This window comes from Mesoplodon densirostris, chromosome 19 (assembly GCF_025265405.1).
Source record: "Mesoplodon densirostris isolate mMesDen1 chromosome 19, mMesDen1 primary haplotype, whole genome shotgun sequence".
Lineage (NCBI taxonomy): Eukaryota > Metazoa > Chordata > Mammalia > Artiodactyla > Ziphiidae > Mesoplodon > Mesoplodon densirostris.
In genome coordinates, this window is record NC_082679.1 from 51,163,449 (window position 1) to 51,296,318 (window position 132,870).

Consider the following 132,870-nt stretch of genomic DNA (forward strand, 5'->3'; position numbering starts at 1 on the left):
CTACAAAATATTTGTCCAGCCACATTCCTCAGAGGGCATTGTGAAGGTTCCCGTGTTCATTTTGTGAAGCATTTGAGGCTCCCTCAAAGCACTCTTCCTTATCCATCTGGCAAACATTACTGTCAAATGCTTCGAAAATTTATCATATAACCCTTCCCTTTTTTTCATCATAAACACTTCCAAATTGCCCACTGCTGTTGTTAATGACTCACAGGATTCCCGTGTCTCCTTCATGGAACACAATTCAGCTCTCTATTTTTCCTCTGACTTATTTTACTTAGTAAATATATTTTCATGCAAATATGAAAGCCTGTGCCTGCCACTTTTCCTTCCAAATGCTCTTGGCCCTTGCAACGATAGCTGTGTAACTCCATAGTAGATGAAACCAGCACAAGTTAGACAATCATTTTTCTGTCTTTGAGACAAAATTTCATTTGATTTAAGAATCATTTCCTGACTATCCAGTAAGTCTACCTCTAGAGGAATATTATTCTCAAGGATATGTTTACTCCATTCCAACTTTTGTGTGATGCCTGGGTTAAGTTCACGATTCCTATTAAAGAAGAATATCCATCAAGGTAGAACCTGAACCAGTAAACTTTAGAGCTAAGAAAGAAAACAGTCATTTAGTACAGCTCCTCAGTTTACAGAGGGAGAAACAAAGGCTTGGAGAGGTAAGTGCCTTTCCAAAGGCTACTCCTTGACCTAGGTGCTGGGTCAGGATTAGCAGTTTACTGGCCTAGAGACCTATTCAGTGTTCTTTTAGGCCATGCTATTTTTAATCTTCTCATTTGCCTTACACTGTAGAGTAAATGTTTGCGTCCCCTCAAAATTCATGTGTTGAAATCCTAACCGCCAAGGTGGTAGTGTTAGAAGGTCGGGTCTTTGGGAGGTGCTTAGGTCATGCGGATGAAGCCATCATGAAAGAGATTAGTGCCCTTATAAAAGAGACCCCAGAGTTCTCCCTTATCCCTTCCACCATGTGAATTTACAGCAAAAAAAGAAACAACCATCTCTGAAGTGGGTCCTCACCAAACACCTAATCTGCTGGCACCTTAATCATGAACTTCTCAGCCTCCAGAACTGTGAGACAAAATTTTTTCTGTTGTTTATAACATATGCAGTCTGTGATATTTTGTTGCAGCAGCCCAACCAGCTAAGACACCTTGCATGGAAATGATTTGTAACATTCACCAATATTTCCTCTTGGGGGTAAAGGAAGAAGGTAGGCATAGCCATATGACTTGTTTTGGCCAGTGAAATGTGAGCAGAAGTGAAGTGTGTCACTTCTACTTTAAGAACCTGTATGTGATTCACCTAGTTCCCTTTCTGCTGGAATGGCAACAGGCAACATACTAGATGACAGAGGTTCTACTAGCTGAGGACAATAAAGAGCAGAGCCCCAGCTGACTCATAAACGACATGTAGCACAAATGAAAAATAAACCTTCATGGTTTTAAGTCACTGAGATTTGTGGATTGTTTGTTACTGCAACATCACCTAGACTCTCTCTACTGGGTAAGCCCAAGCTACATCACCATTCCCATGATGCATCTCTCTGCATGAAGACATAAGAGGGTAAACAATGCAGATCAGAATACAACCCCATAAAACATTCCAAATTCTCACTGGCATTCTTTCTTCCTCTTGGCTTACATTAGGGATGGGGTATGTGGTTCATTTCAAAGAATGAGTATTTTGATAGCTTCTCATTCTTGGAACTATTCTGCAGGTAAGTGCTTGGTGGAAACTTCCTCTGGTCTTAGAGTTTAAAACATAATGAATTAGATTGTTTTAGTAAGTGCAGTGCATTATGACCTCAAAGGCATCATCCTATACTTACACACATACATGTGCACAAATCTTTGGTTTTCCTTGAGGCTTTTTATTTAGATAATTCTCAGCACTTTACAAGTTTCCTAACTTTACAAGCACCAACATTACAGTAACTTGATGCTGCAAAGAATCACATTATCAGATATTTCCAAATTAATAGTTAGAAATTAATGGAAGGGAAGCTCCCCATGGAGTAGTAAGAGAGCCTGCCTGGCCTTGGGTAAGTCACTTAGCCTCTCTGGGCTTCAGTTTCCTCCTCTGTAAAATGGGGACAGTAATAGTATCTACCTACCAGGGTTATCATGAGAATGAAGTTGGTGTGCACATCCCATTTGATTCCTAATTAGTAATTAACTATATTTGAGCCATTGAATACTTAGAAATCTAGAAAGTAAAATAATTTCAGACCTTTTACTTTCCAAGAAGGATGTGTTCAGAAACTATTTAGCCTACCAAGTGGTGATTTTTTGGAAAAGATGTAAAACCACGGTCCTGTCTTCCTAGCAAAAGCTTTAACACACTTTTGAAAACACAAACAGATGGGTAGGCAAGTAGGTATTGCTAACAGTTCGGAAATTTTTCCAAACTCCCTGCTCGGAGCACACATCCAGGTGGGAAAATCTTTAAAGGGCCAGACTCATTTATGCTTTTTCCATCTTAAATTCTTGGACTTTTTCAGGTTTATAACAAAGCTCAGGAAATGCTAAAGCTTAAAGGAGAATTGAGAGATACCCAGGAAATGAAAGATGAGGTAAGCATCCTCACTCTTCTATGTACGTAGAGTTGAAACTTTGCTACAAGAGACATCTTTTCCAGTTTCATGATTCAAAATTCCAATAACAACATCCCAAAATGTCACAGACAGAGGTGGGCAGCAAAGCATAACATTTAAGAGCCCAGACTTGAGCTAGGTGAGTCTGGGTCCATACCTAATAGCGGTGTGATATTGGGCATGTTACTTACTCTCCGAGCTTCCTTTGCCTTACCTAGAAAATATGAATAATGAGCACCTATTTCAAAGGCTTGCTGTGAGGATTAAGTAAGATACTGCATGTAAAACACCAGTGCTTGGGACTTAAGCACTTATTAAATATTGTTGCCGACGTTTTCTCTTTATCTGGAATGATATGGAAACGGAGTGCTCTGATGAGTCTATTATTTTGGTCAAACTGTGTTTATGTATTCCCTGACTTTTTCCAGAAAGGACTTAAAGGGGATGTTTTGGTTAGTATAGGGTTGTCCCACATGACATATGCTTTTTAACAGACCTCCTACCAAGAGGTCAGCAGCTTCTAAAAGAGGTGTTTCAGCTCCTTTCCTGCTGGATTACTAGTGGGAGCCATTGAGGATTCACTGAAAGTTCTGCAGGGAACGAGGATCTGGTATGGATTTTCTAGAAGGGCATTTCTTCATTCAGCTGATATCTTTGGGGCACCTTCTCTGTGCCAGGCATTGTTCTAGGGCCTGGAGATAAATCAGTGGACAAAATCGACAGATCCCTGTTCTTGTGGAGGTTACTTTCTAGTGAAATAATTTCTCCAAGGATATGATGGAGAAAAGTATGTGGCAGTTGCCCAAGTACCAACAAGAATTGGCCCATATTCCAAAGGTGGTGGACCGCCTGCCATATGCCATGTGTATCCTAAGCCATATACTTTGTACAGTGTGCCAATTTTTAAAGAATTTAGAACACAGTGAAATATACTCAGTCTTCACTATATGAACATAATTGGCTCCAAAATTTTTGCTCACAGGCAAAACCTCATGTAAGTGCCCATTAATTCCCATCATAAGTAAACAAAAACTGTAATGTTTTTGGTTTTTTTTTTTTTTTTTTTTTTTGCGGTACGCGGGCCTCTCACCGTTGTGGCCTCTCCCGTTGTGGAGCACAGGCTCCGGACGCGCAGGCCCAGCGGCCATGGCTCACGGGACCAGCCGCTCCGCGGCATGTGGGATCCTCCCAGACCGGGGCACGAACCCGTGTCCCCTGCATCGGCAGGCGGACTCTCAACCACTGCGCCACCAGGGAAGCCCTGTAATGTTTTTATAGATGGAAAAGTAAGCTCAGGAATCAAGTTAGTAATATCAATAACAATGTTTGAATTTACTGTAGATAACTTTAAACTCTTATTGCACAAGTAAACTGTAAAAATTCCTATAGCAATGTTCATTTTTAAGATTTCCTGCTTTTAATGTAAAATAGATAGCTAGTGGGAAGCAGCCACATAGCACAGGGAAATCAGCTTGGTGTTTTGTGACCACCTAGAGGGGTGGGATAGGGAGGGTGGGAGGGAGACGCAAGAGGGAGGAGATATGGGGATATATGTATATGTATAGCTGATTCACTTTTTTATAAAGCAGAAACTAACACACCATTGTAAAGCAATTATACTACAATAAAGATGTTAAAAATAAATAAATTAAAAAACTAAAATTGTTGGTAGAACAAAGAAAAAAAAGATTTCCTGCTTTTTCTTTTTTTTAATTTATTTATTTATTTTTGGCCGCGTTGGGTCTTTGTAGCTGTGCACGGGCTTTCTCTAGTTGCGGCGAGAGGGGGCTACTCTTCATTTCGGTGCATGGGCTTCTCACTGTTGTGGCTTCTCTTGTTCCGGAGCACGGGCTGTAGGCACACAGGCTTCAGTAGTTGTGGCTTGTGGGCTCCAGAGCACAGGCTCAGTAGTTGTGGTGCTCGGGCTCAGCTGCTCCGCGGCATGTGGTATCTTCCTGGACCAGGGATCGAACCCGTGTCCCCTAGAAGTGGCAGGTGGATTCTTAACCACTGTGCCATGAGGGAAGCCCAGATTTCCTGCTTTTTAAAACATAAATCTTGGGCTTCCCTGGTGGCACAGTGGTTGGGAGTCCGCCTGCCGATGCAGGGGACACGGGTTCTTGTCCCTGTCTGGGAAGATCCCACGTGCCGCAGAGCGGCTAGGCCCGTGAGCCATGGCCGCTGAGCCTGCGCGTCCGGAGCCTGTGCTCTGCAACGGGAGAGGCCACAACAGTGAGAGGCCCGCATACCGCAAAAAAAAACAAAAACAAAAACATAAATCTCACTAGAAACTGATATATTTTGAATAGTAGTCATGGCTAAAAGTGGTTTTCCATTGTTTATTGAAGATTTGTCCTTATCCTCACAAAGGTAATTTCCCAAAGGTGATGAATTTTATGGTATTGTTGGTGGACTCCAGTATTACTCTTGAAAGCGCCACCAAGCTTTCTTGTTCAAGTGCCAAATCCTGGGAAATGCTGCCATCTTGAATCTTTGTAGTGCTCCTAGGGCCTGAGAGTGCTACTGAATCACAAGCTTCAGTTTAACATCAGCTCCCCACAAGAAGAAGCATGAGACTATCAGTACTTTGAAGACTAGAGCAAAATTTCTTCCTGTCTTTTGAAATACATGTTCGAGAAGGCATGCTCTTTGAAAAAAGACCCTTTAATCAATACAGAAAATTTGCTTCAGTAAATAACCTATTTTCCAATCACTATCATGTGTCTGGTAGCAACTGCAGCCTCAGCACTCACCATTTTGCCTGTGGTTGGTAGCTGCAGCAGAGGTTACGTGCCTTCAAATAAAGTGACCAGGTTCCAACCCCATATAAGCAAAACTGGGTACAGGCACACTTCATTGTATTGAGCTTCACTTTATTGCACTCCACAAATATTACACTTTTTACAAATTGAAGATTTGTGGCAACCCTATGTCGAGCAAGTCTATCGATGCCATTTTCTTTTTTTTTTTAACATCTTTATTGGAGTATAATTGCTTTACAATGGTGTGTTAGTTTCTGCTGTATAACAAAGTGAATCAGTTATACATATACATATGTTCCCATATCTCTTCCCTCTTGCGTCTCCCTCCCTCCCACCCTCCCTATCCCACCCCTCTAGGTGGTCACAGAGCACCCAGCTGATCTCCCTGTGCTTTGTGGCTGCTTCCCACTAGCTATCTATTTTACATTTGGTAGTGTATATATGTATTGACGCCATTTTCAATAGCATTTGCTCACCTTGTGTCTCTGTGCCACATTTTAGTAATTCTTGCACCACTTCAAACTTTTTCATTATTATATTTGTTATGGTGATCTGTGATCAGTGACCTTTTTAAAATTTTTATTGGAGTATAGTTGCTTTACAATGTTGTTAGTCAGTGATCTTTGATGTTACTTTTGCAAAAAGATTGCGACTCACTAAAGGTTCAGATGATGGTTACCATTTTTTAGCAATAAAGTATTTTTAAATTAAGGTATGTAATTTTTTAGCTATAATGCTTTTGCAAACATAATAGACTACAGTATAGTGAAAACATAACTTCTATATGCACTGGGAAACCAGAAATTTTGTGTGACTTGATTTACTGTGATATTTGCTTTATCTCAGTGGTCTGGAAGCACACCCACAACATCGTGGAGGTATGCCTGTATCTAAGTGCACAGCTTATGTAAGTGAAACTCACCTAGCAGTGGAGGCTTGTGATTTCGGCCGTTGTTGAAGACTTCAGATCTAGGACAGGATCAGATGGTGCCTGAGGGTCAGCATTAGACTCTCAGTTCTTCTCATGCCCCAGTACTGGTTACAGAGCTTTGAATGATGAAATGTCAGATTAAATCAATTCCTACTGCATATTGATACTCAAAAGGCATCTGCCTGGAATTTAGCATTCATAAAGTACATAAGATTAGAACTAGTGTACACTGACCTCTGTGCACAATATTAGCAAGAAATTAAGTTTACTGGAACCTCAGAAACACTTGCCTTTATGGAGTTCTGAGGTGAGCACAGCCTCTTCTTACAACTACCTACAGTAAAAATAATACATGGTTCATGGAAATCACCTTATTACTCTCCCAGGATTTTCATTCTGTTCTGATGAATAAAAACCCTTGTGTAATTTGGCCTTCAGGAGTGAATGGTTAGGTTCTGCTTTCAAAAGCAAATTTCATTTGACATCCAGCAAAATACATTTGTTATTCAACTGGTTTAGGGCATCCTCAAAGAAAGGATTATTTATTCCAAACCTCAAAGAAATTGCCTCAGAGACTCTGAGTCAATGCTAATGTCCAAATTAGATGAAATCATCTACATTAAAGATCCAATTCTGAAACCCTAGTGGTGCAACAATATTGGGCTAGCAGGCCTTCTGCTCAGAGGACATCTAAAACTAGAAGGAGTGGGGTTTCTTTTCATTGGCCTGAGAGAGAGGGCATTGAGCTTTTAACATAGAGAGGCTCAAGTTGTATATCACTGGTACTTTGTTAATAAGTCCTCAGTGTGCCAGGCTTCATATGCAACAATCTGGTGACATGGCCCTCACCTTAGGATGCATGTATTCAGCATCAAGGCAAGAGTATAGGGCATTTGACACTTCCATAGAGTAGGCATTGTATTGTCACCTAATCTGCTCATAGATGCGAAAGACAGTCCTGTGGCAAGCGGGGAGGGGATCCCTAGGGCCCCACTCCCCAGTGAGTCTCCACACTCTATTCCCAGTATGGCAGCTATGAGAAAAGGGATTTAAAGCACTAGAATCAAACTGCTGCTCCTTGTCAGGTCAAGGATTTTGTTTTCTATTTAGAGAACAGTGTCTGTACACCATTTTTTAGCCGCTCTACACATATTCTCTTAAGAGAGTCCCTGGTAATTGTCTTAATGGTAATTACATGCTTGGGGCAGTTGACATGCACTGTTATTTTTCAGAAAGTGGGGAACAAGGGACAGGAGCAGGAGAGGAAGAGGGAGAGTTTTGAGATAATGAAATGCTTTTAATGACAGAGCCACACCGTTAACCTATTTAAACTGTAAAGTGGTTTTTAAAAAATCCAGGTACTAAATGGAAATGAAGGCATAAATCAGCTGAGACAGCAGCACTTCTGGGAAACCTTCTGAATTCCGAATACTCTGACATTGCCGTGTCGGATTCTCGTGGTTATTCTCTGTCCAGCCCCCTCCCCGGCCTTGTGCAGAGGTCTCTTAAACTGACCTGTCCAGTAGGCTTGATTTATGATGTCCACATCAGGTCTCCGGCTCCCCCCGGGAGTGTGCGTTATACCGCTCGTATATTTAAGAAGCCAGTGCAGTCAGTGGGACATGGCGGCAGAGCACTGGCTGCAGGGTCAGGACAGCAGAGCCCTCCTCCTTACGCTGCTAAGCACCTGTGGGACTTTGGACACTGTCACTCGGATCACTTTGCCATTTCTGTGCACTCATGGCTTCTGTGTGCTTTTGCACCTGCAACTCTCTTAGAAGAATTGCCCTTGGGCTTTGGGGTTCACTTTGCTCATAAGAGCAGAAAGCTGGAAGTCCTTGGGAGCTTACATCCCATGAGGCAGCCCTTAGCCATTGACTGGCTGATGCTGAGGCTGACAGCCCAGCTTTCATTGCGTCTAAGCAGGACAGACTCTGAGGTGTAACTTACACTCTGGAGTTTCTTGTGGAATTAGGCTGAAGCCACTCCCACAAAACTTTGTCTGAAATCGTGCCCTTGCTCAGTTTCTTCCTCTTCCCTGGCCTGCTTCCCCCACCTCCTTGCTGATTTCTCTTGGGAGTGTTTCTTTAATAGATGCCATGAATCCTCACCAAAGAGCCTGCTCTGGGTAATTTAACATAAGCAAGCACCTACTATAAAAGCACCAGCCTCAGTTCCAATATCTAAAACTTGGAGGTGGTAGTGCTTGTCCTCAAGAGTCTTACAGAAGGTTTGCACAGTGATAGGACTAAAGCACTGGACAGGTTCACAGAGGGCTTCTTGCTAATTTCTTTTTACACCGTTGTCACCCACAACACTGGGAGTGGAAGGTGGCGTCCTCTATGACAGGGCACCCCCCCTCTTCCCACAGCTGTACACCCTCAACCCCACCCAAGCTGCTATGCTTCCCATTCTCTATTTTGATCTTGATCACTAATTTCCATGTGACCTAGCAGTAATTAACAAATCTTTTTCTCTCATAATCAAAGACAGGGATCTTATGCAATCAGCCCAGGGATTTTACTTGTATTCCCATTGGTGTACATCTCCAAAGAAAAGCACTAGGTTTATAGGTGAGGGAGGCCTTTGGTTTAGTGGGTAGAAGGGAAACTTAAGAGACTTTTCAGAAGCCACATCAACTCCATCACTGATTCACAGTAGTCTTGACAAGTCCATTTGACATCTCACTATGTTCATCTCATCAGTGACAGAGCCATTAATATTTATAGACAGTCCACGAAGAACCTGAAATTATTCTAGGCACTGACTTTCTCTTGAAAAGCAGGGGAAGTGTCTATGATGCACCCACAGTAGTGGGTGAAGATTAATTAATGTAAATAAGTAATTGTCTGAATCATGCAGAGCACCCAGCCACCTCACAAGTGGATCCTGTGTAAACATTACACCGGATGAGTAATGACAGCTAAGGGTTGATGGACAAGTTTCCAGCAAATTTAAAGTGAATGAAAGGAAGCATTTTCTTGATAGTTCATAATTGATGCTTTTGTTTTTCTGACTGCTGAGGCGGGGGAGAGAGACAGAGAAGTGAGCAGCGTGAAGAGCGAGCTCTTGAGCCTGCAAGCTGACATCAAGAATCTACACGATGTCTGCAAGAGACAGGGGAAGACCTTGCAGGAGAATCAGCTCTGTGTGGAGGAGGAGATGATGAACAGCAGCCAGGTAAGGGATTCAACATCCGTTTCCCACCTCTGCCCCCTTGGGCAGGACCAATAATAGAAAGTTCTTCCACTGGTCATTCAAGAGCATTTATTGAGCAAGCAATGAGAAAGAATTAAACACACACACACACACACACACACACCCTAACACACACACACACACACAAATGCCATCCCTGCCCTCAGGATTTTTCAATCTAGCTATCTCCAAGGTCATCTACATCTGAGCCTCTGTCTTTTCCTTATCTGGCCTTTCACACCTGGATTTCACACCTGGATTCCTTATCTGGCCTTTCACACCTCACATCTGAGGCCCATTGCCCTGAAAAGACCAGATCATAGTTATATAAAGAGAGTAGCATCTCCTAATGGATTTTAGACAGACTTCTAAATCACCCATGAAAATAACAACCATCCCACTTGCTCCAAGGTGTCACTTCCTATCGGTGCAGCAGGAGCTCTTTATTGCCACACCTGCAGCTCTCTGCCTACAAGCTTTTCTTCTGGATGCAGGAACCCAATCATAGGACAAGCTGAAGTACAGAAGAGTTGATACCCCTAGAAACAGCCCTCAACCAATGACTGATGGGGAGATGGTTGATTAAATAACCTATCTCCCTTGCCCTATCTCACTGGAGATAACTCCATGCATGCTCTTTGCTCTGTCCCAGAGTTCCTCAGTGGGGCCCAGCATCAGTTGCCCAACAGTGGTAACTAGGTTGGTAACATTGGTAACACACCCTTTCACAGTTTCCTTCCCTGCCTTGTTCATTTCCCCGCTCTCCCTACCTGAGTTTCCCAAAATCACCTTCCACATAAACTACTACTTGACATCTGGTTCCTTGCCATAGGACTTGCTTCCAGAGGTGCCCAAGCCAAGATACTCAGTAACACCTGTCCTGAACAGGAGGACCTCCTGGCATGATCATCTTTCTTGAGACTGTGATTTTGAGCTAATACTATCCATAGCCTAGGCAGTTCATCAGCTGAGGCAACTTCATTTCACCCTGAGGTTTTCTCCCTTGGAAACTCTAGCTCTAAGCTCTTTAAGCCAGCCTCTAAATTTATCCACACAAGCTGGGGAGCCAGCTGGGAGATATTTTCCCATAGCTCTGTAAACACTTTGGGTTGCCAAGAACTCCTAACTTGCAGTCTTCATTTCTGCTTAGGGACTTGAGTCCTTGGCAAACATAAGGCAGGTACTTGTTGCACAGACCTGTTGTTAGACCTCCAAGTTAGCCTCTTAGGTGCTGTGTAAACAATCACCATAATCTTCAACACTTGCAGTCAAGGACCTGGTCTCTCTTAATTGTGTCTGTTAGAGTTCTCCCAGGACTTATCACCTCCCTATAAGAACCACAAATTGTTCCTCTGCAATGCCCTAAAAATGCTAACAACAAAGTAATTCTACCTTGTCTTACTGAGTGAGCACTACTGTCCTTTCTGTAGGAAGTCACAAATATAGAAAAATCCATTGGTTTTCCTAAATGGATCCCAGGAAGAATATTACCATAATTTATTTTCTTTCAACGTTTTAAGATATTTTCACCGTTGCTGTTGCAAGTTTATTTATTCCCCCAGTCAGGGAAAGCCAAGTGGCAAATAAATGTACCTGGCAACTTGGAGGGAGAAAGGTATCGTCACATTTTTATTCTAATTGCCCAGAAGAAGGTCGAACAGCTTGAAGCAAGCTTTAAAACATGCTCTTTTTTCCCCAGCACTTAGTGCAGAATTTAAATTGCAGACTACGAATACAAATACACAATTAGATGTAGACTTAACACTCATCTACTCAGAAAATCATGCAAGATCTGCCTTCCACAAGGAAATATAATATGGGAACAAAGGGGGAACCCAAGACTTTCTGAAATTTTGACTAATATCTGACAAGGAGCTGGAGAAATAAGCAGGAGGTCATAGTTCAGGACACAGTTGTGTGAAAAAAATCAAAATATTATATCAGATGTTATGTGTAACTAAAGGAGTGGCAGGCAGAGGGTAGGTGACCTTGTAAATCAAGAATACGTTGTGCTCCAAATCCCATGAACAGAGAGAGCTGTGCCTAGGGAAAACCAAGTGAGGTGCCTAGGGTGCAAAAAGTGCCAACCCTGTACTTGCTCAACCCTGAGACTGAATGCCTCCTTTAAGTTTGCACATCACTTGCCTCACTCTAGTCCCAACCCTGCTCACGTATCAAAAGTGCCTCCATTAAAGTGAAAGGAGAAAAGGACAACAGAGAAATCATAGTAAAACGATGATCAAACCAGAAAAAGAGCAGTTTCCCAGGCTCCTTTGGCCCTGGTGGTGGCATGGAGAGAATACCCTGATATTCAGTAGAGTTTGGGTTGCCAAACTCATCTTTGCAGTGGACTGAGGAATTATTTTTAGCATAAAACTGTAAGAAATTTGATTTCTGCAGATAAAAGTAATTCATTGAATATATAAAGATTAATACACTCGATGGAAATTATCACACAAAGATATCATTTTGAATCATTGGGAATAAAAAAAATTTAAGAGAAATTGCTAAATGCAATGTGGGATCTAGGATTGGCTCCTGGAACAGAAAAAAAAAATAGTAGAAGAACTGATAAAATCCAAATAAAGTATGTAGTATAGGTAATAGCAATTTACCAATGTTAACTTCCTAGTTGGACAAATGTACCATGGTTATGTAAAATGTTAACATTAGGGGAAGGTGAATGAAGATATATGGGAACATTCTGTACTACTTTTGGAATTTTTCTGTAAATCTAAAATTATTCCAAAATAAAGAGGTTTTTTTTTTAAGTGAATATCTGGTAAATAGAGATCACTGATAAGAAAAATGTCTAAACCATGAAGATGTGTCCAAAGGAAATGGATGTCACTGAAACACATAGTTCTACACTCTACCAATATAAGAAAGTACAAGAAATGCAATTTGTAGAAGATATAAAAAGTAATAGGTGAACCTATCTAGTGATATAAGGCTAAACCAGGCTTACATGGGAAATATCTCACTTCCTACCTCAAAAATAGAGAAAGAAGTTCTGACAATGACTGGGAAAAGATGGGGCTTTTCCTCTTAAATGAAGAAAAATAAAAATTATCAGGGATTCAGTTTTCAGAGCAATGCTAACCTGAGCAGAAGAGTCAGCACAAGCTAGGAGAGAGAATAAAATGGTTTAAAAGTATTTTGAAAAGCCGGCTTTAGGTAAAGCAGCAGGGCCTGATGACATACTTCGAAGAGAAGCAGCCGCATAGCACAGGGAGATCAGCTAGGTGGTTTGTGATCACCTAGAGGGGTGGGATAGGGAGGGTGCGAGGGAGGGAGACGCAAGAGGGAAGAGATATGGGAACATATGTATATGTATAACTGATTCACTTTGTTATACAGCAGAAACTAACACACCATTGTAAAGCAATTATACTCCAATAAAGATGTTAAAAAAAAAAAGACCCAACGCAGCCCAAATAAATAAATAAATAAATAAAGAGTACTTAAGGAATTGGCAGGTGTTATTACATAGCTGCTAGCGATTATTTTTGAGAACTCAAGGGGATAAAGAAAGTCCCTGTAGACTGAAAAAGGGTAAATGCAGTGCTCATCTTTTTAAAAAGGGAAAAAGGACAATCCCAGTAATTATAGACCTGTCAGCTTAACTTCAATATCAGGGAAAATATAGAACTTAACATCAATCAATTAGCATCAACTTGAAAAGCACAAAGTATTGGGTGGAAACCAACATGACTTTTCAAACAGCGAATCATGCCAGGCCAATTAATTTCCTTCTATGATCAAGTGGCCACATAGGCAAGGAGGGAGCAGTAGCTATAATCTCTTTGACCATAAGTAGGGCTGAAAAGTAGTCTAAATATGGCAACAGGTTCTTACAGGTGGCCAAGTCCTCTATCTTTTAAGACATCTGAGGCCTGGACAGAAATCTATGTGAGAAACACTGGTAGACCAGATGGCCTCTGGAATCATGTCCAACTCTGGATGGTCATTTTAGGAACTAATCTTACTTCCATGAGATTATTTCCAACTTGCTGATTTTCTCCAGATCTCAGTTTAAAAGTCAAAGCAGAATCTAGTAACATATCTATGTCTTCACTCTAAAGAAAATTCTTTTTAAAAAAGAAGACAAAGAAGCAGTAGAAAATGCATTGATGCCTTTGTGACACTGCTTTTTGGTACAAATGTAAGTGAAATTCAGGCTTAATCCATAGTATGTCATTTTCTATTCATGTAGAATTAAGAAAAATAATCTTTTGAATACTTAAGGATAAATAAGTAGAAATTTAATAGGTCTCAGATAAGTCTAGGCATTTCTCCAAGTCTTTGAAATTTGATTCCTAAGCCCATAGGTACCTACAGTGTGCAAATGTTTAATTCTCATCCAAGAAAACTAGTTTCTCTGCAGGTATGAGCAGTTCTTGGATCTTTATAACCAGGCAAATTAGATCAGGTGCTACCTTTGCCCTGTACTGAAAGATTTTAGTGAACTCTCATCATCTGGTTGGTCTCTTATATTACCTCAAACCAAAATTAAAGCCAGAAGTTTTAATATGTCCTCTGAGGAAGAGATGATTAACAGTTTGCCAGTATCACTGCCAGGTTACTAAGCTTTATACTAGGAAAAGACATTCTTTACCCACAGGAGGCTTTAAAGTCAAAGAACAATTATGAACACACCAAAGTACAGATGATGTACTTGGAGGGGAAGCCCTAAAGAAAGAGTTTGGCTTCTTTAAAAGAAGAGCATTTCTCTTATTCTTTTGGGTAATGAAGACACAGTAGAGACATGGAAATAAGGGGAAGCAGAGAAAGAATATAATGAGGAGACTAGTCAGTTTTCAACTGGGTCATACACATCCAGCAGTGGAGAGGCAGGTCAAAATCAATACTTGCACACAAGAACTAGAAGGACCAGGAATCCTGTTTCTTAATTTTCAGAGATCAAGTCACTGTCAATAAAGCCAAGAGAAACAGGATTGGAGCAAAATTTGGTAAGGATTTTATTGGGTATTAGCTTTACTAAAATAAGCCCTTCTGCAGTAACCATACACCAGATGTTCACTCTTTTGCTTGAGTTCTACCCACATTAAGTATTTATTCGTGACCATGTATTTTTCCAATTAGCTCCCCACCCCACAGTTTACCTGTATAGACAGAGGACTTGGGCTCTTGAGAACCTCCCCCATATATGTTTGTGTGCATGCACACCTGAGCGCACACACACACACACACACACACACACACCACTCCCAAGTCCCTTCTCTCTGAACCTCATTCACAGATGAGTTGTAAGAATAGCACAATTCTTATCTTGAAAAGAATGAAAGCACTTAACTAAAAACATTTATTATAAATGTTGGCACTTGTAGCTACACGGAGTAAATACAAAATTCAGCTTTGTTGGGCCTAGGAAAGAATTCTCTCAGGCCAAGGGTTCAGTTTGTCTTTGCCTGGGATTTTTTTTGCCTGGTGACCATTGTGGTGCATTTTCTGTCTTCTCTTTCAGATTGAACTGACACAGTCAGCTGTTGTCTTTCTGGCTCTGAACTGGGCTGAGCCTCCCTGATCTTATCTGTGCTGTCTCCACCCACTCTCACTACAGAAGATTTTCTCTCTTTTGGGTCCCAGTTCTTACTGAATTAATCTCTTTAACACTCCATCTCTCCAGTTACTCAGAGCAAAACCATGGAGTTATCCTGCCTTGTATGACCATTATCTCCCACCATCCCACATCTAATGCAGAAGCAAATCCTGTGGAGTCTACTTTCAAATATACATCTAAAATCCAGCCATTTCTCCCAACTCCTCCCTTGGTCCATGCCGCCGTCACTTCTCACCTGGATTCTTGCAGTAGCCTCCACGCTGGTCTCCCTGCTTCTATCTTTGGCTCCCTACAGTTCATTTTCAATCTAACAGCCAGTGTGTCCTTTGTGGCATCTACAGGAGATCACATCACTTCTCTGCTCAGTACACTCCAATGGCCTTTCACCTCCCTAAAAGGAAAAGTTAAATTTTTCAGAAAGGCCTACATGGTCCTAGAGGACCTCACCTCCCTTTCCTTTCTCACCTCATCTGGTACCATTCTCCCCCTTACTGTCTCTGCTCCAGCCAGAACAAAGTGGGTCCTCAAACACCGCCAGGCACCTCCCACCTCCAGGCCTTAGCGCCTGCTGTTACCTCTCACTGGAGTGTTCCTGTTGTAGATTCCCACCAGGCTCCTTCCCTGCCTCCTCCAAGTCTGGACTCAGATGTCACCTTCTCAAAGTGATCTTCCATGAGAACAAAATTAATTCAAAATTACAACTTCCTCCATCCTGGCATTCCTCATCTCCCTCCCCTGCTTTACTCTCCTCCACAGCACTTTTTCCTCTTAATAAACTATGTAATTTACTTCTGTAATTTGCTACCTCTCTCTCTCCCTCTCATTCCCTGTCTCTGTCTCTCTCTCCCTCCACACGTTCCCCCCAGTAGATGCAAAATTCTTGAAGGCAGAGATTCTGTTTTATATACTTCTGTATCCCCATTGCCTAGTAGAGTGCTTGGCACATAGCTGGTATTCCCTTAATATTTGCTAAACAAATTAACTAAATGAAAATATATTCACACAATAGCTACCATGTTAATGTTCATAGCAGCATTACTTATAATAGAAACTGAAACAATCCAGCTATCTATTAACTGGTGAACAGATAAACAAAATATGGTATATTCATACTATTCAGCAGTAAAAATCAGTATTCAGAACAGAATTCTGATTCTTGCTACAGCCTGGATGAACCTAAAAAACATTATGCTAAGTGAAAGAAGCCAGACACAAAATATGACATATTATACAATTCCACTTATATGAAATGTCTGGAAAGGGCAAATTCGTAGAGGCAGAAAGCAGATTAGTGGTTGCCTGGAGCTGGGGTAGAAATGGGAGTGACAAATGGGCATGAGGGAATTTTCAAGGTGATGGAAACATTCCAAAACTGGATTGCAATAATGGTTGCCCAACTCTATAAATTTGCTACAAATCATCGAATTGTACACTTACAGTAGTTGAATTTTATGATATATAGAGAATACTTCAATAAAACGATTTTTTAAAAGTTTATTTTAAAAAAGTTTGAAATTACTCTGTTAATGAGGCCAAGGCCACAAGCTCAGATTCTTGGGAGCCAATGAGATTGCTTATTCTCTATTTAGTTTCTTTCTTTCCTTCAATACCTAGCTGTGTATGAATCTATAATCTAGGCCCTATAGGAGTAGACATAACCCCTGCCCTTTGGGAATTTATAATCTAATTAAAAGATTAGATGCACAGAGATCATTACAATGCAAGGCAGAATATGAAATGCCACATTAAGGACATGCCAGGAAAGTGGTAAGTAGGAAGACAATAAGCAGAGAAGGGCGCTAAGGAATGCCTACGGGCCACCCTCTTCACCCCCCCTCTTCCACATGTCACCATGTTACTGAAAGTGGGATCTGACTGCTCGCTACTCTAAAGCCAATACTCGAGAGGCAAGGTTGGTAAAAGGAAAGTTTGCTTTATTCCAGAGGCTGGCAACTGGGGAGGAGGGCAGACTCACATCCAAAGGCTGACTCCCCCCACTGACAATCAGTGGGCAAGAGCTTTTAAAGCGGAGTTTCAGGGGTGTATATGTGGAGGGAGGGGGTTGCATGCAGAAACAGCACAGTCAGCCCTGACAGTCATCTTGAAATTGGTCATCCGTGGGTCTGATCAGCATCATCTTGATTGTTTTAAGTACAGTTAATCTTCAGTTCCAGGGTGGGTTTGTTCCCATTTCTTTGAGCTCATTTCTCAGAATTGTGGCAGCTTATGTCATGGCTACAGTCTGGTTATCATGTAATTAACTTCTTTCACATGGGGGTTTCAGTATCTACAAGACAGCTCAAGGGATATGGCTCAGAAGATTATCTATAGCCCTTGAGGAGGAACTAAAGGTCCTTGACTTTGTTTAATGACTAAACTATTATTAGTTGGTCTTGTTTGACTGCTTTACTTTGCTTCTGCATTTTCTCACTTCTCTGATTAAACTTATTCTTTGGCTAAAGTTTTTCTACAGACAAAAGGCAGGCAGAGCACGTGGAGGGGAGGACCATAGGGTCCTGCTCCATTTCAACCAGGAATATTGGGCAAGAAAATATAGAAGCATCAGTGCAAAGATCTCAATTGTACTAGAATAAACAACTCAGGGATGTGTCCTATTAGCAGAATACCTGATACAGTGTAGGTGTTCAACATATGCTTATTGAATGAATGAATGAAAATGTAGGTGGGGTGTGGCAGCATTTCAGGTTGATTGTAGACTGGCAGGGAGAGATCTCACACACACACATATACACGCACACACACACACGCACACTCAGCATCTGCAAGGTCACATCTGCCTTCAGAAGGAGACAGGGTCAGTGCCCAGATGTGCCTGAACAATATCTCTGCCTCCCGTTTCCCAGCATTCCAGAAAGCTATTTCCCCAAGAGTTTGTCCTTTTATCTGGGCATTTTTAATAATCAAGTTTAGTCCAAGAACCATAACCAGAAATTCATTCCCTTCCAGGTCAATTGTGTTATCTTTATACGTGAAGACAAAACATAAGCATATTATCGAGTGTATCTTTATACTACTCTCTAGGTTCTTTATGTGAATGTTTTTTCTTCTGACCTACATAATAGGAATGGTAGATCTAAATAGTAGGAAGGAACTATGGTTTTTTCCTTCTTTTAAATCCTTCCCATAGAGTGAAAGTGCAAAGTGATGTTTAATTGTGAATAGAGTGAAATGTTTAATAAGTGCTCTGGAGATGAAAAGATAAATGGATGGATAGATGGATGTGAATGGTTGAACAAATGAAAAAAATCAAAGAATGAATGCCTGCTTGGTGACAATCTAAAGCCTTTCTGTATATTCGATCTCAATTACAGAATAAGAAGCAAGTGTCAGCATTTGAGGAGTCACACATGGAGTTTGAGCTGAATAAACAGTGTCATCTGAGACAACTCGAACAACCCAAGAAAAAGTTGCTGGCCATTCAGCAAGAACTGGAGTTTCACACCAAGGAGCTGCAGACTTCTTACTGTTCCCTCCTGCAGTGTCAGTCCATCCTGGAGAAGGAGACTTCCGACCTGGTTATTCTCCACCATCACTGCAAGATGAAAGAAGATGAGGTATAGATAAAGTAACTATGGAAATGTCCCATATGCCCATGTACCTACAGAAATCAGGCCAAAGCTACTAGAAAGCAGGCATTGGACTTAGAGAAGAGCTTCACAACATCTTGAGCAGGTTTTATCAACTTTCCCTCTTTAATTCTTGATTTTTTTTGAAGCTGCACAGAGGGAACTAAACAGAATGGCATAATTGGGTGAAAGCTCCAGTATTAATGCACATGGGGCATGTGGTATGTGTGTACATGTGTGGGAGGTGTGTGTGTGCACGCACATATATGTGTATGGTGTGCATGTAAGTTTATCATCTCCATTCTATTACCATGGCAGTTTAAATGCAAAAGACTGGTTCTCTGAGGGTTATGAAGGAGGTATAAGGTCCATTAAGTCAGTCATTTTTAGAAAAATCAGGTTTTGGTCATATATAAATTCCTGGCACTTGCACAGTTGATAAGATAACCAGACACTTAGTCTGAGTCAATCGCTGACAGTACCAGATCAGTCATGTTTTTCAGACTGGAGTTTTAGATCACGTAGACTTAGCTTAAGTACATTCTGGACATTCATTTCTATTCATGTCCGAGGATAGTATTTTTTTTTAAACCAGAGAGTATCGTCCTTGTAGAATCCCAAGTAAATTCCAAAGAACAAAGCCATTGAAATAAAATCAGTTGGGAAGTGATAGCACTGGCAGTAGTAAAACCATGGGTTCAAAGGAATGGGACAGGGACTTCCCTGGTGGCACAATGGTTGAGAGTCCGCCTGCCGATGCAGGGGACACGGGTTCGTGCCCCGGTCTGGGAAGATCCCACATGCCGCGGAGCGGCTGGGCCCGTGAGCCATGGCCGCTGAGCCTGCGCGTCCGGAGCCTGTGCTCCACAACGGGAGAGACCACAACAGTGAGAGGCCCCCGTACCGCAAAAAAATAAATAAAAATTTAAAAATCAATAAAAAAAGAAGATCACTGCTATGGGAAACTGGGGTTCAATCCCTCTGGAGAATTCTGGGAGATAATGTAGAACACACCTCAGATTGATCCCAGCCAACCACCCCGTCATTGGTTGAGGGTTGCACCTGAGGGTATTAAACTCCCCAGTACTTGTCACTTGCCTTGTCTTGCTCCTCTGCTTGAGTGGACTCCTGGGGCCAGAGCAACGCGCAGGCAAAGAGTTGAAGATGCTTGTGGTTGGAATGGGGTTAGCATGCAAAGGGATGGTGAGTGTCAAGGGGATATGAGCTTCCGTTATAAACGTTTGAATATAAAATATTCCTTTCCTCTTTTCCTTACAAAATAAACACCTCAAACTAAATGATCTTTTCCCACGATGAATCTCAAATGACAGGCAGCAAATATATTAGCTTAGACCAATAAAATGTGTTCTGTCTGAATTCTACTGAACTATTTGAACCCAAATGAAGCCTTCCTGATGACCCTCCTGCTCTTAACTTTTTCAGCACATATAATTCAAACTATATAATTTAGCTCACTCAACAGTTGTTTGCTAATTTTAAATCGTATCTCTCCCCGATTTGTAAGAGTTTGTAAATTCTTTAAGGGAGGAGCCTATATTATATAGGTATACATACCCCTAAGCACCCAAAACAGTGCTCATGAGCATTCAATAAATATCTGTCAGTTGGTTGACTAATTAATTGATCAGGAAGAAAAAGAACCTAAATAAGGATGCTGCAAATCCCAGAGGAACTTCGGGTCATGTTTCCCCACTATTTCTAGGGAACTTTGCTGACACGGGCCTGTGTGCACGAGGGGCTCCACATTTTCTAAATTAGACCTCTAGAGAATACATAGGAAAGAAAGAATACTGGCATTTTAAGCCCTTAAAAAATGGAGCTATACATTCATTCTTATTAATGAACTAACAAGTCTTTATTGAATTAACTACATACCAGACAGAATGGGAAATAGATATGGTCCCTGGCTTTAAGAAGCTTACCATCTAAACAGGACAAACTTTAAAAAAAAATTTCTAATAATTAACATTCTGATTTTATGTATTGTAGTTTTTAGATCTGAGCTGGGCCTATTCTTTGCATCTGGGTTTCTAGTTAAGATATGAGGGGCTTCCCTGGTGGCACAGTGGTTGAGAGTCCGCCTGCCGATGCAGGGGACACTAGTTCGTGCCCCCGTCTGGGAGGATCCCACATGCCACGGAGTGGCTGGGCCCGTGCGCCATGGCCGCTAAGCCTGCGCGTCCAGAGCCTGTGCTTCGCGACGGGAGAGGCCACAACGGTGAGAGGCCCACGTACCGCTAAAAAAAAAAAAAGATATGAGACTCCTCTGCAAGTGGTCTTATAGCAATATCCTTTCCTCGTTAGATGCTTCCACGGGTTCAGTGTTGTTGTTTTTTCCTACACCAACAGGTGATTCTCTATGAGGAGGAAATGGGAAATCATGAGAACACAAGGGAGAAGCTCCGTTTGTCCCAGGAGCAACTCGCCTTGGCCGGGGACAAAATCCTCTCCCTAGAAAGGAGCTTAAACCTCTATGGGGATAAATACCAGACTTCCCTGAGCAACATCGAGTTACTGGAGTGCCAAGTGAAGATGTTGGAGGGGGAGCTCAGCAGGATCGTCAGTCAGGTAGGACTTAAACCAGACCACTCAGACCAGGAGCTCCCAGGTGGTCCCTGTAACAGTCCCAGCCTCTCTGCCAGAAACCCAAACCTTCAACCAGTTGTCATTCCTTCCCTTGAATTTTGTAGCCCTCAGCTTTGAACTTTCAGCCTTCACATCTCCTGTAAGATTGTTCCTTAGGAATTTTAAGGCTCCTTAATTAATTTAAGGAGCCACCACTTCAAATAAGGCAGAAAGTGAATTACCAAATGAGCTCTCAAATCTTCCATGTTGCCATGGGGGTCCGGCAGGGGGCTATTCCAGGTCACAGGACTCATGGAAACCATAGCTTCAGGATCAAATAGGAGGAGAAAGCCACAAAACATTGCAAAGAAGTGACTGAACTTGTTTCTTTTTTCTTTCAATTGCTTTTTAAAATTACACAAGTAATACAACAATATAGGCTCTCTAGACAGAATTATGGAGATTAAATGTAAAAGTCCACCTTCAGCCTTCTCCACCCCACTCTTCTCCCCCTAGGCAATTGCTCGAAATGTTCTGACAATCTTCCCCATCCTATTGCTATATAAAAAGTTAGAGTTTTCTTTTTACATAAATGAGTCATTTTATAAATATGGTTCTACACTTTGCTTTTTAAATGTATAGCTTGGTGATTTCTTCTAGTTACTACCTTGTATTCTGTAGTATAACTGTACCCTGTACCATCTACTGACCTGATTGTCTACTACAAACAAGCTGTAAATGAACATCCTTATCTCTACGGGGTTAATTCCTGAAGTGGGATTTTGCTGGGTCAAAGGAAATGCTTTTTTTTTTTTTTTTTTTTTTTTTTTTTTGTGGTATGCGGGCCTCTCACTGTTGTGGCCTCCCCCGTTGCGGAGCACAGGCCCCGGATGCGCAGGCTCCGGATGCGCAGGCCCAGCGGCCATGGCTCACGGGCCCAGCCGCTCCGCGGCATATGGGATCCTCCCAGACCGGGGCACGAACCCGTATCCCCTGCACCGGCAGGCGGACTCTCAACCACTGCGCCACCAGGGAGGCCCGGAAATGCTTATTTTTAATGTTTAAAGATACTTCTAAATTGAACACCAAAAAGGTTCTACCAGTTTACACCTTTACCAACAATAATTTCCCTACACTCACAGGGTATGTTTTCAGTCTTTTTAAGTTGTGCTAAACTGATGGATGGGGAAAAAATAGATTTTCTCATTTTCTCAATTTTTATTTCCTTTAGTTCTAATAGCTGTGGGTTGGGTTCCCCAGGAAGCAGACTCTGAGACAGACTGGTATGCAGGACATTTTTAGAGAAAGTTCTTGGCATCGACACCTGTGAAGGGGAAGGAAGCAGGGTTGGGCAGATGGAGAAGCTGGTCTCTGATGGTCCCAGCAAAGGCCTCAGCCAACCTCATGAGGAGCTCTGGGGCTGGAAGGACCTTTAGAGCGATTCTAAATTGGGAAGAAGGGAGCTGGCCTTTATAGCTCCATGTTGATCAGTGATTGGATGTGAGCTGTCTTCCTAGGGAGAGACATGACCTTGGACAAAAGTTTTCTTCAGCCCAGGCAATCCCCAAGAGGGCTTACAGCTGAGGCTATCTTAGGGCATCACCCCCAGCAGCTGGAGGAGTAAGTCCTTCACTGCTGAAGGGGATCTGGGAGGCCCATCACAGCGCCCACCTTGTGAATGAAGTAGTGAGCCTGTCATAAGTGTATTGGTCCTGTGGATTTCTGTTTTACGAATTGCTTTTAAATCCTTAACCAATTTTTTATTGGGTTGTTAGTCTTTTTTGTGTTGACTTATAGGAAGTTCTTGGGGCTTCCCTGGTGGCACGGTGGTTGAGAGTCCGCCTGCTGATGCAGGGAACGTGGGTTCGTGCCGTGGTCTGGGAGGATCCCACATGCCGCAGAGCGGCTGGGCCCGTGAGCCATGGCCTCTGAGCCTGCGCGTCCAGAGCCTGTGCTCCGCAACGGGAGAGGCCACAACAGTGAGAGGCCCACGTACCACAAAAAAAAAAAAAAAAAAGAACTGAAACTGTATCTACTAAACACAAATTCTTCTTTAACACTCCATTTTTTAAAATGATACAGACTTCCTCAAGAAACAGAATCCACTTTCACCCACCATTTTGTATATCCTACCCAACGCCTTCACATTATGTGAACATTCTGTTCGGACTAGAACTACCCACATCACAGTTAGTGCCAGTCGTCCTCTCCTCCCTCAGCTGGCCTGGCACACACTGGGCCTTTGAATCGCTGTAGGGCCCACACCCAGGTCAGACGGTGATTGCCCTGCATTTCTCCAGCTGTCCCTCTGTCTTCATGCTGCAACCCTCCTTCATTGTCAACTGTGAAATCACATAACTATCTCCCCAGCATCCCCTGCTGCCCAGACAACTAGTTGTTCCTCCTTGGCCACATGTACATGTTCCTTCCTGCCTTCTCCGGTTACAGCCCCTTCCCCTCTCCTTCAGGGTAGAAGCCAAAGTTCTTGCTGAGGGACTAAGAGCCCTATGTGATGTGACTGCCCCCTAACTTCCTCACCTCCTCTCCTCCTCCTCCTCTCCCCATCACTCACTCCACTCTAACCACATGGCCTCCTCCATGTTCTCCCCCCAGGGCCTTGTCATCAGCTAGCACTGCCCCCTCCCCCATCTGCAGAGCTCGTCCCTCAGATACCTCAACTTGGCTCACGCCCTCACCTCCAGCAAGTGCCTGCTCAGAGGCCACCTTCTCAGTGAGGCCAACCCATCTATCCTATTTAAAACTGTAACCCACAGCCTCACCCCTGCCCGCCCCATACATCTCCATTCCCCTTTTGCCATTCTGTTTCTTCCATAGCACTTATCAACTTTTGTTTTCTGTAAGTCACTACTTTATGCTCTTTGTCTGTCTCATCCCACCAGAAGGTCAGCTCCCTGGGGTAAGAATTGGTGTCTGTGTTGTTTGCAGCACCTAAGGTGCTGTACACAGTGCCTGGCACACTGTAGGTGCCTTATCAATGACACTGAGTGTTGCAGGGAGGAAGAGGTGGCTCCTTTTGTGCACATTCCATTCCATGTGAGCATGAGAAGAAGTCTGCCATGTCCTTTCTTTTTTAACTCTCTTTTTACTTTTTTAAATTGAGATATAATTGACATACCAGAAAACTCACCATTTAAAGTGTACAATCAGAATGGACTTGAGGACAAGGGGAGGGGGAAGGGTAAGCTGGGACGAAGTGAGAGAGTAGCATTGACATATATACACTACCAAATGGAAAATAGATAGCTAGTGGGAAGCAGCCGCATAGCACAGGGAGATCAGCTCGGTGCTTTGTGACCGCCTAGAGGGGTGGGATAGGGAGGGGGGGAGGGAGGAAGATGCAAGAGGGAGGAGATACGGGGACACATGTATATGTATAGCTGATTCACTTTGTTATACAGCAGAAACTAACGAACCATTGTAAAGCAATTATACTCCAATAAAGATGTTTAAAAAAATAAAATAAAATAAAAATAAAGTGTACAATCATTGGGTTTTAGTGTATTCACAAAGTTAGGCAACAGCACCACTAATTGCAGAACATTTTCATCACTCCAAAAAGAAACCCATATCCACGAGCAGTCACCCCCCCATCCTCCCTCCCCCAAACCCTGGCAACCACTATTCTACTTTCCGTCCCTACGAATTTGCCTGTTCTGGACACTCAGAATTCTATAACGCTTTCTTCCCTCATGTCCTCACCCTGCCCTGCTCTTCCATCTGCCCAGATACTGAAGCACCTGCAGGAGCAGAAAGACAGCCAGTGCTCGCATGTGGAGGAGTACCAGAACCTCGTGAAGGATTTGCGCACGGAGCTAGAAGCTGTGTCGGAACAGAAGAAAAACATCATGAAGGGTAAACCGCGGGCCAGCGGGCTGCGGCAGAGGGTAGGGAGCCAAGGAAGCCGGAGCCCCGCTCTGACAAGAAGCACTCTGTCTTGTCCCGCTGCAGACATGTTGAAGCTGGAGTTGGACCTGCACGGGCTGCGGGAAGAGACATCTGCCCACGTGGAGAGGAAGGACAAGGAGGTCGGCATCCTGCAACAGCGACTGCAGGAGCTGCAGGTGCAGTTCACTGAGACCCAGAAGCTCGATTTGAAGAAAGACAAGGTAAGGCGAGGAGCTCCGTGGTTGGAACTGCCAGCAGGGCCCTGTGAGGCCAGGCCTCGGCAGGAGCGGGTTCTGTGGCCCTGCACTCGCTGTGATTGCTTGGGGAGCACCCACACATGCGCAGTGCTTCAGGCCCAGGGGCAATTCTGAGCTCTTCCTTGGAATTTCTCTTGGCACGTAATAAATAAACAAAACATCAGGGGCCTTAATAGAGATGTGGACTCTGTAAGAAAGGGGTTCTTCCCCAGCCCTGCAATAGTGAGTTTGGGACACACTCATATTATTCCCTTATGCTTTTGTTTATGCCTAAGAGTAGAAAGAAATGCTATAAAATAATATGTAGCCTTATTCACAATTTCATGTGGATTTCAATTTTTTAATTACAAATAACTTACAAATATGCAAACCAGGCAGTTTGAAAATATTAGTGGAACTGTGCCCTAGAAGATCTGTAGTTACCAACGTAAATCAAGCTCCTAGAAGAGCCTAAGAATGGAACCAAGGGCAGAAAGACTCTGAAACCAGCGCAAGTTTTTGTAGTCAGTACTGTTTCAACTCTAAACTTTTATCAGAGCTAGTAGAAATAATCCAATTGATTTGAGTGGCTGGTCATTCAAACTTCCTATTTCAAGGTCTGGAGGTGATTCACCAGTCAAAATGGAGGTATTTGGAGAGATGTTGAAGAAGAAGCAAGGAGTCTGGATAAACAGCTTCAAGTCACTCATATATTCATCCAACGGATATTTTTGAGCTCCTATTATATGCCAAGCACTCTTCTAGGCATGAGAATATAATAAAACATGTGCTGTCCCTATTTTCATGGAGCTTACATTTCCAGTCTTTAGAGACAAACAAATAAAACTAATATACAATAAAATGTTAGGTACTAATGAATTCCTAAAACAGCTTGGTGGCTGTTTTCCCCAGAGTGGTCGGGGAAGGCCTCTTTGATAAGGTGACATTTGGGCAGACATTTGAATGAAGTAAGGGTGCCACCCAGGCCAAAGTCTTGAAGAATATTCCAGGCAGAGGCAACATCAAGGGCAAGGGCCCTCAGGTGGGAGTCAGCTCGGAAGCAGAGAGGGTGGGGCGGCAAGAGGTGAGGTCAGACTGGTAGCCAAGTACCAGATCATGAGCATCCTGGGACGTCATTGTAAGGACTTTGGCCTTTTTCTAAGTGAGATGGACCCAGTAGAGGTTTTGAACAGAGACATAACAAGATCTTACTTGCATTTGTAAAATCCCATCTCTGACAGGGAGGCAGGGAGCCCAGGTGGAGGCTATTGCAACATCCAGGCGAGAGAAGATGGTGGCTGGAAGAGGCCTCAAGACAATCTCTAACTGACTTCGCCCTGCCGCTGCTCAGGCCTCTATCAGCATTAACACTTTGCTTTCCTCAGCTCCTCCAGGAGAAAGATGAGATGCTGCACAAGCTAGAGAAGGACCTGGCGCAGGTTAAGGACTCCCTCGTAAAAAAGGAGTTGGAGTTGGAGAAGCAGCAACGCATGACAAGTGAACTCGAAATTGCCATCCAGGAGAGACAGGATAAGTGCAAGGCCAAGTATAGGCACCTGGGAGCTGAGATCAAGAAGCTGAAGGACTGTCTCAAAGATGCCAAACAGCAGCACAGGATGGCTGGTGAGGCCCCCGGGCAAGCACTGTCCCCACACGCTCCAACCCATGGGGCCAGAGCAGCCCCTTCCTTTCCTCAAATGGCCGTGTCCCTCTCCCTCACCACTTTCTCACTCCGATCTCCTCATGATCTCATCTCACAGCAGTTAGGACCGCCCTCTAAGCTCCTTCCTTCACCCCAACCTTACCTTTTCTCTGAAGCCCCCATCACACAGCAGGTGCTCGGGTTGGGAAGGCAGACCGCTGCTCTCACACGCCCCCCATTTTCTCTGCAGCCTCAGCTGAAGGTCCTCTCCTTTCCTCACCACGGAGAGCACAGGGCTCTGTACCTTGCTTCTTTGCACCACATTCCTCTCCACCTTCTCTGGGACCTTTGTCACACCATTCATTTCTTCCTTCCCTGGTTTTTAACACTCTCCTTTTTTAGTCTCCACACACATTCTCTTGCAGTGTGGGTTGTGTCCTTGCTCCTCTGCCGAAAGTGCTTTCTCAGAGGTCACCAGTAACTTCTTGCCCTGGAAATGGGATTGCCTTTGAGTGATAAAAATGTCCTGGAATTAGATGTTGATGGTTGCACAACTTTGTGAGTCTACCAGAAACCACTGTACTGTACACTTTAAAAGGATAAATTTTATGTTATGTGAGTGATGTATCAATTTGGAAAAAAAAAAGAAGGTCCAAAGCACGTCTTCCTTCCTCACCCTCCTCTAACTCTCTGGGTGTCCACACTGTTGGTACCCCGCACCTCAACAGTTATTTATTAGCTTTGGAGACACAACAGGTCCCTTGTTCTTCCATAAATCTCACCATTGTTTCCTCTTTTCCCTCCTGCCCTGACAGTGGTCACCCGTCTCTAAGATTCTGCCCTCTCCTCTCCCTCTACACTCATTCCTTGATGAGCACCTCTGCTTCTTGTAGCTCATTTCTCTGCAGGTGACTCCAATGCCTAGAGCCCCACCCTGACTTGGCACCTGGTCAGTCTTGTCTTTAGAGACTAGCTCCACCTGACCAACCCCACTAACCCAATATTCCCAAAGCTGAACCTACTCTCTTCCCTATTAAAAAAAATCCTCCTCCCTTCTTCTGGGTGTATAATTATTTCCGTAGTGAGACCATCTTTCTTCCAGTATCCCAAGCTTAAAAAAATGGAGAGAAAAGTGATATTTAAGTAGAAATGATAGGAGAAACTACACGAAGTGGGGAGATATTTGGTGTAGAGAAACCCCAGTAAGCAACTTACTCCTTCATACCCAGTGGAGGCAAGGGCGTGGGCTAAAAGGATATTGTCAGAAGTCTTTCTCCAATTTTCCTAAAGCACTGTTTCCTTTATGGCAGGTCCCTGCTCAAGAACCCACTAAATCATGTCTAAACATTTCTCTCAGGCTTTCAACGTCCTCCAAAACCCCCTCTAGCCCATGCACTTCCTCAATTCTGTCTCTCACCATTCCTTCCCACTTTCCTTTCCAGTTAAGCTGATATCTTCCCATCATCTTCCCACATGCCCTCCCCATTCCCTTCACTGTGCCCCCCACCCTGAGAATTCCCTTTCTTCTCCTTCTTCTGAGGCCCAGCTTAGCCTCTGTTCCTCCATAAGTCCATCTCCAACTGTACTTACCCGCTTTGGCCTTGCTTCCTGAGTTCACAGTCAGTGTGAGTTTAACATTACTGTATTCTCCATGTCAGGTGAACCAATTACAGCTCTCTCACTAGACTCTAAACTCCATGAGGGTCAGGATTTGTCTGCAATGACAGGATGAGTCGCAGAAGAGATACCAAGCAATTTCGACCAATTTGTTTAATTTTAGTCAAGGAGTTCACAGCTGGTGGGTAGTTGAAGACAGATAATTTATCAGAGCTCCTTAGGAGTGATAATGAAATAGAGAGAGATGAGGACAGACTGGAAATTGAAGTAAGCCACAGAATGAAGGAACAGACTTTTATTTTTTTTGGCTACATTGGGTCTTTGTTGCTTCACACAGGCTTTCTCTAGTTGCAGTGAGCGGGGGCTCCTCTTCGTTGTGGTGCGCAGGCTTCTCATTGCAGTGGCTTCTCTTGTTGTGGAGCACGGGCTCTAGGTGCACAGGCTTCAGTAGTTGTGGCACGCAGGCTCAGTAGTTGTGGCACACAGGCTCAGTAGTTGTGGCTCCCAGGCTCTAGAGCTCGGGCTCAGTAGTTGTGGCACACGGGCTTAGTTGCTCCACGGCATGTGGGATCTTCCCGGACCAGGGCTCAAACCCGTGTCCCCTACATTGGCAAGCAGATTCTTAACCACTGCACCACCAGGGAAGCCCCAAGGAACAGACTTTTTAACTGGTCTCATTTGAGAGTCCGATCTTCACACATAACTCCCTTCACACTTGGACATGCCCCGGGTTATCTCCTGTCTTCTGCAGCTCAGCAAGCAGCCCAATACAAAGAAGAGGCCATTCTGGCAAAGGGTAACCTGGAGGATTGCCATAGGAAACTGCAAAGCTGCATTTGCCTGGAGAAGCAGAAGGCAGAGATCATCCAGGAGCTCCAGAGAGAACTTCAGAAGCTGCAGAAGGATTCCCTAATGGCTGAGGAGGAACTCACACCCAGCAGGTACCACAGATTCCCCTCCAGACAGAGGCTCTGTCCGTCGTAAGCCAGTTGGGACCCTGTGGGCTGCTGCCCAGGAGTTGGGTAGCAAGCCCCGGGCAGCCAGCCCACAGTCCACCGACATGGACCCTGAAGTCCATCCACCTGTTTTTGCCATTTTGCTTTAGGAAACGGATAGAGGAGCTGACATCAGAATTATCTGAGTTCTCGAGAAAACTTGAAATTTCAGAGAAGGAAAAGAGGCAGCTTCAGAAGACAGTGACTGAGCAAGATGTAAAACTGAATGACCTGCTAGATCGTATAAATCACATTCAACACCAGGTATGGAGGGCAAGTAGGCAGCCAGCTCAAGCATTTGCTCTGTTTCAGATTAAATGCATTGCTCTTGGGAATTCCCTGGCGGTCCAGTGGTTAGGACTCCAAGCTCTCACTGCAAAGGGTCTGGGTCAATCCCTGGTCGGGAAACTAAAATCCCACAAGCTGAGCGGTGTGGCCAAAAAAAAAAAATTGCATTGTTCTTTATTTGGGAAGATGCCACCACCAATCCATTGCAAACTACTTGTCCAGAATTTGATTTAGAATGCTAAGCCAGCCAGTCAGCTCCAGTTCCCACAACCCATAATAGGCATTTTCAGGGGCTAAGCTTAAAAACAGTCAAAGGACAATATTATTTCTTTTTCTAGGACTCAAAAGCTATCCTTCTCAGTTGATTTAAAGTTTTTTAACTTTGAATTATTCCTTTTGTGCTTTTCTAAGATTTTTCAAAATTTATTCAAAGAGTATTTTATGTGGAAAGAGTTGGTAAGTAAGTGGGACCTAGATCTATAAATAAAATAAGTTGGTATTTCTAATTGAACAAAGAAAAACTGTTGCTGAACCTAAGAGGAAACTTTTTTATTAAACACGCTAAATAACTAAGGAGTTGTCCTCATATTTATTTCAGCCATCCCTGTGCACAGTTGTCTGGGCTGGGGTTTTTATCCCCCAAAATATGGTGCCTGACTTTCAGCCCCGTGTTTGTTTTCTCAGAACAGGAAGCAAGCCTCCTCCAAATGCAGTCTAGAAGAACAGCTTCAGGAGGAAACCAGGTTGCTGGAGGAGAAACGGGAGCAGTTGAAAAAGAGTAAAGAGAAGGAGAAGCTACTGGAGCAAGAGCTCGAGATGTTCCGACAGGAAGAAAAAAAGAAAGAAAAGATGGTGAGGAGAATCTGGGAAGCCTCGGGAGTAAGAATCCAGGGCCAGACCTGAGCCCAGCTGGGCCTGGTGGGACACAGAGGCTGAGGGTGCTCAGACTTCAGGAGAGAAGGGAGGGAGGGTGAGAAAGACAAGTGAGGAGGGGAGAGAAGGCCTGAGATACATGGGGTGCAAAGTGGAGCTGTGCGTGAGGGCAGAAGGAGGGGCTTCTGCAGGAGTCTGAGATAACATCTCCGTCTGGGCTTTGTTTCCTTAATCGGGGAGCAGTCAAAGGAGAGTTTGAGAAAGTTGGAGGAGGAAAATGATCATCTCAAATCACAGTTAAAGCAATGTTCTGCACAACTGGATTCCTCTCTCTGCAAACAAAACAGCACCCAGCAGATCAACCAGGAGCTGACTCGTAAGGTGCGTAGACAGAAACCCCAAGGGGGTGAGAAATTTGAACCCTATGATCCTGGACCTGAAGTTGGCATCTAGCTCTCCTCCATCACAGAAATGCCACTAACTGCCCAGCCCATGTGCATTCTGGGGCACCGGAGCCCCCACTTCCCTCCTGAAGTGTCACCCACTTGCTGGCCGAGAAGTATTTCTTCCACATGTAGAAGGTCTTATTTAATATCTGGTGGAGCCCCAAACCATCTGGGCTTTGGCATCAAGTCTTCCAGAGTTGCATTTTAGACCAGAGTTGAGTGAGCCCATTGTTTGGGGCAATTTGCTAGGGAGCACTTCCAAAAATAGTCCCAAAGCACAAAAATGGGATGAAAGGGGACATGGTTATATTTCATTACACGAATAAAGACAAAAGGAGTAAATGGCATCTAATGTATGTGAGGCACTGTGCTCACATTCAGTCATCATTTATTGACTGTCTACTTAAGTCCTTGGCATGCCTTCCATCTGCTGGTTTACAGAGGAGAGAAAGGCTGAGGCTCAGACTGACTAATTGGTAAGTGATGGGATGGAGCAGTATTTAAACCTGGATCATCGGGCTCTTACACCTAACCTCTTTTCCCTTCATCATGAATGGCAATACTTGCCCCAAATGAATCCATTCCATATTTCTGGACAAGAAAAAAATACAGCATCTTGATTAGGTAGTCTCTTGAATTATAAATGAGAGACCAAGCAGCTCTGATTCCTTCATAATAAAGAGTTCATCTTAAAATACTATGACCATTCTAAGTGTAAGAATAGCACTACACAATAGAACTCTCTGTGATGATGGAAAAGTTCTAAATTAGAGTTACCTGATACTATATGCACTAGCCACATATGGCTATTGAGTGCTCAAAATATGGCTTAGTATGACTAAGGAACTGAATTTATAAGTTTAATTTTAGTTTTATTGAAATGTAAATAGTCTCATGTGGCTAGTGGCTGCCATATTAAACAGCAGAGATCTGAGGCACTGTTGTTTCTGGAGTTTTGTCACTCAGAGATATAAATCTCTCCTCTAGTGTGATCCAGAGTTGAGGTCTGAATCACTCAAATCCCCAAGGAACTGCTTTCACTATAAGGAATACTGCCTAAGTATTTAATATAGGCCTGTTATCACATTTGCCAAAAGAAAGGTAGTTACGTAAATGTGCAACTAGAAGCACTAATTTCAGAATTCCTTTGATGGGAATCCAGAGGCTGGAGGAGTTTATGTGTGTGTAAGCATGTTCAATTTTTTAAAAGCATGCCCCACATATAACAGACTTTTTGAATCAGTGGAAACAGCCATTCGAAAGAGGCTTAGTTTTGCATTCTAAACTGCATTTCCTTTCATCAGTAGTCCGTATTTCAATTTTAAACACACTCTGTCAGAACTATATGTCCAATTCATCCCTAGTATTGCCCAATGCACCATTTCATTCAGTCCAAGTAAATCATTTAGTATATTTAGTGAGCACCTATTATATGCCATGCTCTGAGCTACAGGTAGTGGGGATACAGCAATGAAGAAAGCACACACAGTCCTGCTTTCATGGTGCATCGAGTCTAGTGGATTATGTCAGGAGTTGAGGCATAATGCATACCACTGAAATGCTGCACCATATTTCCTAACCTAGAACTGGATTCCAGGTTAACACTAATCCTACCCCTAACCCTAACCATGAGACAGTTAACTATTAACAGAAACCATCCAGTTACAAACGTAGGACCCATGCTTGGCTGGCACACATCAAAGGCTGCGGAGTCTGTGAAAGGGACTTTTCGTGTATTTGACACATCATGGCCCAGTAGTTCCAGTACTCCTTGTATTGGGAGGACATGCTATCTAGAAAGGAAGTAGAGGGGTGCAGAAGAACCTGGAAAGACAGCTCTTCCTCTTCCAACAGTGAGGGGAAGTGGGCATTATCACAGGCTACTGGGCAGGTAGTTAGTGCAGAGAGGAGAGAGCCCAGTGCTTGTCCATCTTCTGTGGACACAGAGAATGCCTCTATGGCCATGAACCTTGACAGTGATGTTCCCCCTCCCTAAAGATAACCCTTCAGAAGGAGACCATGGCGAGTCTGCAGATAGAGCTGGACAAGGCTGCGGCAAAAGAGAAGCAATACCTCCAGACCACGGTCAGTAAAGAAGTCTATGAGGAGGTATGCCGGAAGTCAGCCTCCTGCCAAGACGACCTAACACAGGCCCTGGATAAGGTGGGCTACACCCTCTCATCTCCAGGGCTGTTTAATATCCAAGTTACCCCAGCAGCATGAAAGGTGAAGGAGTCGATTTCCTGCATAACTGGCTGTCACTAAGTCCATCTGCAAACCCTTGCATTGGCTGGGATGTCTGTCCAGAGAAGGCCTGCTTCTCCTTAGTGAGGCTTTGGGGAAGAGGGGGATAGAGGCTAAATCTAACAAGTCTTTTTGCCCATGGGTGACCCAGGGGCAAGGTTTGCCCAAGACCTGGATTTTTCAGGGAAATTCATGCCCCATCCCTGTGCTAATCATGCCTGGCTGATGAGCTCGTAGCATTGGAAAGAGAGGAAACGGGAAAGGGGCAGGGGAGATGCAGAAGACTGACCGTTGTCACTTCTCACCCCTCCCTGGGACTCTAGGCGAGGTGACCAGGACCAGGTGTGTCTGTGCCACCCTGGGCAGAAGAGAGTAGGGGCTGTGGGACTGGTGGAACCCTTCTCCATTCAGGACTCAGCAGAGAGGCCCAAGCGCAATGACAGCCGTTCTCCCCCCAACCCTTTGTCTTTACCAAAGCTCAGTCATTCGACCTCAGAGACAAAGAGTCTTCACCGAAGTCTGACACAGGCCCAAGACAGGAAGATTCAGCTGGAAGAGGAAGTCATTGCTTACGAGGAGAGGATGAAAAAGCTGAATGTGGCGTTCAAAAAACTGCAGGGCCTCCAGCAGGAGAGTGAGCTAGAGGTGAGCGCCAGGGGCCCCGGCTGCCGTCCTGCCCAGGGCTCCGGCTGCCGCCCTGCCCAGGGCCCCAAGGCCTCTTCTTGCCCCACAGCTGTGTACTTCGCACTGAGCCAGTCCCTTCGGCTAACAGGTACCCTCCCTTTTGCTGGGCTCTGGGAGCTTCAGGAAGGCGGCAACTATCAGAGCAGGGGCGCCCTCTGCTGGCCGCTGGAAATAAAACACGCCCTCATGAACCTCCCAGAGAAAGCGCCCTCCCGCCTTGTCATGGGTCCTCCAGGGTTAGGGTGGCAAGCCGGGGTCTCCCTCCTCACTGTGCGCTACCGAGCAGGTGCAGACCTTCAACGAAAAGCTGGAGATCATGAGCAACGAGGTGCTGCAGTGGCAGAAGCAGCACCAGAGCGACCTCAAGATGCTGGCCGCAAAAGAGGAGCAGCTCAGGGTGTTCCAGGAGGAAATGCGTGCCCTGAAAGAGAACCTCCTCGTGGACGAGAGGGAGGTGGGCACTCCTCAACTCCCAGTCGCTTCATCCCACTCCCCCCAGAACATCCCACGACCGTCTGGATGGGGGTAGGGGTGTCTGGGAGCAAGGAAAGGGCATCCCCCTCTATTCAGTACAAAGCGGGGTCTGGGTGTTCCAGGCCCACAACGGCTGTCTCGACCCAGCCATCTTCCCGTGCCTTAGTTGATAGAGATATTGAACAGAGCAAAGGTCCCAATCCAGAGGAGAGAGAATGCCATCTCCATGTCAGGTACACCAGCAGCCCTGACTTAGATAATCCACTGCTCAGTCACCCTCCAGAGCCCCTCCTGACACTTTCAATTACCCTGCAGTAGAATCAGCTAAGAGCTCTTAGGGTATGCCCAGCTCTCTGAGCAGTGAAGTTTGTAGCAGGAGACTCCGGATATCCTTGGGGTGGCCACAGGGCCTTTGCCCAATTTAGAAAAAAAGTCCCCCCTTTCCACCAGATATTTTTTCTTTCAGCTGTTTTTAAAAAGGCTTAACATATTGCTGTTTTAGAATAGGTCACCTTGCTACCTTTGGCCTGAAAATCATTATTATAAATGTACAAACCTACTTTGTCTCTACTATAAGTGGTGTCTGCTCACAGATGTCACTTTTGTGATAATGCACTGCTGGAGGTGGAGGCCTGCAATGGCAATTCCAACTCTGGCCTCGGGGCTGGACAGCAGAGTCAATGTTTCTTCTCCCAGGAAGAGAGGAGACCTGATTTGGGAGAAGGGAGGTGAAAGGCCTGTGCTCCCACCCCCTTACTATCTCATTTACTTCTTGTACCAAAGTCCTGTTGCCTGCACCAGCGGTCTGCGCCCAAAGATACCTGGAGGCTGCACCGAGAGAATGATCAGATTATGTCCAACTTGGAGCAATGGGCAAAAGAGCAGAAGTAAGTGCGGAAGAAAACAGGCGGGGTTCCAAGGGCTGGAATCACACATGTGCCAGAGAATAGTGTCATACACACACACACACAGCCCACCAGGGAAACTGATCCAGTCGCAGCCCACACCCAGATGTTGGGAATAAGATGAAGGGGCCGCAACCCTTCAGGCAGGTTCAGAAAGCCCCGCCCACTTGGAAATGGAGCAGCTTCCAGACAGAAGGGATGCTCCTGTGGGTCAGATTTCCTCTTCCCAGCCTGGTGTCGGGCTTCACTGCCTGGATCCCCTGAACTCACTTGGGATCACAGTGAGTTTGCATGGGAGTGTAGAGAGTCCTCTTAATTGCCAGCTGCTAGGAGGGCTCTAGCTCTGGGGACTGGGGGATGAGCGGGGGGTCTGGGCCCAGAAGAGGCCTTGCCAAGAACACCCAACGTCCTTTTCAGCGAACTCATGCTCTTGCTCACAGGGGTCTGGGGAACTCTTTTCTTCTGTGAATTTTATTACAGGATCGCCAATGAGAAACTAAGAAACAAGCTCCATGAACAGGTCATATATATCGCCAAGCTGACTGGTGAAAAGGAGTAAGTCATCCCATGGCCCCCTGGCTGGAGCTTGGGCCCCGGGGAGAGGAGTCAGCCAGGAACCAGGGCTGGCTTTTTCACTGGATATGTGGAGAAAGACCCCGAGTCCCGAATCTGCATCTATGTGACCTTGGGCATACCACTTGACCTCTTTGGGCCTTAGTCCCCTCACCAACAATAAAAAAGGGGATTAATAGTCTCTATGTCCCTCTCCACTGTCACCTGCCACAGTTCTCAGAAGTCAGAATGCTGAGAAGGAAACAGGAACTGAAAAGCAGACTGTATTAGTTAGGGTAGTGGCTAAGCTGTGGTAACGGAGAGCTCTCCAAACAAAGGGACATAGAACATAGAAGGAACATCTCTATGAGGTGAGCAGTCAAGGTTGGTGGGGCCCTTCTGTCCCATGTGGTCATTTGGGTCCATCTACTTGCAGCCTTGGTTCACCCTCATGGTCAAACCTGGGTCAGCATAGAGTGTGGTACGGGAGGAGTGTTGGGAGTTTGGGAACAGAGGCAAAAGTATGGACGTCTAAAACTGAGATTTCAGAGGTGGCATAGTAGCAGGTAACGACACGCTCCAGGGCAGTGTTTCCCAACCTTTTGTCAGGGAACACTTAGAAAATGACCACCTTTTTTTGGCACACTGGGAGGGTCTTGGATGGGGTTGCTTATGGTAAAGGTGACCACCCAGCAGCTGTGCCAAACCCTGCTCCAAGGGCTGAGGTGTCGCAGCACACCTGGGACCTATTTATGCAGCCCCAGTTAGAAAGCTGTGTCCTGAGCTTGGACCATAGGAAAGTGTCTGGGTTGAAGGAGAGGAAACGATCACTGGAATAAGGAGGTCAAGGAACTGAGGGGCCAGGGCTTGGATGAAAAGTACAGGATGCTGAAAACATCAGGGATGCTGACAGGAGTGGGCCAGAGAGAGTGGCAGAGAGCCAGGGAATGAGGGCATTCGAGGACCCCACCTCCAGGCCCAGTGGCACAAGCAGCGTGGCAACAACGTGAAGAGCTACAAGGGAAGGGGTGTCTTCACTGCCAGCCAGATTTACACAGAGCAAGAGGGCAAAGAATACGCCCAGAGAAGCAGTTGAGGATGAATTCTCTGTTTGATTTCCTCTAGAAAAGATCATAAAATATTTCACTAGGACAGAAACATTTTCTGAAAGGATTTAACTAAAGGAGAAATTGTCAGAATCTGAAGGTAGCCGGGCACCAGGCTTTTTCTTATATTGTGCCAAGTTCTGGCAAGGTTTTTGGTTTGTTTGTTTGTTTGTTTGTTTCACAAAGAACTCATTCTTGAGTTTGCTTGATCCTATTTGAAGGAACACCATCTTTTAATCATAATAACAAGAGCTCAACCAATATTTATTGCTTACGCATGAGGAGCACTGTTCCCAGTGCTTTACATGTGTTAACTTATTTAATCTTCATGAGGCCTCACACGTTCAGTGCACGTATAATCCCCATTTAAGGATGAAGAAAGGGAGAAACTCAGGCTACATAATTTGCCCATGGTCTCGTGACCAGTAAGTGGCAGAGTCAGAATACCAACTTGGGAAGCCTGGTTCCAGAGCCCACTGTCACTCACTTCTCTCAACACTGGTTTGGAGAAATAAGGCTGTTAGTGTTAACAGTTGCCATTTATTGAGCCACAGGAGGTATGCTCAGTTACCTTTCCCCTCACCTACATTGGAGCTGCCATTTCTTCCATAAAACAGGGACAAGTAACTTGCCCAAGCTCTCAACAGAGCCGGGATCCCCTGTGTTCTCAACCTTTCAGCAAAGGGAGGCAAAAGATCTTGGGCTTTGGCATCAGAACTGGATGTGAGTGTTTCCTAGGCATGGCTGTGAGAAACTGAGGACACGTGATCAGAGTTGTTCTGGCTCTTTGAATCAAATTTCTATCGTTTGTCAAACTGGATTTTTATATGAACCCCAGAAGGCAGATCAGACTCAATGGTCCCCATCTAACATATAAGAAAACTAGCCCAGAGCTGACATGACACAGTGGGTCAGGAGTGCTGATTCTGGGTCCACCCCAACCCCAGGCCTAGGCTTCTTCCCGGGGATGCACATAGGCCTCCATTTCCACAGAACATGTGTGAGAGCACCAGCTCTGGGAGGAACTGGGTGTCCATGGAACTGAAGCAGACCAAACACCCACCTGTCCTTCCCTCTCCTTCCCCAGCCACCTCCACAATGTAATGGTCCATCTGCAAAAGGAAAACAAGAAACTAAAGAATGAAATAGAGGAGAAGAAGCTGAAAGCTGGGCCCTCAAGCGTATATACCAAAGCCCTATGCCCAAGCAAAACAGACCCCACATCAAGGGGGAAAGTGTATGGCACCTTGGGCTGGAGGGGGATAACCCAAGATGTGAGCCAAAGAATGGACATCACCAAGTCTGTCGGGATGCCCCACTGCTCAGGTATGTCCACCATGTGACTTTTGCTACTTACTATGGTGCTGTCTTTCTTAGTCCATTGGGTCAAAAAAAAAAAAAAGCATATTTTGAAGAGATCACTGGATTGGAAATTCAAATAGGTGAAAAAAACAAATCTTTTGCTTAGCTATTCTGGACCAGAGATCATTGTTTTCTCCTCTGTAAAGGGGGAGGCAAATGAATTAAGGCTCATCCTGATTTAAGAATCTTTGATGATACCCAAGTGCCTCCGATCTCAGACCTATCCCTTCCCCTGACCCAGTCCCTTTTGGGAGGTGTGAGGATAAGAAGGGAACAGGCAGAATAGGCATTTTTCTCCTCTAACGTGTTTTGGAAACCTCACAAGAATGCCCTGGTCTCCTCTACAACCTGGGTCCAAGGCTACCTTTTCTGCCACCTGTAGACTCCATGGTACCCCCAAGGGAAGAAGTCACCTGCACCAGAGCTGCCTGGCCACGAGACTAGTCCTTGAGGAATCACTTCATTAATTTCTCCTCAAATCAAGATCGTCATTTCCCCCCTGTTCCCTCAGGTTCCTCATTTTGCTAGAATCAGCGCCTTGCCCTGAGCATCATTTCCACGCATGTTTTTCAGAGGGCAGTGAGTTCCTATTCCTCTCTCTTGACTTGGATCAGCTCTAACTGGAATATGTCAAGGTCCCAGCCTATTCTGCAAGATGCTAACATTTTATTGAGTTTTGTCTACTTCCTGCGGCAGAGTGAGCCTTGGAACCATACTACCATCTCTAGGCCCAAACTCTAAAATAAAGACATGAGCACAGCAGCCTCAGTGAGCTCGTGGCGTCTTGCAGACAATTCTGCCCCCTCAGGTCCCCAGCAATGTGTTCATCCCTATTTTCCCTAAATTCTAAAACATATAGTTCTCTTTGACGTATATAGGGGAGCTGTAATTCCCAAAGCCAGCTTCTGGATTATCTGGATTAGTTTTTAAACCAACAAGAGATAATTAGTTCCTTTTTTATTCCTTCCATCTCTGTCTGGAATTTAAGAAGAAAAAGAAATATCTAAAAACCTCCAAAAGGAAAGTAATCCTGAGACCCAAAAGAGAGGAAGAGAAATAAATGATGCATTTTCCAAAGGCAGGAGGGAGAGATAGCCATCTGCTTTCTCCCTGGCTGCCATATTCCTTTTTTTAACAATTTTATTTTTCTCCCCAGCCAGCTCAGTACAAGAAAAATTCCATTATAACAAACTCCAAGGACAGCTAAACTATTTTATTGTGGCTGGATTTTGTTAAACTAAGTACATGTCTAGAATTTCTATTTCTAGTCTATAGAAAATTGAGAGAAATAGCTAAAGGTAAAGTAAGAGAAAGAAATGAAAGAGCTTGCATTTCTGGAAGAGGGGAAAGGAGAAGTGAAGGAAGAAACCCACTAGTTGATAGCAATTCTTAAATATCTTGCCTCCCTCCCCAGCCAAACAAAAGCCAAGGAAATTTTCTGCTAATAGCAGCAACGTGTTATATAGGATGCCCCTGCTAGGACTTGGGAAGGGCAAATTCTGGAAATGCAGTGTGAGGCAGGAGTGACGGGCATATCTGGTGGTTTCTGTTGTGATGGTCATTGTCTGGGTTTTTATGCTCTTTTGACTGTGTTCCTTTATTTGGTTTAGAATAAGGATACGTCTTCTAGAGAAAACAAAGACTGAAGGGTCTGGTACTAATGAAATGGCTTCTAGTTCTAGCCTGGGGCCCATTTATTCAAGCAAAAGTTCAATGTCATTAAAATCCCCAGTACAGTCTACTAAAAAGGCATTTTGTCTCTTTAATTTACAAAAAGTTTTCATATATGTTGGCCAAAGGGACAATATCTGGGTACTTTGAAGGTTGTACTTTTTCCAAAGTTGTCTTTCACCTCCTACGGGGTGATTACACCAGAGGAAAGCAGGGAGCACACTATGGGGAGCAAAGGGGCAGCAGAGCCAGAACCATGTCAATACATCACCCAGCCGTGTGGCCTTGCAAGCCCAGCCAGGTAGGAGACTCAGCTGAGTGGAGGGGCTGGGCTTGGAGAAATGCAGAAAGGTAGGAGAAAGGGCAGGGAGTCCGAATGTTGCCTGCCTCTAATGCTTTGAGAAATAACCAAAGAAGTGAGTTCTTTAAAAGTTGACATTAAAAAGACATGGTCTCTGTATGAAACTATAATGGTGGATGCATTCGTCCTAACCCATAGAATGTACAGACACCAAGGGTGACCCCTAATGTAAACTATGGACTTTAGGGGGTAATGATGTGTCAGCGCAGGCTCATCAGTTGTAACAATCGAACCACTGCGGTGGGCGATGCGGGGAGGCTGTGCAGGTTTGGGGGCAGGGGAAGCAGGTATAGGAGAAATCTCTGTACCTCCTGCTCAATTTTGCTGCGCACCTAAAGCCACGCTAAAAAAAAATAACAAAAAAGAAAAAAGAAACGATTATAAAGCTAGGACTTAGCCGAGGGGTTTATAAATAAAGTGCTTCAGCCACCGAGTCGGAGGGTGTCACTCAGATTCTGATACCTTGGGGGTCGCAGAATCCTTTGTGACAGATCCTCTTCTACCCACCTGGAGCATAATTCTTCTCCCCCTGAGCTAAAGGAACCCATAACAAACCCCAGCCACTGCCTTACTAAAGGGAAGGGGGAGCTCCCTAGAACCACCATGTGGCCACGTACACCTGCCTTTGAGCCTCCTCTGCACAGCCCATATGAGGAAGCTTCCTGCCATAGGCAGGGGCCAGCAAGCTAGCCCTGGGATCCCCAGAATGAGCCCCCTATCTCAGCCTGAGACCCTCAACTGCTGATATTTCTAAGATGTCTCAAGTATCCTGCTCCTCTCAAGTAGGCATTAAAGGGTAGATGCACATGGCTGAGAGCAAGGCAGTGGACCCCTGTCCAGTTCAACAACCTTACTGTTCTCTCACACCAAATCTGAGAACCAGTCTCAGGAATCCACCTCCGGGTCGTTGCCAAGAAACGCTTTTGTACCTCTAGAAAAAGAATCAATTATCATGTGAGGAAGAGATGGTGAAAAGCAGAGTATTAAATCAGAATACTGAAGCTGGAAGGAACTTGAAGGTAGATCTGAATGGAAAGGGTCCATAGCTAAAAAGAAAGCATTGGAGACAGAAGCGCAAACAGATTCTTGGGCAGAAGTCCAGAAGCCAAAACAGATTCGGGTACAGCTGCTGGGGGCGGGGAGCCTCCCCACTTACTTTGTGGCATCTGTGTATGCCACATGTGCCTCACTAGACGTCGCCTCAGCCGACTGTTGAGGCTGCTTAACAACAGAAAAGACTCGTGATTCTAGTGTAAGCATCATCTTTTACGGGAAAACCGATAAGCAACAGTTTACACTATTTTCCATGAACAGACAACACATAATGGTAGAAACTGGCCATTCTGAGCAATAGAGCAGCCAACCCGCCCACGGGAAAGGACAGCGGGTGCGCGGCTGCTCACCTTCCTCCCACTTCCCGGCCATCGTGGCCAGCCTTGCCCCAGCCCTGCCAGGTGCTGGTGCCCCAGGCCATTCTCCTTCCCTGTCAGCTGAGTCCCACCCCATCAACCCCTCCTCTAAGAGGCACTGCCTGGAGAACAGAAATAAGGGCGAGGTAAGGTTCTAGAAGGATCCATCCAAGGAAAGTCAGCGTTCTGCCTGTTGTCTAATGTGTGATTTAGGGCAGTCAGGGGAAAAGAAGAGTCAGAAATACAATAACATTTTACAAACAATAAATTTATTTCCAAATCCTGAATTATAACCAAATTATAATTCCCCCTAGGTCTGTTGTGCTGTTTTACACAAGAATTTTAAAAAACATAGTCACAGCCATGTCATTTATATATCAAGTGTCCCGGGGACAGTTTATTTGAATATGGTGGGTCCGGCCACCTCTCGTGGTCCTGACGGCTGCTCTGCGGCCCCGCGCCTGCACCGAGAAACTCCCACCTCCTCCATGGCAGAGCCTGGCCTCAACAGGTGCCCCCAGGGCCGTGATGTACACAAATGAAAGCACACAGATGAAACGGTTTTGTCGGCAGGCCTGGGCGCTCCAGCCATGGGGCTCAGGACTCAACACCTGGCCCCCCTCCTCTCCAGGGACAGCCTCAGCTCAGAGGCCAAAGCGGGCTGGTGTGCGGCGAGGGGTCATGGGTTCCCCTTGCTCTTTCCGACCTGGGGTGTAGATCTTTGTAGACCTGGAGACACAGAAGAGGGGTTAGGAATCGCACTGCTGCTCACTCCGGCCAGGACACACAGGAGGATGAGCCTGAGGTCTTGCTGCTTCTGTGTGTGAGCAGGCTTTGGGGCTGCAGTGTCTCCTCCCCTAGCACACTTCCACTCCCCCTGCCTTCCCTATTTGTGATCGGGAGCAGGATGAGATAGCACCTCTTTCTGATATCCACTGAGGCAGGTTATGAGATTTTTTAACAATTCCATTCATATCCCCTAGGTGAGCTATGGAGGTAGTCTTCCTTCCACCTCACCAGGCCGCCACTCCAGCTGTGGCTGGGCTTTGTCCCCCGTTCCTGGAAGTATCTCTAGACCCTTGGAATTTCCCAAGGGACTGGAGTGTCTCTGTTATTCACGGTGGACCACATCTGATAGTTTATGCAAATGAGATGACTCAGGATGGTGGCTGCCCTGTGATTAGAGGGCTGTGCTTTGAGCCTCGTGCTATTAGCCGAGCCTCTGGGGAGGGAAAAGGGGTTGGAGACTAAGTCAACACATGGGTCCTGCCCAATAAAACTCTGGGCACCAAAGCTCGGGTGAGCTTCCCTGGTGACAATACTCTGTGTAATGTGCCAGGAGGGTAACATGACCCCAAGGACAATGGAAGACTTCACATCTAAGACCCTCTCAGACCTCACTTTATACATCTCTCCCTTTGGCTGGTTCTGTGTCCTTTTGCTATAATAAAACTGTAATATGTATAGTACTTCCCTGAGTTCTGCGATGTGTTCTAGCAAATTATCAAACCTGAGGGAGTCCATGGGGATCCCCAAATTTGTAACAAGTTGGTGAGAAATGAGGGTGACCCTGGGTACCCCCCAACTTGCAGGTGGTGACTGAGGTGAGGGCAGTCTTGCAGGGACTGTGCCCTTCACCTGTGCGGTCTAACTCTAGGCACCAGGGCAGACGCAGGTGCCCAAGGCTCTCTCCGCCTTGCCTCTCCACTGTGGTGTCCAAGCCCTAGCCTGCTGGTAGAGCTGTGAGACCTACTCTGCCGCTCCAGCCCACCTTGGGCCCCATCACAACGTAACAAACAACAACCAGGAGTTGCAGCTGTATTACCACCCCTTGAAAGTATGTCCGAAACCCCTCCCGTCTCCACGTGACCACAGTCAACTTGTCACCAATTCACCTCTGCACATTTAACCTCTCTTAAATTGCAACCCTGCCTCAGGGCCTGGTCAGTCCAGCTGGTGGGCTCCATCAGGACAAGAGTCCCGAGACCACAGCTCACCTGACACTACCCAGGGGGCTGCGCTTTTCCTGCTCCTGCCGGCGGGCCCGCAGCTGCTCCTCGGCCAGTGCCATCTCCTCCTCCATGGCAGAGGCTTCCTCTTTGGCCCGTCGGCGGTTCTCCTAGAGAAGGGAGAGGTACTGGGGTCACTGGGGATTGGCGGGTGAGGAGGGCCGGCCTGCACCCATCTCCCTGCTGCAAGCCAGGTGCTGGGTAGACCTTGCCAGCTCCCAAAGGCAGGGACACACAGCTCCCTGCCCCAGCACTGAGGCCTGCTTTTCTCACTGATCCAAGACAGACATTGGATGACTGAGTCCTCACCCTGTCATGCCTCAGCCTCCACTCAATTTGCTAAGTGCTTACATGCTCTAACCAAGTTCATAACCATGCCAGGAAGTACAGGAAATAGAGAAGACATGACATCTGGCTGGAGGGGACAGACATAGGAAGATGTGTGCGGGCCCGGCGTGGGGAGGACTATGCTGAGAAGGGGGAAAGCTAAAGTCCACAGCCTTCTGCAGCCCTACATCCAGCTGGTGGCCACCAGTGGACACCAAGAGTGTTAGGAGACCAAGAAGTAGGTAGAGAATTTTTAACGGAGGGTCAGGTGGGACCACTGAGCAATCTTAGTGTCTTCGAAAGTGGCACCACCAGACCTTATGTGCCTCCTGACTGGATCTAGAAGGAGGTTCACAGCACCACATGCATTTATGCATCCTTACCCAAAACAGCTGAATCTGAATCTAACCAAGGCTTTAGATTAATGACTAGCTTACAGAAAGCACACGGGATAGAGGCAAAAGTTAAATACCTTGAGGAAGCAATCAGCTCAAAACAGAACGTGGAACATTCTACAAGATGACCAACCTGTTTTCTCCAATAAGTCAATGCCATAAAAAACAAGTGGGGGCAGAGCTTGTTCCAGAATAAAAGACTTAATATATATAATGACAAATTTCAACGCCTGGATCTGAATTCAAGCAAATCAATTATAAAAAATTATCTTTGGAATAAAAAAGGAAACATAAATAAGAACTGGAGACTTCAGCAACGTTAAGGATTAATTCTGTCGAGTAAGATTTGCACGGAGGTTATGTTTTAATTTTTGAAAGTCCTTTTAGAGACACACATATATTCAAGTATTTATGGGTGAAAAAATACAATGTCTGAGGTATGCTTTAAAATATTCCAGGAAAAAACTCAGTATGTATGGAGCGGGGTGGGAATAAGAGAAACAAGGTTGGGCAGAATGTTGATAATTATGGAAGCTAAGTGAAGAACTCGTGGCTCATTATACTGTTTTGTCCACTTTTATGAGTATTTGGACTTTTCAATAATAAGCTGTCTTTTTTTTAAGGCTCAGCAGACCAAGCAAATGGAGTGGGTGGGGGGAGATCAGACAGACTAACCTGCCTGGATCACAACTTTTATGTTTGACAGAGAAGTGAAGGGAAGCCAGATGATGATGTGTCTTTAATACCAGGCTGAGGGGAAAGCGGATCCCAGAGACAAACATCCTCCATAGAAAAGCACAGGATCCTTACCTGCCGAGACTTTCCTGCCTGTTTCACGCTGTAGAACATGGGGCCCAGCTCTGCCAGCCACTCTCCATCCACAGCAGTCACACACTGCATGTACTCCTGCAGGCAGAAGGGCCACAAAGCGGTGGTCACAGAAGGGCCAATGCTTTGAGCTGTCCATCCCAGGGCAGTCCCACAATTAGGAGCTATGTGGAAAGGGGCTACCCCTAGCCCTGTGAGGCTGAAAAAGGCAAGGGAAAGCCACGGACACTGGGATTCTAATCCCTTCTCCCATCCAAATTCCTCCATGCTTGAGAAAAAGGCCCCTATTGTCCAACAGAAAAGGCCCAGCCCCTCAGAAAACCCTTCTAACAACACCAAAAGGGCTTGCTTGTCCCAGGCAGCAAGGAGGAAACAATCCTGCTGGCACAGCCGAGGCCACTGGAATCTAGAGGTTAACTGTGTATCTATATAAACTTCCCCAAACCCCCAACTGAAAACCAACCTTAATTTCCCTCCAAGCAACGCATGTAGCCTTAAGCCTCCCAAGCTCAAAACCCATCCCAGAAGGCGGCAAAGGGTTATTACAAAGGCCTGGCCCAGCCAAGTGGGCCTACAGTCACGCAAGCTGCCTTGGAAAAGACTCACCTTGGTGGTCATGACCAACTCGTGATACACAATGTAGTCTGGGGTGTAGCCCATTCCAAAGAGGGAGCTGGTGGGGTGCAGGTGGCAGGGCATGCCTGTCCGGATATTCACATACTCCCCGATTCCCTAGGGAAGAGATGCAACAGGTGGCTACACAGCAAAACACTGCACATCTGGGCAGCTACCCAGTCCAATACTGTCTTGACACAGGCTTCTGGGGGAAGCCCAGATCTGCAGGACTGTACAATGAGACAGGAGACCTCTGCCCTCGAAAGAAGTATCAGGCCCAGAGGGGCCATAGCTCCACTGGGCTCACCTTGAGCTTGGCTGCCTGGTGGAAATAGGCAGCACAGATACACTTCCTGACAATGTCCCAGTCGGTGCCACACGAGGCCAGGCTCATCCGCTGCTGCACCATGATGTCCTTGAGCTGAGCCCGCACCTCCCGGACCTAGAGCAGGACACAGGTGAACAAGGACAGAGCCCTCCTTCCCTGCATCCCAACCCTCCTCCCAACATGCTGCTTGTCTCGGCCACTGCCCCCACCTTCCGCATGGCCTTGGCATGGATGAAATGATCGTTACACCAGATGGTAGAGTAATTGTTGTTCTTCCACTGCAGGTAGACGTTCAGGTAGGTCAGATGGTCACTCTCAGGGACTGCGAACTTCTCCCGGATTTGATCGCTCTCCTCCTCTCGGCCCTAGGAAGGAAAAAGGGAAGTCCAGGTCCAATGAGAGGAGCTATCTCACACTATCATCTACCCTCACCACACCTAAAAACACATCAACATAGTGCCCTGCCAATATAGGAAAAATAAATTAGTTTACAACAAAATATTTATTCTAAAATGTGAGGGCTCAGGCACAGCCATCCTAGAAAAAACTGCAAAACACTCCCTGAGAACCATGGATCTAGCCCATCCCTTCCCCTACCCCAACCGGCTTAACATAAAACAGCAAAACCACTCTTTGGAAACCGATTCCTGCCCCTCCCTCCACTCTGTCTTAACAACACAGAGAGAAACTACCCCCCTCCCTCAACCTTCCTTGAGCCCATAACCTCCCGAGACCCCTGAGAGGGGAGGAGCCGGACAGCATCACCCACCTTGGGCCTGTAGAAGATGGCTGGGACCGAGAGCATGGACACGATGAGCAGGATCTCGGAGCTGCAGCCCATGTCACAGGACACGATGAGCATCTTGGACAGGGCCGGGTCCAGCGGGAACTCCACCATCAGCCGCCCGGTCGAGGTCAGACCGCCTGGGAGAGAGGAGTAAATCCGCACTGTCAGTGGACACAGTGCCGTAAGAGGGAGAACCCAGGCGCCAGAGCCCATGGGGCCCTGCCCGGCTCCCGGGGCCACAGCACCTGTGTTATCCAGGGCCCCGAGGATCCAGAGCTGATACATGGAGTTGAGCATGTTGTCCTCCGGGGGCGGGTCCATGAAGTGGAACTGCAGCAGGTCCTGCACCCCCAGGGACTTGAGCAGCAGCACCACGTTGGCCAGGTTGGTCCGCTGGATCTCAGGCACCGTGGTGGTCAAGAGCTCATTCTTGTAGGCGCTCTGGGTGTAGAGCCTGCGGGGGAGAAGACGCAGTCCTGCCGCACTTCCCACCATGCTGCCCGGCTGAGCCCCTCAAATATGCCGGGCTGTCTACACAGGGACCAACACTGGGCTTGTGCACCCAGAAGAGCCAGTGCAGATGAAAGCCACAGGTAAGGAGGAGAAGTCCTCATTTCTTCCCCCCACCTCCCCCTTTCCCTTACAATCACAAATCTCCACCTACTCAAAACTCAGCCCTGCCAATTCACCATTCTGCTGGAGTCTCCTATGTACTTGTTTCATTTCTGGAACCAATGAGCCTGGGACTAGAATTATGGCTGGGATTTTTTTTCTTTATATTTTTCTAGATTTTCTGAATTTCTATAGTTAATACATTATTTTTACAAATTGGAACAAAAGAGAGAGAGAGAGTAATTGGAGGAGGAAAAAAAGAACCGGTGCTGTAATTTGTTCACATTTATCTTCTGGGAGGAGGCCCACTGTAATCACTGGTCATCCGCTGCAGATACCTTCAACACAGGTCTTCCTAAAACCCAAGGCTGCTCAGACTTCAGGGCTGCCTGGGAAGGCAGCTTCTTCCACTCAGCAGCATGTGATGAGAGAACCAACAAGTGGCAGCCCCACCACTGGTTCCCGGCCTCAGGGATCACCTCTCTGCAGGATCACAGTCCAAGCCTTCCCACCCCAGCTGGGGCTCCACCCCAGAAAGCAGGCTAGCACAGGGCTCCTACCTGAAACACTGACCTGGGCCCGTCCTGCCGGCTCGCCCCGACCTCTGGTTGGCATTGGCCTGGCTGATGGGGTAGATCTGCAGAGCATCCATGCCAATCCTGGGGTTGAAGACCTAGGAGGGGACAGCAAAGACCTGACTAAGGACAGAGTGAGGGGGGAAAGGGAGGCAGGCTTGAGACAAACACAAACCCTGGTTGCTACACATCACAGAATGAAGCGATGTAAGCAGCCATCTTTCAGAACCAGGAACCTCAAGAAATTTCCCCTAAACACCAGCTCCGCAATCTCTATCGAGCTATGTAAACTGTCTACCTTGAGTTATCACAAGGATGGAATGAATCAAGCACATGGCAAAACCAGCACTCAATAAACACCACCACCACTTCCATGAGCAATCGTCGTTTGAGGGCCAAGGACCCAGGGCCTGCCTTCCCACCCCCTTGGCTGAGTTAGCTTTGGGTGAGGGCCCAGGGCCCCGGTGCCTGTGTCTCCTCTTACCTTTAATTTACAATAACCAGAATCGATAACAAACATGATGCCATCGACAGTCAGAGAGGTCTCAGCAATGTTGGTGGCGACAATACACTTCCGAACGCCATCCGGAGCCTGGAGCCGGACAGGACACTCATGGTGGGAAGGCTGTAGGCCTTCAGGTAGGAAAAACCCCACAAGGAGAAAAGTACACCCCACCTGTGCCAGAAAAGTAACACCCTCCCTCTTGCCCTCCTTTGGGGGAGTCTGGGGGAATCCCAAGGTGGGGACCAATCTCACCTTCTGGAAGATTTTGGCCTGGAGGTCAGAAGGCAGCTGGGAATAGATGGGCAGCACAGCCAAGGCGGGCGCGTTCTCCAGTTCTTCCAGATGCTCCACAATCTGGTCTGAGGTCACCTGAGGGCACAGAGAGGAGCTGTGAGACACCAGATCCCCCAGTTCTCACACGAAGGACACACCCGTTCATCCCAGTCATGACTGAGGCACGCACCTCGATGTCCTCTTGGCCAGGCATGAAGATAAGGATGTCCCCAGGGGCCCCCGACAGATGCACCTGCAGAGACTGCTTCACTGCAGCCTCCACATAATCCTCCTGGGGGGTCTGCAAACCAGTGAGGGACACCGTCAGAGGGAATGCAGGCCAAGCCCCCACTGGGAACTGGCAACCCAGTTCCTGGTCAGGGGCTAGAGCCGATGAACTCTCAGGGCTGCCGCACCTGCAGACGGGCCTGACGGCCCTCCCTGAGCCCTGCGCGTCCACTCCAAAGAAACAATCAAGCGAAACCTCCCCAGAGCACAGTCCTTCGCCTTCAAGCCCTATAGCTGCAGGCTCCCAGGGTCCCCACAAAACCTCTCCCGACTCAGTGTGCCACTCCACATCCCCCAACCAGCTCCTCAACAAAGGTCAGGTCAGTTCCAAAACAGGGCCTCAGTACCTTGCTGAAGAGGATGTCAACAGGGAAGGTACGACCAGGGATGTGGAAGATGGGGACATTCCCAAAAAAGGAAGCAAATTTCTCTGCATCCATGGTGGCCGATGTGACAATGAGCTTCAGGTCTGAGCGCCGAGCCACCACCTAATAGAAGAAGTCAGTCAGAGGCTTTCCCCACAGTTTTGGGACCCTTGGCTTCTGCCCTCTAGTCTCATCGGCATCACTACCAAATGAAACAGAAGTCAAAGCTGACGGATGGCTCATTAGATTCATAACAATCCTGAACTGAAGCCGTGCAGCCACAGCCAGGAGAACCATGAGTCACTCAGCTGAGCAAGAACAGAGTAAACCACCACCAGGTCTGAACCTGCAGCCAAGGGCCTCAGGGGCAACTCAGCCTGTCAAAGACCCCCTCAGCTTCCCCAGGCTAGACCCCAGCCCGCCTGGAGTGCCTCGCCACTAACTCCTGGCAGGGCGGTGGTCCAAGCCCCACAGGCACAGAGGCTGGACCCGCAGCCCTCACCTCCCGGAGCAGCCCAAAGAGCACGTCGGTGTTGAGGGAGCGCTCGTGGGCCTCATCCATGATGATCGCGCTGTAGTGATCAAGGTCTGCTTCCCGGAGGGACTCTCGCAGCAGGATCCCATCAGTCATGTACTTGATCAAGGTGCTTTCTGAAGTGCAGTCTTCGAAACGGATGGCATAACCCACCTGGAGGCCAGAGAGACCGCTCAGAAGCTCTGGGCGCCCAGTCGCCACTGCACACCCCGAGCTGGGTCCAGGCCTCAGCAGATCAGCCCAAATGACAGAAGCTACCGGGCAAGAACTACACAGCTCAGCCCTTGCGCCCACTCACCTCCTCACCAAGGTTGCCCCCCATCTCTTCACTGACTCTCTTGGCCACCGACATGGCAGCCACACGGCGGGGCTGGGTGCACCCGATCATCCCATAGTCCGTGTAACCGTCTTCGTGCAGGTACTGGGTCAGCTGAGTGGTCTTACCACTGCCTGTCTCCCCAACCACGATCACGATACTATTATCTCTGCAAGGAAGAGAAGATAAAGGGTGAATCAGCCCGAGTGGAAGGCCACCTCCTACCCCCACCTGCGGCTATCCAAGGAGCGTGCCTGCGCAGGGAGGAGGATTTCCCTGGGAAAACGGTCTCATACTGAAACACCCTCTAAAAAGTCTGGAAGACAGTATGGTTTAAACAAATGAACTGAAACAAAACGATGCCGTCTTGCTTACTTCAAGCAGGGTAGCCCAGGGCACCCAGGTGAAGGGAAAGAATCCTTTCCCTTCTCCATCAGATGTCATACCCAAGAGAAAAAGAGCTACAGAGTACACACAGGAGAAAATGGGACACCTGCTTCAACAGTGGAATCCCGACCCGGGGTGGACGCAGTTACCTGATAATCGTGAGCAGTTCCTGCTGCACAGCAAAGATGGGCAGGTACTGCCTCTGCTCCAGAATAGACTTCTTCTTTGCGAATTCACTGCTGGCTTCGCTCTTTTTCTTCATGTGGTCTGCAAACTTCTGCTCTGTCCTGAGGACACACAGCAGCCTAAGCGCCCTGCACCGTTTCCCACATCTTCTCTCCTGACTGGGTGACTGCCCCGCTTCCTACACCCAGAAGTGAGCACTGCTTCAAGTATGCAGTGTATCTGTGAGACGCTAGAGCTGCCAGGTGCTGCTCACCTCCTCTGGCCTAAGGGACCAGACTGCTGTCTGAGAATCCATCATCCAAAACCTGCTGAACGCCCCCAGGACAGACAGCTGCAGAGGGCTCAGAGGAGCTACAGATTAGCCAGTGGCAAATCCTCTGCCCTGAAAGACTTCAGCCAGAAGAGGAGCTGAAATCCACAGGTCATTACCTTATATGGAACAACCCTGGGCAATGTCAGCACCACACTTAACAGGCTGAAAGGAGGAGTTGTGGTTACAGTCATGACCAAGGTCAGACTCCCTCCCACCTCTTGGTGGGACAGCAGAGTCCATAAGGCTTTATTTTTAAAGAACTGTGAGAACAATCCCACTTGATGTTTACCTACAGCTTCCACTGAAAGCGCTCAAGTATCCAACACACGTACATCCCCAGGCTGCAGAGCGCAAAAGGAACCAGTCCTACCTTACCTACATTAGTCTACAGTCTCCACTCATCCCTTCCCCAAGAGACTTTTCCTCCAACAGACTGAGCCCACGCTCTGTCAAGCTTCCTGTTTCTAACATCCCAGTCATTCCCGGTTCAGCTAACAATGAACACCTATGGGATTAAATTAACTAGAAACTAACAAGGGCTGATCAATAGCACCAACTTCTCACTTCTCACAGGGTTATAGAGAATTATTAACTCAGATGACAGTTTTGTAGGATTTCAGAGTGTTCACTGAGATTCAGAAGGGACATTTGAGTTCAGCCACCTACACAATGAGGAAAGCCCAATAAGCAGTTATCCAACATCTGCTTAAATACCTCTATGAGTGGGGAAGTCACTACCTGAGAAGACAACCCTTTCTACTTTCAAATCTCTGTTAAAAATAGTTCTTCCTTAGATTGAACTAAAATCTAAGGGTGCAAGGCACACTCTCCCACACTGAGCATCTGAAAGGCACTCTAGCAGAGTGGCTAAGAGTGTGGGCTCTGAAACGAGACTGTCTGGGTGCGATCCTCACTCCACCAGTTACTAGCTGGGTGACCTCAAACAAGTTACTTAACCTCCCTGGACCTCATCCTACGCACATGAAAAATGGGAAAGATTACACCTGTCCCATGGGACTGTCATGAGAATCTAATGATAATATCTGTTGAATTCTGTGGTGCTGCCTGGCACAGAAGAAGCTCCTGCAGTATCAGGGGCGACAGTAGGAATGTTATCTCAGAAAAGTTGAAAAGACCAGGAGGAAGGGACCAGAGACTCAAAATGACATCATTTTCCTATTCGTGAGTGACGAATCCTATCGGACCCCTTGAGGCCCCATCTTCAGAGACACCCGCTGCTGGCGAGACTCCTACCTGTAGTCCACTTTACCGTCCTCTGTCAGAGCTTTATCCGGCTCTTCCTCTTTTTTGACACCCATTATATCTCCCAGTTTGGTTCCAGCCAGTTCCCAGTGTTTGTGTTGAGCCTGAAAAAGACACAAAAAGTCAACCTGCTCCATCCCGTGGCACAACTGTGGTCCACAGAAAATCAATCCCATCTGACAACAGGCTTCATCTAGCAGGCAGTAAATTCCCACAAGGCAGCAGAGGCACCAAGCCGTGCCTCCCAATCTTATGCCTGAAGCTCCTGAGACACCAGGCCCCGGATTATCTTAACTGAGGCCCTGGAGGAGGAATGCAATACCCTCCCACAAGGGCTGTTTCTTGCTCTATGAATTTCCTCTAACTGCCAATAGGAACCCTACCTGTGAGGTGGAACGTGATCTTTAAAAAGAAGAAAAACAAAAACAAAAAAACAGAAAAATAGGCAGATACTCTCTGGTCCTAGAAGACGAGAAACCAACCTTTTTGCGTTCCTTTTGCTCCCTGTGCTTCCGCACTGTTTGACTGCCTTTTCTAGCGATAATGGCCAGGTCAGAAGTGGCGTCCTTGACTGGAATCACAGGCTCTGGCTGCAGGAGGTTGAGGAAAAAGAGAAATTCTGTGCTGACCATTAAACTCAACACAAAGGTCCACTTCGTACTGGCCCTAGTAAATGAAGGGTTGCTACCCTACTCCTATCATGATGCGGCTTTTTTCCTCTCCTTTCCTTTCCCTTTCTTTCTTTTCCCATTTCAGGCTTCTCTGAGCGTTCTTCTCTCTGACAACAGAGGACCCTCACCTGCTTGGTGAAGACGATGCGCCCATCCAGAAAGGGAGGCACCAGGTTATGCACCATCAGATGGACCTTGGCTGCACTGTCCTCTTCAAAGTCGTCGTCCACCTCCAGCCGATGCACCACCCCGCTGGTGAGCATGCGGTTGGTCTCCCAGCGTTCGTTATCCTGTGAGGACACAGGGGAGGCCACGTTAAGACTGCAACTGCAAGGCCATCCTGAAAGGTCCCAGGCGAGGCCACGCAGAGGGTCCTGACGGAAGGGCCACAGGGGCTGCGGAGATGTCACGGGCCTCTCTACCCTGCAGCTCCTTAGACAGAAGAATCGCTGATCCCAAATCACCTGCAGTACTCTTCCCAGAAGCAACCCGTTATATCTAAGGCAGAAACTCTATATGGATACACAAATGGCGACTGTCTCTGGCCCCGCTCAGAGACACAAAGGACGCACCGCAGAGCCGGGGCCTGACCTCCCAGTTCCCATCAACAGCACCCCTCCAGGAACCACTGCAGAAGACGGAAGTCGTGATTTGGGTTGGGTTTTTCTTAAGTTACTGATAAGTTCCCTGCCCACCCCTCTGCCTCCAGAGGAATCGCTAAGTCTGTGACTTCAGCAGCGGGGAGACAAGCCGTGCCGTCGGCAGGTGCATGTGACCTGCCGCTTCTCCAGCTGAATCTGCTCCACGTGCTGTGGGCAGCCTCACCTCATTGATCTGCCTCCGCTGAGCTGAAATGCGCTTCTGCTTCTGTTTGTGCAGATGCTGCTCCCGCCTCCTCACGTAGTCCTCGGAGGAGTAGGCCAAGGGGTTGTGGAACTCATCATATCCCTCATCCATCATGTACCAGTCCCGGTCAGCTTGCTGCGGCACAAGAGACAAAGCAATAAGAACAAGGCACAGATCGAGTTTCTGCGGAAGACGTGGCCAGAAGGGGAGGAGGTGTTTGGTAAGAAGTCACTGGTGCAGCATAGCAATCCTTGGGAGAGGCGCAAGAGAGGCTGTAAGACGAGCCACCTAGAGAAGCACAGTTTACAGCGCAGCCCACCATGACAGCACTTCTTACATTTACCACACGGTGGCACCAGCACACAGCCGAAAAAGTTAAGTCTGACCTGCATTTGGTGAGAAGTTTCACCACAGAGCCTTTGCCTGGAAAGATATTCCAGGGTTTCGAGACTGAACGTGGCTCAACGTCCGGTTCCACTACAGTGTAACCCATGACGCTTGTGCTCAGACACCCCCGGTCACCCACTCACTGACAGATGGCCACCACCCCTCATTCAGTCCCTCGAAGATGTAGTTTTTACCCTCTGGTCATCCTCCCATTGCTGCCGCTCCTCTTCTGTGTCAAATGCAATTCCTTCTTCGCCATCCTCACGTCTCCCTGCGGGAGAACACGTAGCAGGTCAGTCTGCACGGTCCCAGCTCATCCCCAGTGGCCTCACACAGACCTGCCAAGCAGCACAGCCCCAGCCCGGCTTTGTCCAGCCCCACCAGGAAGAGCGACCCTGCTTCCTGCTTCCCACTTCCACCCTGCCTTACCTCGGCCCCTGGACAGACGTGGGGTGGACCCCAGGTGTCTTCTGTCATCGGCCCACTCATTGTATTTGTAGGATGGGGTTGGCAGAGGTGTGTCGTCTGAGTACCTGCTCCTTACAGACCTGGGAAACAGTATAACCAGCCTCACTAAATAGTCACTAAGCTGAGATGTGTTCTCCAGCCACCATCTGCCCTCCCAGCCCCAATCACGCCCACCCTGTGCCGCCCACCCAGAGAACCTGGGCTGCTCCACCCAGAACATCACCTGTCCCTATCTCGACTGGACAGCCGATGACTCCGCTCAGAATCCCGATAGGAAGGCGTTGGGGAGGGCGATTCCCACTGTGAGCGCTTGGAGGAGCCATAGCCACTGTCCTCTTCATCCCAGGTAGACCTTGAAGGGGTGGCTGCATCTGGGCCACAAAAGACATATCCACAGGAAACGTCTAAGACATGGCTATAGAGCCATTAGGTGAAAGTCAATTCACCAAATTTCTTTTACTATTTATAAACTTTGCACCTATTTGCAATGGATAAGATGGTTTTGACAGCTTTTAAAGATATCTGAATTTTAACGGTCCAGTTTTCATCTGTGCTCATAACAGTTTAAGGAATGTCCCGTTTATCTCTGCAGCACATCCCTCTTGAACGTACATATTTCTTTGTATTAAAACCTTCTTCTGCCCCTACCCCACCGACCCCCAGCTCCCTAGTCTTTCCTACCATTTGGAAAACTGGCCACTCAGCAAACGGGCAAATCATGTTAAGGGAGCATATCTGTCTCCCCAGAGAAGTCCACGGCCTTCCCAACTGAATCAACTGACTCAGAACCAAGTATTTCCAGAAATTCATGGTGGAATCAGGAATTCCAACCCAATTCCACTGAGGATGAGAGTCACTCACCCTGCCTCTCATACACTGGGCTCTCACAAACGACCACAAGCAACAGCTCAGACTACCTTTAGGCCGGTGTCGGGGGCTCTCGGGTTCGTTTCTTCTGCCGCCGCGCTCTGACCCTCCATCTCGCTCTGACCTGCTGCCGTGCCTGTTTCTATCCCGCTCATCTGTGAGGAGTCACCGGCAGAGTTTAGAAAACAGGTGTCCCATCCTGACTTCCACCCATCTTCACCCTAGAGAAAGGACAGGCCTCCCCACTCACTCACAGGTGCAACCTCACTGCTCTAATGCGATCCATGGGCTCCTGAAACTCACAAATCCCCATTCTTTCAAGGACAAAAATTAGTTACTGGCTAGAAAGTTTCAAACTCACAGTAACAGTTATTTTCCTGCAAGAATTCAAAAAAGAATAGTTACAAGTCTATAATGAATAGTTATTTAATAGTTACAAGCCTACCAGCTACAGAACTCAAACAACACTGAGGAAAGCCAGTACTGGATTTTATGTCTAGCTTTGCTCCACAGCACCGTCCTTTTTCTCTCGCCAACACTAGTGTCAACTGATTTCTCAAACATATTACTCATTTTCACCTTTATCACCAATTTTCAGGATAAAATGGGGACCACACACTCAAGCAAAGCAGCTATGTTGCAAGTAACAGCTCTTTTCTTAAACTGCCTGCTAATCCCAATACCAACAGGGTCAAAACCAACCAGGCTGACATGAAAATGGAGTTCCCTAATTAACGGGTGTTATAAAAACTCCCACAACAGGAAAAAGGCCGACGTGTTAATTCAGGTGCTTAGCAGGCACCAGGAACTCTGCTGGGCAGTTCACCTCTGTCTCTCCTGCGGTCACAGTCTCGATCCCTCGACCTCTCCTTCTTCCGATCCTTTTCTTCTTTGGACGAGGCGTAGACACCATGTTCCCGCCACTCCCGCTCTCTCTGCCGACTGCGTTCCCAAAACTCTTCACTCACACCACCAGGATGGGATGGAGTCTCTACCCGAGCAGATCGATAATGTCTGAAACAGGGAGGGCGGCTGGTAAAGGGCTTATCCATGGAAGAAAAACCTGCCCCAAACCTTTGGCCAGGTCAAACATGTGACCTGGCCTTTTCCACTTTATCTCCCTGGTACGGCAGGTTTGCATATGGCAACAACCATAAGCGCTTCTAATCTCCATCATCTACTCTTTAGGTGCCTTTGAGTCTTCCCCCAGATCTGAAGAAAATACCAATTCCTATCTAGCCTCAATGTTATAGAATCATAGTAAAATCATAAAGTCCTAAATGTCCAACAAGAAAACTGAGAGATAAACATGAGACGCTATTTTCTGGCCTCCGTTTTCATTCCCTCTGGGGAAGTCCACCCAAAGGCTCTTACCTGTCTTTTCGGCTACTGTGGCCAGCCTGGTCACTGCCCTCCTCCTCAGCATCCCTCTGGTCATCCTTACTCTCTTCCCAGTCCTTATAGGAAGAGATTCTGGACTTCTTCTTGTCCTCCCCATCATCCTTCTCCTCTTTCTCCCTCCTTTTCAGGGAAGCCAACAAGTCTAGTCCCAGCAATGAAGGGCGGGGAGCAGGGGCCTTGAAGACATGCTGCTCACTAGATGCACTTTTGGTCCTGAAAATAAGACCGCCAACCTGGGAGTCCACATCAGTGCCTTCCAATCGATGGATCGAGGCATCCTCGCTGGTGTCCTCCATGACAGGCTCTGGGATTTCTCTGGAAGGAAAACAAACCATTTGATATCAGACATAAGAAGGGAAAAGGCTTGGCTCTGCTACATCCCAGAATAACTGTAGGTATATGGATCTCTGGGGGGTTGACCTCCCCCTCAAGATCAGAATTCCTTTAGTTACCTCTTACCAAGACCTGTCCATCAAGTCATCGACAATCTCAAAAGATCTTCCTACTTCCACCCCAACACACGTCAGAAACAGATACACACACACACACCAGGATCCAAGAGGGTATCATCCAGGCAAGAACAGACCTCACTAAGGGACACTTACTAGAGCATTATGGCATCTATAAAGGGAGTTTAGGGAAAACACCACTAGATTTTAAATCAGAAACCTGTTAGAACCCAGGCTGTTGACATTTTCTACTTGTGATTGTAAGCAAATAACTTAATCTTTGGTTAGGCATAATTTCTACACCTGCAAAATGGAAGTACTTTTTGCTCTATCTAATCCATGGAGTTACTGTGAGCATCAAACAAGAAAGTGTATGTGAAAGCACTCTGTAACCATGAAGAGTTACATAAATGTCATCGTTACATTATTTCACTTGCTGTGCTCCAAGGTACTGATTTGGGTCCCTCACCATTTTTTTACACAAGTTCTTCCTCCTCTCCCTTCCTTTAAACTACAGACATAGCAGAGTTGTTGATGTATAAGACTACCATCCATGTGATCCATACTTTAATGGATTGTGTTTTGTAGAAAACACTTCTCTCACAGCAGTCGAAATCTATTTAGTAACAATTCAAGTTCACCAAAAAAAAAAAAAAAAAAACAATTAATGAGAATCACCAGGATAGGAAATGATATTTCTGAAAAGTAGTTAACTGTAGGATTTTCTGGCACTCAACTTATAACAAATTCCTCTTTACCTCCCACTATACACAATCTACTTATAAACATATCCCATTCTGAGTGCTTGAATAATTTCCCTCATTCCAACAAGCCAGTAAAGCAAAGAACTGTCAAGGGATAGGGTACCACCAGAATCCAGAATGTTTCACCCAGCTCTAATTAACATATACAGCTCTATAGAAGAATATTGCTAAACAGACTGAACATATAGTATGAACAACAGTTGCATTTTTAAAAATTTCATCAGGCAGAAGAGAAAAGGGAAAGCTACCTATTGGTGACATCTATATTCATGTGAGGAAATCTAAACAGGAAGGTAGGATTTACATGCTCTGCTCAGTAGTCTGAACTAGAAAATATACTTCTAGAATGTCATTTTATGCAGGAGAGAGAACCTTGTCTGTCTTGTTGACTGCTTTGCCCAGTGCCTAGCAAAATAAACGTTTGAGGAATAAATGAATGAATGGGTTTAAACTGATTAAAGGAAACAGGGAGCCAGAAATTTCTAGGGACAACAAAGAAAGATGCCAGCAGCACAGGAAAAGGAGTCTGACAAACAGGACAACTAACAGCTGAGAAAAGTAAATAAGAAGCTAAGTGTAGGCTTGTGAAGAATAATTAGTGGCAAAGAAGCCACAAGAGGTACAAGAAAAATAATGAAGAAAAAACTTGATACATTCATTCAACAATTACTGAGTGCTTTCTGTGAGCCAATCGCTGTTCTGGGCATTAGAGATAAAGAAGAGAACAAATCAGACAAAAATCCCGAACTTTTTGGAGTTGATATTCTAGTAAAAGATATCACCTGGTAGAGATACCACTGTGAGAGAGAAGAGGAAGACAAAAGGAGCCCTGCTGGGGTCGGTGTCCGTCTGGGAGTGGGCTAATAGGAAGATCTAAGGAAGTGAGCAGGGTGATCCCCCGGGCAGCATCCCTGGACTTCTGCGAGGCCAAGCCAGGAAGCTGGATCTGACCTGAGCAAGGAGAAAGGCCGGTCTTGCAGGACTTGGCAGCATCCCTAAGGTGAGTAACGCAAGTTGGGTGACAGGGACAAGACTTTCCAAACCTGGGCCCGAACCTGAGCGAGGGGCCGAGATCTGCCGCTTGGAGCCGCCACGATTGGCGAAGAAAGGGTCGGAAAGGAAGAAGGGACACTCACCTCACCAAGCCCGACTCTCGGGACCTTCTGTCCCGGATTCTGGGGCGCTGGCGCCGCCACTCCTCGCTCAGACCGCCTCAGAGAGCCAAAACCCGCACCTTGAAAGCGGCCATTATTGTCCCATAAGACTTTGCGCGGCCCCCCTCTATCCATCCAAAGATACCATCGAGAGCAGCCCGAAAAACGCCCGTTCCTAGTGCGGGATAGAACGCTTACAAGGCTAGACTGTCTTTATCTGCGGCTCTGATCAGAGACACTTCCGAGTCTCCTGACGACCAATCACGCTTAGTCTAAGAGACGACGCCCCGCCTCTAGTTGGGATGTGGGAAGGAGAAGTTAAAGAGATCGGTCATATTTAATAAGGGCGGAAGTGACCCTAGGGCTTCCGGTCAGAGGCGGGGAAGGTGGGCGGTGACTAGAATAGCCTCTTCCGCTTATTTGAGCGGGGCCTAATGCGAGTTCATCACTGCGCCTGTGCGTGTTTTTCCGTTTCCGTCCCCTTACAGTGGTCCGCCACAGTTGCTGGGCAACTTTAGCTCGTGGGTTACTTTGGTTTGGGGTCGCAGCCGCGGTTGGGGAAGGAGGAAAGAGCCTCCCCAGTCGGCTTATTGGAGAAAGGGTGGGGGTTGCCGACAACCCTGAAGTGGAAGAGAGGGAGCTGACGTGTACAAATAAGTAAGTATCGTTTTCTCTAGCAGTTGTGGGCCAGGAGTAGCCCAACCTCTGGCATCATTAAAAATATGTCGGACTTCCCTGGTGGCGCAGTGGTTAAGAATCCGCCAGCCAATGCAGGGGACACGGGTTCAAGCCCTGGTCCGGGAACATCCCACATGCGCGGAGCAACTAAGCCCGTGCGCCACAACTACTGAGCCTGCGCTCTAGAGCCCGTGCTCCACAACAAAAGAAGCCACCACCCCAAAGAGAAGCCCACACACCGCAACGAAGAATAGCCCCTGCGCGCCACAGTTAGAGAAAGCCCGCTGGCGCAGCAACGAAAACCCAACGCAGCCAAGAATAAATTTTTTTTAGAAGTATGTATGTCGGATATTTGGGGAAAATAAAGACGCGCACCCCAGTGTAAGTAAGTCATTCGTCTGTTCACACGCGGAGATAACCTCTGATGGTCTTTGGGGATATTCATTTCTAGTTATTTTTCTATGTGAATATGTACATGTGTATTATAGTTAGGTTTTGTACAAAAGTAGGACCACACTTTTTTTTTTTTTGCGGTACGCTCAGGCTCAGCGGCCATGGCTCACGGGCCCAGCCGCTCCGCGGCATGATCCTCCCGGACCAGGGCACGAACCCGTGTCCCCTGCATCGGCAGGCGGACTCTCAACCACTGCGCCACCAGGGAAGCCCGGGATCACACTTTATATACTGTTGTTTTATAACTTTTTTTATAACTTTTTTTTCCTTATCATTAGGATTTTTCAATTATTCATCTCTAACACGGTATATAATGACAGTGTGCTAGTACGTTGCAGTGGCTATACTATCATTTATTTCCTCAGTCCCCTACTGATGGTTATTTAGGTTGTTTGCAGTTTTTCACCGTTATAAATGTACGTTGATCTTTGTGCATATGTCTATTTATTTACTGGGAATAAATTCTCAGAAGTGGAATTGTTGGTCAAAGAGTATTCAGGTTTCTTTCTAGAAAAGTTTTGCTTCTCTGCATTCCAGCAGGGACTCTGAATGCCTGCCCCTTCCACTCACACTTATGCCGTTATCATTTAATCTTTGCCAAATTAATGGATTTGAAAATACATCGTTTAACTTGCTTTCCTTTGCTTACTGGTAAAGCTTAACTTTCCCAGTATATTTGTCCATTTTTACCTCTTCTTTTGTGAATTTTCTGTTGGTACCCTTTGCTGTGGACATTTTCTTAGGTGTGGTCTCAATTTCCCTCTCCTCTTTCCAACATTTTTCCAGGCCCACCCTCTTACAGGCTTATCTCCCCACTCCCCGTTGACAGCTTTGCTCTCCCACCACTTCCTCCTCTTTATCAATAACTTACAGAAGTTGCTGTTTGTTTGAATTCTAGTGGTGGGACAGATCCATCTTCTCGCTGACTTTACTTTTCATCAGTAATTTGTTCTGCCACTCCGACTTGAAGAAGTCCCTTCTGGCAATTATCTTCTCTAAAGTATGACCTCTTGGGACTTCCCTGGTGGCGCAGTGGTAACGAATCCACCTGCCAATGCAGGGGACACGGGTTTGAGCCCTGGTCTGGGAGGATTCCACGTGCCGCAGAGCAACTAAGCCTGTGCGCCACAACTATTGAGCCTGTGCTGTAGAGCCCGCAAGCCACAACTGCTGAAGCCTGCACACCTAGAACACATGCTCCGCAACCAGAGAAGCCACTGCAATGAGAAGCCCACACACCACAACGAAGAGTAGCCCCTGCTCGCCTCAACTAGAGAAAGCCCGCGTGCAGCAAGTGACCCAACACAGCCAAAAATTAATTAATTAATTTAAAAAATTAAGTGTGACCTATTACTGGAACAGTTTCATCTCCTATGTGAATTTTTAGTAATTCATATCTTAAAATGTGACTTGTCACCAAAAAAAGAGAGAGAGAGAAGGAAATCCTCCCTTTTCATAGCATAAGACACATTTGGGACTGAATTCAAAATATTAAGTATCTCAATGGAGTCTCTCATGGATGGATCAAAAGTAAAGCTCCTTGATCATAGAGTTTCTCAATCATAAAAATAGGACTTGTTGGGCCTCCCTGGTGGCGCAAGTGGTTAAGAGTCCGCCTGCCGATGCAGGGGATACGGGTTCGTGCCCCGGTCTGGGAGGATCCCATATGCCGCGGAGCGGCTGGGCCCGTGAGCCATGGCCGCTGGGCCTGCGCATCCGGAGCCTGTGCTCCGCAACGGGAGAGGCCACAACAGTGAGAGGCCCACATACCGCAAAAAGAAAAAAAAAAAAAAAATAGGACTTGTTGTAGTAGAAGGAACACTGGACTAGAAATTTGATGGCGTGGATTCTAGTCCTTTTTTTTGTAGCTAGAAGTGTAACTATGAGCAAACTAGTCTGAAAATGAAAGGCCCCTTCTATCTCAGTATTTTACTATTTGTTTTGTGTGTGTGTGTGTGTGGTTTTTACACACTCTTAATTGATCTGTTTGCCATGTGATGAGGTATACTCAGTAAGACATACACCAAGGATCTTTAAACCAGGACTCATGATAATAAAAATGTCCGTCAATAAAAGACTGTTTAAAAAAGGATGGAACGGGCATGAAATAGTATGGCATTGTGGCAAAAAATGGGTGAGTTTTCTACACAGAGATACGTGATGGTCTTCACATGTGAGGTAAAGTGCAAAGTGCAGAAGAGTGGGTAAAGTATGTGTGCTGGACGTCTGGCATTTACTCCAGCAATCTCAGCCACACAGTTCTGGTAGCTACTCCCTCCCATGGCTCCTTCAGGCCTGCGGGTGAGAACAGCGCCCTGTCCCGCTGCTACTAGCCCAGGGTCCTGCACTACACCCTGCTGTTTTCCTATACGTTTCCTTAATGAAAGTCTTCAGATTACCAAATCTGAGGATGTCATCTCTTTCCTGCTGGAACACTGACTGAAAGAATACACTCTCTTTTGAGTAAAAAAGGGAGAAAACTTTGGAACACGTATTTTCTTGTGAATGCATAACAAAACTCTGGAAGGTACGTGAGAAACTAATGAAAGTTGTTACCTTGTAACTACTTACAGGACACTGGGAACTAAGCCAGTTGAGGGGAGACAATATACCTTTCTATGTTGTTCCTTTTTAACTGGTGGACTTACTTGCCGCCAGTTTGTGCATTTAGTGTGTTCCTTTTACTTTGTTGTTACTGTGTTGTGTGAAACCTTTTTTCCTCTGGGAAAAAAATACATATACACATTACCTACTACAAAAATTTAAAATGTTTTAAAATTAGGACTCATGCACTTAATGTCTTTAAACATTTCAACTTTCAGGACTGACAGTGAGGATTGATATTTGGATTATTTCAACATGAGCTTCCTGTTACCCAAGCTGAGTAGCAAAAAAGAAGTGGACCAGGCGATAAAAAGTACTGCAGAGAAGGTGCTGGTTCTCAGGTTCGGGAGAGACGAGGATCCTGTCTGTCTGCAGCTAGATGATATTGTAAGTGAATTTTTTAAGTCAATGGTTTTTATTAAAAAGCTATACATTCTCACTTCCACATCTGCAAAATGAATGAAAGGGAGCAGGCAGGGCCCGGGGATATAGCTGTTCATTTGTTAGCACACTTTCACTAAGAGCCAATCATGTGCCTGCCCTGAGCTGAACCCCCAAATCTGTGATTGTGCTGAATCTGCCCTGGATGCCCTTCCCCAGTAGCAGCTGCCGAAGCTCAGTTTCACCAACAATTCAGTGGAAGACCAGGAACATTATTAACAAGAGTCTGTGAACATTGTCTTACTCAGTGCTCACAACATGGGGATAATTGCTATTACTGCTCCCAAGGCGGGAGATGAATGCCAGGAAGGTCAGGTGGCTTCCCACAGGCACAGCACCACTAAATTGCAGAGCTGGGATTTGAACTTTGTTTTCTCTGCCTGCAAATATGCTTTTCGAGTGTGCTGCCTCCAGTGTGTGCCTGTTGATAATCTCTGATTTCACAACAAATCTTCACAGTCTGATGAATAGGAAGGGGGGGAGTATGGGACACAGTAAGTTTATCCTTGTCTCTGTCTATTGTGGAGAGAGACTTATCCAGGCCTGAGACCTCACCCACCATTTCTCCTGCTGCCACCCTCAGTGTGGATACAGTGTAGGAAACGCCACTTCTGTGGTTAAAAATGAGGGTGGGATGTGTTAATCTGGGGGGAAGGGGCCACAGCATTTTACCCTCAACTACAGAGGGTGTGGAATATCACAGAGGTCAAGAGTATAGACTCTGAAGCCGAGCTGTCCGAGTTCAAATCCTAACCTTACTGCATACAGCCATGTGACCAGGGGCACATTACCTGCCCGTACCTCGGTTTCCTCGTCTGTGAAACGGTGACTGTAGCAGTGCACACCTCATAGGAATGTTGTAAAGATTAAAGGAGCCAACAAGTGTAAAGCACTTAGAACACGTAGCACATAACAAGTGCCATGTAAGTGTTTGCTGTTTTTATCATAATTATCATCTATGGGAAGATTGGAAGGAAGAGATGTGGGGGAATTCCATTGTCTGTAGTACATATTTCTGAGTTGTTTTGTTTTTTATTTAAGTGAGTATGGATTTTATAAATCCATAAAAAGTTTATAAAAACTTTTTACAATCAAAAATAGAAGAAAAAAAAAGAAGAAACAGAAATATATTCACACAGTTTGCCTATGGCCCTTTCATTACCCTGCCAACAGTGATTCAGACGCTGAATGATAAGGTTACACTGTGTCTAATGTGGAACTCAAACAGGCTAGATTCTTGGCCCAGGAATTTTTTTCAAACAGAAAATTCTCTTCCAGTAAAAAGGTTCACAGGAGAAACGTTGCTGCCCTCAAGTTGTAACCCACATCTCTCTCTTCATTTGCAGCTTTCTAAGACCTCTTCTGACTTAAGTAAAATGGCTGCTATATATCTGGTAGACGTGGACCAAACCCCAGTTTATACACACTATTTTGACATCAGTTATATTCCATCTACTGTGTTTTTCTTCAATGGGCAGCATATGAAAGTGGATTATGGGTAAGTTATATTGACATGAAGTTATTATAGTCTTAAAAGTTTCTTTTATCTAGGCAGTTTCAGTAGCTCACCTATTTGCATGTGATGGGGGCTTTGTGAGTCTTATGCTGGTACTGTTTCCTGAGTTGATGCACTCTCTAATTTTTTTATGTGGAACTTTGGTGCAAAATGAGAGTGTTTCCAGTATGAGTGGTGAATTTTAACTTACTAAGTGTGAGACAATAGTACAGTTTGTGAAGCGCTCGCCATCTTTCAGTGTAGAAATACAGAACAGGTTTTTTAAAAGATTCCCAGGAATTTTATTTAGAACAAAGTAGGTCATTTGTTCTTAACCTTTTGAAACTCATAGGCTGCATCTATAAAAGAAGTAATCCTTCAGCAAATTAAGACATGCTTTTCTCTTGCCAAGTTTCCTGTCTTCTTGCACTCAGAGAATTTTGAAGTCATTCTTCAACAAAGTCTGTCAAGAATAAGTAACATGAGGGACTTCCCTGGTGGTCCAACGCAGGGGGTGCAGGTTCGATCCCTGGTCAGGGAGCTAAGATCCCACATGCCTCGAGGCCAAAAAACCAAAACAGAAAACAGAAGCGATATTGTAACAAATTCAGTAAAGACTTTAAAAATGGTCCATATCAAAAAAAAAAAACTTAAAAAAAAAGAATAACTAACATGAAATCTTTAATGCCTTCCCCTCCATCCAGTCGGCATCCCAATACTTATTAATTTTGAATGTATCTGTAATATTCCTATCATTTCTTAACTGTGGTCAAGGAGTCCACTTGTCTAGATCTGTGTGCCTGCTTTGTCATCATTTATTTGAAAGTGTATTAAATATAATCTGTTTTAAGTGTTTTATAGCTATTTATTCTCCTAGAATACAGTTGATATATGTATTAGTTTGGTGAATATTTTCAGAGGGTGATTTATGATACTACTTACCACCTTAAAATGTATACAATTTTTTTTTTTTTTTTTTTTTTTTTTTTTTTTTTTTGCTGTACGCGGGCCTCTCACTGCTGTGGCCTCTCCCGTTGCGGAGCACAGGCTCCGGACACACAGGCTCCGCGGCCATGGCTCGCGGGCCCAGCCACTCCGCGGCACGCGGGATCCTCCGGGATCGGGGCACGAACCCGTGTCCCCTGCATCGGCAGGCGGACTCTCAACCACTGCGCCACCATGGAAGCCCCAAAATGTATACAATTTTTAACCCAGCAATTGCATTTCTAGGAATTTATCTGAAGGAAAATAGTCATGAAAGTGGCCAGAATTAGCTACATAGATGTTCATTCATCCCACCATTATTTAGAAGACAAAATACTAGGGGCTTCCCTGGTGGCGCAGTGGTTGAGAGTCCGCCTGCCGATGCAGGGGACACGGGTTCGTGCCCCGGTCTGGGAAGATCCCACATGCCGCGGAGCGGCTGGGCCCGTGAGCCATGGCCGTTGAGCCTGCGCGTCCGGAGCCTGTGCTCCGCAACGGGAGAGGCCACAACAGTGAGAGGCCCACATACCACAAAAAAAAAAAAAAAAAAAAAGAAGACAAAATACTTAGAAAGAAGCTAGATGTCCACAGAAGGATACTAGAAATTAATTTAATATGGTATGGGAGATGCATGTTTAATGACTTTGAAAGAACTATGTTATATGTTCATTGAAAAAAGCACCTTACAAGATAGTTTACATGACATGATTCCCGTGACTGTGAAAAAAAGAAATGCATACACACACACACACACAAGCTTGAAAGGGTATATACCAAAATGTGGCGTCTGGCCTCTTTTTTTTTTTTTTCCTAAACTGTTTCTACAGTAAACATACTTGATACTTGAAAAGTAAAAAAAAAAAAAAAAAAAAGGTAATATTGCACCTACCACTCAGAAGTATAAGTGAGTAAAGCTCAGAGACAACGACAAGTTAATGGACTTTGCACAGTGTCTAGTCAACAACAGCAACAACAAACTAAGCCCATGCTAACACCCAGGGAATACTACTTGATGATGAGTTGAGAAGTGATTAAATAGGTTTTGAAGCAGAAGCTTTGCACCTGGTAGGGCTTACATGCTCTCCCAGCGGCCCACAGCACTGGTTTTAGTCGTATATCAAATGGGGCCTGTAATCGCAAAGGGAAAATCAGTGTCAGGCTTTGTGTCTAAAGGCTCCCTGATCAGAAGAAAATAACAGAGCTGCTATTTATTTTGTTTATCCTGAAGATCTGACAAGTAATTATGAAAAGTTTTGAGCGAGGTTGTTTCTCTCCTATGCTATTTAGGTCTCCAGATCACACTAAGTTCGTGGGAAGTTTCAAAACCAAACAAGACTTCATAGATTTGATTGAAGTAATTTATCGAGGCGCAATGAGGGGAAAACTTATTGTTCAAAGTCCTATTGATCCCAAGAATATTCCCAAATATGACCTCCTCTATCAAGACATTTAGCACTTTCACTACTGTCAAAGTTGAAGAGACAGGCCTGTCGTGAAACAGTGCCTGACTCCAGCTGGGCTGTTCTCCTGGGGTCTTTCGGAAATGTGGTCAGCATCCCGGCGGAGAAGAGGTTTGACGTGTATAGAAAATACCGGCCCCCAAGTAGAAGACCACACTGGTGCTGTGACAATTGGGAATGCCCAAGTGTCTACTCCCTGCAGACCTCAGAGCAGTCAAGTCAGCCGTGGTCAATTTCCCCAGTGTGGTTATTTTAATTTCTCTTTATATTATAGTTTTCTTTATTCTTTAAGATAATACAGAATCCTTCTAAACCTTGGCTAGTACAATTTGATTTAACTATGTTTATTTGATACACAAGTAAAATAGAAAGTCAATTCCCATAAGAGCAAAAATACTTCTTTTCTACCCTATGTGTACACACCCACCCCTTCCATCTTCCTCAGCCTCGCCACTCCTCCACTCGTGTATTTATCTCGTGCTCAGCTATTATCCCAGTTCTTTTGGAATAAATCATTCTTTACTGAGAGCAGGCAAGTTTGTTTTATCTTCGAGCCTTTCTGGCTCAGACTTTTAAAGGTATCCTGGCTTGCTCATTTTATCAGCTTTTCTATTATTAAATTGCCCAAGAAGTGAGAACTTGAACCTTTACCATCCAGCACCCAGTTTGAGCTAAACAAAGAATTAACTACCCTTAGTAAGTAGGAGCTGATCTCTCCCAGAGCTCCGTCTCTTTCTGAGGAGAAAACTGTACTTCAAGGACTCAAGACTGGAAAGAGATCTCAGAATTGCTAGAAAGAAGTATCATGTTTATAGGACTTGCCTGTGTTAACAACTTTATGAAGAATTCCCCCAGGGTCCTCTGGCACAGCCTGCCACCACTTGGGCAAGTTCCTGCTCCTCTCAGAACCTCGTGGGGCTAAGGGTACTGACTTTCTAGAATAAGAGAATAGATGCAGAGCCAGAGGGCAGTGTGCCAGGCAGCACGTGACCTGCTTGGCAGCTTTTTGCCACCTTGATGACAGAAACCCAGTTCTGTGCAGGGCAGCACTGTCACTGCAAGTCTGTCCCCCTTTGCCAGGTGCTTCCGTCCAAGCCTTTTCTGACAAATGTGGCATAGAAGGAAGGCTGCTGGGCACCTTTGTGACCTTCATTGATAAATGAGAGAGCCACTCCAGGAAGGAGACAACAAAACCCTTTCAGCACCACCTCCGTCTTCTCCTGGCCCCCACTTCCTGCTTTCATGGTGATCGTGATGCATGGAACTACAACAGCTGTCTTAGGACCACGAGGCAGCCAGCACTGGGATGAAAAATGAACATGCTGAGAAGACCGGTGAGGAGAGCCTGGGTCCCTGATAACGATACTGAGCTACCGAGTGGACTCTAGGCGTGCCTCCCTTAAGACTACTTCTATGAAAGAATAAAACGTCTTCACTGCCTGTCAGTGTTAGTTGGATTTTCTGTCCCTCATAGCCTAAGTCACACAGCATTTGAGGTGTGGGAGGTGCTCAGATAACAGCAAAACCTCGGAACTTTCATGCATAAGATTCTCATATCTTTCCTCCTGAGGGCTTTAGGGAATGCTTCTCTGAAGTCCTGGTTTATAGTTTTGTTCCCAGCTGTCCATTCCGCAAGTATTTATTAAGTACGTACTGTGTGCCCCGTCCTGTGCCAGATGCTACATAAAAACGAATGACTCCTGGATGGAAGAAAGGCTGCTTAGAAGAGACAGTGCCTGAGCCTTAAAGGAGAGTAGGAGGTACTCATGGAGAAAGGGGAGGGCTTTTCAGGAGAGGGCACCAGGGGAGGAAGGCCCGGGGGCTGGAGACAGGACGCGTGTTGAGAAGGCTCCGTGGAGTCCATTGTCACTGGAACCCGAGGGGGAGGCCAGGCAGGTGAGAGGTGCCGCTGGGAAGAAGGCAGAGGAGGTAAGGGAATTGGGAAAATGCCAAAGGCATTTTATGTTCCTCCTGAGGGGTGAGCAGGAGCCACTTAATCAATCAGATTGCTCTTCAAGAAAACTTAGTGCTGAAGGTACGATTAGAAGAAATAGGTGCCTCCTGAGAGGCATCATTTCATGTGTTTGTATTACTTTTCAGTTTCTAGCGATCATCTCTTCCACACGCTCTAGAATACAGGTCTAAGTCCTTCATTGGCCTGTGAGCTGTAACCTGTCGAAAATTATTGACGGATCTGGAGAGTGCATGTGAGGAGGACGTCACAGGGAAGGGCAGAACCCTAGTGAGGAACAGTGACATTTTAAGCCATGAGCAGGAGAGGCCCTATTTGGGGATGACAGGACGGTATATTGGTGAAGGGCCAGCATATTGAATAAAGGCTTATCGCTCACTTAGAACTTTTCTTCTTCAGTTAGAAGAGCTTCACGTGCTGGGTTCTAGAGCCCTTTTTCTGGGAAACCCTTAATAACGAGACCCTTATCTTTGTGAAATGAAAGACTCAGATGGCTTGCGTTTGACTCCTGGTAAAGGGTAGGTTTCTTCCAAGTGGGAAAAGCAGCCCCTCCTAAGGAAGAGACTTGTAACTTTGCCCGGCCCCAGAATGTTATTACTGATGGACACTTCAGAGATCGTCTGGGTTAAGCCCCTCATAGGAGAGACCTGGGGACTCATGGGCAGGGAGCTTAAGGAACTTGGCAAATTTATCGTCGAGCTGTGATTTGGACCCAGCAAGTCCAGAAATCCTGCCTTTATACCATCTTACTTTGCCACCTGAAGCACTGGTGTGTTGGAGCACAAACAACGAAGTACTGTCTGTGTTAAAGCACTTGTTTTCATGCCACTTTGAGCTAGTATCTTCCTCACCGGCCTCCACTCTTTCTCCTCCTTTACTCTGAAGAAGCAAAAGGATGCGGTGAAAAGAGCTCGGGCTTTGTATTTAGACAGACCTAGGTTAAAGGTTCAGCTTCACTATTTGTAGCTATGTAACCTTAAGCAAATCACTTAACTTCTCTGAGTCTCTATTTCCTTGTCTGTAAAACAAGGATAACAGTGACCTCTCTGAGGCCTGCCGTTGGATAGGCGCTCATTCAGTGATCATGAGCCCCGCAGTGGGGCAGTTTGTATCACTTTAGGGATTTCCAGTTGCCCTGGGGGTTTTTCTGCCACACTCCCAGTAAACTCTAGAGCACTTGGCTGCTGCCTACTATAAATGAGAGAATTTTAAAAGGCCCAAGGCTAAAAACACAGAAATGAGTCAAAGGAAGCTCTTTATTGATCAATTCAGCAATGCAAGGCTGGAACCCATCAGCTTCATACCACGTTTTTGTCCCCTCTGCTACTGTCCAGTTTTCCCTCGGCCTTTCAGGCAAAGGCTTCCAGCCAGCCTTGCATTAGTTGTCAGCTATGGTTTTCTGAACCCAGTCCAGAATGGAGGACATCTTCACATACACACCATACTCGGCAGTAGCACAGCTCTTGTCAAAGCTCAGGATCCCAGCCGCATACCAGGTGTCATCAGCCTCATCGTGAATGGCAAAGGCGCTGCCGGCATCGCCATAGCAGGTGTCTTCCTGATACTTGGACAAGCCAGCACAGAAGGTGTGCTCATTCAGTATCGGCTGCACCCCTACAGGGCTCTTTGGTGTCTTCTTTTCGGGTACTGTGCTGCCTTCGTAGTGCTGTACACACTTGTCTTGGTCCGCCACTGGCAGCATGACGTACTTCAGATGCTCAGTAAAAATGAAGTTGGCATTTCGCCCCCAGCCAGACACATAACCCACACGCCCCACTTCCACATAATCTTTTGAAGGTAGGCAGATGGGCATCACTGTCTCATCAGTGGGCACCTTCTCTCTGAGTTTGATGAGCGCAATGTCTACCTCGGAGTAGTCAGGGTGGAGAAGCACCTTCTCAATCTCCACAAGCTGCGTTCTCCCCACATAGAGTCTTAAAGTAGGAGCAATGTCTTTGGCTTTTGTTTTATTGTCATGACCCAAGAAGAGATTTTTAGCTGTGGTCAGCAGCCATTGTTCATTGATCAGCGTGGCCCCCGAGGTGAGATTATTGTGGGAGACCATCTTAGCCTGCCAGGGAAAGCTGCCTTTGGCATCCAGTGAGCCACCAATGATCCTTTGCACCTGAACCACTGGATGCTTGGGCTTTCCGCATGCTGTTGAGGAGAGTAAGAAAATTATGAGCAGAATGTGACCATCTGCCAGTCTTTCCCAGGGAAGGATAAAAGGATCGACTCTTACTGCTGTCTGAACGGTCACTGTTCATTTCTTCAGAGCTGGAAATGTTTGCATGCTTTGCCCTTACCTTCTGCTCCTCTTGTTCCCAGTGTTTACAGTTTAAAATGATTCTTTTTTTCTTTTTAATGTTTACGTCACTAAAGCAGAGTTCTATTTCCTGCTTTTCTAACTCACAAAGAAACAAGTAGCCCTGAAGTTTTCACACTCTGGCTGCTGAACTCTATGTGTGTGTATATATATATATATATATTTTTTTTTTCTTTTCTTTTTTTTTTTTGCGGTACACGGGCCTCTCACTGTTGTGGCCTCTCCCATTGCGGAGCACAGGCTCCGGACGCGCAGGCCCAGCGGCCATGGCCCACGGGCCCAGCCGCTCTGCGGCATGCAGGATCCCCCCGGACTGGGGCACGAACCCGTGTCCCCTGCATCGGCAGGCGGACTCCCAACCACTGCGCCACCAGGGAGGCCCCCTCTAAGTATATTTAAACAGTCTATCACAGCAAGATGTCCACCGTTCCCTTGAATTCATTGTAAGGACAAGGAGCTACCATGATTCATTCTCTCTGAATAAAGAAGGATGTGATATTGCATTTAATAACAGGCAGGTTAGCAGTTCCGCATCCCTAGTAGCAGAAGACGGTAGGCAAGAGTCTCTTGTTCCAAGAGGGAAAAGGAGAGAGCGTCAGCTCTTCCTAGTAACAGCAGAGCCCTAACCCATCTCCAGCCTCTTGTATCATGTTCCTGCGGATTAAGGTTTTGTTGTGCCCTCCCTTGACCTGTTCTTCCTGGAGCTTGCTTTACCCTTGGCCCAGGGCTCTCTAGCTGGGCTATATGTACACACAGAGTTTCCTGATCCTCTGTGGGCAGTGCAGACAGTGGATTCAGTCAATGCCCCACAGGCCAAACGAACAAATCCTTAGTGAACTTCATGGGGAAGTATTACCTGCCTGTGCACTTCTCTGCCCAGCCACCTGTGGTTCTCCCTGGTCCCTCCCCTCGGCTCTTGTGCGCCCAGAGGAAACCACACAGGGAGGATATGCCTCTAGGACATTTCAATCCCTGCTGGTGCACCAACCCCTCAATACCCACTTTTCCGTCTGCTTCCCAGGGCCCGTGATTTCCTACCTGCTTCACACTCAGGGAGGTTCTCTCCAAGGTCCTTATTTATCCACTGCTTCTCCCCGTTTAAGGTGTACACTCCTGAAACAAAGAGAAAAAACATGAGCCAAAAGGGAAATTGTATCTGGACCTAGCGTGGGGAGAGAAGGTATTTAAAGAGCAGAATCAGAGAAGCAGGAAGGGGGAGGGTGGGGGAGAGGAGGAAGGGAGGAGCGCTGTGCTAGAAGCGAAGTGCTGGGGGCCACAGTGCAGCCCAGCAGGGCAGAACGGTGGTCATGGTGACCATGGCGATCACAGTGATCGTGGCAAGGCGGTACGGGGTCGGAATCGGGGTTCAAATCCTGACTCTCCCTCTTACAGGCTACCTGAACTTGGGCAAATTACTCAACCTTTTTGTGCCTCAGTTTCAGCAGCAGCAAAGTGAGAGTAATAACAGTATCTCTTGGGAATCCCCTGGCGGTCCAGTGGTTAGGACTCCGCACGTCCAACGCAGGGAGCACGGGTTTGATCACTGGTCGGGGAACTCAGGTCCCACAAGCAGTGCAGGGCGGCCAAAATAAATAATAGTATCTCTGCGGAGGGGTGTTGTGAGGACCTAGTGAGCAAGTCCGTGTGAAGTACTTAGAACAGTTCCAGGAGTGCAGTGCTCACTAGGTAAGGGCTCCCTGCCGTCATCACCGTCACCGTCATTTTGTCCACGTAGATGTCACTCTTGAGAGGGTAGGCTACATGGCGTCACCTCCCTCCCCTTAACAAAGGAGAAAACTTGAGGCTGAGAAAAGTTAATTTGCCCAAAAGGCCACAGCTACTGGTGACAAAACCCTTGTTAGAATCTAAATCTCTTGGCTCCAGAGAACACGTGCACTTTCTGGACAGTCACCCTGGCTCCACCCCTTGTGGAAATGGTGGGACAGAGGAGGGCCCGGAGACATTCGTCCCGGCCTTACCATCTCCAGCGCGTAGTTTGTAGTGGGTTTTACACCGATAGCGAACCAAGTGTTCCAGGTAGCCATTGGCAATCTCGGGGGGCTTCAAGCAGCTGTCATCTGCAAAGAAAACCAGGGAGAGAAGGTTCGTAGTCAGAAGCTGCCCCTAGAGACCCAAAAAGTCAGAGGAGATGAAGCCGCTTTGCACATCAACCTCCGTCCACCCCAAATGGAAGCCCTGGGGAGGGCAATCTCCCCTTATTTCTGGCTGGCTCCCCAATTTTCTTCATGATACTGAAAGACCAGAGATTAGGGTGAGAAGGAGCAATTGGATCTTCCCCAGGAGAGGGTGCAGGTCTGATGGGGCGAAAGTGGATGCAGCAGTGCTGGGAGGTACAGCTCTTGTCCAAACACAGAGACCTACCTGTGGCAGTTATGCCGACTTCCACCGCGAAAAGCTGCCCGCAGAGCAGGAGGGCGACAACAGCTTGCAGGGCACTGCAGAGAAGATGGAAAGGAGTGCGCAGCTCGTCTGCCCGCTTCACCACACACACACACACGCGTGCGCGCACACACACACCACACCACCCCCACCCCCCCACCCCCCATTAGGCAGCCAGAAAAAATAGATACGGAAGTGCTAGGACCTAGAAGCCCTTCACCCACCCACATGCATAGTTTAGCAGCTTCCCAGTCACCCAGGTTCCAGCATGTTCTGTGCTGCTGGGAATTCTACAGAAGCTTCAGAGAAGAACAACCAAGATAGGAAGGCACATGGGGATTGGGCCTCAGTTTCTGGCAGCATTCAGGAAACATTAAATTGTTAATATATGAGCTCTCCAGCAAAGAGAAATCTCACTTGGGCACCCTAAGGTGCTGGGCTACAAGGATACTACTAATGAAATGTGGATAACTGGAAGATGGGGAAGTGGGGATTTATTATGCTCTTCTCTCTACTTTTTGAAATTTTCCATAATAAGAGGTTTTTTTAAATATATAATTTAAAACACCGATACAGTTTTTTCTATTATTTTATAATTTGACTTCAGGAAATGGTATAGCAAACCCCAGGATTCCAGCTTACCTGGAAGATAACTGGCTCCCTGAAAGGTTGACTGTGCACATGGGCATCAATGCACAGGCCATACTCACCAGTTAACCATCTCCCTGAAAGATGTCAGCTACTCAAATATTGCTTGATTAAGTTTCTAGTCTCGTTATTTCAACATTTCAAAAAATTTTTTATTTTTTTAAAATCTGAGTGCCTGAATTGTGTCACTCAAATGTGTCACTATTGATCTTTCTTATTATACATTTTTAAAAAGAAAAAAAGATCTGCTAATAGGCATATTCAAAATGCCAGGGGGAATTCCCTGGCGGTCCAGTGGTTAAGACTCAGCACTCTCATTACCAAGGGCCCAGGTTCAATCCCTGGTTGGGGAACTAAGATCCCACAAGCCGTGTAGCATGGCCCAAAAGAGAAAATGCCAGGAGGCCTACCACAGGAGCTGCTGGCATCCCCCGTGAAAACTTCATAACCTCGAGGAAAAAAGCTATCCCTTAGGGGCTTCCCTGGTGGCGCAGTGGTTGAGAATCTGCCTGCCAATGCAGGGGACACGGGTTCGAGCCCTGGTCTGGGAAGATCCCACATGCTGCGGAGCAACTAGGCCCGTGAGCCACAACTATTGAGCCTGCGCGTCTGGAGCCTGTGCTCCGCAACAAGAGAGGCCACTATAGTGAGAGGCCCGCGCACCATGATGAAGAGGGGCCCCCACTTGCCGCAACTGGAGAAAGCCCTCACACAGAAACGAAGACCCAACACAGCCAAAATTAATTAATTAATTAATTAATTAAAAATGAATATCTGCTTATAAAAAAATTTGTTAAAAGAAAAAAAGCTATTCCTTAGAGAAAGTCACGTCTCATGGGAAAGAGCACCATCTGAAAGCATTACCCTTTATGGACACGGAAAAGCAGAGGATTTAACACAGAAAACACTTTATTCACTATAATTTAGCCCATTTGCCTTATTCCTTTGTTATATTTTTGCATCTCTCCTGTAGGCGTCTCCTGTACCTGGGCTGTCATGTAGATAAAAGATATATACAAAGAAGGATGAAATAATCCAGAGGAAAGGGGGGACAGGGCTGAACTGTGGACTCACCTCATCTTTGGTGTGTCTGCCTCTGAAAGAGCAGTGCTGTGGGGCACCTTCTGATGCTTTTATGCCTCCGGTATCTCACTCCACCCCCTTCTTGATTTCATAATCCCTGTGTCTACACACTTTGGCCTTGCTAAGGTCACTCGTATTTTCCAGTAACAAAGCCACAAACAACATCTCTGTTAAGAGTAGAGCTCTTGCTTCACGCTTGAGTTTCCCAGGTGTTCTTCATGCTTGAGCCAGAGAAACCTGGCCACATCATGACCCCATGTAGCTGCCAAAGTGTTTCCCAAAATCAGCCACTGTGCAGGACTGGGGGAGGAACCGTCAATCTGTGTCTCTTTGTTTTGGATGATTTTCAGCACTGAACAGAGCCTTTCTTGGGGTTATTTCAGATCCCTTAGAGACACTCCTGCAACCTGGCTGAGATAGGGCTCTAAAGTAAGCATGTCCTTTTCAGAATCATTTTCTGCACTCTGTGTTGCCATCTCCTTATTGCCTCAAAGCTCTCCAACCTGAAATCAGTAAAATGTATTTATTGTGTCTTCTCTGATCTCTTTTTCCAAGAAATCACACAAAATTGTTAAAGCTGTAGTGTAGACGCAAACTATACTCAATGGCAGTGGTTATCGTGGTTTTATAGTCCAGTAATCAATCCAAATAGGCAGGCGAGAAAAATAGATGTGCTTTAGTCAGATGCCTGCAGCTGTGCACCCCAAGTACTGTTCAACTGAAATTTAATATCAACTCATTTATAAAAAGCCAGTGGTTCTTAAATTAGAGTGTGCAGAAGAATCCCTTTGGGATGCTTAAGGTGGCACTGATGTAATAGCAAAATAACTGGAAACAGCACAAATGTCTATCACTAGGAGAATGGCTAAATAATGGTGGTATATTTGTATAACAGGACATTATACAGCCATGAGAATGAATGAACTATGAAAGAACATGGATAGCGTTATAAACATAATTTTTAAAGAGAACTTCAAGTTTCAGGAGATTATATTAAGAATGATACCACTTCTATAGAGCTCAAAATCAGGCAAACTCAGTAATGGATTCTAAGATATGATACCAAAATCACAAGCAACGAAAGGAAAAGTGGATAAATTGAGCTTCATCAAAATTAAAAACTTCTGTGCATCAAAAGATAATATCAAGAGGGCCTCCCTGGTGGCGCAAGTGGTTGAGAGTCCGCCTGCCGATGCAGGGGATACGGGTTCGTGCCCCGGTCTGGGAGGATCCCATATGCCGCGGAGCGGCTGGGCCCGTGAGCCATGGCCGCTGAGCCTGCGCGTCCGGAGCCTGCGCGTCCGGAGCCTGTGCTCCGCAACGGGGGAGGCCACAACAGTGAGAGGCCCGCATACCGCAAAAAAAAAAAAAAAAAAAGATAATATCAAGAAAGTGAAAAGATAATCTATGAATAGGAGAAAATATTTACAAATCATATATCTGATAAGGATTTAATATCCAGAATATATAAAGAACTCTTACAGCAACAAAATAAAAAACAAACAACCAATTAAACTTGGGCAAATGACGTGAATAAACATTTTTCCAAAGAAGATATACAAAAATGGTCAACAAGTACATGAAAAGATGATCAGCATTGCTGGAAAATGTCATTAGGGAAATGCAAGTCAAAACCACAAGACATCACCTTACACCTACAAGTATGACTACAATTACAAGAAAAAATATATATAATAAGTCTTGGCAAGGATGTGGAGAAATTGGAACTCCCATACATTGCTGGTGGGAATGTAAAATGGAGTAGTGTCTGCAAAATAGTATGATGGTTCCTCATAAAGCTAAACTAGAATTGCCATATGACCCAGCAATTCTGCTTCTAGGTATTTAACCCATAATAATTGAAAAGGGACTCAAACAGATTCTTTTACTTTTTAATAAATTTATTTATTTACTTTTGGCTGTGTTGGGTCTTCGTTGCTGCGCGTGCAGCCGTTCTCTAGTTGTGGCGAGCGGGGGCTACTCTTCGTTGTGGTGCATGGGCTTCTCATTGCAGTGGCTTCTCTTGTTGCAGAGCATGGGCTCAGTAGTTGTGGCGCACAGGCTTAGTTGCTCCACAGCATGTGGGATCTTCCTGGACCAGGGCTCAAACCCGTGTTCCCTGCATTGGCAGGTGGATTCTTAACCACTGTGCCACCAGGGAAGTCCTCAAACAGATTCTTGTACACCAATGTTCATTGCAGCATTATTCACAATATCCAAAGGTAGAAACAACCCAAAGGTCCTTCAACAGATGAGTGGATAAAAATACATACAGTGGAATATTATTCACTTATAAGAAGTTCTGATACATGCTGCAACATGAAACTTTGAAAACATTATGCTAAGTGAAAGAAACCAGAAACAAAGAGACAAATATTATGTGGTTCCACTTGTATGAAATGTTTAGACAGAAAGTAGAATAGAGGCTCCCTGGGGCCGGGGGAAGGGAGGAAAGGGGAGTTATTGCTTAATGGGTACAGAGTTTCTGCTTGGAATGATGAAAAAGTTTTGCAAACAGTGGTGATGGTTGCACAATATTGCAAATATAATTAATGCCACTGAGTTGTATACTTTAAAATTGTTAAAATCAGAAATTTCATGTTATATATATTTTATCACAATAAAATAATTCAAAAAAATAAACTTCTTTTTCTTAGCCAAAGAAAACTTCTTAAAAACAAGCAGGACTGAACAATATAATGTATAGGCATAGATGCCAAGAAGACAAAACCTTTATTTAAAAAAATTTTAATAGAACGGAAAACACAAAATGTAAAATGTTACCTCTCATAGGGAGGCAGAAGGCAGGCATAAGAGAGAAGCACATAGGTAAATATAAATAAATTATTGTTAATGATCCAACTTTTGGGCTGGGTAATAGGTTCATGAAAGTACACTTTATTGTGCTTTATTTTTAAAAAGACATCACACATATACATATATATATCAAATATAATATTTATAGGTATCAAATAACATTTAAAAATATGAAGGAGGGGGAAATCACGTGATAGACTTACTAAGAAGCAAAGCCCAGGCCCCTCCTTCCAGAGATTTTGATTCGATAGGTCTGTCAGGGTCTACAAATCTACGTTTTAAATGACCATAACTTCTCCCAGCCCCGTACTGTGCGACAGTGCAGCTCCATGGTCCTATGAAATGAAGGGGGAGGCTTTCTTTTTGGGCTGCAGCTACCCCTCCTAAGGGATCTGAAATGAAACATTTCTGGGGACATCTCTGGTGGCGCGGTGGTTAAGACTCCTCATTCCCAATGCAGGGGGCCAGGGTTCAATCCCTGATCAGGGAACTAGATCCCACATGCATGCTGCAACTAAGAGTTCGCATGCCACAACTAAGGAGCCCGCAAGCCGCAACTAAGACCCAGCGCAACTAAATAAATAAAAACAAAAAAAATAAAATAAAATGAAGCATTTCTGACCACCACTATAGAATAAAAATTCAGGTGCACAAAAATTCGCATTTCTCTTTCCAGCATAACCTGAACTCTATTACACCAACCCCTGCTCTTGGGCAACAAGGGAAATTTACAGCCTCCTTGCCCTGGGCATCGTTTATTAGCTTGACAATAAAGAGTGTCCAGCCCAAAGGCCTTTGCTCTTAATTGGGAATCACGATGGGTCAAGATGAGGAGATGGAAAGTGAGAAGCCTCCGTGTAGCCGGCCACAGGAAGTAGTGAATACATTTTATAGGGAGAACAGAAAGCAGAAAAGTTTAAAAGATCAATAAGTCAGGACAGCAGTTAGTGGAGGAGCTCAAAGGGCAAAGTTTTGACTTTGGAAGAAAAAAATATTTTTAAAAGTTTGTTCTGCCAATATGGAAGTCTTAAAATTTTGTAAGCTACAGAAAAATAAAAATAAGAAAAAGTCCTCCCATTATTTCACCACCCCAAGACCCAAGACAGCCAGTAACTAACCACTATTAACACTTTAGTGTCACTTCCTTCCAGGCTTTTCTCTGTACACATTTTTACATAGTTTTGATAATTCTTTATACAGAATTTTTGCGTGGTCTGCCTCTTTCACCCAATGTTATAGGCATTTCCCATCTTGCAGCAAATCTCTTTGAACCATTTTTAATGCCATATTATATTTCCAACTTAAATATCCCCTCATTGTTGCAAATTTAAGGTGATTCTAATTTGTCTTTTATAAATATCTTATATAAACACAGGGAAGTGAGGTAGGAGGCCAGGCTCACTTTATTCCATATGGACATACAATTGATTCCGGCATCATTTACTAAAAATATTAAGTTTTCAGCTTGATGAATCTTTATATAACTCCTGTGTGATCAATACTCAGATCAAGATTTAGAATATTTCCAGCCCCCAAGAAGCCTACTTTGGGTTTCTTCCAGTCAACACCCAACCCCCAAAAAGTAACCATTGTTCTGAGTTCTCTATCTTGATAGAATAAGTTTGCCTGTTCTTGAACTTCATATAAATAAAATCAAATAGTAGTCATTCTTTGTTTCTGGCTTCTTTTGCCCATCATTATGTCTGTGAGAATCATCCATGTTGTCATATTAGTTTACTTCTTTTTTTTCTTTCATTGCTGAGAAGTATTCCACTGTATGAATAAACCACAATTGATTTATCCATTCTCCTGTTTATGGATGTTTGAATTTATTCCAGTTCAGGGCTATTATAAATAAAGCTGCTTTGAACATTCTTGCCTGTCTTTTGGTGGATGCATGCACTCATTTCTCTTGGATAAATACTTTGTTGTGTCAACGGTAGGCATATATTTAGCATATATTTGATAGATACTACCAAATGGTTCTCCAATATACACTCCCAGCAGCAATATGGCAAAGTTCCAGTTGATCCATATCCTCGCCAATGCATTATAATTTTAGCCATTCTGGTGCATATGCAGTAAAATATAATAATGACTTTAATTTGCATTTCACAGACATCAAATGATATGTAGAACACTTTTTATATCCTGTTGGTCCATTTAGATATTCTCTCTATGAAATGTCTTTTCCTTGTTGATTTGTTAGGAGCTGGGTTTTTTTTTTTTTTTTAAGGTATTTTGAACACTAATCTTTTGTTAGGTAAATGTATTGTCAACATCTCGCATTCTAAGGCTTGTCTTTCACTCTCTTAATCGTGTATTTTGATGAACAGAAGTACAGTATTTTTATTTATTTATTTATTTTGTTTATTTTTTAGTTTTGGCTGCACTGGGTCTTCGTTGCTGCGCATGGGCTTTCTCTAGTTGCAGCGAGCGGGGGCTACTCTTCGTTGCGGTGCGTGGGCTTCTCATTGCCGTTGCTTCACTTGTGAAGCACAGGCTCTAGGCGTGCAGGCTTCAGTAGTTGTGGTGCATGGGCCTAGTTGCTCCACGGCATGTGGGATCTTCCTGGACCAGGGCTCGAATCCATGTCCCCTGCGTTGACAGGCTGATTCTTAACCACTGCGCCACCAGGGAAGCCCTGAATTACAATAGTTCTGAATTTTAATGTCCTAATTTATCAGCTTTTTAAATTTTATGGTTAGTGTTTTTTGTCCTGATTAAGAAATCTTTGCCTATAAGATTATGACAACATTCTCTTAAATTTTATTCTAGAATTCTATCTTCACATTTAGGTCTATGATCCATATGGAATTAGTGTTCATGTATGATGTGAGATAAAAGTCCAGGTTCATTGTTTTCCATAGAGATAAGCAGTTGCTCCAGTGTCATTTACTGCAGTGATCATCCTTTGCTCCTAATTTGCAGTGGTATCTTTGTCAGAAGTTAGATGACCATATATGTGTTGGTCTCTTTCTGTATTCTTTATTCTGTTCCATGAATCTATTTGTTTAATCTTAGGCCAATGCCACAGTCTCAATAAGGAGTAGTTAATAGTAAATCTTGCTATCTGGTACTTCAGGTGTTCCAAATATATTCTTCTTCCTCAAGATTGGTCTGACTGACTACTCTAGGTCCTTTGCATTTCATCCTCATATAAATTTTATTTTTTAATTAATTTTATTGGAGTATAGTTGATTTACAGTGTTGTGTTATTTTCTGCTGTACAGCGAAGTGAATCAGTTATACATACACATATATCCACTCTTTTTTAGATTCTTTTCCCATATAGGCCATTACAGAGTATCGAGTAGAGTTCCCTGTGCTATACAGTAGGTCCTCATTAGTTATCTATTTTATATATAGTAGTGTGTATATTTCAGTCCCAATCTCCTAATTCATCCCTCCCACCCCTTACCCCCTGGTAACCATAAGTTTGTTTTCTACATCTGTATCTCTATTTTTGTCTTGTAGGTAAGTTCATTTGTACCCTTTTTTTTAGATTCCACATATAAGCAATATCATATGATATTTGTCTTTCTCTGGCTTATTTCACTCAGTATGACAGTCTCTAGGTCCATGCATGTTGCTGCAAATGGCATTATTTCATTTTTTATGTCCGAGTAATATTCCATTGTGTGTGTGTATGTATATGTGTGTGTGTGTGTGTGTATATATATATATATATATATATATATATATATATATATACCACATCTTCTTTATCCATTCCTCTGTTGATGGACATTTAGGCTGCTTCCATGTCCTGGCTGTTGTAAATAGTGCTGCAATAAACACTGGGGTGCATGTATCTTTTTGAATTATGGTTTTCTCTGGATATATGCCCAGGAGTGGGATTGCTGGATCATATGGTAGCTCTGTTTTCAGTTTTTTAAGGAACCTCTATACTGTACCAACTTACATTCCCACCAACAGTGTAGAAGGGTTCCTTTTTCTCCGCATCCTTTCCAGCATTATTGTTTCTAGATTTTTTGATGATGGCCATTCTGACTGGTGTGAGGTAATATTTCATTGTAGTTTTGATTTGCATTTCTCTAATAATTCATCATGTTGAACCTCTTTTCATGTGCCTCTTGGCCATCTGTATGTCTTCTTTGGAGAAATGTCTATTTAGATCTTCTGCCCATTTATTGATTGGGTTGTTTGTTTTGTTTTGTTTTGTTTTTTTGATATTGAGCTGCATGAGCTGTTTGTATATTTTAGAGATTAATCCCTTGTCGTTCTCTTTGTTTGCAAGTATTTTCTCCCATTCTGTGGATTGTCTTTTCATTGTGTTTATGGTTTCCTTTGCTGTGCAAAAGTTTTAAGTTTAATTAGATCCCGTTTATTTTTGCTTTTATTTTCACTACTCTAGGAGTTGGATCAAAAAAGATCTTGCTGCGATTTCTTGTAACTCTTTCATTAGATTTATTCCCAAGTATTTGATTTTTATGCTATTGTAAATGATATTTTAATTTAATGTGCTAATTGTTTATTACTAATATAAGAAAGTACAATTAATTTTCATATATTGACCTTGTATCCAGCAATCTTGGTAAATTCACTAACCAAATCTAATACTTTGATTAATGTTCTACATTTTTAGGTACACAGTCATGCCATTTGCAAATAATGGCTCTTTTACCTCTTCTTTTCCAGTCTTTAACCTTTATACCTTATTTCTTTTTCTCACTTTATTGCACTAACTAGGATTTTCATTACAGTGTTAAATGGAAGTAGGGAGTGGACATCCTTGTCTTGTTCCCAAACTCAAGAAGGCAGAAAACATTCAAAATTTAACTCTTAAGTTAGTTGTAGGCTTGTTTCATTTTGTGTTGTTTTGAGGTTTTTTTTTTTTTTTAGGTATCCTTTATAAGATTAAGGAAGTTTCTTTCTTAGTTTGTTTCTTTCTTAGTTTGTTGAAGTTTTTTTTTAACATAAAGAGATGTCAAATGCTTTTTCTTTACCCTCTAAAATTTTCTCTTTATTGTGTTAATGTGGTGAATTACATTGATTGATTTTTGAATGTTAAACCACCCTTGCAGTTCTGAAATTAACTTCAATTTCTCATAATGTAGTAGAATTTTTAAATATTGCTGGGTTTCATTTGCTGATTTTTCTAATGGATTTTTCCATCTGAGTTCATGGTAAATATTGGCCTATGATTTTCCTTTCTTGTAATGTCCTTATCAAGATTTCATATTAAGGTTATGTTGATCTCATAACACAAGTTGGGCAGTGTTCCTTATTTCTCTATTCCATGAAAGAGCTTATGTAGGATTGACACTATTTCTTCCTTAATTGTTTGGAGGAGTTTGCCAATGAAGGCCTACAGGCCTATAGTTTCCTGTGGGAAAACTTAAAATTTCAGATTGCTTCTTGAATAGATAAGGGACTGTTCAGAGTTTCTGTTTTTTCTAGTGGTGGGTTGTGTTTGTCTAGAAATTTACCCATTTCAGCAAAGTTGTCAAATTTATTGGCATAAAGCTGTTCCTAACATCACTCTATTATATTTGTAATATCAGTAGGATTAGTAGTGATGCCCTGTCCTGATACTGGTAATTTGTGGGTGCTTTTTCCCTTTTTTCTTGAAAAATCTTGCTAAGAATTTATCGATTTTATTAATCTTTTCAAAATTCAAACTTTTGCTTTAGTTGATTTTTTTCTACTGTTTGCCTCTTTTTCTTTCAATGATTCCCACTCTTAACTTTATTATTTCCTCTTTTTTTCTTACTTTAATTTTTTAATTTTCTTTTTTGAACTTCTTAAAGCAGAAACTTTTATCAATTTTAACTTTTCATTTCTAATGCATGTATTTAAAATGATAATATTTCCCCTACATGCTGCTTTACCTATATCCCATAAGTGTTTTTTTTTTTGTTTTTTTTGTTTTTTTTTGCGGTACATGGGCCTCTCACTGTTGTGGCCTCTCCCACCGCGGAGCACAGGCTCCGGACATGCAGGCTCAGCGGCCATGGCTCATGGGCCCAGCCGCTCCACGGCATGTGGGATCCTCCCGGACCGGGGCACGAACCCGTGTCCCCTGCATTGTCAGGTGGACTCTCAACCACTGCGCCACCTGGGAAGCCCTATCCCATAAGTTTTAATATAATTTTTATCAATCAGTTTTAAATATTTTCTAATTTCCATTTTATGTCTTGTTCATTCCACGATTATTTTAAAAAGTATGCTTTTAACTTGCAAACATTTGGAGATTTTAAAATTATTTTTCCACTGTTGATTTCTAGTTTAATTCCATAGTGGTCAGAGAATATACTCCATATGATTTTTTTAAAATTGTTTATTTATTATTTATTTTTGGCTGTGTTGGGTCTTCGTTGCTGCACGCCGGCTTTCTCTAGTTGTGGCAAGCGGGGGCTACTCTTCATTGCAGTGTGCAGCTTCTCACTGCTGTGGCTTCTCTTGCTGCAGAGTACAGGTTCTAGGCACTCGGTAGTTGTGGCACGTGGGCTCAGTAGTTGTGACACTTGGGCTCAGTAGTTGTGGCTCGCGGGCTTTAGAGCTCAGGCTCAGTAGTTGTGGTGCACGGGCTTAGTTGCTTCGTGGCATGTGGGATCTTCCCAGACCAGGGCTCGAACCCGTGTCCCCTGCATTGGCAGGCGGATTCTTAACCACTGCACCACCAAGGAAGTACCCTCCATATGATTTTGATCCTTTGAAATTTATTGAGACTTGCTTTATGGCCTAGCATATGACCTGTTTGGATAAGTGTTCCATGTGTAGTTAAGAAGACAGCAGTTCTTGGGTATAGTGTTCTAAAAATGTCAATTAGGTCAAGTTTGTTAATTGTGCTGTTCAAGTCTTCTATAGCCTCACTGAGTTGTTTCCTGCTTTTTGTGTTAGTTACTGAAAGAAAGATTATAAATTTGTCTATTTTTTCTTTAAGTTCTGTTATTAGGTACATACACATTTAGGTTTGTTATGTCTTCCTTTTAAGTTGACTTTTTTTTTTTTTTGGCTACATTGGGTCTTAGTTGTGGCGCACGGACTCTCTCATTGAGGCGCACGAGCTCAGTAGTTGTGGCGCGTGGGCTTAGCCGCCCCGCCCCGCAGCATGTGGGAACCTAGTTCCCCAACCAGGGATTGAACCCATGTCCCCTGCATTGGAAGGCAGATTCTTTAACACTTCACCACCAGGGAAGTCCCTAAATTGACTCTTTATCGTTATGAAATGTCCTTGTTTATCTCTAGTAATTTTTCTTGCCATAAAGTCTCTTGATCTGATGTTACTAACTCTTTTGGTTAGTGTTTTCGTGGTATATTTTTTCTATCTATATGCCATATAATTGGTATTTGATTTTTTTAATCAATTCTGACAATCTGCCTTTTAATTGGAATGTTTAGTTTATTTACCTTTAATGTAATTAATAGAATTGGTTTCATCTACCATCATGCTATTTTATATTTAATCCTTAAGTTCTTTTCTCTTTATTTCTCCTTTCCTGCCTTTCTTTTCTTTGTATTACTCAGTTTTAAAAAATATCCTCTATTAGCATATTTTGTTATATATTCTTGTATTATTTTTCTAGTGGTTACCCCAAGATTTCAAGGTATGCATCCTTGACTTATTATAATCTACTTTAAATTAATGCCTTTACCACTCCCCAAATAATACAAGAACTTTACTATTTAAATCTCTTTACCTTCTCCCATTCTTTATGCTACATATTATAACTCCCATATTCATTTTTTAAAAACAGTTGCTAGCAGGTAGATATGATATAATTTGAAATGTGAGTAAATAGAAGCCAAGAAGACAAATTCACTGTTGTGGAAATTAAAAGGAAGGGATAAAATCAAGAGAATTTTCAGAAAAACAAATTGTAAAACTCAGTGAGTGATCAAATATGGGGAGGGCAAAGGAAAGACAAGGCTTGAAAATGACTCAAGGTTATAACCTTGAGACTCAGGGTCTCAAGTGGATAGATACGGGAAGACTAGGACTGGGATTTTGGGGTGTGTATGGGAAGAGAAAACACTGAGCTCAAGTTTTGAAATGAACGTTATGTAAAATTGGGGTGTGAAACATGAAGCAGAGGACCAGATTTGGAAATCATCTAAATATATAACAATTTTACTAGAAATTGCATGAGGAATGAGTTTATCAGGGCACCAAATATAAAAGGAGGCATAGTTATTCATTCATTCATTCATTCATTCATCAAACATTTATCAAGTGTCTACAATGTGCCTACATGTCCTAAGTGCTGAGGACATAACAGAGAACAAATCAAACAAAACCCCTGCCCTCCTGGAGCTGACATTCTAATGGGAATATAATGGATGATTAGTGGTTGGAGTTAAAAATACATCATTAATTGAGACAGAGTAGTATGCAGTATATAAGCAGAATCTGTAAAGATGCTGTCCATGAAACCTAGGAGTTGAAGAAAAGCTTGAATAAGGCAGAAATACTGTACTTCAATGGCTCCCAAACTTTGCTGTACTTTAGAATCTCCTGGGGAGCTTTCAAAAATCCTGATGCCGGGGCTTCCCTGGTGGCGCAGTGTTTGAGAGTCCGCCTGCCGACACAGGGGACACAGGTTCGTGCCCCGGTCCAGGAAGATCCCACATGCCACGGAGCGGCTGGGCCCGTGAGCCATGGCCGCTGAGCCTGCGCGTCCGGAGCCTGTGCTCTGCAACGGGAGAGGCCACAACAGTGAGAGGCCCACGTACCGGAAAAAAAAAAAAAAATCCTGATGCCCAGGTCATACCCCATCCCTATTACATCTGAATGCATGGGGGTAGGTGCCAGGCACGAGCATTTTTTTTTTTTTTTTTTTTTTTTTTTTTTGCGGTACGCGGGCCTCTCACTGTTGTGGCCTCTCCCGTTGCGGAGCACAGGCTCCGGACACGCAGGCTCAGCGGCCATGGCTCACGGGCCCAGCCGCTCCGCGGCATGTGGGATCTTCCCGGACCGGGGCATGAACCCACGTCCCCTGCATCGGCAGGTGGACTCTCAACCACTGTGCCACCAGGGAAGCCCACGAACATTTTTTTTTTTTTTTTTTTTTTTTTTTTTTTTTTTTTGCTGTACGCGGGCCTCTCACTGCTGTGGCCTCTCCCGTTGCGGAGCACAGGCTCCGGACACGCAGGCTCCGCGGCCATGGCTCGCGGGCCCAGCCGCTCCGCGGCATGTGGGATCTTCCGGGATCGGGGCACGAACCCTAGTCCCCTGCATCGGCAGGCGGACTCTCAACCACTGCGCCACCAGGGAAGCCCCCACGAACATTTTTTAAAGATAGCCAGGTGATTCCAAATGCAGCGAAGCTTGGGAACCACTGACATATTTCATCGAATTTAATATGCTATGAATTGTAAGAAAGAGAAAATTCTTCCAATTAAACTCTGACAAAATGCTTAAGATACCATCAATGCAAGATGCATCTCAATTTCAGAGGTGTTATAATGGAACAATAATCAGCATCTTAGAACTGATGAGACTCTCTGGTCACAAGTGCATGGTCAGCCATGGAATGAGACCATTGGATTTTCCCAGGAGTACACATGACCTTAGAAGAGAATGACTAGCTGGGTGTTGAATTCAGAACAGCACATGTTGTTCAAAATTTCAGTTTGTCTTGATAAGAAAATTAAACAAAGACGTTCCTGCTATTATGCCTCTTTCTAGGTTATCTCCCTTTTCCTCAGGGACCAGGAACTACGAAATCCTAGTATGCCCAGAACATGGACATTGGTTCCCAGAGATACTTCCTTAGTGCCAGCAATTCTCTCTGCAAAAACTGGGCCACTGGCAGACATACAAACAGATATTTTAAGCCTTTTAAAAAGCTTCTTAAACTAGCACCAACCCTGACACTTTATAAATGAGGAACTTCCAAGTTTCAGACTTCTAAATCAAATATTATCCTCAGACCAGCTTCCTATCAGTAAAGACAGCCAACCAGAGGTGGTAAACCCACAGTCTGTCAAAACTTCAAACATAATCTGCCTTCCCCAGGATGAAATTGGTCAGAAGTCAGAGCGTAAGGATCTTAGGATAAGTTTACCAACTATATTCCAAAGAGTTCATATAAACTTTCCTCAGTTTCTGCAACTGCATTCATAGGACAGAAAGCAAGGACTTCTTCTAGGTCCCAGGAAACAGGTAGGGGCTAGGTTGGCATTTATTTTTCACCTTAATCACTACACCCAGCAGTGCCCGACACACACACACACACACACACACACACACACACACACACTCAGTTCAGTTTGCTGAATTGAACGGGTGATAAACAGAGCCTCTGCCCTCAAAGAGTTCAGAGTGGCAGAGAAATGAGTATACAGCATAATTAAACGCTGCCTGTCACATCAGCTTCTATCTGCAGTAACGAGCAGGCCCTCAGGGGTGTGAAAGCTCTTGGTAGAACCAGCCCTCCAAGTACCTCAGGAGAGTGGGCATCCACCTCATAACAATAACAGCTAACACTGTCAGAGTCCTTCCTGTGTGCCAGGCACTGCTGGGTGAGCTTTCTGTGTGTTTGTTCATTTAATTCTTCAACAGCACCTAAGCAATAGATCCTTTTATTATCTAATAACCCCATTTTTACAACTGGGTACAGAGAAGAGAAGGAACTTGCTTGAGGCAACACAGCTACCTTGAGGCAGGATTCAAACCTGGGCGGGGCCCTCGGCCACCTTAAGGTACTCCCTCCCCTACACGAGGGACCTTACTGGATTTTCAAGGCCCCTTACATATCCAGCCTTGAGTTCTCACAATTAGAGTCACTTTTAAGGGTCGACTAGGGACAAATCCTGTACTGAATTAAGACATTATTACCTGGAAGGGATAACAAACTTGCTAGCTAACCTCACTAGTCAGGGTAAGGATATCAGTTCTGAGTGGCTATCAAAGCCCATTAAGAACCGTGTGTATCATTAAAACCAGGACCCTGGCAGTGATACCCAGCAGAGAGGACAAGGAAGACCCTAAAACACTGGAACCCAAAGCTGGAGAAGCCTGATGATGCAAAGAAGTGAGCCCCTGTCCAGGCCCTGAGAGCACCACAGCGGGGAAGCAGCAAGAACCACGTGGGCCTTGGCTGCAAAACGCATTAGGAAATAGACCAAGGAAACTGCCTGGCAAGCATTTGGGAACAGTCATCCCTGGGTGCCAGCCACATTCTGGGTGGACTTGAGCCATCCACCCCAGTCCCATGACAGATCTCTCTAGATGGAATGTGGTTGAAATGGAGCTCTGCTTTTGAATTAGTTCAAGAAATCAGGAATTTGCGTAATTATGGCTCCAGGAAATAGTATGAAATTAGTCCTGGCCACAGAGAAGTCAGCGTAGCTGTAACCTGCTAAGCCCCCAGGTAGCCTCCTCTCTGCTGGGGAAGCCCTGGGCTCCTTCCTCTGTTGTTGGGTGTAACCCAGTGGATTCTGGCCAGTTGTGTTTTGTACAGTTGACCCTTGAATAAGGGTTTGAACAGTGTGGGTACACTTACACACAGATTTTTTTCAATAAACACGTACTACAGTACTGCACGATCTGTGGTTGGTCGAACCGGGGGCCATAACGTTATACACAGAGTTTTGACTGCACAGAGGTCAGTGCCCCAACCCCTGCATTGTTCAAGGGTCAACGGAGTTTGTGTCTTCTGAGATTTGGAAAGATGGTGGAAAACTCAGCTATCTTCATCCCCAACACATGACACGGCCACCGGCAGGAAGTAGGATCTCAATAAATGATTCTTGGAAGAATGAGTGAGTGAAAGAACAGATGAATAAGGGGCAGCTGTATTCACACACACATATGTGTATACATACGTGTGTGTATGTGTGCATATAAATGTAGATTTGTGTGGTTGTGTGTTTGTTTTTTAATGGTTATGTTAGAGTCTCAACTGTAGTTGAAATTCTCATCTAACCAGAGTGAATTTTTTAGGATCCAAGACATGGATCCCACACTTTTTGCTCTGCTGAGGTAGGAAGGTGTCACTAGATCCAGTAACCCTACAAATTCCACATCCAATAGAATGGACGAAGCTCAGCAGGCTAGCCAGCTTCTCACATAACCAAGGGCTGAAATGGCAGCACCTCAGTTACAGCTTGCGCTTGTCTGGGCAGGAAAGGGGTTGTGCTGCCCCAGGAGGCCTTCTGACCCTCCAGGCACAGCTTTGTTCCTGGATCCAACCAAGTCGACCCTAGTGATTAAAGGGGTGGCAGGTGGTGCGGGCAGGTTGCCTTCACCTGCTGTAACTCTTTCTGTTTCCTGTGGGACACTTGCCAAATGTGGCTTTCAACACCCAGGAAACCTCTCCCTGGCTGGCAAGAATGTGGGGAGTTTTCATGTTAATTGCAGTTCCTCCCCGAAAGTCCCTGCCCCTCGGAGCCTGGCCCCTGTGTTGCTGCCCAGGTATTTCACAAACACCCCCTGCCTGCTGGTGCTGGGTCATTCCCACCCTGCCCCTGCACACACACCTCTCGGCCCTGCCCACCGGTGTCCTCTAAGCTGTGACAGCCACACTACATTTCCCACATTTACAACCACAAGTTTCTTAAAAAAAATTTCCCTGACTGGCAAGATTCCACAGGTAACATGATAGTCTGATTCCACAGGTAACATTCTCACACTGTGCTAACACCAGAGATCTGCACCTGGAGGAAAGAGAAATCTTGACGTGGGTCTTAGCCAAGTAGAAAGCAGATAACATATCTTCCAGGTAAGTACAAGATTACAGTAAGTAGGGCTTCCCTGGTGGTGCAGTGGTTGAGAGTCTGCCTGCCAATGCAGGGGACACGGGTTTGTGCCCCGGTCCGGGAAGATCCCACATGCCGCGGAGCGGCTGGGCCCGTGAGCCATGGCCGCTGAGCCTGTGCGTCCGGAGCCTGTGCTCTACAACAGGAGAGGCCACAACAGTGAGAGGCCCGCGTACCGAAAAAAAAAAAAAAAAAGATTACAGTAAGTCTCAATCTGGCTTCTTTATTAGCTGGGATTAAATTTGGCTAAATATGAGGGAAAACCCCAATTGACAGTGGCTTAAGCACACAAGGTTTTATTTTCTCAAATAAAAGAGGTAGGGAAATAAGCAGACAGAGCTGGTATGAAGCCCTTTCCAGCTTATGTCTCTGGGTTGACCTTGATCCTCAGGTCTAAAAAGGCTGCCAAAGCTCCAGACATCATGATCTGGGCAGCGGCAGACTTCCCAGAAGTTGCACACAGTACTTTCATACGTATCTCACTGAGTAGAATTTGGTCATATATCCACATGCAGCTACAGCAGAGATCAAAGGCTAAAGGAAATATAGCCTTTATTCTGGGAATCCAGAATGTAGAACCGTTTATACGACAACTCGCCTGATGTCTTCAGAGGTGACGGCTTTAGATTTAAAAAGACTAAAGAAACATACAGGTGAGCCTTGATTGACTCTAGAACTTATTTTTAGGGCAATGGGGAAACTTGGAATATGGACTAAATGTTAGATGATATTAGGAAATCATGGCTGTTTTCTTAGGTGAGATCACAGAGTTATATTTTCATGGGAACATATCCTTATTTTTAGCAGATGCAGGCTATGAAGTACTTAGGAGTGAAGTGTCCTGACATCTACCGTTTCCTTCAGAATAGTTCATCAAAATACTGTATATAAATAGATTAAAAAGATTGATAAGAAAAGCATGGAAAAGATAGAAAGAATTAATGAGTCTAGGTGGAGGGTGTATAGATGTTTGTTACACTATTTCAACTTTTCTTATGTCTAAATGTCTTATAATAAAAATTGGGGGAGAGTAATTTTTTACACTATTCTTTCAACTTTTCTTATGTCTAAATGCCTTATAATAAAAATTGGGGGAGAGTAATTCTCTATTTGGTTTGGCTGTTCCACAGTCTTTTTCACATAAGGTTGACTACCTCCTGATGAACAGGAATGCTGTTCCTGTCGGCACTCTGGAGCCAGTCAGTTCAGAGGGTCTGTGGGTAGTGGGTTGAATCCTGAGTCTTAGCCAGGGTGGATCTCAGAGTTTGTGGGTGTGGAGAGAGACGATGGCATCTTGGCCCTCAGCTTCTCCAAGGGTATCCCCTATCCCCGAGATTGCAGCACAGCAGCAAGGATCCACAAGTCCCATCACCCATCTGAGATATCAAATAGATAGAAAATGAATCCAAGGCACCTTGTATAGCAGAGGGCTCAGTGGTGTGTCAGGATACTCCTGGGTAGGGTAGAGCAAGTGCTGGACTTGACATTAGGAGACTGTCCTCCCTCTGCCATTCCTGCCCGTATCATCTTGGGGCAGGCACTCAACTTCAGTCTCCTCATCTGTAAAATGCAGATCATACTCTCCACTTCACCTACCTCACACAAAGCTGTCTGAAGATCAAAGAAGACACTGTGTGTGATTTGCTGTAAATTTACCAACGTACCAGATAATTAGGAAGATGACCTTGCTTGTCTGAGAACTACTTCATCCTATTAGGCTGCCATGCAGTTACCACAGACACCAGGACCAAATGAACTTTTCAAAATTCTGCTCATGGTGGTTTAGAAATATCTCCACAAATTCTTTTGACATTCCTCCCTTCAGAAATGGAAACTAATTTCCCTCCCGTTGTATTGATATGTGTGCTGGACTTAGTGTCTTGCTTCTAACATAGAGTTGCCAGGTAAATTACATTATGCCCAATTAAATTTGGATTTCAGAAAAACAACAAGTAAATTTTTGCCTAAGTATGTCTCAACTATTGCATGGAATGTACTTATACTTAAAAGCATATCCATTGTTTATGTGGAATTCAAATTTAACTGGGTATCCCCGTTGTTTTTGTTTGTTTTACTAAAACTGGCAACTCTATTCTAATGAAGAGAATGAAAGTGACATAAGTAATGGTGTATGACCACCAAGACGAGGTCATAAAAGGCATCGGAGCTTCCACCCTGCTGTAGGTCACTGGCTCTGGGAGAAGCTGGGTGCCCTGGCATGAGGACACTCAGGCAGCCCTTCCAGCCAACAGCCAGCACCAGCTCCCAGGCCATCTTAGAAGTGGGTGCCCCAGCCCCAGTGAAGCCTTAGATGACTGCAGCCCTGGCCAACCTCCTGGGAGACCCTGAGCCAGAACCACCAACTAATTTGCTCCTGAATTCCTGACCCGACACTGTGTGGAAGAGTAAATGATTGTTGTTTCAAGCTGCTATGTTTTGGATCCTCAGGCTCAGCCCTGGTTGGCACTGTGATCCCTACAGAATGTCCCCCACTTCTGCGGGACTCTGAGCTTTGATCACTATTTGATCACCATTTGACCACCTTATTTCAGACCAATCAAGTGCCCAGGGCAAGTATCTATGAAAGCTTTTTTATAAAAAGTAATTGCACACAGGAAGTCTATATGTTAAAAGAAGATGAACTTTTGGGCCTCCCTGGTGGCGCAGTGGTTGAGAGTCCGCCTGCCGATGCAGGGGATACGGGTTCGTGCCCCGGTCCGGGAGGATCCCATATGCCGCGGAGCGGCTGGGCCCGTGAGCCACGGCTGCTGAGCCTGCGCATCCGGAGCCTGTGCTCCACAACGGGAGAGGCCACAACAGTGAGAGGCCCGCGTACCGCGAAAAAAAAAAAAAAAAAAAAAAAAGAAGATGAACTTTTGAGGGAGAAGAGAAGGGAAAAGGGACTAATAATACTTTTCAGAGGTCCTGTAAGGACCTTTACCTTCATCAGAAGGAGATACTCAGGCCCTGGGGCCCAGTTCTGCTGATTCCCAGCTGCCTGGTTTAGGGAGGTTATTTAATCTCTCAAAGCCCTCATTTTATCTGTGAATACAAGCATAGTAATACCTACTTGCAGGACTTTTTTGATGATTAGAAACATTGAAAATATTGTTTATTAAGAGATTAGGATGTGCTGAGCCATATTGCCCTTAGTATTTAATCCTCAGAACAGCCCTTTGAGATGGGTCTGTCCTTCTCCCCATTTTACACATTAGGAGACTGAGGCCCACAAAAGTTACATGATGCCCACAGCAGGAGGAAAGACATGCAGGGTCGCCTGAAACAAGTGAGAATGGGTGAACCCAGGGAAAGCTACACCCCTTCTGTTACCCTTCCCTGCGGGGTTTTTTTTTTTTTTTTCACATTTATTTATTTATTTATTTGGCTGCATCGGGTCTTAGCTGCGACACGCGGGATCTAGTTACCTAACCAGGGATCGAACCCTGGCCCCCTGCAGTGGGAGTGCGGAGTCTTAGCCACTGGACCACCAGGGAAGTCCCCCTGTGGGTCTTATTTGAAGTCGCTTCTCTCTCTCTCCCAGATACACAAACACACACACACACACACAAATGGATGTGGCAATCACACTGGCTGCAGCCCAAAGTGGCTTGCTAAACCCACAATTCCTTTTTTCTTTTTCCACCAAGGAAGAGACATAATGGAAGCTATCTCCAGTGAGAAAGTGGAGAAGGAACAAGTTTATTCCAGGGCAGTACTTGAAAATTCCAGTGTGGAGCAGCCTAAGAGGAAAGGGGCCCTCTCTTACAAAGTTGTAGAGAAAGTATAAACTGAACAACCCCCTCTAATGGCAATCTGGCGGTAACTGTCAACATTTTAAGTGCACATAACCTTTGCCTGAGCGATACCATTTCTGGGAATCTATTCCACAGAAGTTCTACTGGAAGAGCACAAAGATACATAAACCAAGAGACTCGCTGATGTACTGTTTGTGATGTGAAAAACAAACAGCCTACATGTCTAGCCATAAGCAAATACTGATATATCTGAGCTGCGGAAAATCAAAGGGCTGTTAGAAAGAGCAAGGTAGATTGAAGGGACGGACGTTGAAAGACTCCATGATTATATGGGGAAAAAAAGCAAGTTTGAAATAAGATTTAACTTACTACTTATATTTAACTAATGTGAAATTGGCAGGGGATGCACACAACACAAAATGCAAGAGTCAATAATGTAAATCATATTAGCAATTCTGCACACTAATCCACCCAACAATCCTGGGCCTCACGGGGCATTGGCAACCTGGGCCTCCTCCCACGTGTCTCCCAGCATTGAGCTTCTCTGGGCTGAGTGTAGTTTCCAGCGTTAAGAAAACAGGTACTCCTTACACCACAGGGCCCCTGAACGCAAGCCAACTACTTATGCTGGTGCTCAAGAGAAACAGCAGCCCGTTAAAGCTGTGCTAAAAGATTATCAGTCTCCAACAGAGAATCTTCCAAAGGGTAACTCTTCCCCTTTCCTTCCCCCTTTCCCTGAACAGTTCAGTCATAAAGCCATTAGTTGGCACAGAGCAAGGTAGGTGCCTGCAATGGCAGCAAAAGAGGAGCAAGGGGCTCACAGTAGAATATCAATACCCATACAGAACAAAGAGGGTGCCCGCAAAGTGTGTGTGTGTAAGCATTTGGTGCGGAGCATCAGAGTCCTAGCTTATAAGGAAAGTGACCATGCAGGGGGACAGGCCAGCAAAAAAGTCAGAGCCTAAATGAGGTGAGGGGGATGTCTGCCCCCGGGAGCAGCCTGGAGCAGGTATCAGAGCTGTACAAAGTGAGGAGAGTGCCCAAGGGGTAAGGGATGGTGAAAGATGTCAGGACCCAAGCAAGGAAAAAGGATGCCAGCACATGGTAGGGGGTGGAAACCCGAGATTACTTACATATGAGAGGACTGATCAAATAAGAAAATAGAGTAAGTATAAAGGTAGTCAGGGTTTCCACAGTCAGAGGAGAGTTACAAATATGGGAAGGGAAGAAACTAGAATGAAACTTATGGTTTGGGATTGGAATTGAAAGTATCAGTCTGAACTCATGGTTTTCAATACAGAGAGATATAGAAATATAGATGTATGTGTACATGTATATTCCCTAGCTCTATCCCTGGTCAGGGCACTAAGATCCTGCAAGCTGTGCGGTGTGGCCAAAAAAAAAAAAAAAAAAAAATAGTTCTTTGTACTATTCTTCTTGAAACACTTTTATGTGTGTGTGTGATAGATTTTTTTAAAAAGACAGAATAGCTATGGGTATGTGCTTGCATATACAAAGAAAACTGACTGGAAAAATCTAGATGGATACAAAAGTTAACTGTGACTACCTCTGATATGTGGGATTGTTTGAGGGGGGAAGGAGGTAGACAACATTTATTTGGGGGCTATACTGTTTAATTCATGAATAGGTATTATTTTCATACTAAGATTCTTTTTTTTAAGAGATTATTACCTCTATTTTTTATTATTTATTTATTTATTTATTTATTTTTGGTTGCACCAGGTCTTAGTTGCTGCACGTGGACTCCTTAGTTGCGGCTCCAGGGCTCCGTAGTTGTGGCTCACCAGCTCCTTAGTTGCGGCATGTGGGCTCCTTAGTTGCGGCATGTGGGCTCCTTAGTTGCGGCACGTGGGCTCCTTAGTTGTGGCATGCAAACTCTCAGTTGCAGCATGCATGTGGAATCTAGTTCCCTGACCAGGGATCGAACCCGGGCCCCCTGCATTGGGAGCACAGAGTCTTATCCACTGCACCATGAAGGAAGTCCCTAAGATTCTTTTTTAAGAAACAGGAAAAAGATCTTTGTAAAAGACGGCAGGAGACTGACTGTTGGCTTCTTGGCAGAGGCAGTGGGCAGAGGCTGAGGGCTGAGGCCGAGATTCAACGATGAGACAAGGACACATTACCTCTACAGCAGCTACAGGCCTCTCCACAGAGCTACTGAGAAATTTAAAATCAAACCTGCACTGAGGTGAAGGGAATAAAGGTAATTTCCTGTTGGCTGCAAAGGCGTACTGACATCTACAGCACTTCTCAGCCGAGGTTTTCAACCTCCCATCACCATTTGCTTTTCAGTTTTGAAAAGGTTAGCATTTCTGTTTCTTTAGTTAATGACTAGACCTCTTGAGCCTCTTGTCTAGTGTCTTCAAGCTCCTCGAGAACCTGCCTGCCCAATGGCCCACAAGTCACAGGTTTTTAAAGCAGGGGGACAAGCCCATTTTCTGAACTCTGTCTCTCCAAAATTGCCATGTTGAAATCCAGACTGGCAGTATCTCAAAATGTGACCTTGTTTGGAGACAGGGCCTTTACAGAAGTAATCAAGTTAAAATGACCAGCATGACCAGTGTCCCTCTCCACACAGAGGGAAGACCATGTGCAGACACGGAGAGGACGGCCATCCACAGCCCTATTCTTGCAACTTTTATCTAAGTTTGAAATATTTTCAAAATACAGTTAAAATTTTAAACAAAAATAAAGATAGAATGAAAGAGAGTCAAGCTCCTGGGAAGCCCACTACAAATCCCGGGGGAGCAGAGGCCTGGAAGGACCTACAGGATCTGGGCAAGAGGGCTGGGATGTAAATCCAGTTTTTAAATGACTTTATTTTACCATGATATTCCCTCCAAATGTCTAATGTCCTTGTAATATTAAAGGATCCTGGGATTTGAATCTAGAAAGAATCATGGATGCAGTTCCTGTCCGACAAGTGGTTGAACAAAGCCTTGCATTGCTTCTGGTGACCCTCATGCTTGGCTTTTACAGTCCAGCCGGTGGAGGGGCCCCTGTGGTTTGGGCATGTGGTCTCCTCTCTCCATCAGCCACAAAGGCTCGCTTGATTTAGCGGGACGGTTCCAGATCAGGCTTCCCACCGACCCGTCCTCACCTCCGATGATCTGCTCCAGTGGCATCTGTGACTCTGGTAAAACCCTGCTCCCTAGAGAAAGAAAACAAAGCAATTTCAGCAAATGGTAAAGGCCTGGCTCTTACTGGAAGCCCACATTCAACCAGGCTCTGTCTAGTCCGTAACTGCACCTGCCTCGCTCTCCCAAACGCATGCTCATGCCCTGTACAGTCTTCACCCTGGAATCTACCCAGGTCTTCAGGCCAGGGAGGGAATCAATTTTAAGTACTGACAGCTCCTGACATCAAGCCAGTGTTACTGGATTAACAGGAATGCCACCAGAACTCCTGGGGCCTATAAACACCATTGCTTTGGAAGTTAATCTTGAATTCCTTGGCACTGTTTGACCTTTGTCAAAAGAGCAACAGGGTAAGTTTCCCCTGCGTTTGGGGTGTACCCCTCAAATGCATTTTCAATGAAGAATAAAGACTGATGAATAGCATCCCCTTGATTTGAGTCATTCTGAGTTGATACCACATTAACTTTGCCTGGTTCAAGCCACAGGTTGCCCCACTCACTTCAAAAGGGCCTCCAGCTCCCGCTTGACTCTGCCCACCAGGGGCGGCCCCTGGTAGGTGAGGGCTGTGTACAGCTGCACCAGGGAGGCCCCCGCCCGGATCTTCTCCAGCGCGTCCTGCCCGCTGCTGACACCGCCAACCCCGATGATGGGAACTCTACCTGCAGAGAAGCACACAGCACACTGTGAGGAAGGCTGGGCAACAGGAGAGCCAGGAGCTGTTTGGCTGCAGCCCCGGCCCCCTGCTGAGTGCGGCAGTTCAGGAACCCCGACCGGGCGCCTGAGCCACAGATCTGAAGATAGGGACACCAAATTCTTGCCTTGGGTGAGTGCATACATCTCCCTGATGGTTTGCGTTGATAAATCTCGGAGGGGCTTCCCGCTCAGCCCTCCCATTTCAGAGCGCAGGGCCCCCTGGAGGCTGGCAGGGCGACTCACTGTGGTGTTCGTGACAATCAGTCCATCGATGCCCAACTGCAGTGTGAGACACAGAAAGAGCCCCTCAGTCAGGGCACGACGGACTTGGAGAAGCTTCCCTGGGGGTCTGAGAGAGCAGCCGGGCTGGGCACCCACACCTAAGGCCCCAGAAGCAAGAGCTAGACCAGGCCTCACTCACTATGCTTTCTGGGCAAGTATCAGAGTGAGCCTCAACATGATAGTAGCAGCCATCGCGTACCAACCACCCGTACGGTTCCCCCAGGACACGGTTTAATCCTTAGAACAACTCAATCTAGAGTGTTCTGTCCAAAGCCTCCAGGTAGTAAGTGGTGGAACCAGGATTTCAACCCCGGACTGCCGGGCTCAGTCTGTGTTTGCGCTACTCTCCTAGGACACAGAGACCCAGGGTTAGACTGGAGAAAGACAGAACACTGCAGTCTGACCAAGACTGAAGGATGCACAGCCTTAAAGCCCTTGCTGAAGGAAGAGGAGGGAAGAGGCAGGAGAAAAGGACCCATTCAAACATTTATTGAAACATTTACTTTTTATTTCAGGCATACCTCATTTTATTGCACTTCACTTTATTGTGCTTCACAGGTACTGGTTTTTTTTTTTTTACAAGTTTCTGGCAACCCTGCACTGTCAGATGATGGTGAGCATATTTTCAGTAATAAAGTTTTTTTTTTCAATCTGGATTATTACACCTCAAATGTTTTAATAAAACAGAAAATAAGAATAAAGTATTTTTAAATTAAGGTATGTACATTTTTTTTAGATGTAATGCTATTGTGCACTGAACAGACTATAGTGTAAACGTAACTTTTATTGCACTGGGAAACCAAAAAGTTCATGTGACTTGCTTTATTGCAGTGGTCTGGAACTGAACCTGCAATATCTCCAAGGTCTATCTGTATATGATAAATTACAACCTGACAGCCCTCGATATAACAGAAAGGAAACCACAAAGACTGCCGTCTGGGCTAACCCAGCTGGCCAGGTGGCCTCTACAGGCAATAAAGGCGTCCCCCAGGCACCGACCCTCACCTCTCTCACCACACTGGCAATATCCTCCTTGTCCTGGGCCGTGAGGTCAGGAGCGATCTTCACCAGCACGGCTGGCTTGTGCGCTACCTTCAGGGCATCCCTCTGCTGCAGCACCTAGAGCAACATGGGGCCAGAGATCGGGACCCCCGAGACTGCAGTTGACAGTATAACCGTGACCTGCAGCCGCAGATCAGTGTGTTTTCACACTAGCTGTCAGAATAAAACACCAGCAATTTCTCCTTTTCAGGAAACACCGCTCTCAATTATGCAAAAGACCCCATCAAGTCAGAGCTGATTGCACTCTCTTGAACCAAGGGATCCCCAAGAGTGAGTCCTTAATGTCATTGGCATTGGCTAATATATCAAGGTTTATTTAGACTTTTGTTCCTAAAAGACACAGCAAATACTGTCACAAGCACGGTTTAATGAAAAGTCATTCTATCATTCATTCAATGTGCTAGATGCTAGGGACGGGGTGGTAAATGAGAGATGTGGTCCCTGCTCTCACCGGACGTTGTGGGTTAACAGCAGGGATAGATAACTGAGCAGCTGACTAATACTGAGCACAATCAGTGTTATATAGGGAATCAGAGGGAAGCAAGGGGTCCTAACTGGTCCAGGTCTTAAGGACAACTCCTCGATAGTGGATAGCAACGCTGAAGCTTTGGCCTAGAAGATGAGCAGGTAGGACAGGCTGGTGGAGCAGGATGTAATTGCCCACCTTGGTCAGCAGGCGGCGCAGCTCGGCCTTTCCCTGAAGGCTCCTCAGCCCAGCCGTGTTGGGACTGGACACATTGACTACCAGGTAGTCAGCCAAGGGGCCCAGGACTCGAACCCCCTCTGCGTAGTCCGAGGCAGCGTCCACCGAGGTCTTATTCTTCCCCAGGTTTATTCCCAGTGGCAGCCCATCTGTAAATATCACTGGTCAGGATTTTGCCCCCACTCACCGTTTCCTGTGCAACATTTTGAAGCCGTCCTTGACCGAAGAGCCCACGAACAGCCTCACAGGCTTTCCAGCTCCAAATGTGACCTTTCCCGCACCAGCTGACAAACGCTGACCTATGCACTGCGCTGTTGCCTGCGGGCCAAGAACCGCGCCCTCCACTTTCATCTGCGCAGCCGTGTTTGGGCAGCTCCTAGGATGTTTTACAGCTTTGTGCCCTTTTTCTTTTTTAAAATTTAATGGAAAATGGAGAAATTAGGAGTGCAAATACTAGTGTTTAAAAAGGTAGAGCTCGGGGCTTCCCTGGTGGCGCAGTGGTCGAGAGTCCGCCTGCCGATGCAGGGGACACGGGTTCGTGCCCCGGTCTGGGACGATCGCACATGCCGCGGAGCGGCTGGGCCCGTGAGCCATGGCCGCTGAGCCTGTGCGTCCGGAGCCTGTGCTCCGCAACGGGAGAGGCCACAATAGTGAGAAGCCCGCGTACCGCCCCCCGCCCCCCCAAAAAAAAGTAGGGCTCGTAAATGAAATACGACTGAGAAGAGACAGAAGTCAATAGCATGCCACAGGGGCAACTGTTTACTCTCAGGGCTGCCTGTTAGACTTGGGTCACGTGACTGGGTGTGCAGTCGTGAAGAAAAAGCAAAATTAAAGGATATGTATAAAATACTGGAAAAAATTTTCGATTCTCATGCCTAAAATGTAGAGGCATAACGGTTTTATAATTTCCATTCTCTGAGAAGGGACTCCCCCTTGTAACTAGGGTGACCACACATCCCAGTGCTCCCAGGGCAGCCCTGAATACTCCTGTAGCCTGGGCATAATTATTCATGGCTGCATCCCTTCCACTCTCAAAAGTGTTGTCTCAGTTTGCACAGTAAGTAATACGGTCACCTTACTTTAAAATCCAGGGAATTATCACCTGACTTGTATTTTCGACTTTCAGTGTGTTTCTGAAATGTATTTTTCTATGTGTGAAAGCAAGGGCTTGTCTGTACTTGACTTCTCCTAAGATACTACCTTATCTGCAAAGGCTAAAGTATATCCATGGTACCACCTGCTTTTTCCAGCTAACTGGGACGTCCAGTTAGCTCACAAAATGTATGTCAGGTCAGGGAGGATCACAGAACAACACCCAGTACTGCTAACTACCTTCTCATACCGTAACTGCAGTCACCTGTTTTATCATCAACGTGAAAGTAAATGAGATTCGTGTCACTCACTCCATGGGTGGAAGGGAGGAGAGGGGTTTAGCATCCAATTAGACAAATTATATATCAAGGTCTCCAAGCCTCCCAAATCAAGTGAAGATGGTTTGGAAACTGTAATTCTTTTCCACACAGGTAAACTGGCTTAATAGAGAATATCACTTTCATGTAGCCAGTGGATCTTTCATTAGTAGTCATTTGCCCCAAATGACAAGATTTTGGAGTTAGACAAAAATTGCTGAGTTACTCTATCCGCAAAGGGCACCATAGCTCATAACACAACTCATGTTGCTTGGCATGATGCTAGCAATAAGCTGTCTTCAAGGCTTCCAGCTGCCGGTGAACGCTATGTGCAGAGCTCTGCTATGAGATTTTGTCTCACTCCAACAAATGTTACACCACAGTGGGGGGTGAGGGACGGACAAGGGAGAACAGGGGAGAAAAGTGGTATAAGGGGCACTGTGAACAGTTAAAAGAAGGAAAGGGAGACAAGAAGGCAGGAGAGTATCACAAACCATGAAAGTCCTATCATGACCTTCAAAGCCCACAAGTGGCAAGGTCTACAGTATAGCAGGGTCTGGTTCTGCCAAAGCCAGGGAATTCCAAACAAGGTCATTTCCTACTCCCCAAATCAGAGATTGCTAACTGCCCCGGCCCTTTCAATCTCGCGTTCAGAAATGAATCCAGTACCACAGGTTTTTCTCATCTCACCACCAGGACATCCAATGAGGCTAAACTCCTGGAAGGAGTTCCAGAAAGGCCCACCAAGGAAGATGGCCGCAACCCCACGCAACCCTAGAGGACACCTGGGAAGGTACAGAGAGGATGGCATGGTGCCAAGACCACTATGTTCACCCCAAGGGACAGCAAGGCAGAGAGCCCCAGGGAAGGAGCATCAGCACCTCCAAAGGCAGCCTTCAGAAATGCATGGTGTGGACTTCCCTGGTGGCACAGTGGTTAAGAATCTGCCTGCTAATGCAGGGGACACCGGTTCAAGCCCTGGTCCAGGAAGATCCCACAGGCCGCAGAGCAACTAAGCCCATGCACCACGACTACTGAGCCCGCGTGCTGTACCTACTGAAGCCCACGCGCCTAGAGCCGGTGCTCCGCAACAAGAGAAGCCACTGCAATGAGAAACCCATGCAATGCAACAAAGAGTAGCCCCTGCTCGCTGCAACTAGAGAAAGCCCTAATGCAGCAACAAAGACCCAATACAGACAAAAATAATGAATTTTTTAAAAATGCATGGTGTTTCCAAATAAGTCATGAAGGATATTTTCCCCAATGCTGGGAGTAGTTATCTCTGAGTAGGGAAGAGTGTGAGTAATTTTAATGTTCTTCTTTATGCTTCCCTGCATTTACTAACACTTCTGTAATTAGCATTCATTATTTATATAATGGGCAAAAGGACAACAGAGCAGGATGTACGAAGATGGCGCCCAAGCCCTGCTCTCATCTTAACTGCCTACGTGATCACAGAGCAGCCACTCTGCACTGCTTACTTCCAAGCTGTCCCAGTTTGACACAGGTTACATAACGAGGCAGGAACTAAGTGTATCTTTGCTCAATTGCGAAATTCAGTTAAGAGCTTGGAGGGTGTGATGGAGCCAGGAACATTCCTCTAGCAGAGGAGCCCTGAGTTCCATACTGTTTTTTCCTATTGTTCAATCATGTTCATTTCACTAGGAATGTTCTTGACTTTCTCCCACAAGTTTCCTTCCAACAGCTGAAGAACAGCCCTCTAAGGCAGGCCCCCTTTACCTTCTGTGAGCCTGGCCTGCGTCTGCTGTCTGGCCCGTAACCTGTGTTCCACCGCTGAGAGTCCATGACTGTTGAATCCGTACCTGTAGCACAGAAGAGCGTTAGGGAGGAGATAAGGTTAGAGCCCTCAGGCAGAAAGCAAAGACTCTGGAGGGATGGCTCCATGGCCATTTTCAACATATACTTATGATGTAAAAACCAAAGAAAAAGCTCAGAGTCAGTTCTTAGACTTCTAAAGTCTAAATACCCCGGAAGTCCTAGAGAACTTGCCAGAACACCATCAAATACAAAGGGAAAGATTAAAATTTGCCAACAAGCCACTTAGCCAACTAGCACTGTAAACAGCCCAGACCTGTCTGGACCCAGCCCACTCCTCCTTCCCACCCACTGCTCCCACCCCACAGGGCCCTCACCGCTCTGATGACCCATCTTCCCACCTCCTGCCTGTGCCCCACGAACACACCTTCTGGAACCCATCCTGCCGCTCCATTCCCCCATCCTTCCTACCTATTAAATCACCCTCTTCCCGGCCCAAGTCAAATGCACCCTCTCCTCCTCGCATAAAGCTCCCAGCCACAAATGATCCCTCACCTCCTGGCATTCATGGAGCACTCTGTACCTATCTTTCTCCTAGCTTGGGATGTATGCTTCAGTTCCCCTACTGGGTTACAGTCTTCTCGAGGACAAGGGACACACCTCCTCCCTCACCTGCCACTAGACACTCCACAAAGGCTGGGCCTTGTCCCTCTTGCTCATCTCTACATCCCCAGCCCCACTGTGGGTTGTTGGCCTAATGGCCATCCCCACTCCCTTCCTCCTTGCCTGTGGAACCCAGCTCCCTTGACACAGGGTGAAAATGCCAATGACGCCTTTCCCAGCCTCGCTGGCAACTCAAGCATGAACTTGAGATGGAGCTTGGTCACTGAGACACAAGGTGATGCCTACCAGGGAGCTTCTGGGAAAATATCCCCCCCCATATCCACACTTCCTTTCCCTTTCTGCTCTCTGATGTCCTCATGCGAGGACGTATGCTTGCAGCTGGGGTAGGCATCTTAAAGACGAGAAGGGAAGGCCCACAGAGGTTGGCCCAGAGTACTGACGCCACCCTGCTGCTCAACCAACCCTAAAACTGCCGACTTCACCCGTTATGAGAAGAAAATAATAACAAACGCCTATTGTTTAAGCCACTTCGTTACTTGCGGCCAAAAACACCTCTAACAGGTACATGTAGTTGTTGACTCATGTTCATTCAGCACCCACCCTGTGCCAGGCAGAGCAGGGAGCCTGGGCACACAAGTGCTTGGAGCTCAGGCCCGGCTCTCTTGTGCCACTTCTCACCCACGGGACTCTGCCAGGCACTGTCAGCCTGGGACCTGCAGTTACTTGTGGCAGCCGAATCATAAACAAATTTTTTTTGCCCCAACATTCTGAAGATATTGATCCCAGCCTACAGGGGAAAGGTCAATAACTCGATATCTAATGCTGGAAATTTTCCCCGAAACAAGCACGATAAAGCAGGACGTGCAGCCAAATAAACCTTCCACACGTCAGTCTCCCAGGAGGCCCTTCATGATCCCAAAGGTGCTACCAACGCCCCCAACGAGGCTCTCAAAGCTCTGTTACCGAAAAGAAGGAACTTCTTCACTCTCTGGGTTAGCTGTAGTGTAAACTGCCCAGGGCTTACAAAGAGAAGGGCTTCACACAGTCTAGAAGGACCTCTCTTCCTAAAAGCAGCTGTCTATGTTGGTTATTAAATTTCCCAGTTACTAAAGGCTGGAGCTGTGCTGTCAGGTGCAAGAGCCACTAGCCACGTGTGGCCACTGAGAGCGAAGCCTGGCCAGTCCAAAGCAAGAGTGCTGTAAGGAAAACATGCTGGATTTCGAAGACTTGGTACAAGTGAAAGAAGGTAAATAGTCCATCATTTATATATTGCTTATATATTAAAATTATGATAGAGTATATTAAGTATTTAAGTAGTATAATAAATAACTATTACAAATAATAATTAAATAGAATATATTATTAAAGTTAATTTCACCTGTTTCTTTTTGCTATTTTATTGTGGCTATTAGAATATTTTACATTACATATAGGGCTCATATGATATTTCTACTGGACAGAGCTGGGCAAGGACACTGGAGTAACAATGTGGAAAAAGCACAAACTCTAAAGTCAGATAAGCCAACATCCGTTCCCAAGTTCTCCCGCTTCTGATCTCGTGACTGTAGCTAAGTCGTGTAGCTCTCTTAACCTCATCGTGTATACACGTTAAACTGAAATCATAAAACCTGCTTTTACGCCCGCACAGAGTAGATGCTCAACATGGTTCCAGAACATTCCAAATGACAGAAAAATGTCCACACTGTATGGCAGGAAAAACACCCTGAGTGTCCTGCTGGGAAGAAGGCTGCTCACCTACCTGTTAATGATGGCTTGGTCCTCAGGGAGGCGGAAGACCCTGGGTCTGGGGTTTCCTTCCTGAGGTTTTGGGGTAACACTGCCTATCTCAACAAAACCAAAGCCCATCTTGTAAAGTCCATCCACAGCTTCCCCATGCTTGTCAAATCCTGCAGCAATTCCTACTGGATTTCGGAATTTATGGCCCAGGACTCTCACTTCCTAGGGAGAAGGAGACAAAGTCACAGGCACACAAGGCTATGTTGGTGTTTCTCAAAGTGTGGTCCACGGCACACCTACATCAGAATCACCTGCTTTTTAAACATCAGATCCCAGGGCCCATCCCCGGACTAAGGAATCAAACTTTGGGGGAGGGTGGGGAAGAATGGAACTCTGAGGGAATCTGTTTTTAACAGTGCTCTCCAGGTGATTCTGATGCCAGCCAGAGTTTGAGAACCATCGGGCTTTATCATCACTGAGGAGAAAAACAGTGTTTCCACCATGGGTTGAGCAGGAGATAGGTGCTGCCTTTCCCAGTTACGGTGAAGAACTGTACCTTCTTATCCACTATTTAGCCCCTAGATGGTGCTATTCTGAAACAGTCAGGCAGCAAAATCCTTTAATCTTAGTAAGTCAGCCCCCGCTGTGTCCCTCTTCAGCCGGGTGATACCAAGGCCCAGCAGTGTCCTCGCGACTCCAGTGCTCGACCGAGCAGCACTGATTGCTGGGCCCCAGAACCAGGCTGGACTGGAAGCAGGTTCTTCCCTGGCAGACATGGGGCGGATTCCTGATTGTTCTCTATGATGAAAGTGACTGGGGCCTAATTACTGTCAGGTCTAGCCTAACTCCTGAGTGACTTAGTATTCGCACCCTGATCTAGCCAACAAATCTAGAAGCAAGACAAATACGTTAAAATGTGGGAAAGGAATCGGGATATCATAAAGTCAGCAGTTGCCAACAGAATCGTCACTGTCAGCTGATATGGCAGGAAAGCCTTTGCCAGGACTAGCAAGGACCTCCAAGGGTGGCACCGTCTGGTGTTGGAAGCAGGAGGAAGCCAGGCTGCCCCAAGGAGGGGAAGAAGAGATGGCAGTGAGTGTGTGCATGCGGTGCCTCGGGGACTGGGAGGCTGGGAGGGTGGCCACACTGGGGGCCCTGGGGGCCGTGCTCCAGGACGGGTCTCTCGGCCCCGGCTGCTCGACAGGCTCCCTGGGCAGCCTTCAGTCCTCAGGCCCAGAGAAGACAGTCAAATGGGGCTGGCACCAAACCAGAGCATCTGCGTACCGGTCTCCCCCACTTTTCCGAAGTTCTCTTTATGCCACTTTGCTTTTACGAAAGACCTACATTTGTACCTGTTTTCGCTAACCAATAGGAATCCAAAGAGGATTTTCACTTTTACAGAAAAAGGTGCCACATGTGCTCAAAACTGCAGGATGGGAAGTGAAAGGGATTCTAAGACAAAAACGGAAGATGTAGAGAAGGCCCCTTTGATTGATAGCAGTGACCCTTCTCCAAAAAGGTCTGAGTGCTTCTTGTTTGTGTTTTCTTCATGTTCACATCATTCTAATATTCCCCATTTGGTAAGAAGTATCCTAAATGGAAACTGTCTGGGCTTGCACGAGGATGTAGATTCTAGGAGGATGTGGATTCTTGCACTTTGTTCACTGCAGAAACCCCAGCACACAGAAGAGTAAGGGGACACGGTGGGGCCCCTGTGTTGAATGCAGGACGGAATGAGGTTGGGACAGGAGTCGTATGCTTTCCTCAAAGGGCTTGGCTAGACATGCCTACATCACATTAGATGTTAGTGATGCTGGCATGCTTCCCTTTTCAGCAGAGGTGAACACTGAGCTACCCGAGACCTCCGCGAGGCAGGATGGCAGCTAACGGACGGATGCTGAGCCAGACTCCATGGGTTTGATTCCTGGCTCAGCCACTTCCTAGCTGTGTGCATTTGGGTAAGTCACTTAACTACTCTGCACTTCAGCATTCCTGATCTGTAGATGGGGATGACGGTTTGGGGTGGGGGGCTAATTTGTGACTCTGGTTTTCAAAAGGATCAGCCCCAGCTAAATAAATTAGGGAACTTTGACCTTGACCCTCATATCTATCGCACAAGGTGTTACAGGAGTACCTACCAGCATGTCAGAGTCTTGAAACGTGGCACGAGGAAGGAGCCCCAGGGAGGTGACGTGAACAGCCAGCCTGTGGGCTGCCTCGGGGTCCAGCAGCCCCTGCAGAGCTGGCATCAAGTGGTCCGCGTAGAAACGTTCATCCCCTGTGGCCATCAGGTAGGAGGCAAAGAGAAGTCCTCCGCCCCCCAGGATCACCATGGCATCCTGGGCCCGCTTCTGGAAAAAAGAGCCAATGGGGCCCCCTCAAGGCTAGGCTGTAGCACCTTCTCTGAACCCTTTACACGATTTACACACACACAGAGGACATAACATGCAGTGATGTCCGTGGCCTTCTGCTAACGCTGGTCTCCTTGGGTTCTTGCTCACGTATTGCCTCTACAGTCAGAGGCTGTATCTGCACTTCTGCTGACACGCACTCCTCTAGCCCTGAAGGACTCCAGGCCAGGGATTTCAAGAGGGGCAAGGCTTCCCTGGTGGCGCAGTGGTTAAGGATCCACCTGCCAATGCAGGGGACATGGGTTCAATCCCTGGTGCGGGAATATCCCACATGTCGCGGAGCAACTAAGCCCGTGCGCCACAACTACTGAAGCCCACACGCCTAGAGCCCATGCCCTGCAACGAGAAGCCACCGCAATGAGAAGCCCGCGCACCGCAACGAAGAGTAGCCCCCACTCGCCGCAACTAGAGAAAACCCGCGTGCAGCAACGAAGACCCAACGCAGCCAAAAATAAATTAATTAAATATTAAATTTTTTAAAAAAATCTTTAAGACGGGCAGTATTGCCCCCTAGGGACATGTGGTGGGCACCCGGAGGAGAATGTTAATAGATTTGGTGAGCAGGAAGTCAGTAAAGTCAGAACTATCCCTATCGTGTGTGACTTTTGAACATCCTCACTGAGGGAAAAATATCTGTTCATATTATCTGAGCCTAGAAATGCAAACTCTATTTCCCCACATAAACACAATCTCCTGTGTGGTTTTCATCTGTATTGACTTTCCAGGAACGCAATTACCTTGTAGATTGAGGGATGACTATACTGTTTTGCACAGAACATTACCAAGAATCACTCACCGTTTCAGAAAATCCATGTGGAATGGTTCAGTGCTTTGCTTAGAAGTTTGACAATAAAACATTCCTGTGGCACTAGAATTTCTAAGTAGAGGCTTAAACACCTGACTCACTACCTAGGTGACTCACGCCCTAATATTTATGGGTTGAAATACATATTATTTTATTATAAATTTATTTCTCCTTTATATTCCAGTTAGGACATTATGTTGACTTTTTAAAATTATATATAGAAAGATTACATTATACATAAATTCCACTTCAGGATAATAAAGAGGGTTGCAAAAAAAATTTTTTTAAAGGAGCATCAGGTCTTTTTTTTTTTATTTTATTAAAGTATCATTGATTTACAATGTTGTGTTAATTTCTGCTGTACAGCAAAGTGTATAGTTATACATGTATATATTCTTTTTCATATTCTTTTCCATTATGGTTTATCACTGGATATTGAATATAGTTCCCTGTGCTATACAGCAGGACCTTGTTGTCTATCCATTCTACATACAATAGTTTGCATCTGCTAGTCCCAAACTCCCAATCTTTCCCTCCCCCACCCCCCTCCCCCTTGGCAACCACAGGTCTGTTCTCTAGAGAGCATCAGGTCTTCTTGGATCAAGCTCAAACATCGCTCATAATATTTTTCTCTAATTATCACTGCCCAATGCTGAGTCTCTCACTCATTCATTCATTCAATCATTCAGCACATAGTGACTGTGCACTCAAGGATGGGCTACAGACCGAGTCCCTGCCTTTACGAGGAGTACAACCTCAGGAGGAGACAGAAATCAATGATCATGCAAACATATAACTGGGACAAAGCTATGAAGAAAAAAGTAAGAGAAGAACCTAACTTCATCAAAGAGGTAGAGAAAGGCTTCCTTGACCAAGTGCCTTAAAGCTGATATTCAAAGGATAAATAGAAGTTAATTAGGCGGCAGGGCGGGGCGGTGTAAATGCTCTCTCCACTCTTGGCGGCAGAGGAGAATGAGATGCACCCAGGTGATTTGAGTTTTGTTCCCTGAACAAGGAAGTGACCTGATCGGATGTGCCTTTAGGGTCACTCCTAGCCGTCAACATAGATCTAGTATTCATTTTTCTCGCTTCTCCTCCAGGATATTGTAGGAATGCCCCTTATGTTGATCAACAGATTTCTGAGCGCCGTTACAAAGTCCCTGCCCTAAACTTTTATCTAAAAGGGTTGGCACCCTATTTTACTGTAATTTCATTCCAGGTTGGATGCTGCACACACTGCTAGGCGATCCTGTGTTCACTAAGCGCCCTGTGCCTGGCTCAATAAAGGCCCACGTGCGCTGACACAGATCGGCATCTACTCCGTTTACACGTGCCGTTTACAGTGACCACGTACATGTGTAAATGCACACGCATGATCATTTGCAGGTGTCCCCAAAGACACACAAACGTGCCAAAGAGGCCCACCCACTCGGAGCCGCCTCCCGTCCACACCTCGCCCAGGCTAGCCCTCCCTCCATCCTCCCCCCGCCTGCCTTCCCGCAAGTTCTCTCCTCGCAGCTGCAGGGCCGCACCAGCTGAACTCACTTTGAGCTGTCTCCACGCCATGCTCCTTCCGCCACTGGGCCCGCCTCTGTCTCGTTTCCATTGGAGAAGATGGCGGTGACTCCTCTAGTCTCCGCCCCTCCAGCTTCCGGCTCACCAATCGCTGGGCAGGAGGGTGGGGCGGGGCCCTCTCCGCGGAGGGAAAGGCCCCGCTCCGCCCCGGGAGTCTGGTTGGGCGCTCATGCGCCGGCGCAATCCCGGTGTGCAAGTCTCTTTAGCCCGTCAGCCAGCCAGCCCGCCCGCTTGCCTCCTGGCGTCTTCGCTGCGCTTTGCAGAGGCTCAAACGAATCTGGTTGGGTCGCTGCGCAGAGCTTTCCTGCATCCTGCAATCTGGAGAAAAGACTAACTGTATGTTGATTCTTCGATTCTAAGCAACACTCACCAGTTTTTTTTATCATTTAAATTAAACATGCTATTGATAGTGTTTGTGCTTTAGATAAGGCATGGATTGAGTATATACCGGGCACTAAAAAGGGTTGAAATGATTTACAGCGCTGTGTAAGATACCTGAGTTGACTTTAAAAGAAGATTCCTTGAACATCAGGTTTCACTTTTTTAAAATGCCTAAAACATATGTATGTATGTTTGTAAGGATATTGGGAAATTAAGACTGTGAACTTCGAAAAGTGAAAGTGTCCTGCACCCAAACAGTTCCATTGCAGCCCAGACTTGGACTCCTCTACCCAGAAATCTTCCCCCCAAATTGCAAACTCTTATTTTCTTGGCGTTTGAAACAATTCAGTTTTCTAGTTTCAGTTCCCACTACTGTCCTTCTAGCCCCCCCCCACAGAGAGCATTATTTCTTTCTCTGTATAAATGCCTTCCACCGTCTCACCTCCATGCATTTACTCTTGTGGACGCTTCTGCCAAGATGCCTGTTCCGTCTTCCTAGACATGGACACCCTTATATTTTCAAGTGCTGGAAATACATCTGCTTCATCTGAACCTTCACAGATTTAAGCTATACCTGTGTAGTGGAACTTTATTAACTACACCTGTTATGTCTTTTCTCCCCTAATTAGACTGTAAACTGTTTGAAAGTAGGGACCATACTATATTTCATTGTACCAGTCGTTTGATTATGGCAGTGGTTTTCAAACTGAGGGATGTGTTCTTGGGGTTTACACTTCAGAGAATTTTTGATTTTGGTGTCCACTTCCACAGTGATTTTTTAAAGTAATGTAAGCATCATTTGGACCATTTGGATAACCAACTGAACCCTGAAAGCTGCCAGGCAATTTCAGTGCCCACATTTATTTGTATTTGTGGTCTCATTTTGGTGCCAAGAAAGAGAACTGGCTAAAATACGTTGATGATGGATGTGCTACGGGTGAAGATCAAATGACATGCTCTATGAACAAAGTTGGGTTTTTTTTCTTTTAATTTATTTTATGTATTTATTTTTGGCTATGTTGGGTCTTCGGTGCTGCATGCAGGCTTTCTCTAGTTGCTGTGAGTGGGGGCTACTCTTCGTTGTGGTGCGCAGGCTTCTCATTGTGGTGGCTTCTCTTGTTGCGGAGCACGGACTTCAGGCGCACAGGCTTCAGTAGTTGTGGCTCGCGGGCTCTAGAGCGCACGCTCAGTAGTTGTGGTGCACGGGCTTAGTTGCTCCGCGGCATGTGGGATCTTCCCGGACCAGGGCTCGAACCCATTTCCCCTACATTGGCAGGCGGATTCTTAACCACTGCTCCACCAGGGAGGCCCTGAACAAAGGTTTTTCAGCAAATTAAAGAAAAGTGGTGAGAGGATTGATTCTTCCCTACAGTACGAAGTAGCGTGAATGACAAAATCAAAAGAACCTGTGCAGTCGTAGGCCAGAACTGTGTTCATCTGCTAAGTGGCTATTTAGTTTGGCAAAATTTGAATTTCATTGGTTTTCAGTTTTGTTTATATTTAATTTCTATTCATTCTTTCATCAAATATTTATTCTTTGGCTTTTATGATTATGTAAGAGCTTTAGGAGAGAGATTACGCCTAGTTTTGTGTATAAATGTATTTAAGAAACAATACGATAATTTAAATCCATCGTAGGGGTCTGCAAGAATGGTTTTCTTTAAAAAAAATACATTACTCAATTTTTAGCAACACTGACTTAGCTATTTATCGTCCTCTATCCCCTTACAGCTTACACTTAGCAAATAAAGATCTATTATAAAACTAAAGGCATAGCCGGTTGTGTAGACACAGGTGGTGCTGCCTTAGCTATGAAGGCCCATTGCTTTATTGATCTCTGGCATTTGTTTTCAGCTTATAGGAACTCCACCTGGGTCCTTAAAACAAAACCTTTTGTCTCCTTGACAAATTATTACCAATTTCTAAAAGAATATTACTAATAAGATAAACCCACCAAGAATGTATTTAAAGGACCAGGCAGCCGCTGAGCCCCAACACGTTTTTTAAATTTATTTTATTTATTTGTTATTTTTGGCTGCGTTGGGCCTTCGTTGCCGCGCGCAGGCTTTCTCTAGTTCCGGCGAGCAGGGGCTACTCTTCGTCGCGGTGCGCGGGCTTCTCATTGCGGTGGCTTCTCTCCTCGCGGAGCACAGGCTCTAGGCAAGCGGGCTTCAGTAGCTGTGTGAGCCTCTACACTTTTCATGCTCACAGGGCACAGAGAAAATGTTCTTCAAAGGAAGAACCTGGCTTTGGTTATACATCACAACAGGTATCGTTCTAGGAAGTGAGCTGGATAGCCCAGAGCAACATGGAGAACATAATTGTTATCAGCTGAACAGGTTTCATTGCAACCCCTCAGGAAGCAGATGACTGTCGTGCTCAGAGAGGACACCCTGCTTTCACTTGGAACCAGGAGGTTCAAGACCTCCTCCGGGACTTTCTGGAAGAAGGAAAGAAGTGGTGGGTTGGGGAAATTTTAATGCAATTTAAACAACCCAGGTAAGGCTCTGAGGTTTAGTGTTTATGAAGGAAACTTCCTTACTTTTACTCTGAGACAAGAGAAGGAAAAAAATTTAAATCTTTCTCCTTTTGTGTACAGAAAAAGCAGTCACTTCACTTTGTTACCATCATTCCTCTGAAATATCTCCACTTTTGTGCTACAGACTTTGATTTGTCTGTGTCAGAAAAATGATGAGATTTTTCTCAGAGCCTCTCAAAAGTTAACTTACCTGCTATTTCACTAAAAGTGTTGCGCCAGATTCTGAAATGGGAATCCTTTTACGGTCACTTTTTTTTCCTGGTAAATATCTCTTTATCATTCTCTGCCCCACGTTTCCTAACAGAACCTTGGAGAGAAATTATTTGCCTCTTGTCTTTCTTACACAGATATTTTCAAAATTATGCACCATAATCCTGTGGTCTTAGAGAAAAATCCAAGGCATTATTATATCATCATCATCTTCATTGAAGTCTAGGTAAATTAATACTAAGCCTTGTGATAATGCATAATATGAAAAAATAAACAATCTATAATTTGTTGGGGGAGCAGTCCTAAATTTCCATCTATTGGAAGCTAGCAGGATTTGGTCTTCATATTTATATGTTTCTAAATGTTCGACTTTTGAGTATGAGCCTCATCTGGGTCTGGTCTCCCTGCAGCAGATGCTGCCAAAGACCTAATTGTCACAAACTGATTGTAAACAAGGAGAATGTGTGAGAGCAGTAGGTAAAGAGTCTGTGAGTGGTGGACGGTAGTGGCTTCCTCCTGCAGCCCCTCTGGTAGTTGGGCAGAGCCATTCCTTGATGTTCCCTTCACTTCCTGACTTGGTGGACTGTGGGAGAAAGTGTACTGATAAACCCCATTTCCCACATGTACCCCTCCAGTCCTTTTAGCACTTGGGCTTTAGAGGGAAGAACAGGAAGCGAAGGAGGAAAACAGAATACAGTGGAATATAGGGGAGCTTGTTATCATTTAGAGGTTTGCTTCTTCAGAGGTAGGAGGTGAGAATTAAGCGGAGGTGTGCGTAGTTGGGGTTTTTTTTTTCAATTAACGTTCTTCATGCAGTAGTCACATAAAGCACTTGTTCATAGCTCAGTGAGTTGACAGAGAATTCTGAGAATTCTCAATGATCTCTCAGACTGTTTAGGTAAAAATTTTGTTGCACTTTTTAAAAAAAAATCACAAATACATTCTTATTAAAATATACAGCAGCTGTGGATGCTTCATAAAACAGAATACATTGCAATATTTCTCTATTACAAGAAAAAAAAAAGATCACCTTCCTCAAATACTGGCTATTGAAAGGACCCAGTATTTCAAAGTAATATATTTCTAGCTTCAGACCTCTCCTTCGTCACCCTTTCAAGCTCTTTGTGATATCTTTGTCCCTTTTGCCATGATAACATGCATGCTATTTTTAAAAATTAATTTGTATTGGAGTATAGTGGCTTTACAAAGTTGTGTTAGTTTCTGCTGTAAGCATGCTATTGTTAATGAGGCCAAGGCTGTGAGCCTAATCTCTGCACAAGTCAAGTGCCCAGGTGTTTTGTTCTTACAAATTGCATCCCTAGAACTGGCAGCCATCTTACAACTGTGAGCTTTTCTCATCATCACAGGAGTTTATTTCGCCAGACCCATCTCCAGGATTGGAAAAACAACCCCTAATGTAGTCTAAATAGTGTTGATTATCCATCCGTTTTTCACTCTCCAAGAGTTGAGCTTTTAGACTTCCACAGTTACTCTTGGTTTTGGAGTGAATATGCATTTCCCGATATTATTTTTCATGTACTGGCAAGAGATTTCTGCTATAGAACATAGAATGTTTGTGCAGAAGAAAATCTTGGACAAAAAGAATTCTGTTCAATTTACCCGAGCCAGTTCTGTAAATTCTGAGTCTATGTTCTGATAATGAGAGGAAGTAGGTCACTGCGGTGAAGAGCTGGAGCTGTGGAGTCGGGCTTCCTGGGGTCCCATCTTGTTTCTGCGACCCTGGGCAAGCAGCTTAACCTCCCTGCAGCCCAGTGTCCTTCCAAGGATTGTTATGAGGATTAAGTAAGACAATACAAATAAGGTATTAGAACAATTTGTGGCATACTATAGCAATTATTACTGTTGTTATTGTGCAATTTCAATTTTTTGTTCAAAGTTACCTTCTGCTTCTAGATAGCTTCACATTCATGTCAAAGGTGAAAACACTTTTGGAGATCCAATATTGGTATTAACCATTATTGTCAGTGTTTATACATCTTATTATGAATTTAAGAAATGCCTCTTCTAAAATAGCATGCCGGTAGGAGAAGTATTTGTAAATGTTCAAATACTTAACGTTCAAAAAAGAAGTCTGGGGCTTCCCTGGTGGCACAGTGGTTGAGAGTCCGCCTGCCGATGCAGGGGGCACGGGTTCGTGCCCCGGTCCGGGAGGATCCCACATGCCGCGGAGCGGCTGGGCCCGTGAGCCATGGCCTCTGGGCCTGCGCGTCCAGAGCCTGTGCTCCAGAACGGGAGAGGCCACAACAGTGAGAGGCCTGCGTATCGGGAAAACAAACAAACAACAACAAAAAAAAACACTTAAAGCTCACATGTAAGAGCATTAAGAAATTGGAACAGTAAACAAGTTGGAATAAAAAGTAACAGTTTGTGTTAAAAGTGGTGATGTAATAGGGTTAATATTCCTCTTGTAAGTGCCAAGACAGCCGTACTGGTGGTGAAAACTTTGAAATACTTCCATGCCACTGGTAAAGTAATATTATGAACTCATTACTTCAAACTAACGATCATAGGATGATATGACAGCCATTGATAAATGGAGATCTATCCTAGGGACATCTGAAAAAAAATATATATATATATATATATTTTTTTTTTTTTTTTTTTTTTTTTTTTCCTGGTATGCGGGCCTCTCACTGTTGTGGCCTCTCCCGTTGCGGAGCACAGGCTCCGGACGCTCAGGCCCAGCGGCCATAGCTTACAGGCCCAGCCACTCTGCAGCATGTGGGATCTTCCCGGACTGGGGCATGAACCCGTGTCCCCTGCATCGGCAGGCGGACTCTCAACCACTGCACCACCAGGGAAGCCCTGAAAAATATTTTTAGACCTATCTGCCATGCTGGCTAAGGTCACAGTGTTGCACATCTCTTGAAACACTCTGTGCTTTAGGAGAAGCATCAGCATATCATTGGCTCAAATTACATACTTGCTACTGCTTCTGAATAATTTAGCTTTGACTTTGGTTTTGTTGTTAGTGTGTTATAGCTCTTGTTTAAGTAGTACATGCGTGATGTTTTGATATTTATAAATTCAATAGTTTGTAATAAAATATGAAACACAAGTTCCCACAATCCCTAATGAAAAAATGGATCTAGGGAATAATCACCAATGGCTGCTAGACTAATAAAGATAGTTATTAGTTGTCACACAGACAGACATTATGTGACTCCTGATGGAAGTACTTGACACTACCTCCTAAGTATTCTATAGAAAGTAGAACTTGAATCTGATTAAGCCTCTAGAGCCAACCAGTTTATAAAAAGTCAGAGAACTGAGAACATGTGAGATGGCACCATGGGAATGCAGTCATCAAAATCCAGAATTGGGAAGCTTTACAGGATAAACAACTCAGGTTTTACAATAAAGACATGGCAAGATTGAGGGGAGAGAATGAGGAGGAAGTGGGAAAGGGCCACCCAGGAGAGTGGAAGTGAGAATAGACTAGGGAAATACTTTGATTACCAGGCAGGGTGAAGGCAGGCCCCTCGTGGTTCATGATTCTGAATTTAAGCTGAGATGTAGTCAACAAGGTTGTATGATTTCTCCAGCCACGTTCAGCAGCGTGATAAGAAACAGCAAATATACACAGGGAGGCACATTCAAGAATGCTGTTGCCCACCTTCTGAACTCTTTAATCTCTACCAATAAGAATTATTGAATACAAAGCAGAATCTTATGCTTAGAATGTAATTTCCTAAAGTAAACTTAATCCTGTCTTCTCACTGTTGACCCAATTGGTGGACCTAATTTTGAGATGTTGTGACTGTGCTCCAGAGCAAAAGACCTACTTCAGAATTCCTACATTGTTGTTCTTTTTAAAAAACAACTGGATAGTTATCTTTAATTTGTTTTCTTTAACATATGTGTTTTAATTATCACATATGTGCATGTAGTGATTATTTGATAGACTTCCACCTAGCGTTTTATCCTATAAGTTAACTTTTGCATTGGCCTCCAAATAGATGCCTTTTCAGACCAAGATGCCAGTTATGAAAGAAATGGGAATAATTCTCATTCACATAGGAAACCCAAGAGGACCAAAAGAGAAGTCACAATACTGAGAAACAAAATGACCTCAGGTAATGTGTAGTGAAATCAATTCCACCCTTAAAGGATGCACAAGACTTAATAAATGCCGAAATGTGTCATCACCATGGGTACTCAGTAAATATTCTTTACGTTCTATTTTGTCTGGTCTTAATATTGCAGTGTTTGCTTTCATTTTTAAAAAAATTTATTTGTTTTTATTTTTGGCTGCATTGGGTCATCGTTGCTGTGCGCGGGCTTTCTCTAGTTGTGACGAGTGGGGGCTACTCTTCATTGTGGTGCGTGGGCTTCTCATTGCGGTGGCTTCTCATTGCACAGCATGGGCTCTAGGCACGCGGGCTTCAGTAGTTGTGGCTTGCAGGCTCTAGAGCACAGGCTCAGTAGTTGTGGCACACGGGCTTAGTTGCTCCTCAGCATGTGGGATCTTCCTGGACCAGGGATCGAACCCGTGTCCCCTGCCTTGGCAGGCGGACTCTTAACCACTGCACCACCAGGGAAGCCCTAAGACAAGTTTTTTTCCCACAAAAGTTTCCATCAAAAAAGAGTCGTGTTAAAGCCCTTGCAAAGTCTTTCATATTGTGGTATTCTCCCTTTTTTTTTTTAATTTTGAAAAACAAATACTATTTGGGGAAACTGCATGAGTATGAAATGACTCATTATCAGTGTTGGCTAATTATAGAGATCACCTGACAGAATGGGTGAAAAAAGAGACAAATTTAAAGTGGATCTAGGGTTTCCCTGGTGGTGCAGTGGTTAAGAATCCACCTGCCAGTGCAGGGGACATGGGTTCGAGCCCTGGTCCAAGAAGATCCCACATGCCGCGGAGCAACTAAGCCCGTGCACCACAACTACTGAGCCTGTGCTCTAGAGCCCGCGAACCACAGCTACTGACCCCACGTGCCACAACTGTTGAGCCTGCGGGCCACAGCTACTGAAGCCTGCATGCCTAGAGCCCGTGCTCCACAACAGGAGAAGCCACTGCAATGAAGCCCGTGCACCACAACGAAGAGTAGCCCCGGCTCGCCGCAACTAGAGAAAAGCCTGCACACAGCAACAAAAACCCAACACAGCCAAAAATAAGTAAAATAAATAAAATTTTTTAAAAACCCTTTAAAAAATAAAATAATAAAAATAAAGTGGATCTAGTGATATTCTTAGGGGTGGCAGCTCACAACTTCAAGGGTTGGGTGTCCTTGTCAACAAGCCCCTTAAGTATCCTTTAAAAAAGCAATTTAGAAAGTTATTGTTGCAGAGACATTCTTTCATCTAGAGAGAATATATATCTAAAGAACAAATGTAAAAATCAGCTTTTCTGAATGCTTTGTAAATGAGTACTTGTGAGTTGGGAAAAAAGATAGTGATAGAATTAGATGGAAGTAAAGATGAGATATTTTGGAAAACCTAAATAATTCAGAAATTTCTTCTGGTTATAATGAAAGCAGTGATGTTGAAGATGCATTTGAAAAGTTTGAATAAAGCTGTGTCATGAAATTGAGTTTCAGAAGAGCAAAGCTTCTAAATTAAGATACTGCTTTGTATAACGTGATTTTAATTATGCCTTTGTAAAACTAAATTACTGAAATAAGTAGACATTTGTTTCACATACATCCTTCAGGTTTATATAGTCAAATTTGCTCAAAAATAACTTTTAAAAAATCTCATTGAGAAAGGAGGTCACCTTATATTTATGTATGTGTGGTCCTTTAAAAAATTTTGTGTCACTTTGCTTTAGGTGTGTGCCTACTAAATTTCATGTAAATGCATCTAATTATGTCACTCACTCTGAGAATATTTTTATAGTAGATTTTATCATATTCAACTTTATTTTAATAACATGTCATTCCTTGCCCTGTTCTGTGCTTTCTGGTTCTAATGCTTCCTTGCTTTTGTCTTTTGTTGAAATTTTGTTCTTCAGTAGTCTTGTGTTAATTATTTACCTTCAAGAAGTTTTTTTTTTTTAAACACATTCTTATACCTATGTTTTTCTAGTTGTCGGGCTCAGGAATGAAACAGTCTCTCTTGAAATCCCCTCATCTGGTTATAGAATTATAGCACAGGTAGGTTTTTTCACCTCCCCACCCTCACTTGCTAGATCTTGTTAGTATATTCTGTGGGTTTTATTCAGGTTATTGTTATAGTAAATAATTATTTTTATACTATATAACTTCTCTTAAGAATACTTTTTTCATGCTTTTATCAAAACCAGTTTCCAACAATAATTTAGAATGTATTTCTGTTTTAACTGGTTTTGTATTTATCACCAACCACTTTGTACCATAACTTCCCACTTCCGAGTTCTTAATTTCGTTTCATCTCTATTCCAATTGTTTTTTCAAGAAAGATCTATTGGTGGAAATATTTTGGGAGCTTGTGAATAATCAAAAGGGGTCTTTCTTGTCCCTTCCTAATGTTAAAGGAAAACTTTCCCCAGACAATTTACTGATCTAGTAAGCTTTTTTTTTTTTTTTTTTTTTTTTTTTGCCATACACGGGCCTCTCACCGTTGTGGCCTCTCCCGTTGCGGAGCACAGGCTCCGGACACGCAGGCTCAGCGGCCATGGCTCATGGGCCCAGCCGCTCCACGGCATGTGGGATCCTCCTGGACCGGGGCACGAACCCGTGTCCCCAGCATCGGCAGGCGGACTCTCAACCACTGCGCCACCAGGGAAGCCCTGATCTAGTAAGCTTTTATTCAGTGACTCATGAGTTGGGCAACATCCATTCTAGCAGACAGAAAGGATCTTTTAAGAGCTGTACAAGGGGAGAGACCTTTATAGACAGAGATGAGCAGGAGCAAGGAGGTTATACTGGGCATTTACTAAGTGGTTAAAGCAAGGTTACTTAAAAGGAGCAAAGGGAAGTGATGGAGCTGGGTTATGTAACTTGTACTGGGCAGGCAGGCACTGACGGGTTGACTTTGGCCTTCCTTTCCTGGAAGAGCCGTTTGCTGATGCGGGACTTAGCATGAGTGACTCCATCTTGGGCCTGATCTGGTTACTTTAACACCAGTGAGGTATATGTTAGCAGGGTGTACAGTTAAAAGGTAGGATTAGTTGCTGTAACAAAGGCCAAAATGGTAGCTTAAACAAAATAGAAGTTCATTTCTCTTTTACATAACAGTCTGAGTAAGAGGTCTAAGACTGACAGGATAGATCAGTGGTTTACAGGACCCAAGCTCTTCCTTGTTCTGACCTCATCAACTTGTAGCATCCATCTCAGGTCTATACAAGCTGTTTTACCACCCTGCACTTTATGTTCACATTCCAGCAAGTGAGGAGGAGAGAGGGGTGGGGTGAGGGCTGATCTTTTTTTTTTTTTTTTAAGGGCACAGCCTGTAAATTGCGTCTATTACTTCTCATATCCCATTGGCCAGGACCTGATCACATGTCCACACCACTGCAAGCAAGGAGGGCTGGGAAATGTAGTCCTTAGCTGGGCTGCCATGTTCTCATGGAAGGAAGGGAGAACATAGTAGAGAATAACCAACACTCTGTACAATGAAAGTGATGCAATTCTTTCCTCATGGTCTTCCCCCTCAAAACTCTGTAGACATCATTGTCTTTTGGCACTTAATGCTATAGTGGAAAAGATTAAGGCTAGCTACCCCCCCTTTTTTTTCTGGTAGCCTTTTTTTCCATATCAGATTGCTTGGAGAATTTTTTAATCCTTGTGCTACAGAAACTTTTTTTTAGCATGCATCTAGGTTACTTTTCACTGATTTTGCCTAGAATGTGATGTGGCATATATACATCTTTCTTGGCTTATGAAAGTTTTATTTCTATTCTACCTATTTATCCCTTCTATTTCATTGGCTCTGGTTTTGTCCCTGAGAAATACCAGTTATCTATGTGCTCTCCTATTGGCTTCTGTCCTCCATATCTTTCCTGTCATTCTTTTAAGTGAAACGATGGTTTCCTACTTATCACTCTTTCTGTTACATTCTGAAAGAACTCCTGACATTTATCCTGCATACCACTGATTTGACTTTTCCACCTCAGTTCTGTTTTGTATTACCTCCAACATGGATCTTAATTTTTCTGTAGCATTTTTCGTTTTCTTGAAATCCTTTAATATCATTTATGTCTCTTTTAAACTATCTCATTCTTATGCATACTAGCTTCAGTTGGTTTATCTTTAAGATTCTCTGTATTGCGGTACAGCCAAAAAAAAAAAGGACTTTGTTTCAATTAAGGATGTTAAACAGCTTTCTGAAATATTCTTCTGGATTTTGCTGTTGATGATTTTCAGAGCTACACTTTCCTCTGTGTCCTTTGGAGTCAATTCCCAGGTTCTAAAGTGCTATTCATAGGCTCCATTTTATTCTTTGTTTTTTTCCTTATCTTTTAAGGCAAGATCTGTCAAAACACATTTGTCTAAGACTAAGAAATTGTATCACCCTAAATTCAGCAGCCTGTTGGCTTATTTAGTGGTCATAACCCCTTCTCAGATGACAGTTGAAGTTCTGGGTTAGTTTCCTGTTCTCAGCAAGCTGTCAACCTAATGACCCTAATCTGAGGTGAGGTTTTACTCAGCTCTACATACATTGCTTTAATTTTCACATCACTGGATATTATTACACCAGTTCTCAAGATGAGAAAACTAAGAGGTTAAGTCATTTGCTCAGGGCTTCATAGTTACAGTGAAAGGCAAACCAGCTCTGGACCCCAGATTTTTGACTTTTAGAATCCAGTTTCTGTTTTCAATCCTCCATCCTGTTAGTCTTCTGGCTTGTCTACAGATGTATCAACAGTGGGAAATGATCACTTTGGTTTCCTATATAAAACAATTTGTGTTGTTTTTAGCCGTGAATAATCCTCAAGTAAAATAGAAATATTTCTATCCTAAAACTTTTCCTTGAGCTTCATTGACTTTCTTTTTCCTATAGGAGCCACTCATCTTTCAACCACATGCCACCAACCTGCTCGTGCTAGTCTTGTAAGTACTGACCTTCACAGTGCACGTCTTGGAATATTATTCTTTTTGTCGTTCTCGGTGGGTCCTGGCAGAACTCTACTCTGTCTCGTAGAGGGCTCTGGATATAATTTTTGAAGAAGGAAAGGAAAGTACTTAAGTGCAGGAAAGAATCAGGTTTGGTGGATGCTTTATTAAAGAAAATTTTAAAGCCTCTGTTTGGCTTTCATGTTGGTATAATTAGCATTTGTTGGTTGGTTGTTGGTTTATTCCCTGCTTCATCCCAAAAAAGGACTTGTGGCATCTTACCAAAATATATGCAATGCAATAAAATTTAATAATTTTTTTAAACAGGGAAAAAGAAAGAAATCTGAGTGAAAGAAAAATAAGGGTAGGAGCTCTGCATAATCTATAAATTTCACCTTCAAGGGAATTCCCTGGCAGACCAGTGGTTAGGGCTCCATGCTTCCACTGTAGGGGGCACGGGTTCAATCCCTGGTCAGGGAATTAAAATCCCACAAAGCCACTCAGCATGGCCCAAAAAAAAAAAAAAAAAAATTTCACATTCAAGAAATTCCTCAGCCTTCTTGCCTCTGTGTCCTGCATAGAAACCTTTCAGTGGATGTCTAAATATAGATGCACATTTATTTGATCCAACATTAACTGCAAACTGTAAGTTTTCTAGCAACATAAAAGAGAGCAGGGGTGAAATAAATACCCCTTAAAGCAGCATTTCCCAAGTGATATTCTGTAAGATAACAACCAACATTCTTAAAATGTTGCCAGAAGGAAGGAAAACAAAGGTTTTTGACCTTAGGACTTCTCAGAGCCTCTCATGTGCCGAAGGCTAACCACTGCGCACCGTCCCCAAGCGACCGTCATCTCCCATCTACGCTGTGCATGTGCCTCCTCCTGATGTCTCTGCTTCCAGGCCTAGCCCCTTCCTGTCCCTTCTCAACCCAGCAGTCCGAGGGGTCCTTCACAGCATAATCAGATCATGCAGCTGCTCCTCAAAGCCCCCAAGTATCTTCCCATCTCATGCAGAGTAACATCATACTCTTCTTGATTGCCTGACGTGACATGCTCTCTCCACCCCTGTCCCTTCCTCCCACCCCACTCCAGGATCTTCCTGGTCTCCCCCAATTCCCCCTTTTGCTCATCTACCCTCCTTGTTCCTCAAACAAAGCCAGCAGGCTGTGGCCTCAGGGCCTTTGCACCCCTCAAATGTCCATCTCCAATGTATTGGCAGAGCTTTCTCTCTCCCTATATCCAACTGTCAGCAAAATTGCCCTCTCCTGATAGCTGAGCACCCTTTCTCTTCGTCTGCTTACCTTTGTTTTTTTGTTTTTTACTTTACTCTATTCAATACACGATATAATTTGTGTATCTGTCACCACCACAAAAATGGAGGCTCCATGAGGACAAGAACTTGGCTTATCTTGTTCATTGCTATATCCTGAGTTCCCCAGAACATTGCTTCACATAGTAGATGTTTAATTATAATTTAGTGAATGGTTGACAGTAAGCACAATAATATAAGTTGTGAATTTTAAAGAGGGTGCTATGGTATGCCACTTTCTCAAAACTGTTGGTGCACAGGATCTTTTTGAGAGAAATGCCTATTACTACCTCACAGGGCATGGGGGTTCTAGAACAATTTTAGAAATACTGCCTTAATTATTCATCATTTGGTAAAATCATATTCAGCCTTTTCCTTTGCATATCTTAATCTTTTAGTCCAAGACCCCACGCCATTCCATCAGCCCATTTCCTTCAATACCACCTGGAGTCACACAGCAGCGAATATCAGTCATGCCTGTACCTACCAGCCATCCTCTCCCTGTGCCACCAGAGCTCACCAGGCCTGGATCTGTAACACATGCTGGAAAAGCTCCGGAAGAAATAACTTCAAGCCCCAAAGAGGACTCACGTTCCAGGTGTCTTCACCACTCATCCACAAGCATCATTTCAGAACACATCTGATCAGGTAAATATGGAAAATTGAAGTCACAACTTGGGTACCCTTGTGACCCTGAAAAAACACTTTTACTCTTATAATATGGTGATGTTTCAAGAAAATGATGCTGGGAAGGAGCCGGGTTCACCCTTTACCTCTGAGCGGAACCTAAGAATGCCTGACAGATGATAGGGTTCAGGGCAGGCTGCCCCAGCATTTGCCACTGTGGCATGAGGATTAGTTCAAGCCGAAGATAATGAAGGCCCAACAAACTCAAGAAGAGCTTTTTACCTCCCTCTTAATTGCCAAAAAGAAATTAGGTAGGGAGCCTGTACCAGGAAGAGAGCTATTACCAAAGATAACTTTTCTTACATTAGAAACACATCTCTGCATGGTGTGGCAAACATTTGTTTACCAGACCTTTCCTCTTCTCATCTTCTGTGAAATGTCTTCCTCCCCTTTGATGTCCCAGACCCCTACCCCCTTCTCCTTAGCTCAGGATGGCAGCTAAACCTCAATAGCCTGTCTTTGAGTCTCCCCTCTTTGGGACTCCCATACATACGTAATTAAATTTGTTTTTCTCTTGTTAATCTGCCTTATGTCACCTTAAAAATTATTAGACCAGCCAAAGGACCTGGAAGGGGAGAAGGGAGAAGTGTTCCTCCCCTAACAGACAAGCCTATATCCCAATTAAAAGCAAAAACTAAACAAGTCCATGAAAATATTCCACAATGGGTTTCATACCCATTTCAGGACTTAATGTCTTTTTTTTTTTTAATTTAATTTTATTTATTTATTTTATACAGCAGATCCTTATTAGTCATCAATTTTATACACATCAGTGTATACATGTCAATCCCAGTCGCCCAATTCATCACACCACCACCACCACCACCCCGTGGCTTTCCCCGCTTGATGTCCATACTTTTGTTCTCTACATCTGTGTCTCAATTTCTGCCCTACAAATCGGTTCATCTGTACCATTTTTCTAGGTTCCACATATATGCATTAATATACGATGTTTGTTTTTCTCTTTCTGACTTAGTTCACTCTGTATGACAGTCTCTAGATCCATCCACGTCTCTACAAATGACCCAATTTCATTCCTTTTTATGGCTGAGTAATATTCCATTGTATGTATGTACCACATCTTCCTTATCCATTTATCTGTCGATGGGCATTTAGGTTGCTTCCATGACCTGGCTATTGTAAATAGTGCTGCAATGAACATTGGGGTGCATGTGTCTTTTCGAATTATGGTTTTCTCTGGGTATATGCCTAGTAGTGGGATTGCTGGATCATATGGTAATTCTATTTTTAGTTTTTTAAGGAACCTCCATACTGTTCTCCATAGTGGCTGTATCAGTTTACATTCCCACCAACAGTGCAAGAGGATTCCCTTTTCTCCACACCCTCTCCAGCATTTGTTGTTTGTAGATTTTCTGATGATGCCCATTCTAACTGGTGTGAGGTGACACCTCATTGTAGTTTTGATTTGCATTTCTCTAATAATTAGTGATGTTGAGCAGCTTTTCATATGTTTCTCGGCCATCTGTGTGTCTTCTTTGGAGAAATATCTGTTTAGGTCTTCTGCCCATTTTTGGACTGGGTTGTTTGTTTTTTTAATATTGAGCCGCATGAGCTGTTTATATATTTTGGAGATTAATCCTTTGTCCATTGATTCATTTGCAAATATTTTCTCCCGTTCTGAGGGTTCTTTTCATCTTGTTTATGGTTTCTTTTGCTGTACAAAAGCTTTGAAGTTTCTTTAGGTTCCATTTGTTTATTTTTGTTTTTATTTCCATTACTCTAGGAGGTGGATCAAAAAAGATCTTGCTGTGATTTATGTCAAAGAGTGTTCTTCCTGTTTTCCTCTAAGAGTTTTATAGTGTCCGATCTTACCTTTAGGTCTTGAATCCATTTTGAGTTTATTTTTGTGTATGGTGTTAGATAGTGTTCTAATTTCATTCTTTTACATGTAGCTGTCCAGTTTTCCCAGCACCATTTATTGAAGAAACTGTCTTTTCTCCATTGTATATCCTTGCCTTCTTTGTCATAGATTAGTTGACCATAGGTGTGTGGGTTTATCTCTGGTCTTTCTATCTTGTTCCATTGATCTTTGTTTCTGTTTTTGTGCCAGTACCATATTTTCTTGATTAGTGTACCTTTGTAGTATAGTCTGAAGTCAGGGAGTCTGATTCCTCCAGCTCTGTTTTTTTCCCTCAAGACTGCTTTGGCTATTCAAGGTCTTTTGTGTCTCCATACAAATTTTAAGATTTTTTGTTTTAGTTCCGTAAAAAGTGCCATTGGGGGCTTCCCTGGTGGCGCAGTGGTTGAGAGTCCGCCTGCCGATGCAGGGGACGCAAGTTCGTGCCCCCGTCTGAGAAGATCCCACATGCCGCGGAGCGGCTGGGCCCGTGAGCCATGGCCGCTGAGCCTGCGTGTCCGGAGCCTGTGCTCCCCAACGGGAGAGACCACAACAGTGAGAGGCCCGCGTACCGCAAAAAATAAATAAATAAATGAAAGTTTAAAAAAAAAAAAAAAAAAGTGCCATTGGTAATTTGATAGGGATTGCATTAAATCTGTAGATTGCTTTGCGTAGTATAGTCATTTTCACAATATTGATTCTTCCAATCCAAGAACATGGTATATCTCTCCATCTGTTGGTATCATCTTTCATTTCTTTCACCAGTGTCTTATAGTTTTCTGCGTACAGGTCTTTTGTCTCCCTAGGTAGGTTTATTCCTAGGTATTTGATTCTTTTTGTTGCATTGGTAAATGGGAGTGTTTCCTTAATTTCTCTTTCAGATATTTCACCATTAGTGTATAGGAATGCAAGAGATTTCTGTGCATTAATTTTGTATCCTGCTACTTTACCAAATTCATTGATTAGCTCAAGTAGTTTTCTGGTAGCATCTTTAGGATTCTCTATGTATAGTATCAAATCATCTGCAAACAGTGACAGTTTTACTTCTTTTCTGATTTGGATTCCTTTTATTTCTTTTTCTTCTTTGATTGCCATGGCTAAAACTTCCAAAGCTATGTTGAATAATAGTGGTGAGAGTGGGCAACCTTGTCTTGTTCCTGATCTTAGAGGAAATGGTTTCAGTCTTTCACCATTGAGAATGATGTTGGCTGTGGGTTTGTCATATATGGCCTTTATTATGTTGAGGTAGGGTCCCTCTGTGCCTACTTTCTGGAGAGTTTTTATCATAAATGGGTGTTGAATTTTGTCAAAAGCTTTTTCTGCATCTATTGAGATTATCGTATGGTATTTATCCTTCAATTTGTTAATGTGGTATAGTATATTGATTGATTTGCATATATTGAAGAATCCTTGCATTCCTGGGATAAACTCCACTTGATCATGGTGTAGGATCCTTTTAATGTGCTGTTGGATTCTGTTTGCTAGTATTTTGTTGAGGATTTTTGCATCTATTTTTACCAGAGATATTGGCCTGTAGTTTTCTTTTTTTGTGACATCTTCATCTGGTTTTGGTATCAGGGTGATGGTGGCCTCATAGAATGAGTTTGGGAGTGTTCCTCCCTCTGTATTTTGGAAGAGTTTGAGAAGGATAGGTGTTAGCGCTTCTCTAAATGTTTGATAGAATTCACCTGTGAAGCCAACTGGTCCTGGGCTTTTGTTTGTTGGAAGATTTTTTAATCACAGTTTCAATTGCAGTGCTTGTGATTGGTCTGTTTATATTTTCTATTTCTTCCTGGTTCAGTCTCGGAAGGTTGTACTTTTCTAAGAATTTCTCCATTTCTTCCAGGTTGTCCATTTTATTGACATATAGTTGCTTGTAGTAATCTCTCATGATCTTTTGTATTTCTGCAGTGTCAGTTATTTCTCCGTTTTCATTTCTAATTCTGTTGATTTGAGTCTTCTCCCTTTTTTTCTTGATGAGTCTGGCTAACGGTTTATCAATTTTGTCTTCTCAAAGAACAAGCTTTTAATTTTATTGATCTTTGCTATTGTTTCCTTCATTTCTTTTTCATTTATTTCTGATCTGATCTTTATGGTTTCTTTCCTTCTACTAACTTTGGGGTTTTTTGTTCTTCTTTCTCTAATTCCTTTAGGTGTAAGGTTAGGTTGTTTACTTGAGATTTTTCTTGTTTCTTGAGGTAGGATTGTATGCTATAAACTTCCCTCTTAGGGCTGCTTTTACTGCATCCCATAGGTTTGGGGTCATTGTGTTTTCATTGTCATTTGTTTCTAGGTATTTTTTAATTTCCTCTTTGACTTCTTCAGTGATCTCTTGGATATTTAGTAGCATATTGTTTAGCCTCCATGTGTTTGTATTTTTCACAGATTTTTTTTCCTGTAACTGTTATCTAGTCTCATAGCTTTGAGGTCGGAAAAGATACTTGATACGATTTCAATTTTTTTTAATTTACCAAGCTTGATTTGTGACCCAAGATATGATCTATCCTGGAAAATGTTCCATGAGCACTTGAGAAGAAAGTGTATTCTGTTGTTTTTGGATGGAATGTCCTATAAATATCAATTAAGTCCATCTTGTTTAATGTGTCATTTAAAGCTTGTGTTTCCTTATTTATTTTCATTTTGGTGATCTGTCCATTGATGAAAGTGGGGTGTTAAAGTCCCCTACTCTGAATGTGTTACTGTCTATTTCCCCTTTTATGGCTGTTAACATTTGCCTTATGTATTGAGGTGCTCCTATGTTGGGTGCATAAGTATTTACAATTTTTATGTCTTCTTCTTGGATTGATCCCTTGATCATTCTGTAGTGTCCTTCTTTGTCTCTTGTAATAGTCTTTATTTTAAAGTCTATTTTGTCTGATGTGAGAATTGCTACTCCAGCTTTCTTTTGATTTCCATTTGCATGGAATATCTTTTTCCATCCCCTCACTTTCAGTCTGTATGTGTCCCTAGGTCTGAAGTGGGTCTCTTGTAGACAGCATATGTACAGGTCTTGTTTTTGTATCCATTCAGCTAGTCTGTGTCTTTTGGTTGGAACATTTAATCCATTTACATTTAAGGTAATTATTGATATATATGTTCCTATGACCATTTTCTTAAGTGTTTTGGGTTTGTTTTTGTAGGTCTTTTCCTTCTGTTGTGTTTCCTGCCTAGAGAAGTTCCGTTAGCATTTCTTGTAAAGTTGGTTTGGTGGTGCTGAATTCTCTTAACTTTTGCTTATCTGTAAAGGTCTTAATTTCTCCATCGAATCTGAATGAGATCCTTGCTGGGTAGAGTAATCTTGGTTGTAGGTTTTTCCCTTTCATCACTTTAAATATGTCCTGGCCGGCTGATTCTTAACCACTGCACCACCAGGGAAGTCCCAGGATTAGCGAGAATTTTAATTTCCATTTTTTCATTTCCTATATTTTCAGATATTTTGCTACAGCATATAGGTGCAATCTGGGTTCATTTATTTGGACTTTTTAATCACAGAAATAATACATGCTTCTTATTCAGAAATCAGAACAAAAGCATATAAAGTAAGAACAGAAGCCCTCACCAGCTTGGTCCTTCTTGCCAATCCCATTCTCTAGGTATAATCACTGTTATTAATTTATTCTTAATTTGCTATGCATAACCCTCCAGACTTTTTTCTATACACACACAAGTTTGTTGTTTTGTGTTAACAAAAATCGGGTTAAATTACACAAATTTTTCTGCTACTTGATATTTTTTACTTAATCCTGTGTCATAGATATCTTCTCATGGTAGTACACAGACATGAGCTCACTCTTCTTTAGTGTTCCTTTGAATTTTTTTCATGTGTTTACTCTTGCAAACATCATTCATGAGCATCCATGTACCTACATCTTTGAGTACTTATACAGATATTCCTGTGGGAAAGAGAGGTAGAAATAGAATTGATGGGCTCTTAAATTTTTAATCAATGGAAAAATTACCTTCCTAAAAGGCACTATTTTACATTCCCACCAACCACTTCCTCACCCTCTCACTTTTGCCAATTTCAAAAGCAAGAAAAGAAAAGCATTTTATTGATCATTAAAGAGGTCAAACATCATTTTATATATTTATTGACCATTTTTGTTTGTCTTCTGAATTGCTTGTATATATCCATCATTCATTTCTCCCCCTTGGGTTTTTTGGTCATTTTCTTATTTGTAAGACAGCTTTATCTATTATTGATGTTAACTTTTTGTTATATATGTTGCTAATACTTTGTGCCCGTGTCTTTTTAACTTTGTTTTTTGTATCTTTTATTTTGCAGAGGTTTTTAACACATGTAACTTTGAAAATAACATTTCAAAACAAAAATAGTTGTAACTGCAATGGATATTCACTAAATATCTGTCAAGTGGCTTCACCTTCTATTTCGACTTGTTTTACTTGCGAACAACCCACAGAAAGGAGACTTGGTGTTTTCTGTTTCATGTAGAAATTCTCCTTGATCTTTCTTTTTAGTCTATCTTGAATAATTTTGGGGCCCTAAATATAAAAGGATAGTCCACTCAGTATTTCAGTCAGCATTGCTCTTTTCCTTAGCACTCCTTTTTTTTTTTTTAGCTTAGTTCTGTTAATTAGATTTTTGATCTGCTTATCACTCAAAAAGGGTCATTGTCAGTTCCTTAGAATAACCTGAACCGCATCCTCCCCATAAGTAATGTGTAACAATATATGTTCCTTCCCTGCCAAGTGGTAATATTGCTTCTTATAAAAATGCATAAGACCTACTAGAGAATGGACTTGAGGATATGGGGAGGGGGAAGGGTAAGATGGGACAAAGTGAGAGAGTGGCATGGACATATATACACTACCAAATGTAAAATAGATAGCTAGTGGCAA

General features: G+C 44.7%; 5 protein-coding genes across 6 annotated transcripts; 2 read left to right on the forward strand and 3 right to left on the reverse strand.

Moving 5' to 3' along the window:
- The first annotated feature begins 21,046 nt into the window (after positions 1–21,046).
- Positions 21,047–39,030, forward strand: PMFBP1 (polyamine modulated factor 1 binding protein 1). The gene is made up of 15 exons (XM_060083174.1): positions 21,047–21,259; positions 25,003–25,129; positions 25,226–25,383; positions 26,784–27,021; positions 29,409–29,598; positions 29,763–29,916; positions 30,625–30,792; positions 31,057–31,194; positions 33,258–33,422; positions 33,981–34,148; positions 34,474–34,641; positions 35,445–35,548; positions 36,047–36,121; positions 38,312–38,550; positions 38,912–39,030. The coding sequence occupies exons 1-15, from the start codon at positions 21,062–21,064 to the stop codon at positions 39,028–39,030; spliced, it is 2,409 nt and encodes an 802-aa protein (XP_059939157.1). The 5' UTR covers positions 21,047–21,061.
- A 3,249-nt stretch (positions 39,031–42,279) lies between these two features.
- Positions 42,280–60,153, reverse strand: DHX38 (DEAH-box helicase 38). The gene is made up of 27 exons (XM_060083900.1): positions 59,924–60,153; positions 57,548–57,889; positions 57,000–57,187; positions 56,224–56,328; positions 55,530–55,677; positions 55,268–55,386; positions 55,033–55,109; positions 54,431–54,586; positions 53,734–53,895; positions 53,417–53,524; positions 52,926–53,038; positions 51,322–51,459; positions 50,768–50,954; positions 50,437–50,622; positions 49,917–50,057; positions 49,472–49,582; positions 49,261–49,377; positions 48,988–49,095; positions 48,489–48,601; positions 47,562–47,770; positions 47,299–47,453; positions 46,739–46,894; positions 46,509–46,643; positions 46,193–46,318; positions 45,569–45,664; positions 44,025–44,146; positions 42,280–42,756 (listed from the first exon to the last, which is right to left on the reverse strand). The coding sequence occupies exons 2-27, from the start codon at positions 57,868–57,870 to the stop codon at positions 42,672–42,674; spliced, it is 3,684 nt and encodes a 1,227-aa protein (XP_059939883.1). The 5' UTR covers positions 57,871–57,889; positions 59,924–60,153; the 3' UTR covers positions 42,280–42,671.
- A 220-nt stretch (positions 60,154–60,373) lies between these two features.
- TXNL4B (thioredoxin like 4B) lies at positions 60,374–69,490 on the forward strand. 2 transcript variants are annotated; one of them, XM_060083366.1, is made up of 4 exons: positions 60,374–60,598; positions 63,895–64,063; positions 65,464–65,615; positions 67,884–69,490. In XM_060083366.1, exons 2-4 carry the CDS (start codon positions 63,932–63,934, stop codon positions 68,047–68,049), a joined length of 450 nt encoding a protein of 149 aa, XP_059939349.1. In that variant the 5' UTR covers positions 60,374–60,598; positions 63,895–63,931; the 3' UTR covers positions 68,050–69,490. The 2 variants fall into 2 exon arrangements, with proteins under 2 accessions (XP_059939349.1, XP_059939351.1); XM_060083368.1 differs by lacking the exon at positions 60,374–60,598 and adding an exon at positions 60,820–61,000.
- Positions 69,491–71,406: 1,916 nt separating this feature from the next.
- LOC132480351 (haptoglobin-like) lies at positions 71,407–74,429 on the reverse strand. The gene is made up of 2 exons (XM_060084491.1): positions 74,346–74,429; positions 71,407–72,153 (listed from the first exon to the last, which is right to left on the reverse strand). Exons 1-2 carry the CDS (start codon positions 74,397–74,399, stop codon positions 71,407–71,409), a joined length of 801 nt encoding a protein of 266 aa, XP_059940474.1. The 5' UTR covers positions 74,400–74,429.
- Positions 74,430–97,527: 23,098 nt separating this feature from the next.
- On the reverse strand, positions 97,528–112,039 carry DHODH (dihydroorotate dehydrogenase (quinone)). The gene is made up of 9 exons (XM_060083365.1): positions 111,992–112,039; positions 109,369–109,581; positions 107,253–107,452; positions 104,834–104,916; positions 101,646–101,833; positions 100,925–101,038; positions 99,763–99,916; positions 99,444–99,603; positions 97,528–98,958 (listed from the first exon to the last, which is right to left on the reverse strand). Exons 1-9 carry the CDS (start codon positions 112,010–112,012, stop codon positions 98,904–98,906), a joined length of 1,188 nt encoding a protein of 395 aa, XP_059939348.1. The 5' UTR covers positions 112,013–112,039; the 3' UTR covers positions 97,528–98,903.
- Between the last annotated feature and the right edge of the window lie 20,831 nt (positions 112,040–132,870).

Excerpts from the sequence above, each read along its gene's own strand:
- PMFBP1 (XM_060083174.1), top strand. The coding sequence starts at position 21,062 with ATGGGAAATCATGAGAACACAAGGGAGAAGCTCCGTTTGTCCCAGGAG. Across the intron at positions 25,130-25,225 it reads GAAGAAAAACATCATGAAGG|ACATGTTGAAGCTGGAGTTG; the intron begins GTAAACCGCGGG and ends GTCCCGCTGCAG. Across the intron at positions 27,022-29,408 it reads ACAGCAGCACAGGATGGCTG|CTCAGCAAGCAGCCCAATAC; the intron begins GTGAGGCCCCCG and ends TGTCTTCTGCAG.
- DHX38 (XM_060083900.1), bottom strand. The coding sequence starts at position 57,870 with ATGGAGGACACCAGCGAGGATGCCTCGATCCATCGATTGGAAGGCACT. Across the intron at positions 57,188-57,547 it reads CACAGTAGCCGAAAAGACAG|ACATTATCGATCTGCTCGGG; the intron begins GTAAGAGCCTTT and ends TCCCTGTTTCAG. Across the intron at positions 50,623-50,767 it reads GGGGCAACCTTGGTGAGGAG|GTGGGTTATGCCATCCGTTT; the intron begins GTGAGTGGGCGC and ends TCTGGCCTCCAG.
- TXNL4B (XM_060083366.1), top strand. The coding sequence starts at position 63,932 with ATGAGCTTCCTGTTACCCAAGCTGAGTAGCAAAAAAGAAGTGGACCAG. Across the intron at positions 64,064-65,463 it reads GTCTGCAGCTAGATGATATT|CTTTCTAAGACCTCTTCTGA; the intron begins GTAAGTGAATTT and ends CTTCATTTGCAG. Across the intron at positions 65,616-67,883 it reads CATATGAAAGTGGATTATGG|GTCTCCAGATCACACTAAGT; the intron begins GTAAGTTATATT and ends TATGCTATTTAG.
- LOC132480351 (XM_060084491.1), bottom strand. The coding sequence starts at position 74,399 with ATGGCTACCTGGAACACTTGGTTCGCTATCGGTGTAAAACCCACTACA. Across the intron at positions 72,154-74,345 it reads TAAAACCCACTACAAACTAC|GTGCAAAGGATCATTGGTGG; the intron begins GCGCTGGAGATG and ends CCAGTGGTTCAG.
- DHODH (XM_060083365.1), bottom strand. The coding sequence starts at position 112,012 with ATGGCGTGGAGACAGCTCAAA. Across the intron at positions 109,582-111,991 it reads TGGCGTGGAGACAGCTCAAA|AAGCGGGCCCAGGATGCCAT; the intron begins GTGAGTTCAGCT and ends TCTTTTTTCCAG. Across the intron at positions 99,917-100,924 it reads TTGCCAGTGTGGTGAGAGAG|TTGGGCATCGATGGACTGAT; the intron begins GTGAGGGTCGGT and ends CTCACACTGCAG.